This window comes from Pristiophorus japonicus, chromosome 7 (genome assembly GCF_044704955.1).
Source record: "Pristiophorus japonicus isolate sPriJap1 chromosome 7, sPriJap1.hap1, whole genome shotgun sequence".
NCBI classification, from domain to species: domain Eukaryota; kingdom Metazoa; phylum Chordata; class Chondrichthyes; family Pristiophoridae; genus Pristiophorus; species Pristiophorus japonicus.
The window spans coordinates 252,047,617-252,191,795 of NC_091983.1; the positions used below are offsets into that span (position 1 = coordinate 252,047,617).

The following is a 144,179-nucleotide window of genomic DNA, read 5'->3' on the forward strand; positions in this document are numbered from 1 at the left end:
AAAGCCTTTGTGGGTCTCTCGAGGTGCAGGCTGGGGGAGTACACTCTCATTGTCCTTGGTGTAAATTCTTGGTACAAAAGCTTCTAGCTCAGTAAGAGGATTTTTTTTTGATAAAGAGTGGCAGTAAAACAGTTGAATTGGGATCTTGAGATATTTCAGGTGATCTCTTGATCAACATTTTGGGTGTATTGGAAAAAATCTTGGGTTTGGAAGCCTTTTAATAAAATTAGAAAACAAGTACTTTACATTCTGTGATCTGTGAATCACTATAAGCATAAATGAGAAGTCCGTGTAACACACAGATTTGTCCAGTTCAGAAGCCCACACAAATGAAGGTTTGTCCATGACCTACGAGCTGTGAATGAATCTACTATATTCTCACAATGCTTAAAGGATGTGGAATGAAGTATCCCGGAATGCTTTCCAGAACCTTAAGCAGTCCCTCACTTCAGCACCAGCCTTGGGAATTACTAGATTACACTAAGCTATTCAACTTATTTGTGCATCACAAGTCGGGTTTTGCACAATCTGTTTTGACTCAGTTACATGGGGACAGGCAGCGACCGGTAGCATATTTCAGTACCCAACTAGACCCAGTGGCACGCGGACTACCAGGATGTCTTCCTTTGTTGGCAGCAGCTTATTATGCTATGCAACAGGCTCGGACAATAACTCTAAATCATCAGACCATTTTATATATCCCACACTCTGTCGAGATTTTACTTACTAAATGTGCCACCCAACACCTAACCTCCGCAAGAACCACCAAATACGAGGTCGAACTGTTATCAAATCCGAACCTTGTCATCAAAAGATGCACTACCTTAAATCCAGCCACTCTACTCCCCACGGAAGACGACGGCGAACCCCATTCATGTGAAATGGTAACCGAATTAGTGACTAAACCACGTATCAATCTAACAGATGTACCAATGTGTAACCCTGATCTAGTGTACTATGTTGACGGATCAGACTTACAAAATGATAGGGGCCAACTGAGAGCAGCTTATGCAATTGTAACTCAGTTTAATTTTTGTCGAAACAGCCTCTCTTCCAGACTCCGTTTCAGCCCAACAAGCCGAATTGTTTGCGTTAACTTGAGCCTGTATTCTAGCTGAAGGACACACAGTTAATATCTACACTGACTCCAGGTATGCTTTTGGGGTATCACATGACTATGGACAAATTTGGAAGATTCGCGGGTACCTGACTTCTTCAGGAACCCCTATCAAAAATGCAGAACAAGTGGAATGCTTAAAAATAAGCTGGCAAAACTATGCAATGACACTGGACTGAAATGGACAGAACTGCTGCCCTTAGCTTTGATGGTAATGCGATCTGCAACCAACAGAACAACAGGCCTGTCACCACATGAGATAGTTATGGGACGTCCCCAACGACTACCTTTTACAGCACCATTTACTGCAAAACAGATGGACATCCACAAAATGGAGGAAAATATGTTGAATTATTGTATTGCACTAACCAAATGTATTTCCAGCTTTCATTCACAGGTAAAGGAAGCCCAAGTCAAGCCAGCGGAAGGGAAGTGTCATAACCTGGAGCCAGGGGAATTCGTTTACATCAAGATTTTTAAAAGGAAAAGCAGTCTACAGCCAAGATTCGAAGGACCATACCAGGTCTTGCTGGCGACCAATACTGCAATCAAGGTAAAGGAAAGACCAACATGGATCCACGCATCCCATTGCAAACGGGCACCCGACCAGGAGGAAGGGACGAAGGAATCAGAGGAACAGAAAAAGGAAGACTGAATAAAGAACTGTATGGACTATGGGGACTGATGGTGCTGGGCTTGACAGGGTTTTACTTCACATTATTGATTACACCAGGGGTACAGACCCACCACCGAAGGGAATTGCACGTAAACGTATTTATGGCTCTGAGTCATAGGTATGCTCAAGAAAGAAACTTGTCGAGTTGCTGGATATGTTCCCATGTACCTGTCCACTCCAGGGGGGGTATTCCCCTGAGATCTGTCCCCTTTAACGAATCAGAAATGGTAGAATGGTTGACAGTGCAAAACAGGACAAAACTAACTAAGGGGCCAGAAACAAAGGAGCAAACAGAATGGAGGTCGGCAGGGTATAAACTTACAGCCTTCCAGGGATGGTACCAGCCCAATTATGATATTAACCATCAGCCTCCCTTCCTAAGCATTACTCCCAGAATAGGAAATCCTGAAGGTATAATATGCCGAGTGAGTAATGAAACTAAAAGAAATGGAAATGGAGAGACTGTACAAGATCAGAATGGATTGAGTTGTCCTTGTGAAGGACAAAATGGGGGAATGTGGAAATGTATTTTTATCTAAGCTGATACCATACGGTATTTGTGTGCCTTTTGATTAAAATGGAGTCCTGGCCCTTCCAGAACTTTCTGCATTTTTTGATAGCCAGCTTATTATGAACAGCTAAACCTGCTGTTAGATGGCTGATGGTTATCAGACAGCTAGGAGACAAGTCATGCTGAGACAAGTAACCCCCCATGGTGCTCTCCTATTGTCTACACTACAGGAGTTCCATGTCACCCCACCCTTATCTTCTAGCCATTATCTCTTTCCTTTACCTCATCCATTTGAAGCAAACAGGTAAACTGACCAGGAAATTGGATAATCCTGATACAATACAAGACAGGTGATAGCCCATTACCTATGACTCATGGAGTAATGGCCGTTTGGCTTTCTGATAACCCTGACAAAAGGAAATATCTGGATACCATTTCAGGACCAGGATATAGTAATTAACTCTTTATCTGTATTCACTGACTGTGAGACAGAGCAATACACAGGGAGAGGCCAGAACTTGGGTTTTACTGTATAAATATCTTGTGAAGCTGTACCATTGCGGAGGTGTTCATTTGGCCCTTGACTGAGTGAAACCTACCCCTTGCGAGCAAGTAAATTAAAAGGGAAACTTCCATCGGAGCTGTAAGTGTCGGAGTCATTCTTTTCTGAGGTCGAGATTTCGACAGAGGGAAGGAAGGCGAGAGGAGGGAGGGAGGGAAGATGAGAGAGAGGAGGGAGGGAGGGAGGGTAGGAAGACAGAGAGGAGGGAAGGAAGGCAGAGAGGAGGGAAGGAAGGCAGAGAGGAGGGAAGGAGGGCAGAGAGGAGGGAGGGAGGGAGAGAGGAGGGAGGGAAGGAGAGAGGAGGGAGGGAAGGAGAGAGGAGGGAGGGAAGGAGAGAGGAGGGAGGGAAGGAGAGAGGAGGGAGGGAAGGAGAGAGGAGGGAGGGAAGGAGAGAGGAGGGAGGGAAGGAGAGAGGAGGGAGGGAAGGAGAGAGGAGGGAGGGAAGGAGAGAGGAGGGAGGGAAGGAGAGAGGAGGGAGGGAAGGAGAGAGGAGGGAGGGAAGGAGAGAGGAGGGAGGGAAGGAGAGAGGAGGGAGGGAAGGAGAGAGGAGGGAGGGAAGGAGAGAGAGAGGAGGGAGGGAAGGAGAGAGAGAGGAGGGAGGGAAGGAGAGAGAGAGGAGGGAGGGAAGGAGAGAGAGAGGAGGGAGGGAAGGAGAGAGAGAGGAGGGAGGGAAGGAGAGAGAGAGGAGGGAGGGAAGGAGAGAGAGAGGAGGGAGGGAAGGAGAGAGAGAGGAGGGAGGGAAGTGGAGAGAGAGGAGGGAGGGAAGGGGAGAGAGAGGAGGGAGGAGAGAGGAGGGAGGGAAGGGGAGAGAGAGGAGGGAGGGAAGGAGAGAGAGAGGAGGGAGGGAAGGAGAGAGAGAGGAGGGAGGGAAGGAGAGAGGGAGGAGGGAGGGAAGGAGAGAGGGAGGGAGAGAAGGAGGGAGGGAGGGAAGGAGAGCGGGAGGGAGGGAAGGAGAGCGGGAGGGAGGGAAGGAGAGCGGGAGGGAGGGAAGGAGAGCGGGAGGGAGGGAAGGAGAGCGGGAGGGAGGGAAGGAGAGCGGGAGGGAGGGAAGGAGAGCGGGAGGGAGGGAAGGAGAGCGGGAGGGAGGGAAGGAGAGCGGGAGGGAGGGAAGGAGAGCGGGAGGGAGGGAAGGAGAGCGGGAGGGAGGGAAGGAGAGCGGGAGGGAGGGAAGGAGAGCGGGAGGGAGGGAAGGAGAGCGGGAGGGAGGGAAGGAGAGCGGGAGGGAGGGAAGGAGAGAGGGAGGGAGGGAAGGAGAGAGGGAGGGAGGGAAGGAGAGAGGGAGGGAGGGAAGGAGAGAGGGAGGGAGGGAAGGAGAGAGGGAGGGAAGGAGATTGGGATGGATGGAGAGAGGGAGGGAAGGAGATTGGGAGGGAAGGAGAGAGGGAGGGAAGGAAGGAGAGAGGAGGGAGGGAAGGTGAGAGAGGAGGGAGGGAAGGAGAGAGGGAGGGAAGGAGAGAGGGAGGGAAGGAGAGAGGGAGGGAAGGAAGGGAGAGAAGGAGGCTGAACGGCCGGGCCCAAGACTTCGGGCTGGATTTACAGATAGGTGGCGTCGGGTCTCGGGGTGGGGGGGCGGTCGTGGAGGTCCGGGGGGAAGTGGGGGGACAGTCGCGGAGGTCGGGGGGTGGGGGGGACAGTCGCGGAGGGAGAGTAGCGGGGTGGGTGAAAAAAGAGAGTCGCGGAGGTCCGGGGGGGGGCGGGGGGATAGTTGCGGAGGTCGGGGGGGGGGGGTTGGGGACAGTCACGGAGGTCGGCGGGGGGGGGCAGTCGCGGAGGGAGAGTCGCGGGGGGGGGTGAAAAAAGAGAGTCGCGGAGGTCCGGGGGAGATGTCTCCATCTTGAATCTCTCCGGCTCAGAGTCATTGAGCAGGAGTGTAAGTTGGAGACACTCTGACGCATAAGGGAGGGGGAGGAATTTCTGGACAGTTTTATCCAGAATACAGTCACATCCCAGAGGAAAACACAGATTCAAGAAAGGTGTGACTGTTCGGGAGCTGGGAGCAGGGATTTAGGAGAGGTTGAGAAGGAGCTCCCACAGACACTGGTCCTGTCCAACAGGTACGGTGTACTTGCTATCTGTGAGAACAAGGAGAAAGACTGCAAGGAGGACAGTCACAATGCAGACCAAGGAACCATGGCTCAGAAGGCTGTCCAAGGAGCGGTGGGGAACAGCAGAATAAAGAAAGACTTGCATTTATATTGCGCCTTTCACGACCAGATAAGAGAAGTAAAAGTAGGGGAACATCTAGGCAATAGTGAGCATAATACATTATACGTCTTAAGATGATAATTGAGAAGGACATAAGTACAACGAAAACCAGAGTAATAAATTGGAGGGGCTGAGAATAGAACTTGGGAAAATAAAATGGGCAACAATACTGGCAAAAAAACGATGACGAACAGCAATGGAAAACATTTTAAATGGTGTTCAACAGAGTGCAGGAACAATATATTCCGCGAAAAAGAAAGAAGAAATTAAACACTAATAAGAACATAAGAAATAGGAGCAGAAGAAGGCCATATGGCCCCTCGAGCCTGCTCCGCCATTTAATACGATCATGGCGCAGGTCCACTTCCCTGCCCGCTCCCCATAACCCCTTAACTCCCTTATCGGTTAAGAAACTGTCTATTTCTGTATTAAATTTATTCAATGTCCCAGCTTCCACAGCTCTCTGAGGCAGCGAATTCAACAGATTTACATCTCTCTGAGAGAAGAAATTCCTCCTCATCTCAGTTTTAAATGGGCGGCCCCTTATTCTAAGATTATGCCCCCTAGTTCTGATCTCCCCTATCTCCTCTCTGCATCCACCTTGTCAAGCCCCCTCATTATCTTATACGTTTCGATAAGATCATCTCTCATTCTTCTGAATTCCAATGAGTAGAGAGGACCAACCTACTCAACCTTTCCTCATAAGTCAACCCCCTCATCTCCGGAATCAACCTAGTGAACCTTCTCTGAACTGCCTCCAAAGCAAGTATATCCTTTTGTAAATATGGAAACCAAAACTGTATGCAGTATTCCAGGTGTGGCCTCACCAATACCTAATATAGCTGAAGCAAGACTTCCCTGCTTTTATACTCCATCCCCTTTGCAAAAAAGGCCAAGATTCCATTGGCCTTCCTGATCACTTGCTGCACCTGCATATTAACCTTTTGGGTTTCGTACCCCCGGGCCCCGCTGTACTGCATCTTTCTCCATTTAAATAATAACTTGCTCTTTGATTTTTTTTTCTGCCATAGTGCATAACCTCACACTTTCCAACATTATACTCCTTCTGCCAAATTTTTGCCCACTCACTTAGCCTGTCTATGTCCTTTAGCAGATTTTTTTGTGTCCTCCTCACACGTTGCTTTTCCTCCCATTTTTGTATCATCAGCAAACTTGGCTACGTTACACTCGGTCCCTTTTTCCAAGTCATTAATATAGATTGTAAATAGTTGGGGTCCCAGCACTGATCCCTGCAGCACCCCACTAGTTACTGATTGCCAACCCGAGAATGAACCATTTATCCCAACTCTCTGTTTTCTGCTAGTTAGCCAATCCTCTATCCATGCTAATATATGCCAACCCTGTGAACTTTTATCTTGTGCAGTAACCTTTTATGTGGCACCTTGTCAAATGCCTTCTGGAAGTCCAAATACACCACATCCACTGGTTCCCCTTTATCCACCCTGTTTGTTACATCCTCAAAGAATTTCAGCAAATTTTTCAAACATGACTTCCCCTTCATAAATCCATGCTGACTCTGTCTGACTGAATTATGCTTTTCCAAATGTCCTGCTACTGCTTCTTTAATAATGGACTCCAACATTTGAGGATTTAATAATGAGACTCTATGGATGAATAAAGCCATAAGGGAACAATTGAGGGCAAGGAAAGAGGCATACATTAAGTACACAGACAGCATGAAAAGATTAGGAGAGAAGTCAAAAAAATAGGAAGGCAAAGAGGAACTATGAAATTAAATTATCAAGGAACATAAAACAAAATGGTAAAATATTTTATAGGCACATCAATAAAAAAGGAATGTTGGGTTGGGAATAGGGCCATGAAGGGACAGACAGGATAACACCACAGGTAACAATAGAGTGGTGGCACAAATATTAAATAATTATTTTGCTTCAGTATTTACCAGCGAGATAGAACAGGTGGACATGACATTGGATGATAAGATTAGTAATGAGATGAGTATATTTAAAATAAAAAGAGGGGATATATTAAATAAACAGAGGAGGACAAAGGGTTTGATTAGGGCAGGGAAAATGGAGTACGAGAAGAAGCTTGCAGGGAACATTAAGGCGGATTGCAAAAGTTTCTATAGGCACGTAAAGAGAAAAAGGTTAGTAAAGACAAACGTAGGTCCCCTGCAGTCAGAATCAGGGGAAGTCATAACGGGGAACAAAGAAATGGCAGACCAATTGAACAAGTACTTTGGTTCAGTATTCACTAAGGAGGACACAAACAACCTTCCGGATATAAAAGTGGTCAGAGGGTCTATTAAGGAGGAGGAACTGAGGGAAATCTTTATTAGTCGGGAAATTGTGTTGGGGAAATTGATGGGATTGAAGGCTGATAAATCCCCAGGGCCTGATGGACTGCATCCCAGAGTACTTAAGGAGGTGGCCTTGGAAATAGCGGATGCATTGACAGTCATTTTCCAACATTCCATTGACTCTGGATCAGTTCCTATCGAGTGGAGGGTAGCCAATGTAACCCCACTTTTTAAAAAAGGAGGGAGAGAGAAAGCAGGGAATTATAGACCGGTCAGCCTGACCTCAGTAGTGGGTAAAATAATGGAATCAATTATTAAGGATGTCATAGCAGCGCATTTGGAAAATGGTGATATGATAGGTCCAAGTCAGCATGGATTTGTGGAAGGGAGATCATGCTTGACAAATCTTCTGGAATTTTTTGAGGATGTTTCCAATAAAGTGGACAAAGGAGAACCAGTTGATGTGGTATATTTGGACTTTCAGAAGGCTTTCGACAAGGTCCCACACAGGAGATTAATGTGCAAAGTTAAAGCACATGGGATTGGGGGTAGTGTGCTGACGTGGATTGAGAACTGGTTGTCAGACAGGAAGCAAAGAGTAGGAGTAAATGGGTACTTTTCGGAATGGTAGTCAGTGACTAGTGGGGTACCGCAGGATTCTGTGCTGGGGCCCCAGCTGTTTACATTGTAATTAATGATTTAGACGAGGGGATTAAATGTAGTATCTCCAAATTTGCGGATGACACTAAGTTGGGTGGCAGTGTGAGCTGCGAGGAGGATGCTATGAGGCTACAGAGTGACTTGGATAGGTTAGGTGAGTGGGCAAATGCGTGGCAGATGAAGTATAATGTGGATAAATGTGAGGTTATCCACTTTGGTGATAAAAACAGAGAGACAGACTATTATCTGAATGGTGACAGATTAGGAAAAGGGGAGGTGCAACGAGACCTGGGTGTCATGGTACATCAGTCATTGAAGGTTGGCATGCAGGTACAGCAGGCGGTTAAGAAAGCAAATGGCATGTTGGCCTTCATAGCGAGGGGATTTGAGTACAGAGGCAGGGAGGTGTTGCTACAGTTGTACAGGGCCTTGGTGAGGCCACACCTGGAGTATTGTGTACAGTTTTGGTCTCCTAACTTGAGGAAGGACATTCTTGCTATTGAGGGAGTGCAGTGAAGATTCACCAGACTGATTCCCGGGATGGTGGGACTGACCTATCAAGAAAGACTGGATCAACTGGGCTTGTATTCACTGGAGTTCAGAAGAGTGAGAGGGGACCTCATAGAAACGTTTAAAATTCTGACGGGTTTGGACAGGTTGGATGCAGGAAGAATGTTCCCAATGTTGGGGAAGTCCAGAACCAGGGGTCACAGTCTAAGGATAAGGGGTAAGCCATTTAGGACCGAGATAAGGAGAAACTTCTTCACCCAGAGAGTGGTGAACCTGTGGAATTCTCTACCACAGGAAGTAGTTGAGGCCAATTCACTAAATATATTCAAAAGGGAGTTAGATGAAGTCCTTACTATTCGGGGGATCAAGGGGTATGGCGTGAAAGCAGGAAGTGGGTACTGAAGTTGCATGTTCAGCCATGAACTCATTGAATGGCGGTGCAGGCTAGAAGGTCTGAATGGCCTGCTCCTGCACCTATTTTCTATGTTTCTAATCAAACTCAGAGGGGATAAAACCCCTGGTTCAGATGGATTGTATCCACGCATTTTAAAAGAATCAAGGGAAGAGATAGCAAAATTAATAATTCGTTAGAAAAAGGTGAATTGCCAGAGGACTGGTGGATAGTTAACGTAATACCTATATTTAAGAAGATGGATAAAACATGTCAAGGGAATTATAGACCAGTCAGCTTATCGGCGGTAGGAAAAATACTGGAATCTCTACTAAAGGACAAAACAGAACAACTAGAAAGCAAAAATACAATAATGCATAGTCAGCATGAATTTCAAAAGGGAAAGTCTTGCTTCATAGCAACATAGACAATAGGTGCAGGAGTAGGCCATTCAGCCCTTCGAGCCTGCAACACCATTCAATAAGATCATGGCTGATCATTCCCTCAGTACCCCTTTCCTGCTTTCTCTCCATACACCTTGATCCCTTTAGCCCTAAGAGCCATATCTAACTCCCTCTTGAAGATATCCAATGAACTGGCATTAACAACTCTCTGTGGTAGACAATTCCACAGGTTAACAACTCTCTAACTGAAGAAGTTTCTCCTCATTTCAGTCCTAAATGGCCTACCTCTCCCCCGGTTCTGGACTTCCCCAACATCGGGAACCTTCTTCTTGCATCTAACCTGTCCAGTTCCGTCAGAATTTTATATGTTTCTATGAGATCCACTCTCATCCTTCTAAACTCCAATATATAAAGGCCCAGTTGATCCAGTCTCTCCTCATATGTCAGTCCTGCCAAACCGGGAATCAATCTGGTGAACCTTCGCTGCACTCCCTCAATAGCAAGAACGTCCTTCCTCAGATTAGGAGACCAAAACTGAACACAATATTCCAGGTGAGGCCTCACAAAGGCCCTGTACAACTGCAGTAAGACCTCCCTGATCCTATACTCAAATCCCCTAGCTATGAAGGCCAACATACCATTTGCCTTCTTCAACGCCTGCTTTACCTGCATGCCAACTTTCAATGACTGATTAACCATGACACTCAGGTCTCGTTGCACCTCCCCTTTTCCTAATCTGCCGCCATTCAGATAATATTCTGCCTTCGTGTTTTTGCCCCCAAAGTGGATAATCTCACATTTATCCACATTATACTGCATCTGCCATGTATTTTCCCACTCACCTAACCTGTCCAAGTCACCCTGCAGCCTCTTAGCATCCTCCTCACAACTCACACCGCCGCCCAGTTTAGTATCATCTGCAAACTTGGAGATATTACACTCAATTCCTTCATCCAAATCATTAATGTATATTGCAAATAGCTGGGGTCCCAGCACTGAGCCCTGCGGCACCCCACTAGTCACTGCCTGCCATTCTGAAAAGGACCCGTTTATCCCGACTCTCTGCTTCCTGTCTGCCAACCAGTTCTCGATCCACATCAGTACATTACCTCCAATACCATGTGCTTTGATTTTGCACACCAATCTCTTGTGTGGGACCTTGTCAAAAGCCTTTTGAAAGTCCAAATACACCACATCCACTGGTTCTCCTTTGTTCACTCTACTAGATTTGTCAAGCATGATTTCCTTTTCATAAATCCATGCTGACTTGGACCGATCCTGTCACTGCTTTCCAAATGCGCTGCTATTTCATCTTTAATAATTCATTCCAGCATTTTCTCCACTACTGATGTCAGGCTAACTGGTCTATAATTACCCGTTTTCTCTCTCCCTCCTTTTTTAAAAAGTGGTGTTACATTAGCTACCCTCCAGTCCATAGAAACTGATCCAGAGTCGATAGACTGTTGGAAAATGATCGCCAATGCATCCACTATTTCTATGGCCACTTCCTTAAGTACTCTGGGATGCAGACTATCAGGCCCTGGGGATTTATCGGCCTTCAATCCCATCAATTTCCCTAACACAATTTCCCGCCCAATAAGGATATCCTTCAGTTCCTCCTTCTCACTAGACCCTCGGTCCCCTAGCACTTCCAGAAGGTTATTTGTGTCTTCCTTCATGAATAAAAACCAAAGTATTTGTTCAACTGGTCTGCCATTTCTTTGTTCCCCATTATAAATTCACCTGAATCTGACTGCAAGGGACCTACGTTTGTCTTCGCCAATCTTTTTCTCTTCACATGTCTATAGAAGCTTTTGCAGTCAGTTTTTTATATTCCTGGTAAGCTTCCTCTCATACTCTATTTTCCCCCCTCCTAATTAAACCCTTTGTCCTCCTCTGCTGAATTCTAAATTTCTCCCAGTTCTCAGGTTTGCTGCTTTTTCTGGCCTATTTATATGCCTCTTCCTTGGATTTAACATGATCCTTAATTTCCCTTGTTAGCCACGGTTGAGCCACCTTTCCCATTTTATTTTTACTCCAGTCAGGGATGTACAATTGTTGAAGTTCATCCATGTGATTTTAAATATTTGCCATTGCCGATCCATCGTCAACCCTTTAAGTATCATTTGCCAGTTTATTCTAGCCAATTCACGTCTCATACCATCGAAGTTACCTTTCCTTAAGTTCAGGACCCTAGTCTCTGAATTAACTGTGTCACTCTCCATCTTAATAAAGAATTCTACCATATTATGGTCACTCTTCCCCAAGGGGCCTCGCACAACAAGATTGCTAATTAGTCCTTTCTTATTACACATCACCCAGTCTAGGATGGCCAGCCATCTAGTTGGTTCCTCGAAATATTGGTCTAGTAAACCATCCCTAATGCACTCCAGGAACTCCTCCTCCACTGTATTGCTACCAGTTTGGTTAGCCCAATCTATGTGTAGATTAAAGTCGCCCATGATAACTGCTGTACCTTTATTGCACGTGTCCCTAATTTGTTGTTTGATGCTGTCCTCAATCTCATGACTGCTGTTTGGTGGTCTGTATACAACTCTCACTAGCGTTTTCTGCCCTTTGGTATTCTGCAGCTCCACCCATACCGATTCCACATCATCCAAGCTCATGTCCTTTCTTACTATTGCATTAATTTCCGCTTTAACCAGCAACGCCACCCCACCTCCTTTTCCTTTCTGTCTATCCTTCCTGAATGTTGAATACCTCTGGATGTTGACTTCCCAGCCTTGGTCACCCTGGAGCCATGTCTTCGTGACGCCAATTATATCATATTCATTAATTTCTGCCTGTACAGTTAATTCGTCCACCTTATTATGAATACTCCTCGCATTGAGGCACAGAGCCTTCAGGCTTGTCTTCTTAACATACTTTGCCCTTTTGGAATTTTGCTGTAATGTGATTTTTGCCTTGGGTTTCTCTGCCCTCCACTTTTACTTTTCTTCTTTCTATCTTTTGCTTCTGCCCCCATTCTACTTCCCTCTGTCTCCCTGCTTAGATTCCCATCCCCCTGCCATATTAGTTTAACCGCTCCCCAACAGCACTCGCAAACACTCCCCCGAAGACATTGGTTCCAGTCCTGCCCAGGTGTCGACCGTCCGGTTTGTACTGGTCCCACCTTCCCCAGAACCGGTTCCAATGTCCCACCCTTCCCTTCCTTCTGCACCACTCCTCAAGCCACGTATTCATCTGAGCTATCCTGCGATTCCTACTCTGACTAGCACGTGGCACTGGTAGCAATCCTGAGATTACTACCTTTGAGGTCCGACTTTTTAACCAACCTCATTGAATTTTAAAAGGTAACACAGTAGACTATGGTAATGTTACAGATGTAATTTATCTAGATTTTCAAAAGGCCTTCAAGAATCAAAAACACAATTTCTAAATTTGCAAATGACACCAAATTGCGGGTGATAGTCAATACTGCAACAAATTACCGGAGGACCTTAATAAACTTGCAGAATGGACATATAATTGGCAAATGAAGTTCAACACAGATAAATGTGAGGTATTACATTTTGGTAGGAAGTTTAGTAAGGTCACTTATTACTTTGAGGGTGTGAGTCTAGGTGGGGTAGGTGAACAAAGGGATCTCGGAGTACAAATACGCAAATCACTAAAAGTTATGACACAGATTAAGAAAGCAATAAAAAAGCAAACCAAGTACTAGGGATTATTTCCAGAGGTAGAGAATTGACAAGTAGTGAAGTTATGCTCAACCTGTATCAAACCTTGGTTAGACCACACCGAGAGTACTGCATGCAGCTCTGATCGCCATATTATAAAAAGGATATAGAGGCACTGGAGAGGGTGCAGAAAAGATTTACAGAAATGCGAGGGTATACATATCAGGAAAGGGTGAACAGGCTAGGTCTCTTTTCTCTGGAAAAAAGGCTGAATGGTGACCTAATTGAGGTCTTTAAAATTTTGAAAGGTTTTCATAAAGTGATACAGAGAGAATGTTTCCACTTGTAGGGTAGCGCATAATTAGAGGCCATCACTATAGTCACCAAGAAAACGCAGCAGCCAATTTGCACACAGCAAGCTCCCACAAACAACAATGTGATAGTTGTTATATATGTAAACTTGTAATTACCTTGTACAGCCACCAGAGGACTCATCCCCTGGAGTCCCAAGGGATCCCATAATCCCTTGAGAGCACAGGTACTTAAGGAGGTCTCACAGGTTGGAGAGGCACTCTGGAGACCTGCAATAAAAGACTACGGTCACACTTTACTTTGAGCTCACAGTGTTCAGTCTGACTCTTTCTTCATACACAACAATAATCACCAGATAATCGGTTTGTTATGTTGCTGGACGGATTAGTATTTGCCAGGACACTGGGGGTAACTCCGCTGCTCTTCTTCAAATAGTGGCATGGGATCTTTTACCTCCACCTGAAAGAGCAGACGGGGCCTCGGTTTAATGTCTCATCCAAAAGACGACACCTCCAACAGTGCAGCACTCCCTCAGCACTGCGCTGGAGTGTCAGCCTAGATTTTTATGCACAAGTCCCTGCTCTGACTGAGAGGCGAGTGTGCTACCCACTGAGCCGCAGCTGACACTTGTAAAAGATCACTCATTTACAGGATAATGGGATTTGATCTCCAAACTACCTGGAACATCGCAGAGCAGCATTTAATACAAATGGCACTTGACTCATTCGGTGGCTCAGATGTAATGGCTTAAACCATATAGTTGTGCCCGCTAACTCACCTCAAGCAATGCTATAGGAGATCTAGACATCCAGTGTTTATAACGGTGCTGTGAGGAGCTGCTCCATCTCAGGTGCCAGCCAGTCGGCCACTCACTCACTCACTCAGTCAGTCAGCCAGCCAGACAGACACTCAGCCAGCCACTCATTCACTCAGCCACCCAGAAATGTACTCACTCAGTCATTCAGCCAGCCAGCCAGCCACTCACTCACTCAGCCAGTCAGTCAGCCAGCCAGTCAGACACTCACTCAGTCACTCAGCCAGCCACTCAGCCAGCCAGCCAGCCACTCACTCGGCCAGCCAGTCAGCCACTCACTCAGTCACTCAGCCAGCCACTCACTCGGCCAGCCAGTCAGTCAGCCAGCCACTCAGCCAGCCAGCCACTCACTCGGCCAGCCAGTCAGCCAGCCAGACACTCACTCAGTCACTCAGCCAGCCACTCACTCAGTCAGTGACTCTGACTGAGCCACTCACTCAGTCACTCTGACAGCCACTCACTCAGACTGAGCCACTCAGTCAGTCACTCTGACACTCACTCAGTCACTCACTTTGACACTCACTCAGTCACTCTAACACAGCCACTCACTCAGTTAGTCACTCTGACAGAGTCACTCACTCAGTAATTCAGTCACTCTGTCAGTCACTCAGTCACTCTGACACTCACTCAGTCACTCTGACAGAGTCACTCACTCAGTAATTCAGTCACTCTGACACTCACTCAGTCACTCTGATACTCACTCAGTCACTCTGACAGAGTCACTCACTCAGTAATTCAGTCACTCTGACACTCACTCAGTCACTCTGACACTCACTCAGTCACTCTGACAGAGTCACTCACTCAGTAATTCAGTCACTCTGACACTCACTCAGTCACTCTGACACTCACTCAGTAATTCAATCACTCTGACACTCACTCAGTCACTCTGACACAGCCACTCAGTCAGCCGCTCGAACCACAGGAGCCGGGCACCACGCCCCCTCGGGGTTTGGTCCTGAAAGACACGCAGCTACCCACACATGCGCCGTCGCTGCAGCCATCCGTGCGCAGAGCTCGCTGCAGGAGCGGCTCCATTTTGGTAAAGCATCTTTGAGGCCGTTGTTCGCCCCGTTACTCTTTTATTTAAGTAAATCCCGTAGTTTCTTTTCGAATTTTATATATATTTACAGTTTGTGTAAAATAAAAAGCTAACGCCCTCCCCTCTGAGTCGAGCAGGTTGCAGGTTGGCTTCTGCTGCGTGTCGGGCTCGCGGGCAGCGAGCTTGCGGCCTGTCGGGCTCACCCTGCGCCGTCGCCGCGCACCCGCCGGGACCGTTTGTTCGCCTGGAGTTTAAATAAAACCCGTTGGTGCCGCGCGCCCCGATTGACCCCCGCCCCGCCCCGCTCCGCTCCGCTCGCGCCCTGGCTCGCGCGCTCCTGCCCCCGCGGCCTACTGGCGCTTCCTCAGCCTCCCGGCATCGTCGGCTCGACGCCATTCCAAGTCGCCCTCGGGTTTCGGCGTGCCGCCTGGACGACTGCGACTAGCCCGGCTTCTCGGTGTTTTCTACGCTCGGCCGGCCGGTACGCGAGGGCCGGGCTCTGGGCCTGGATGAATGCGCCTCACACGGAGATAGTTGAGTGGGGGGGGCGGGGAATTTGATCAGGTTGGGTTCCAGGGAAGCTGGTAAACAAAAGACTAATTTCAGGGAGTGGGCCCGGTCCTTTGGTCCCTGAGCCGTTGGAAATGCAAGCTTAAAAGGGGCGATTTCTGGTGATTGTTCACCGGCCGCAAACGGCTGAGGGCGTGGGGGGTGTAAAGTTTTGGTTCTTTTGATGTGGTGCCACACAGGTGATTCTATCTGTATTGGGATAGTTCCTATATTTGGCCAAAACTATCGAGCAACCCGTGCCAGCCAGACGTTTATATTGGCTGCTGCCATTAATAATGGAAATCTAGAAATTTATAGTAGGAAAAGTTGACAAAATGCATGCAGATGTAAGATTGTAAAATATATTGTAGCTATATGTATATAGTATATGGGCTGCATGTCCCGATGTAACTTCCTATGGAGATTCTTGTGTCACAGCAACTTGTATTTCTATAGCACTTTTAAACATAGTAAAATGCCTCGAGGTGTTTAAAATGATTAGTGTTGTCACTTTTCTTCTGGTCACTGACCTGCAATGCATCCTGTAGAATATTTTGAATTTTAAGTGTACAATTGTAGGCTTTCGCTGGGTGGTATTCATTCTGGTCAGCCTGCCATTTTGCTTTTACCAGGTTTCTCTCCAGATAAATTTTATATTAATATATTTCAGCCTCTTGCTGCTGTTCTATTTTTATGGTTTTTCCCAGCTTGGCTTTGTTGATTCTGGCTATCATGTCTTCCCCTGACACTGCCCCACTCTTATAGGCCCTGTGCCACTGGGTTTCAGCACCTTCCCCAGCCTTTTATACCTCTTCCTGCAATGGTTTTGCTCCACTAGTTCTACTGACTGCTTGTGTCTCACTCTCCTGACTTCTCAGCACTGTTTCTTTTGGCCACTGCCCTTCCCAGCCATCTCCTCTCCCATAAGTCCAAGTGACGCAGGCTTGGAACATATATGGCACACAACTGGTTTAGCAATTTATCGCCCTTGTAACTGGGCCACATAAAGCATTATTGGGCCTTGTTCTCCTTTGCCAAAACTGTTCACGCCAGGATCATCCTGGAATGTGAAGATAACCCTTGGCTTCTTTTCTCCAGTACCAACCATCTCCTTTTTAAACACCTCTCCCTTGACCCCCTTCACCCCCACCTCTATGGACGAAGAGCTCTGGGACGTCTTTATTCACAACTTAACTTTGTGTGTCACATTTTGAATCACGCTTTCTGTGTCAACATTGAAAGTGCCTCTGTTGCTATTTATAATGGAAATCCATATTTACATATTTATAGCGGCAATTCAAAATGTCAATTTTTGCTATTGTGCTTTTTTGATTATCTGGTTGAATCACTCAATTCTCTGAAAAGATTTTCATCTGCCATTTTGTTCTCAGTAACTGAAATCTCTGAACTTAAACAGAATTTTTTTTAACCAAAAAATTATATCTCAATAATTAAAATGACATTGATTTAAAAAAAAATCTTTTAGTACATTCATTAAAACTTTTACTTCAACGCCTCTGCCTATTTCAGAAGTCTGAACTTTGATTTGATGTTTTTTGCCTCGACACTTGGACAGAAATTTCAACCACATCTGCATTGTGAGCATGTGCAGTTTTTAGAATTTACCAGTGTACATTAGTAGATTTCTGAGAATTTGAGTATCTTTACTTTTTGCATAAGATTTTCAAAGAAACGAAAGATTGAATTCTCAGATTTATTTTTTTGACAGGTCTCATTTAAAATGTGACGACCTTGTCTCTGTTACTGTATCCCCGAGATAGCATTTGAATGAATGTGACACCAAGAAGTCCTAGTAAAACTGGTCAATGAGGATCAGGGGCTGCAGTTGGAGGCTAGTCATCTTGGCCCCAGGGCACTGCTGCAATAATTCCTTCGAGCAACGTACGAGAGCCAGTGATCTTCAGTTGTTTCATCAAAGCCTTTCCTCCATCATAAGATCAGAAATGGGACTGTTTGCTGATTGCTTGTTCCCAATTGAACAATTGACCTCCTTGTACAGTATTGCTTTATTTGCTTTCCTTTCTAATTAATAACAAAGTTTGTTCATTGAGAATGTACTTTTTTCTTCTGTTGAAAATTCAGTTAAAAGATCTTGCTCTTCTGAAACATTTCTGGATTTAGGGAGTTCTTTAAAAAATTGACTTGAGCATTTCAACTGAAACACATTTTCAATCAAGCAGAAGAATTAGTCCGAGTTCCTGCTTCTGATCTCTATGTTGGCTGGAAACTATGGTGTGTGAACCTTTAGTGAGATGATCAGGCTCATCTATGATGCCCCTCTTTCCCATCTCTTCTCCCAGGGATCTCTCAGCCTACCAACACTCATTTGGGAAAAGAACTTAGATACTGATCACTCTCCATAGAACTATACAGGGAGGAGTTTTCAGGAAATGAAGGGAGAAAATTGTTAAACATAAATGAATAAAAAGGAGAAAGTTGGACGAGTGAGGGAAATGTTTCTACTGACTGTGGCCCTATTAAATATATTCACTTTGGTTTTTCCTCCTTTCCAACAGAAGTGATCATCAGGTCACCCTTCAAAATCTGAGATTGATCAGAGTTTAAGGAACAATCACGACTACAACAACTCCCCAATTAGAAGGCTCCCATCTCCACTCAACCGACTGGATCAACAGTGAATGGATTGTATGACATTGCGAGGTGGGGTTTAAATCTCTTTCGGTGAATGTTTTGATAATGGACAACGGGATTTTACCTGTTTATTCAGTGCAGGGAATAAGTTAATCTATGTATGTTTATGGACATTGTTATTGAAGACGAGGAGGAATTATTGGGCCACAACTTTGGTTCATTGTTAAATAAGAGAGTAAAACAATTACAGGATCCTGAGAGGGGTGGTACTCTGCAATGGCCCAGTTGGTAAGTGCATGTTTTTCTAAATTATTCGTTCATGGGTTGTTGGCATTGCTGGCAAGGCCAGCATTTATTTCCCATCTCTAATTGCCTTTGAGAAGGTGGTGGTGATCCGCCTTCTTGAACCGCTGCAGTCCTTGTGGTCAATGTACTCCTACGGTGCTGTTAGGACAGGAGATCCAAGACTTTGACCCAGCGACAATGAGGGAACAGTGATATATTTCCAAGTCAGGATGATGTGTAACTTGGAGGGGAACTTGCAGGTGATGATGCTCCCATGTGTATGCTGCCCATGTCCTTCCTAAGTGGTAGAAGTCACTGGTTTGGGAGGTTCTGCAGAAGAAGCCGTGGTGAGTTGCTGCAGTGCATCTTATAGATGGTACACAACAGCCACGATGCAGTGGAGGGAGTGAATGTTGAAGTTGGTGGATGGGGTGCCAATTAAGTGGGCTGCTTTGTCCTCTGGTGTCGAGCTTCTTTGGTGTTGTTGGAGCTGCACTCATCCAGGCAAGTGAACAGTATTCCATCATGCTCCTAAGTTTACAGCACAGTAGGAGGCCATTCGGCCCATCGTGTCAGTGCCGGCCAACAAAGAGCATTCCAGCCTAATTCCACTTTCCAACTTTTGGTCTGTAGCCTTGTAAGTTACGGCACTTCACATGCATATCCAAATACAATGAGGGTTTCTGTCTCCACCACCCTTTCAGGCAGTGAGTTCTGGACCCCCACCACCATGGACTTGTGCCTTTATAGATGGTGGAAAGGCTTTGGGGAGTCAGGTCAGACTCTTGCTGCAGAATACCCAGCATCTGACACACTCTTGTTGCCACAGTATTAAGGTGGCTGGTCCAGTTAAATTTGTGATCAGTGGTGACCCCCAAGATGTTGATGGGGAATTCGGCGATGGTAATGCCGTTGAATATCATGGGGAGGTGGTTAGCTGCTCACTTGTTGGAGATGGTCATTACCTGGCACTTGTGTGGTGCGAATATTCCTTGCCACATCAGCCCAAGCCTGAATGTTGCCCAGATCTTGCTGAATGCAGGCATGGATTGCTTCTTATTCTGAGGAGTTGCGAATGAAACTGAACACTGTGCAGTCATCAGCGAACATCCCCACTTCTGACCTTATCATGGAGAGAAGGACATTGATGAAGCAGCTGAAGATGGTTTGGCCTAGGATCCTGCCCTGAGGAACTCTTGCAGCAATGTTCAGGGGCTGGGATGATTGATCTCCAACAACCACAACCATCTTCCTTTGTGCTAGGTATGACTCCATCCAGTGTAGAGTTTCCCCTGATTCCCACTGAGTTCAATTTTACTTGGGCTCCTTGATACCACACTCTGTCAAATGCAGCCTTGATGTCAAGGGCATCTCTCTTCTCACCTCTGGAATTCAGCTCGTATCCATGTTTGGACCAATGCTGTAATGAGGTCGGGAGCTGAGTGGACTTGACGGAACCCAAACTGCGCATCGGTGAGCAGGTGCCACTTGATAGCACTGTCGGTGACACCTTCCCTCACTTTGCTGATGATTGAGAGTAGACAAGTCGGCCGGTAATTGGCCAGATTAGATTTGTCCTTTTTGTTGTCGGGACATACCTGGGTAGTTTTCCACATTGTCGGGTAGATGCCAGTGTTGTAGCTATACTGGAACAGCTTGGCTAGAGGAGCAGCTAGTTCTGGAGCACAAGTCTTCACGACAGCTGGGATGTTGTTGGGGTCCATAGTCTTTGCTATATCCAGTGCTCTCAGCCGTTTCTTGACATCATGGAGTGAATCGAATTGGCTGAAGGCTGGCTTCTCTGACGGTGGGGACCTCGCCACTTCTGGCTGTAGATGGTTGCAAATGCTTCAGCCTTGTCTTTTGTACTCACTTGCTGGGCTCCGCCATCGTTGAGGATGGGAATATTCATAGGGCCTCCTCCTCCCGTTAGTTTCATAAACGCGTAAGAAATAGGAGCAGGAGTAACCATTTGGCCCCTCGAGCCTGCTCCGCCACTCAACAAAATCACAGCTGATCTGACCTTGGCCTCAACTCCACTTCCGTGCCCGCTCCCCATAACCCTTGACTCTCATCATTCAAAAATCTGTCAATCTCCACCTTCTAAATGACCCAGCCTCCACAGCTCTCTGATATAGAATCCCAAAGATTCATGACCCTCAGAAGAAATTCCTTCTCATAGAAACATAGAAAATAGGTGCAGAAGCAGACCATTCGGCCTTTTGAGCCTGCACCACCATTCAATAAGATCATGGCTGATCATTCCCGCAGTACCCCTTTCCTGCTTTCTCTCCATACCCCTTGATCCCTTTAGCAGTACGAGCCATATCGAACTCCCTCTTGAATATATCCAATGAACTGGCATCAACAACTCTCTGCGGCAGGGAATTCCACAGGTTAACAACTGAGTGAAGAAGTTTCTCCTCATCTCAGTCCTAAATGGCTTACCCCTTATCCTTAGACTGTCCCCTGGTTCTGGACTTCCCCAACATCGGGAACATTCTTCCTGCATTTAACCTGTCCGTCCTGTCAGAATTTTAAATGTTTCGATGAGATCCCCTCTCATCCTTCTAAACTCCAGTGAATAAAGGCCCAGTCGATCCAGTCTCTCCTCATATGTCAGTCCAGCCATCCTGGGAATCAATCTGGTGAATCTTCGCTGCACTCCCTCAATAGCAAGAACATCCTTCCTCAGATTAGGAGACCAAAACTGAACACACTATTCTAGGTGAGGCCTCACCAAGGCCCTGTACAACTGCAGTAAAACCTCCCTACTCCTATACTCAAATCCCCAAGCTATGAAGGCCAACATACCATTTGCCTCCTTCACCGCTTGCTGTATCTGCATGCCAACTTTCAATGACCCAGGTCTCGTTGTACATCCCTTTTCCTAATCTGCCGCCATTCAGATAATATCCTGCCTTCGTGTTTTTGCCCCCAAAGTGGATAACCTCACATTTATGCACATTATATTGCATCTGCCATACATTTTCCCATTCAGCTAACCTGTACAAGTCACTCTGCAGCCTCTTAGCGTCCTCCTCACCGCTCACACCGCCACCCAGTTTAGTGCCATCTGCAAACTTGGAGATATTACACTCCATTCCTTCATCCAAATCATTAATGTATATTGTAAATAGCTGGGGTCCCAGCACTGAGCCCTGCGGCACCCCACTAGTCACTGCGTCCCATTCTGAAAAGGACCCGTTTATCCCGACTCTCTGCTTCCTGTCTGCCAACCAGTTCTCTATCCACGTTAGTACATTACCTCCAATACCATGTGCTTTAATTTTGCACACCAATCTCTTGTGTGGAACCTTGTCAAAGGCCTTTTGAAAGTTCAAATACACCACATCCACTGGTTCTCCCTTGTCCACTCTACTAGTTATATCCTCAAACAATTACAGAAGATTTGTCGAGCATAATTTCCCTTTTATAAATCCATGCTGACTTGGACCGATCCTGTCACTGCTTTCCAAATGCGCTGCTATTTCATCTTTAATAATTGATTCCAACATTTTCCCCACTACTGATGTCAGGCTAACCGGTCTATAATTACCTGTTTTCTCTCTCCCTCCTTTTTTAAAAAGTGATGTTACATTAGCTACCCTCCAGTCCATAGGGACTGATCCAGAGTCGATAGACTGTTGGAAAATTATCACCAATGCATCCACTTTTTATATGGCCACTTCCTTAAGTATTCCCGGATGCAGACCATCAGGCCCCGGGGATTTATCGGCCTTCAATCCGATCAATTTCCCCAACACAATTTCCTGACTAATAAGGATATCCTTCAGTTCCTCCTTCTCACTAGACCCTCGGTCTCCTAATACTTCCGGAAGGTTAATTGTGTCTTCCTTCGTGAAGACAGAACCAAAGTATTTGTTCAACTGGTCTGCCATTTCTTTGTTCCCCATTATAAATTCACCTGAATCTGACTGCAAGGGTCCTACGTTCGTCTTCACTAATCTTTTTCTCTGCAAAAGCTTCAATAGATATGTGAAATCAGTTTTTGTGTTCCAGGCAAGCTTCCTCTCATACTCTCTTTCCCCCCCTCCTCATTAAACCCTTTGTCCTCCTCTGCTGAATTCTAAATTTCTCCCAGTCCTCAGGTTTGCTGCTATTTCTGGCCAATTTATATGCCTCTTCCTTGGATTTAACACTATCCTTAATTTTCCTTGTTAGCCACGGATGAGCCACCTTCCCCAATTTATTTTTACTCCTGACAGGGATGTACAGTTGTTGAAGTTCATCCATGTGATGTGACCTCCACAGGAAGAGCAGTGGAAGGAAGGTAGAGCAGAGGTCCCCTGCGGTCATCCCCCCCCCCCCCCCAAAAACAGATACACCGCTTTGGGTGGTGGGGGAGGGAGGAGGGGGGGTGCGGGAGGGGGAGAGAGAGTGGGTGCGGGAGAGGGGGGAAGTCTCATCAGGGCAGCAGCAGCCAAGTCCATGACACCATGGATGGCTCTGCTGCACAGGAGGGCAGGAAAAAGAGTGGGAGAGCTATAGTGATAGGGGATGCTCTTGTCAGGGAAATAGATAAGACGTTTCTGTGGCCACAATCGAGGCTCCAGGATGGTATGTTGCCTCCCTGGTGCAAGAGTCAAGGATGTCTCGGAGCAGTTGCAGGACATTTTGAAGGAGAGGGTGAACAGCCAGTTGTCCTACAAGCTGAATTTAGGGAGCTAGGAGTTAAATTTAAAAAGTAGGACCCTTAAAAGGTAGTAATCTCAGGATTGCTACCAGTGCCACGTGCTAGTCAGAGTAGGAGTCGCAGGATAGCTCAAATGAATACGTGGCTTGAGGAGTGGTGCAGAATGGAGCGATTCATTGGGACATTGGAACTGGTTCTGGGGGAGGTGGGATCAGTACCAGCTGGACGGTTTGTACCTGGGCAGGACCGGAACCAATGTCCTCGGGGGTGTGTTTTCTAGTGCTGTTGGGGAGGAGTTAAACTAATATGGCAAGGGGATGGGAACCTTTGCAGGGAAACAGAGGGAAGTAGAATGAGGGCAGAAGCAAAAGATAGAAAGAAGAAAAGTAAAAGTGGAGGGCAGAGAAACCCAAGGACAAATATCAAAAAGTGCCACATTGCAGCAAAATTCTAAAAGGGTGAAGTATGTTAAAAAGACACGCCTGAAGGCTCTGTGCCACAATGCGAGGAGTATTTGTAATAAGGTGGATGAATTAACTGTACAGGCAGCAATTAATGAATATGATATTATTGGCATCACAAAGACATGGCTCCAGGATGACCAAGGCTGGGAACTCAACATCCAGGGGTATTCAACAGTCAGGAAGGATAGACAAAAAGGAAAAGGAGGCGGGGTGGCATTGCTGGTTAAAGAGGAAATTAAAGCAATAGTAAGGAAGGACATTAGCTTGGATGATGTGGAATCTGTATGGGTAGAGCTGCGGAATACCAAAGGGCAGAAAACGCGAGTGAGAGTTGTGTACAAACCATCAAACAGTAGTCTAACCAGTGGATGTGGTGTATTTGGACTTTCAAAAGGCTTTTGACAAGGTCCCACACAGGAGATTTGTGTGCAAAATCAAAGCACATGGTATTGGGGGCAATGTACTGACGTGGATATAGAACTGGTTGGCAGACAGGAAGCAGAGAGTCGGGATAAACGACAGGCAGGCAGTGACTAGTGGGGTGCCGCAGGGCTCAGTGCTGGGACCCCAGCTCTTTACAATATACATTAATGATTTAGATGAAGGAATTGAGTGTAATATCTCCAAGTTTGCAGATGACACTAAACTGGGTGGCGGTGTGAGCGGTGAGGAGGACGCTAAGAGGCTGCAGGGTGACTTGGACAGGTTAGGTGAGTGGGCAAATGCATGGCAGATGCAGTATATTGTGGATAAATGTGAGGCAAAAACACAAAGGCAGAATATTATCTGAATGGCGGCAGATTGAAAAGATGAGGTATAACGAGACCTGGGTGTCATGGTTCATCAATCATTGAAAGTTGGCATACAGGTACAGCAGGCGGTGAAGAAGGCAAATGGTATGTTGGCCTTCATAGCTAGAGGATTTGAGTATAGGAGCAGGGAGCTCTTACTGCAGTTGTACAGGGCCTTGGTGAGGCCTCACCTGGAATATTGTGTTCAGTTTTGGTCTCTTAATCTGAGGAAGGACGTTCTTGCTATTGAGGGAGTGCAGCGAAGATTCACCAGACTGATTCCCGGGATGGCTGGACTGTCATATGAGGCGAGACTGGATCAACTGGTCCTTTATACACTGGAGTTTTGAAGGATGAGAGGGGGTCCCATAGAAACATACAGGATTCTGACGGGACTGGACAGGTTGGATGCGGGAAGAATGTTCCCGATGTTGGGGATGCCCAGAAGCAGGGTACACAGTCTTAGGATAAGTGGTAGGCCATTTAAGACTGAGATGAGGAGAAACTTCTTCACTCAGTTGTTAACCTGTGGAATTCCCTACTGCTGAGAGTTGTTGATGCCAGTTCATTGGATATATTCAAGAGGGAGTTAGATATGGCCCTTACAGCTAAAGGGATCAAGGCGTATGGAGAGAAAGCAGGAAAGGAGTACTGGGGGAATGATCAGCCGAGATCTTATTGAATGGTGGTGCAGGCTCGAAGGGCCGAATGGCCTACTCCTGCACCTATTTTCTATGTTTCTATGATCATCCATTCCCTATCTGTTTGTGTAACCTTTACCTGCGGTATGATCAACTCATTAAATCAACTCATCTCCGTTTTAACTGGGCGACCCCTTATTCTGAAACTATGCCTCCTTGTTCTAGATTACCCCACGAGGGGAAACATCCTTTCTGCATCTACCCTGTCGAGCCCCCTCAGAATCTTACACGTTTCAATAAGATTTTTCTAAACTCCAATGAGTATAGGCCCAACCTGCTTCCTAAAACCACCCCTTTATCTCGGGAATCAACCTCATGATTCTTCTCTGAACTGCCTCAAATACAAAAATATCCATCCTTAAATAAGGAGACCAAAACTGTATGCAGTACTCCAGGTGTGGTCTCACCAAAGCCCTGTATAGTTGTAGCAGGATTTCCCTATTTTGATACTCCATCTCCCTTGCAATAAAGACCAACATTCCATTTGCCTTCCTGTACATGCATGCTAACTATTTGTGTTTCATGTACAAGGAGTTGCAGATCCCTGTGTACCTCAGCATTTTGTAATCTCCCCATTTAAATAATAATTGGCTTTTTTATTTTTCGACCAAAGTAGATAATCACACATTTTCACACATTATACTCCATCTGCCAAATTTTTGCCCATTCACTTAGTCTATCTATGTGCCTTTGCAGATTCTTTGTGTCCTCCTCACAACCTTGCTTTCCCACCTATCTTTGTGTCACCAGCACATTTGTCTACATTACTCCCATACCTCGGGAGCCTCTTATCAACAAAGGTAGACATTGATGCAGAGATTCAACATCACCTCCAGTGCACCAGTGCAGCCTTTGGTCGCCTAAGGAAAAGAGTGTTCGAAGACCAAGCCCTCAAATCCACCATCAAGCTCATGGTCTACAGGGCTGTAGTAATACCCGCCCTCCTGTATGGATCAGAGGTATGGATGATGTACAAAAGACACCACAAGTCGCTGGAGGTATATCACCAACGATGTCTCCGCAAGATCCTGCAAATCCCTTGGGAGGACAGGTGGACCAGCTTCAGTGTCCTCGCCCAGGCTAACATTCCCAGCATTGATGCATTAACCACACTCGATCAACTTCGCTGGGCAGGCCACATAGTTCGCATGCCAAACACGAGACTCCCTAAGCAATTGCTCTATGCGGAGCTCCTTCACGGCAAACGAGCCAAAGGTGGGCAGCGAAAATGTTACAAGGACACCCTCAAAACCTCCTTGGTAAAGTATGACATCAACAATGACACCTGGAAGTCCCTGGCCGAAGACCGCCCTAGGTGAAGAAAGTGCATCCGGGAGGGCGTTGAGCTCTTCGAATCTCAACACCGCGAGTGTGAAGAGGTCAGGCGCAGCCAGCGGAAGGAACGTGCGACAAATCAGTGCACCCCCTTCCCCTGACGAATGTCTGTCCCACCTGTTCTCATATTGGATTGTTCAGCCACCAAAGGACTCACTTTAGGAGTGGAAACAAGTCTTCCTCGATTCTGCGGGACTGCCTATGATGATGACTACATTACACTCGGTCCCTTTATCCAAGTCATTAATATAGATTGTAAATAGTTGAGGCTCTAGCACTGATCCCTGTGGCACCCCACGAGTTACAGTTTGCCAACTTGAAAATGGCCCATTCATCCCGATTCTGTTAGTTACCCATTCCTCTCTCCATGCCCAACCCCATGAGCACTTATCTTGTGCAGTAACCTTTTATGAGGCACCTTATCGAGTGCCCTCTGGAAATTCAAATACAGGACATCATCTGGTTCCCCCTTATCCACTCTGCTTGTTACATTTTCAAAGAACTCCAGCAAATTTGTGTCATATGATTTCCCTTTCATAAAACCATGCTGACTCTGCTTGATTTTCTAAATGTCCTGCTACTACTTCCTTAATAATGGACTCTCAACATTTTCCAAACCACAGATGTTAGGCTAACTGGTCTATAGTTTCCTGCTTTCTGACTCTCTGCTTTCTTAAATAGGGGCGTTACATTTGCAGTTTTCCAATCCGCTGGGACCTCCAGAATCCAGGGAAATTTGGTCGATTACCAATGCATCCACTATCTCTGCAGCCAATTTTAAGACCCTAGGTTGCAGGGCATCTGGTCTGGGGGACTTGTCCACCTTTAGTCCCGTTAGTTTGCCTAGTACTTTTTCTCTAGTGATTGTTTTAATTTCCCCCCCCTCCAATAGCCCCTTGATTATCAATTATTGGGATGCTTCTCTTGTCTTCAACCGTGAAGACCGATACAAAATATTTGTTCAGAGTTTCTGCTATTTCCTATTGTTAATTCCCCAGTCTCATCCTTACTGTCTGGTTTTATATTTCTTGATAGTTTACTCTCATAAACTATCTTTTTTTTTAGTAGTCCTTTGCTGGTTTCTAAAACATTTCCCAATCCTCTCGCTTTCCACTATTCTTTGCAACATTATATGCCTTTGTTTTCAATTTGATACCTTCCTTTACTTCCTTAGTTAGCCACGGATGGTTCATCCTTCGCTGAGAGTTATGAAATATCTCCTTAAATGTTTGCCACTGCTCATCTGGCTTATCCTTTAATCTAGTTTCCCAGTCGACTTTAGCCATACCTTTTGTAATTGCCTTTAAGTTCAGGACACTAGTTTGAGATCTAGCTTTCTCACCCTCAAACTGAATTTGAAATTCTGCCATGCTATGATCACTCTTCCCAAGAGGATCCTTTACTATGAGATCATGAATTACTCCAGTTTCAATACACATTACCAGATCTAAAATAGTCTGCTTCCTAGCTGGTTCCACAACATATTGTTCTAAGAAACCACCCCGAATACACTCGATGAACTCTTCCTCAAGGCTACCTTTGCCAATTTAATTTGTCCAATCAATATGAATTTTAAAATCACCCATGATAAATGCTGTACCTTTCTTACAAGCCTCCATTATTTCTTGATTTATACTCTGTCCTACAGTGTAGCAACTGTTGGGCCTATAGACTACTCCCACCAGTGACTTATTTCCCTTATTATTTCTTATCTCCACCCAAACTGATCCTACATCTTGATCTTCTGAGCCAATATCATTTCTCACTACTGCACTGATCCCATCCTTTATTAACTGAGCTACCCCACCTCCTTTTCCTTTCTGCCTATCCTTCCGAAATGGCAAAACCCCTGAATATTCTGTTCCCAGCCTTGGTCACCTTGCAACCACATCTCTTTAATGGCTGTCGGATCATACCCGTTTATTTCTATTTGTGCCGTTAACTCGTCTGTCTTGTTACAAATGCTACGTGCATTCAGATAAAGAGCTTTTAATGTTGTCTTTTTACTATATTTCCCTGCTCTGTCCCTTCCTGTCATACTCTGGTTATCACTACTCTGCACTATTGCCTTTTCCTTTCTCTTCCCCCCCCCCCCCCCCCCCCACTATTTAGTTTAAAGCGCTCTCTACAGCCCTAGTTATTTGATTTGCCAGGGCACTGATCCCAACCTGGTTCAAGTGAAGCCCATCTTGACGGAACAGCTCCCTCTTTCCCCAGTACGGTGCCAGTGCCCCGTGAATCGAAACTCATTTCTCCTACACCAATCTTTAAGCCACGCGTTCATAGTAATCCAGAGATTATTACCTTTGTGGTTCTGCTTTTTAATTCATCCCCTAGCTGCTCATACTCTCTCAGCAAAACCTCTTTCTTGGTCTTCCTTTGTCATAGGTCTTTGGTACCTATGTGGACCACAACAACTGGATCTTTCTCTTCCCACTCCAAGTTCCTCTCCAACCCTGAGGAGATGTCCTGAACCCTGGCACTGGGCAGGTAACACAGCCTTCGGAACTCATGACCTTGGCTGCAGAGAACAGTATCTCCCGAACTACACTGTCTCCTTCCACTACAACATTTCTTTTCACTTCCCCCAACTTGAATGGTCCCCTGTACCACGGTGCTGTGGTCAGTTTGCTCATCCTCCCTGCAGTCCCTGCTCTCGTCCACACTGAGTAAGAACCTCTCGTACCTGTTGGACAAGAGCAAGGGTTGTGGCTTTTCCATCACTACATCCTGGGTCCCCATACCTGCCTCGCTCGTAGTCACACCCTCCTGTCCCACGGACCAAATTTGAATGATTTAACCTAAGGGGTGTCACTCTCTGCTTTAACACAGTATCCAGGTAACTCTCCCTCTCCCTGATGTCGCAGTGTCTGAAGCTCAGATTCCAGCTCATCAACTCTGAGCCGAAGTTCCTCGAGCAGCCAACAGTTGCTGCAGATGTGGTCATCGTGGATCACACTGGTGTCCACCAGCTCACATGCTGCAGCTGCAACACATCGGAGGGTGTGACTATGGATAGTAAGAAAGACGACAGGGAAAGGCCGATTGCTAAATATATTCAAAAGGGAGTTAGATGAAGTCCTTACTACTCGGGAGATCAAGGGTTATGGCGAGAAAGCAGGAAGGGGGTACTGAAGTTTCATGTTCAGCCATGAACTCATTGAATGGCGGTGCAGGCTAGAAGGGCTGAATGGCCTGCTCCTGCACCTATTTTCTATGTTTCTATGCTGTATTTACACAGATCCCTTTATGCAATAAAGCACTTGGGTGCCCAAGAAAGCCGATGCCTCAACGGTGCAGACATCAACCAAGCAAAACTTGCTGAAAGCTGCCACTGATCTGGAACAGGCACGCCAGTGGGTGGATGGCCCTTGGGGGCCAGTGACATCGTTCTGCCCCCTCCAGGCAACACCTGCCTCGAGCTGCCGCTCACCTTTTTGATGTTGGACTTGGAAGCCAGATGGAAATCCTTTTTATACAAGAAATTAGCAAATGATTTCCCCATATTCACAGGAACTGCTTCATAGCCGTCACGCCTGAAAATGGGGTCAGGATCAGGAGGAGCCGCGGGTTCCCATAGGGCCAGAATGAGGCACTGCCGAGCTGGCGGAAGCACTGCCGGGTTAGAGAGGAGTTGAGGCTCGACCGGGTGTCAGGTGAGGGGATCTTAGTTTGTCAGCAGCGTTGTCAGACCTCTATGATGGAATCAGCCACCTCCACTACCAAAACTAAGAAAACAAGCGCTGCCATACGGCGCCCGGAGAAGCCGCCGTATTCCTACATAGCCCTGATTGTGATTGCTATCCAGAGATCTCCCACCAAGCAGAGATCTACCAGTTCCTCCAGAGCAGCTTCCCCTTTTTCTGAGGCTCCTACCAAGGCTGGAAGAACTCCGTGTGTCACAACCTCTCCTTGAACGAATGCTTCATCAAATTGCCAAGGGCCTGGGAAGACCTGGCAAAGGCCATCACTGGACCATTGACCTGGCCAGCGAGTTCATGTTTGAGGAGGGCTCCGTCAGGTGCAGACAGAGAGGCTTTCGCAGGAAATGCCAAGCTCTTAAGCCCATGTACAGCATGATGAACGGATTGGGGTTCAACCACATGCCAGAGGCTTCCAAGGGTCAAGGGTCTCCTGTGCCCCCAATGGCCTTTCTATAGATAGTAGCATCAGCAAGATGAATGGACATTTGCCCAGCAACGTTGATGGGATGGGTTTACCAGGACATTCTGTCTCTCGGTCAACTATATGGGAAGCTGTACCGGATCTTCGGTTGGAGACTACTCCAACCATGCTGACAGCTCACTACCCACGCCTCCCTTGCTGACTGGCAGTGGGGTGATGGAGCCGTATGCCATGTCCACTATCTCGGCTTCAGCATGGGCTCCTTTGGCCTCCGCACTGAACAACGTGGCTCCTTCCATTAAACAGTGGCCCCTCTCGTCGTGCAACCTGTCGGCGAATCTCACTTACAACCTGCAAGCACAGTCCCTAGTTCAGCCCTATTTACATCAAAATAACCACAGCGCGGCCGATACACAAGGTACAGAGCCCATGGTATTACAGTTACAGATTAGAAAAAATAGCTTTTGTAGGAAGTGGTTCTAAAACTTTGCTGACAGTGGGATTTTTAAGTCTGGGGTTGGCGTGACCTCCCGTGGTCCGGCAAATTCTCTGGTTCGGCACAGGCCAAGTTCAGGGGGTGCCTGATTAGAGAGGTTCAACCTGTAATACAAAATACAAATAAAAAAATGTATATATTGTCAGTCAAGTTATGAGGCAAATAATATGGATGCATTTAAGGGGAGGCTAGATAAGCATATGAGGGAGGGAGAATGGAATAGAGGGTTATACTGATATTTAGATGAGGAAAGACAGAAGGAGTCTCGGGTGGAGCATAAACACCAGCATGGACTAGTTGGGCCGAATGACCTGTTTCTATGCTGTATATCCTAAGTAATCCTATGTAAGCCATACAATCCAGTAAGGTTGTGGTTTCATGCCGTGATATGAGGTACCAACAATTGTTCTCTACCTCTAGGCTGGGAAAGGGATGCAGAAAGTCAGCCTGCTTCCTGCTCCAGATTGCTATCCAATTACCCTTGCTGGAAAGTGTGCATGGGGGCATCAGATTTCCTTCCACCTGCCCAGCTTCATTCTGTAATACTAAATCCCAAACTGCCTGTCCTTCTTGGGCTTGCTACATATTGGCTAAAAAATTTCTCCAGAATGCAATTTAGGAATTCTGTGCCCTCTGCACCTTTGACACTGATAGTATCCCAGTTAATATTAGGGTTATTGAAATCCCCCACTATTACTGCCCTATTGTTTTTGCACTTGTCAGAAATTTGCTCTTCTATCTCCCTCTGACTCTTTGGGGTCTATAGCACACTCCCAGCAGTGAGATTGCCCCTTTTTTGTTCTTCAATTCGACCCATATGGCCTCATTTGATGATCCATCTAACATATCATCCCTTCTCATAGCTGTAATTGTTTCATTAATCAATATTGCGACCACTCCCCTCTCTGTCTCACCTGAAAACCCTGTAACCAGGAATGTTGAGCTGCCATTCTTGCCTTTTCAGCCATCTCTCAATAATGGCTATAATATTATAACCCCACGTGTCTATCTGTGCCTTTACCTTGACTACTTCTGGTATCGGTGGAACTGTTTCACCATACATACGAGAGTATAAGAGTAAAGAGGTCTTACTATAATTATACAGGGCATTGGTGAGGCCACACCTGGTGTATTGTGTATGGTTCTGGTCTCCTTACCCAAGGAAAGACATACTTGCCTTGGGAGTGCAACAAAGGTTCGCTGGACTGGTTCCTGGGATGAGGGGATTGCCCTATGAGGAGAGATTGAGTAGACAAGGCTATATTTCCTAGAGTTTAGAAGAATGAGAGGTGATCTAATTGAAATTCTTACGGTGAATGCTGAGAAAATGCTTCGCCTGGCTGGGGAATCTAGAACGCGGGGTCACAGTTGGCAATTTAGGACTGAGTAGAGAAATGTCTTCACTCAACGGGCTGTGAATCTTTAGATTCTGTGGATGCTCATGTCGTTAAGTATATTCAACATTTTTGGGAACTAAGTGAATTGAGGGATATGGAGATAATGCAGGAAGGTGGAGTTGAGATAAAAGAGCAGCCATGAACATGTTGGCCTATCCAACTCCTATTTCTTATGTTCTTATCATATGCAGAATTTGGTTCCGTAAATTGGTTTCGTGGGGTTATAGTTTGTTGCTCTAAACGTGGGCATCTGTGACATGGTAGCTAGAGCGAGCTTGTTTTATGCGGCTGCAGTGTGTGGTTCTGGAATTGATTGTGTTCTACAGTAGAACCCCAAATCGTTCAAACTGTGGAATGCAAACTGAACATTTAAAACCCCACTGGCTGTGGGCAGCATTTAATCATCCGTGTGGTGTGTAGGTGTGTAATTTACTGTGATGCTTGCTTCTGAACTATAGATTTAGATCATGTGCAAACAAAAGAGATGGTACTTGATAAAAAATAATACATTCATTATGTTAGATGGTGATTCTTGCATTATCAGTAAATTAGGCTTGTACAATTTGGTGATGAATATTAAAAGTAAATGTGAGGCAGTCTAGTGGTTACAGGGTTTACAAACCTAATGGTCTCAAGTTTGAGTCTCTTGAGTGTCAGCTAAATATTAGGAATGGGCTGTTCACAGCTAGGTTATTGGATGAACTATATACCATTTAAAGTGCTTCCTCGAATACATCTGTGGCCCAGTGTAGAACTCCATCACACAGATAGGTAAAGTGCCAGGTTTGATCCCTGAGCTAATTTAGTGGATCTTGGCCAAGGTAGATATAGAAACGCTACAGTTAGCATCAGCTTATCAGTGAAACTTCCTGACCTTTAATGCTTCCAGACATCCCTACTGCAAAATAGACAGAGGACCGATCAGGGTTAAATTGTCTTCCAGCACTCATTATTAATCATATAATGGTTACAGCACGGAAGAAGGCCATTCGGCCCATCTAGCCCATGCCGCCCCTCTGCAAGAGCACCTTAGCTAGTCCCACTCCCCAGCCCTTTCCCGTAGCCCTGTAACATTTTTTACTTTTGGGTACCAGCTTCCTTTTAAAAGCAATGATTGAGTGCCTCCACCACCTTTTCAGGCAGTGAATTCCAGATCCAAACCACTCGCTGCATAAAAAAGTTTTTTCTTCTGTTGCTTTTGGTTCTTTTGCTGATCACCTTAAATCTGTGTTCTCTAGTTCTCGACCCTGCTGCCAATGGGAATAGTTTATCTATCTACTCTCACCAGACCCCCTCATGATTTTGAACACCTCTATCATATCTCCTCTGGATTTAGGCTCATTAATGAATAAAGAATGACTGCTTCCACATAGTGCTGGAGTCCTTCTAGTGCTTGCGAACCAAAAATTTGTGTTGGCATCATCAGCAGAGGAAGCAAGAAAATTGCAAGCGTACAAAAAAGATGCATTCTATTGTTGCAGGAAATGGAAAAAGGTGAAGAAAGCAAAGAAAAAAGTGTATTTATATAGCACTTTTCATGACCTCATGATGACCCAAAGTGCTTCACGGGCAGTGAATTAATTTTTGGAGCGTTGTCACTGTTGTTGCTAAATGCTGCCAAATTAGTGTTTCACAGTGATGGGATGGATGATCAGTCAATCCAAGACAAAATAATTTTTCACTTGGAAAAACATTGGTTAATTTAGTAACCGCCAATGTGGTTTTGTTAAAGTCGAGTCTGACAAACTTTATTGAGAAATAATGGAAATGGTTCAAAGCCCATCATTTCAAAGTTGTCAGATGACACACAACATAGAAATGTAGTACAGGTTGAACCTCCCTTATCTGGAACCCTCGGGACCTGGCCTGTTCTGGATAAGGGATTTTTCCGATCGAGGGGTGGTCACGTTGAATTGGATGGTACAAGTACTGAACATGGGGATATTGGGGCTGGTAGTGCGGCAGAGATCATGGGGTGGGGGGGGGCGTTGGTGGGGAGGATCGCGGGGTGATGCCAGCGATTGCAGGAGTCGGCAGCGAGGAAGGACGTCAATTTGTTCTTGTTGGAGTTCTGCACATGCGCCACCCGGTGGCCGGGAATGGTTTCGGATAAGGGAATTCCAGATCAGGAAGGTTCAACCTATACCAAACTTCAGGAGGACATGGACAGATTGGTGAAATAGGCAGACAAATGGCAGATGAAATTAATGACTAGAAGTATGAAGTGATACATTTTGGAAGGAAGCACGAGAGACAATATAAACTAAATGGTACAATTTTAAAATGGGTGCCAGAACAGAGAGATGGCAGGACAATTGATGAGGCTATTCAAGCATCTGGGCTCCTTCACTTTATAAATAGAGTATAAGAGTACAAAAGTAAGGACTATAAATCACTAGTTAGTCCTCAGCTGGAGTATTGTCCAGTCTGGGCTCCACATATTGGGAAGGATGTCCAGACCTTGAAGAGGGTGTAGAGGAGATTAACTAGAATGGTCCCAGGGATGAGGAACTTCAGTTGTGTGACAAGACCAGAGAATCTGGGATTGTTCTCCCAGCAGAGGAGGTTATCATCATCATCATCATCATCATAGGCAGTCCCTCGGAATCTAGGAGGACTTGTTTCCACTCTTAAAATGAGTTCTTAGGTGGCAGAACAATATGAGAACCACAGTCTGTCACAGGTGGGACAGATAGTCGTTGAGGGAAGGGGTGGGTGGGACTGGTTTGCCACACGCTCTTTCTGCTGCCTGCGCTTGATTTCTGCATGCTCTCGGCGATGAGACTCGGTGTTCAGAGCCCTCCCGGATGCACTTCCTCCACTTAGGGCTGTCATTGGCCAGGGACTCCCAGGTGTCAGTGGGGATGTTGCACTTTATCAGGGAGGCTTTGAGGGTGTCCTTGTTACATTTCCTCTGCCCACCTTTGGCTCGTTTTCCATGAAGTAGTTCCAAATAGAGCACTTGCTTTGGGAGTCTCGTGTCTGGCATGCGGACAATGCGGCCTGCCCAGCGGAGCTGATCAAGTGTGGTCAGTGCTTCAATGCTGGGGATGTTGGCCTGGTCGAGGACGCTAATGTTGGTGTGTCTGCCCTCCCAGGGGATTTGTAGGATCTTGTGGAGACATCCTTGGTGGTATTTCTCCAGCGACTTGAGGTGTCTACTGTACATGGGGAGACCTAATAGCGGTGTTTAAAATTAAGAGTTTTTGGCAGAGTAAATAAGCAGTAACTCTTTCCACTGGTGGGTGAGTCGGTAACCAGAGGACACATATTGAAGATGAGAATTTTTTTGGGGACCTAGCAAGTTATCTAGAATGTACTGCCTGAAAAGGTGGTGGAAGCAGATTCAGTAGTAACTTTCAAAAGTGAATTGGATATATACTTGAAAAGATTAAAACTTGCAAGATGATTGGGAAAGAGCAGGGAGCTGGTACTAATTGGACGGCTCTTTCAAAGATCTAACACAGGCATGATGGGCTTAATGGCTTTCCTCTACTTGTACAATTCTAAACAGTGTTAATTGAGGGATGAATGTTCGCCAAGACATTGGTAGAGCTCCATCTTCAAAAATATTGCCGTAGGATCTGAACAGGCTTGGCAGGGCCTTGGTCTTCCTCATCCGAATGTCAATGTCTCATCCGAAAAATGGCACCTCTGTCAATGTTGCACTCCCTCAGTACTGCTCTAACGTATCAGCCTAGGTGATGTGCTCAATTCCTGGATCGAACCCCTTCTGATTCAGAGGTGACAGTGCCAATACTGAGCCAAGCTGACATTTTAATGTAACTTGAGATCCTTGCTCTAAATATGGGTCCTGTTAAGTAACCGCAGACAACTTCTGGCAGTGGTGAATGAGGCTTGGTCTGCCCACAATGTTGTTGAAACACGAGTAAAAGCAGGAAGTGTCAGTTAGGGTAGGTGGGTGCGTGTTTGTCTTATATTCTTCTCTGACTTGCTCTTTGTGACCAACAGGGATGAAATGGCTGATGATCTCATTTACAGAAGTTCTTTGCAACAATCCACTCATGTGCAGGGGAAATATCCCCATCATGATGACCAATCTCAAGGGTATCTAGGCATGGTACCCTCTGGTGACTCATTCAAACGCAGATCAGACTATGGATCGCAGTCTCTCAGAGAAGAAGGGCGAAGATCAAGTGAGCGTGATGGGGACAAGTTGAAGAAGATTTCTTGCTCCGCGCTGAGGTCTGACGATCGGGGAAGGGATCCGAAACGTTCGCGGCTCGAGCACCGTAGCCGCAGCAGAGATCGCCATAGCCGAGAACGCCGTAGCCGCAGTCCAGAAAAGCACCGCAATTACAGAGCCAGAAGTCCTGACCGGCGACAGAGTTTGACTCCAACTCGGAATCCAAGCAACAGTCATGCTCAGGAACACTTTACATACAGCAAAAGTAAAAATAATGAATTTCGTGAATTGGAAATTGCCCGCAGGAGGAAAGAGCAAGAAGAGAGGATCATAGCAGAAATGCTACCCCCTGCACAGCGGGACCTCGCAAACCCCACTTATGGTCTATCTGAGCATTTTGATAAAAGTATATTAGGCATTCAGCAGTCTCCCAGTAGTAGCTATGTTTTGCATAGACCAGACGAGGCCCCACAAATGCCAAAGAAATCTATTCTGAAGAAACGCACTGATCCAGGATTGGAGCCCTCGACGTTGATGCAGGTTTGATCTGTCTTCTATTTTTAAACAATTTACAGCTTGGTTCTTTTTCCAAAACACACAATCTACATGACTCTTCCTTTACTCACTTCACATATTTTGGGTGTTTTTTTAAGATGTTTTTATATGTATACACATTTAGATATTTTCAGATTTAATAACATCTTAAATGTAGATTGCTGTAGCATGATAAGTATTTGGGGCTGAGCTATAGGCAGAACCTTGCCCTCTTTCATACTCATCCCACACACAACAACCAGTCAAAACAAATCGATAACGGTGGCGGGGGGGGACAGGTGTTGGAATAGAATGGGAAGGAAGGGATGCTTCAGTTGTACTGAGCATTGGTCAGACACCTTCTGGGGTACTATATTTAGTTCTGGGCACCACAGCTCAGGCAGGATATATTAACATTGGAGGGGATACAGTGCAGGTTCACTAGAATGATGCAGGGGCTTAAAGGGTTAAATTATGAGGACACATTTCAGAAACTTGCCTTGTATTCCCTCGAGTTTACAAGATTGAGGGATGATCTAATTAAGATGTTAAAAATGATAAAGAATTTGATGGGGCAGACAGAAACCGTTTCCTCTGGTGGGGGATTGCAGAACAAGGGGGCAAAACTTCAAAATTAGAGCCAGGCCTTTTCAGGAATGAATTCGGGAAGCACTTCTTCACATATGGGGAAGAGCATAACCAATATAAGATAGTCACCAAGAAATTCAATAGGGAATTCAGAAGAAACTTCTTTACCCAAAGAAGTGGATCTCTCTACCACAGAGAATAGATGTATTTAACAGGAGGCTAGACAAGCATATGAGGGAGAAGGGAATAGAGGGTTACGCTGATAGATTTCGATGAGGAAAGACTGGAGGAGGCTCAAGTGGAGCATAAACGCCGGCATGGACTGGTTGGGCCGAATGCCCTGTTTCTGTGCCAAAGATCCTATGTAATCCTGTCTAGTAGAAATTTGTAACTCTCTTTCTTCCCGCCCCCAAAGGCTGTTGATGATGGGTCAATTGAAATTTTCAAGACTGCATAAGAACTAGGAGCAGGAGTAGCCCATTTACTCCCTGGAGCCTGCTCTGCCATTCAATAAGATCAAGGCTGATCTGATCATGGACTGAGCTCCACTGTTCACTCCCCATAATCCTTTACTCTCATCGCTCAAAAATCTGTGTCTCCGCCTAAAATATATTCAATGACCTCGCTCCACAGCTCTCTGGGGCAGAGAATTCCATAGATTTACAGCCCTCAGAGGAGAAATTCTTCCTCATCTCAGTTTTAAATGGGCAGCCCCTTATTCTAAGACATTGTCTCCTAGTTTTAGTTTCCCCTATGAGTGGCAATATCCTCTCTGCATCCACCTTGTCAAGCATCCTCATTATCTTATAAGTTTCAATAAGATCGCCTCTCATTCTTCTGAACTCCAGTGTGTATAGGCCCAACCTACTCAACCTATCCTCAAGTCAACCCCCTCATCTCTGGAATCAACCTAGTGAACATTCTCTGAACAGCCTCCAATGCAAATACGGAGACCAAAACTCTATGCAGTACTCCAGGTGTGGCCTCATGAATACCCTGTACAGTTGTAGCAGGACTTTTCTGCTTTTATACTCTATCCCCCTTGCAATAAAGGCCAACATTTCATTTGCCTTCCTGGTTACTTGCTGTACCAGCATACTCACTTTTTGTGATTCACACAAGGGCCCCCAGGTCTCTCTGTACTGCAGCACTTTGCAATTTTTCTCCATTTAAATTATAATTTGCTTTGCTATTATTTCTGCCAAAGTGGATAACCTCACATTTTCCAGCATTATACTCCATCTGCCAAATTTTTGCCCACTCACTTAGACTGTCTATATCCCTTTGCAGATGTTTTGTGTCCTCCTCACAATTTGCTTTCCCACCCATTTTTATATCATCAGCAAACTTGGCTACTTTATACTCTGTTCCTTCATCCAAGTCATTAATATAGATTATAAATAGTTGAGGACCCAGCACCGATCCCTGCGGCACCCCACTAGTTACTGTTTGCCAACCGGAAAATGACCCATTTATCCGACTCTGTTTTCTGTTAGTTAACCAATCCTCTATCCATGCTAATATTACCCCCAACCCCGTGAGCTTTTATCTTGTGCAGTAACCTCTTATGTGACAACTTATCGAATGTCTTCTGGAAATCCAAATACACCACATCCACTGGCTCCCCCTTATCCACCCTACTCGTTGCATCCTCAAAGACCTCCAGAAAATTTGTCAAACATGACTTCCCTCTCATAGAACTATGCTGACTCTGCTTGATTGAATTATGTTTTTCTAAATGTCCTGCTGCTGCTTCCTTAATAATGGACTCCAGCATTTTCCCAATGACAGATGTTAGGCTAACTGGTCTATAGTTTCCTGCTTTTTGTCTGCCTCCATTTTTAAATAGGGGCGTTACATTTGCGGTTTTCCAATCTGCTGGGACCGCCCTAGAATCTAACGAATTTTGGTAGAAATAGTGGATGCATTGATCATTTTCCAACAGTCTATCGACTCTGGATCAGTTCCTATGGACTGGAGGGTAGCTAATGTAACACCACTTTTTAAAAAAGGAGGGAGAGAGAAACTGGGTAATTATCGACCAGTTAGCCTGACACCAGTAGTGGGGAAAATGTTGGAATCAATCATTAAGGATGAAATAGTGCATTTGGAAAGCGGTGACGGGATCGGACCAAGTCAGCATGGATTTATGAAAGGGAAATCATGCTTGACGAATCTTCTGGAATTTTTTGAGCATGTAACTAGCAGAGTGGACAAGGGAGAACCAGTGGATGTGGTGTATTTGGACTTTCAAAAGGCTTTTGACAAGTTCCCGCACAAGAGATTGGTGTGCAAAATCAAAGCGCATGGTATTGGGGGTAATGTACTGACGTGGATAGAGAGCTGGTTGGCAGACAGGAAGCAGAGAGTCGGGATAAATGGGTCCTTTTCGGAATGGCAGGCAGTGACTAGTGGAGCGCCACAGGGCTCAGTGCTGGGACCCCAGCTATTTACAATATACATTAACGATTTAGATGAAGGAATTGAGTGTAATATCTCCATGTTTGCGTTGACACTAAACTGGGTGACGGTGTGAGCTGTGAGGAGGACGCTAAGAGACTGCAGGGTGACTTGGACAGGTTAAGTGAGTGGGCAAATGCATGGCAGATGCAGTATAATGTGGATAAATGTGAGGTTATCCATTTTGGGGGCAAAAACACGAAGGCAGAATATTATCTGAATGGTGGCAGATTAGGAAAAGGAGAGGTGCAACGAGACCTGGGTGTCATGGTTCATCAGTTACTGAAAGTGGGCATGCAGGTACAGCAGGCGGTGAAGAAGGCAAATGGTATGTTGCCCTTCATAGCTAGGGGATTTGAGTATAGGAGCAGGGAGGTCTTACTGCAGTTGTACAAGGCCTTAGTGAGGCCTCACCTGGAATATTGTGTTCAGTTTTGGTCTAATCTGAGGAAGGACGTTCTTGCTATTGAGGGAGTGCAGCGAAGGTTCACCAGACTGATTCCAGGGATGGCTGGACTGTCATATGAGGAGAGACTGGATCAACTGGGCCTTTGTTCACTGGAGTTTAGAAGGATGAGAAGGGATCTCATAGAAATGTAGAAGATTCTGACGGGACTGGACAGGTTACATGCGGGAAGAATGTTCCCGATGTTGGGGAAGTCCAGAACCAGGAAACATAATCTTAGGATAAGGGGTAGGCCATTTAGGACTGAGATGAGGAGAAACTTCTTCACACACAGAGTTGTTAACCTATGGAATTCCCTGTCGCAGAGTTGTTGATGCCAGTTCATTGGATATATTCAAGAGGGAGTTAGATATGGCCCTTACAGCTAAGGGGATCAAGTGGTATGAAGAGAAAGCAGGAAAGGGGTACTGAGGGAATGATCAGCCATGATCTTATTGAATGGCGGTGCAGGCTCGATGGGCCGAATGGCCTACTCCTGCACCTATTTTCTATGTTTCCATCTTCCCTCCCTTTATCATTTTTCTTTAGTCGTTCTCTGCTGGCTTTTTAAAAATTACCCAATCCTTTGGCCTCCCACTAGTCATTTTCTATGTCTTGGCCACATTGTATGTCTTTTTTTTCAGTTTGACACCCTCCCTTATTTCTTTAGTTAGCCATGGATGGTTATCCCTTTTCTTACAGTCTGTCGTTCTCATTGGGATATATTTTTGTTGTGAGTTATGAAATATCTCCTTAAATGTCTGCCACTGCTCATCAACCATCTCATACTTTAGTCTACTTCCTCAGTCCACTTTAGCCAACTCTGCCCTCGTATATTTGTAGTCTCTTTTATTTAAGCTTAGGACCCTGATTTGAGAACCAACTTTCTCACCCTTCAACTGAATTTGAAATTCAACCATATTATGGTCACTCATTCCTAGTGGATCCTTTACTTCAAGATCATTTATTAATCCTGTCTCATTACACAGTACCAGATCTAAGATAGCCTGCTCCCTGGTTGGTTCCGCAACGTACTGTTCAAGGAAACTATTCCAAATACACTCTTATGAACCCCTACTCGAGGCTACTCTGGCCAATTTGCTTTGTCCAATCAATATAAAGATTAAAATCACCCATGATTATTGCTGCTCCTTTATTACAAGCCTTTATTTCTTGATTTATAGTCCGTCCAACAGTGTAGCTACTGTTAGGGGGCCTATAGATTATGCCCATCAGTGACTTTTTCCCTTTATTATTCCATATCTCAACCCAAACTGATTCAACATCTTGATCCTCTGAGCCAATATCGTTTCTCACTAACTCACTGATCCCATCCTTTATTCACAGTGCTACCCCACCTCCATTTCCTTTTTGTCTGTCCTTCCGAATTGTCAAATATCCCTGAATATTTCGTTCCCTGTCCTTCAAACTCACTTTCTACATTTTTGCTTTCTAATTCCAGCTTTACTCCCCTCTCTACTGAATCTATTCTCAGGATCCCATCCCCCTGCCAAGCTAGTTTAAACCCTCCCCAACAGCACAAGCAAACCCCCCCCCCCGTGAGGATAATGGTACAATGGTCCTGGCTCTGTTGAGGTGCAACCCGTCCGGCTTGTACAGGTCACACCTCCCCCAGAAGCGGTCCCAATGCCTGAGGAATCTAATGCCCTCCCGCCTGCACCATTTCTCCTGCCACGTATTCATCTGCTCTATCCTCCTATTTCTCTACTCACGAGCTTGTGGCACCGGAAGTAATCCAGAGATTACTACCTTTTGAGATCCTGCTTTTTAATCTTTCTCCTAACTCTGTCTGCAAGACCTCATCCCTTTTTCTACCTATGTCATTGGTCCTGATATGGACCACAACCTCTGGCTGTTCACCCTCTTTCCCTTTCTCCCCCCTCCCCCCAGAATGTCCTGCAGCCACTCATTGAAATCCTTGACCCTGGTACCAGGGAGGCAACATACCATCCTGGAGTCACGTCTGCGGCCGCAGAAACACCTGTGTTCCCCTGACTATTGAATTCCCTATCACTATAGCTCTTCCATTCTCTGCATTCCCCAGAAGTACCGTCGTCCCCACCGGTACTCAGAAGAGGATACCATTTGGAGAGTGAGATGGACTCGGGGACTCCTGCACTACCTATCCAGTCCTGTTCTTCTGTCTGGTGGTCGGTCACCCACTCCCTCTCTGCCTGCACACTCTTGAGCTGCAGGGTGACTACCTCTAGAAACGTGCTATCCACATAGCTCTGTGTCTTGGATGCACCGCAGTGACTCCAGCTGCCGCTCAAGCTCGAGTTGGTGCAGCTGGAGACACCACCTGCACACATGGTTGTCCAGGACTTCCCACCGGATGTGCAATCCACGGGATTGAGCTGCCCTGCCATCCCTCTAGTTAGACTTGGAACTATCAAACAAAAATAAACTCTAAACCTCAGCAAAACACACCTAGCAGCTACTCAGCAATCAGCTGATTTAACTAACCTTTATTTAAAGACTAAGTATTAACATAACAGAGGAAAAAAAACACTCACCAATCAGCTACTTCCCTTGTGCTAACGTCACTTTTAAACTCTGACGTCCCTTTCGAATGTTGTCTGTTGAGCATTGCCTTTTAAGGCCTCCGCCTCTGCTCCTGCTGCTCCAATGCAGGTCCGCTGCCTCTGTGAAATATCACTTACCTATTTTTAATTTTTAATTGAATCTTCCCACTATTTCCAAATTCCTGAATCAACCACTCTGTTTAACTCCACTCCCTTTAAGACCTCTTTGTACAGATCACTCTGCTCTGGAAAAACTGTTGACATTTTATACCCAATTTACAAGTGTTGACTCCGCACACCTTTGTCTGATTAACACCTATTCAAGACTGAGATCAGTTGATTTTAGTTAGATAAGGATGTTTAGTGATAAATGGGTAAAGATGGGTAAATTGAGGTACAGATCAACCCTGATCTAATTGAATGGCGGAACAGTTTTGAAGGGTTGTGTGGCTTACTCCTGTTCCTATCTTCCATAACTGCGTTTGTGTGGAGACCACTGATCATGGCCAGGGACTGTCTCAGCCACCAACCTCCTAGCCTCCCTCTCTCTTTACCCCCAACCCCAGTCATAGAATCATACAATCATACAAATTTATGGCACAGAAGGAATCCACTCTTCAGACAGTGCCTCGTGCTTGGGAGTGATTTCACAGAAACGTGTAGCTCTATGATATTTGACACTGGTTCTTTGTGTGTCCACCATCATTGAATGTTGGTGGACTATTTTACTGTGTTGGACAGGTGAGCCTGATCCTGTATTAAGCTGACCTCCACATTGGGAGCTGGTTTATGATTCCTATAATCTGATCGAGTGGGCAAGCCTGCAGGGTGATGTCAGTTAACCAGCCAGCCTGGCATATGTATGGAATGTGGGAACTGAATTTCACATTCAGCAATAGATAACATTGGAAGGCAGTACTTTAAAAGGGAGTGGTCCTAGCTAAAGCAGCAGCAGGGAGCTCACCAGTGCTCTTTCCGAGTAATTAATCCTGCACATTCTTGGCACATCTTTAGCTTTGGCTGTTATCAACTTCTGTCTTATGTTCTTGAGTTTCAATGACTGATGTATGATGCTATGGGACAGGTAGTGTACACTCCATCTCAGCCAAACAGAAACTGCTTATATGGATTTCTTAGTAATTTGGTTTGTACACTTTTGAGTCCAGGGTTTAAGCAAAAGGCTGAGGGAGGGATGGGAGCTGTCTAGGCTCAAGACTCCTGAAGGAGAGCAGGATTAAAAATCTGTTGGAATAGAAACACAAGGCCAGCTGAAATAAATTAAATATTACCAGAGGAGAAATGCATTGGTGATGAGCAAAAGATGCCCCTTTCACAAGGGAAAGGGATATCCAAAGTTCAGAGAAAACTGGGGAGAAGAATATGGTCAATATTTAAACAAGTTGGAATCAGGATTGACTAACAGAGGGGAATCCAAAGGTCTTCTATAGGCATATTAACAGTAAAATGATTGTCAGAGTAGCTGATTAGGAACCAAAATGAAGCACTATTGATGGAGGAACAAGGTATGGCTGAGGTACTAAATGAGTACATTGCATCAGTGTTTACCAAGGAAGAGGACTTTGCCAAAGCTATGGTAAACTAGGAGGTTGCTGGGACACTGAGATAAAAATAGATTGAGGAGGTAGTAGACAGGCTGGCGATAATTAGAGTGGATAAGTCACCCAGACCGGATGGGATGCATCCTAGGTTGCTGAGGGAAGGAAGGCTACAGCTAAAGGACTGGAGGATTGAAAATGTTTCTCCATTTTTTTTAAAAAAGGGGGCGAAGACTAAACAGTTACAGGCCAGTCACTTTAACGTCAGTGGTGGGAAGCTTTTAGAAACAATGATCCCGGAGAAAATTAACAACCTCATGGGCTATAAAAGAGAGCCAGTACGGATTTGTTAAAGGCAGATTGTGTTTAACTAACTTGATTGTGTTTTTGATGAGGTAGCAGAGGGCTGTTGACGTTGTGTATATGGACTCAAGTACCACATACTCAGCTTGTTAGCAAAATTGGACCACATGGAATATAAGAGGCAGTAGCAGAATGGATAAAATATTGGCTGAGGGATAGAAACCCGAGTTGCTGTTTTTTGGACTGGAGGGGGGTATGCAGTGGCATTCCTCAAGGTTCAATACTCTGATCACTGCTGTTTTTGATGTGCATTAATGACTTGGATTGGGGCGACAATGCCCAATTTTGAAATTTGCAGATAGCACAAAACGTGGAAGTGTAGTAAACAGTGAAGAAGACTAATAGACTTCAAGAAGACGTAGACAGGCTGATGGAATGGGTGGACACATGACAGATGAAGTGTGCAGTTGATATATTTTGGTAGAAAGAATGAAGAGAAACCATGCATATCAAATAGGAGCAGGAGTCTGCCATTCAGCCCCTCTAGCCTGCTCCGCCATTCAATAAGATCATGACTGATCTTTTCCTCAACTCCACTTTCTTGCATTATTCCCATATCCCTTGATTCCCACAATATCTATTGAGAGCGAGAGAACTGTAGAAAAGGAATTGGTTCTGAAAAGAATTAGCAAACTCAAAAACTGATAAGTTGCTGGGCCCTGGCAGCAGACACCCAAAGTTATTTAAGTCAGATAGGAGAAAGGATCTAGCCATCATTTTTCAATCTTCCTTTTAAATATGCAAATTGTATCAGGACATCAGGCCAGTATAATACCTGTGTTCCAGGAGGGAGGGAGGAAGGTTAAAGCAGATAAAACTAACTATCAGTTAGTTTCACATCAGTGTGGGCAAACTCTTTGAATCCAAAATAATTCAAGATTAAATTAGTGAGTATTTAGAAATATGTGGGTTTATCGAATAGCCAGCTCAGATTTGATGAAGGTAAGGAGTGTTTAACAAAGCTAAGTATTTTTTAAAGAAGTGATTAATTGGTTAGACGATTGCTGGAATATGGAATGTTTTGCCACAGGAAGAGACCTCTTGTAAAGGAAAAGTAGACAAATATTTTGAAGCAGAGGAAGATGCAAGGTCGTGGGAAGGGAGCAGGGCAGTGGGTTGGGTATAGCGTGCTCTTGTAAAGAGCCAGCACATACCTGATGGGCCACATGGCCGCTTCCTGTGCTGTAAACGTCAATGATTCTATCGAATGTCTCTAACTGGTTCGCAGCTGGTATTGCAGAACTGAATTCTGAAGTGGCACCTCGGTATGAATTGCTCTTCCAGTTGCTCAATTAATGTTGTAATGTTGTTTAAATAGGGATAGATCGAGTAATTACAGGCCAGTCAGCTTAACCTCGGTAGTGGTAAGATTATTGGTGAAAATTCTGAGGGTCAGTATAAATCTTCGTATAAATCTTAATCAAGGAAAGTCGGCATAGATTTATTTAGGGAAGGTCGATTTAGACTTGAATGTAGGGGGTATGATTAAGAAGTTTGCAGATGATACAAAAATTCGCCATGTGGTTGATAATGAATAAGAAAGCTGTGGACTGCAGGATGCTATCAATGGAACTGGTTAGGTGGGCAGAACAGTGGCAAATGGAATTCAATCCTGAGAAGTGTGAGGTAATGCTTTTGGGGAGGGCTAACAATGTAAGGGAATACATAATAAATGGTAGGACACTGAGAAGTGCATTTGAACAAAGTGACCTTGGAGTGCATGTCCACAGATCCCTGAAGGTAACAGGTAGATAAGGTGGTTTAAAAGGCATAGGAATACTTGCCTTTATTAGTCAAGGCATAGAATACAAGAGCAGGGATATTATGCTTGAACTGCATAAAACACCAGTTGGGCCACAGCTGGAGTACTGTGTGCAGTTCTGGTCACCACATTACAGGAAAGATGTGATTGCACTAGAGAGGGTACAGAGGAGATTTAAGAGAATGTTGTCTGGATGGGAAAATTTTAGCTATGAGGAAAGATTGGATAGACTAGGGTTGTTTTCTTTGGAACAGGAGGCTGAGGGGAGACCTTATTGAGGTGTATAAAATTATGAGGGGCCTAGATTGGGTAGATAGGAAAGACCTATTTCCTTTAGCAGAGGGGTCAACAACCAGGGAACATAGATTTAAAGTGATTGGTTCAGGTTTAGAAGGGATTTGAGGGAAAACTTTTTCCCCCAGAGGGTGGTGGGAGTCTGGAACTCACTGCCTGAAAGGGTGGTAGAGGCAGAAACCCTCACCGCGTTTTAAAAAAAATATCTGGATATGCACGTGAAGTACAGTAACCTACAGGGCTACGGACCAAGAGCTGGAAAGTGGGATCAGGCTGGATAGCTCTTTGTAGGCTTGTACGGACATAATGGACCAAAATGGCCACCTTCTGTGCTGCAAATTTCTATTAAGTGCATTGCCCAGTGAAACGTAACTATACACGTGTAAGGTTTCAGTCCAAGGCAGTGGTCCTCAAACTTTTTTGGTTGAAGGACCCCTTTCCAAATGGATTAATAATCACAGACACCCCCTCCCCAATCTAAATTATAATCTAAATTCCTACATTTGTAAATATATATGTACAATATCTGCATTAATTATTTAGTTTAATGCAATTCAGTTACACGACAGTTGTAACAAGCCCTGTCTTGACCTGTGCTTTTCAACTCAAATGGCACATGCATACACTGACTCCAAAGACATATAAACACTTATTCAAATTTTTGGCTTTCGTGCAATATCTGTAACCATTCACCAGAGGCCTAGCCCATACCAGCACTGCTTTACTAAGAACATAAAAATAAAAATTTTACAAACAAGGACAAGATTTGTTAAGTACAGCTGCTTAATTGATGATTCACCACCAAGGGATTAGGAAACTAGTTTTTAAATGTACAGGTTGAACCTCTCCAATCCGGCACACTCTGGTCTGGCAACCTCCCTGGTCCGGCATCATTTCTGGCGAGGGATCGCGACCCGCGCTGTGTCATGTGAGCGGCCCTCGAGGCCAGTGACATCCTTACTGTCCCCTCCCAACAACACCTACCCCGAGCTGCCACTCACCTTTTTGATGTTGGACTTGGAGGCTGGATGGAAATCCTTTTTATACAAGAAATTGCCGAATGATTTCCCCATGTGCACGGGAACTGCTTCACAGCCGTCATGCCTGAAAATGGGGTCGGGATCAGGAGGAGCCGTGGGTTCCCATAGGGACAGGACGAGGCACTACAGAGCGGGCGGGAGTACTGCCAGGTCAAAGGAGGTGAGGCTCAACCGGGTGTCAGGTGAGGGGATCTTGGTGTTTATTTAAACTTGGTACTGCTGACAGCGACTCGGCAGCATTGTCAGACCTCTATGATGGAATCAGCCACCTCCACTATCAAAACTAAGCAAACAAACGCTGCCATACGGCGCCCGGAGAAGCCGCCATATTCCTGCATAGCCCTGATCCTACCAAGCGGCTGACTTTCAGCGAGATCTACCCGTTCCTCCAGAGCCATTTCCCCTTTTTCCGAGTCTCCTACCAAGGCTGGAAGATATTTGGCCAGTACCGTTGACTGGATGGGTTTACCGGGATATTCTGTCCCTCGCCTCTCGGCCAACAATGGTCACTATATGGGAAGCTGCACAGGATCTTCGGAGACTACCCCAACCACGCCAACAGCTCACTGCCTGCGTCTCCCTTGCTGACAGGCGGTGGGGTGATGGAGCCATACTCCATGTCCATACCTCGGCTTCAGCATGGGCTCCTTCAGCCTCCGCGCTGAACAACGTGGCTCCTTGCATCAAACAGCGGCCCCTTTCGCCATGCAAACTGTCGGCAAATCTCACTTCCAATCTGCAAGCGCACTCCCTAGTTCAGTCCTATTTACATCAAAACAACCACAGCGTGGCCGATTTACAAGGTACGCAGCCCATGGTACTACAGTTACAGATTAGCAAAAATAACTTTTGTAGTAACCAATTCTAAAACTTGGACAGTGGGATTTTTAAGTCCGGTGTCGGCGTGACCTCCCGTGGTCTGGCAAATTCTCTGGTCCGGCACAGGCCAAGTCCCGAGGGTGCCGGATTAGAGAGGTTTAACCTGTATAATATATAAAAGCAAATGACCAGGGTCCACTCTATTATTACAAAGCTGTTGGTGCAGAATGGGTTTTTATCCCACAAACGCGAAAAATGTCCTGACTTACCCAGTTTTCCGCGATTCCTTCCTCCCTCTTCTGGATCTGGTTCTCCAGGAACAACATCGCGATCACAAATCCCACAACTGCTAGAAGCTGCAATTTGCGTGGCGGAATAATTCTTAGAAGCCCCATGAAATTGTGAAAGAAATAATGTGAAGAATAATAAAGAAAATCGAAGAGCAGGGGAGAAGAAGAGAGAGAGAGAGAGAGAGAGAGAGAGAGAAAAATCACAAGCAAGGGGTGGAAATAAGGAGAAATCGGAAGGGTGAAGAAAACATGGACACACGGAAAATATTGTCAACTGATTTGGCGTGCATAATCGTTTATTGGGGGAAACGTGCTGCATCCAAACACCAATTCCCAATGTTGATGCGAGCATGGACCAGCTTGTGCTCACTTGCGCATTCGTGATCTTTGTCTCCCGTTTCCCCCCCCCTCTCCCTGCCTTTCACCCGCCGCCCCCCATCTCCCTGCCTCCCCCGCCCCGCCCGTCTCCCCCGACCCCCTGCCTCCCAGCCTGGCCTCGCCCCACCTCCCGGCCTCGCCTCACCCCAGCCTCGCCTCGCCCCCCCCCCCCCCCCCCCCCCACCTCGCTGTCCAGCCCGCCCCTCCCTCACCATATTTCAAACAAAACTTTGGCAACACAGAGACCACAGCTCTGATTCACTCTCATTGGACGCATCCCTTGATTGGCCAATCATCTCGGCTGATGCTTGTCCCAACCCCAGTTTAAGAACCACTAGTCTAAGTCGGTGAGCTACCTAGGGCAATAAAGGGCTGCAGGACCTCAGTTGGGGTTTTTGCTCCTGGTCACTATCTAGCGGATCGTGTTGGAAAGCACGTGTGATGACAAGATTGGGCTTCTTTTGATGTCCTCCCTAATCTCATTGCCCTTTCACACTGTAACGGCTGAATTATAAGCAATGGGCTATGGCTGCTTGGCTGAGGTATTAATGGGTACCTGTACAAATGCTTTCCAGCATGCCAGTCCATTCAAGAGGGGAGAAAATTAGGAGAGTGGGAGAAGTAAATGCAGGGGTAACACTGCTTTAGTTCAGTCCTTCAGTTGTTCAAAAGTTGCACTTTGATTGCTAAAGATGCTTGCAAGCCTGTGTTAAAAGATTATTGACTAGAAAATGTGACGTCTCCTAACTCTTGACTTTTTGTGTCTGTTTTTCCTTTTTCTTTTTCTTTAGTTTGACGAGTACCGTGGTGTCACAGTCAATGAAAACCCTGCACATCAGGAAAATTATCTTCCATCGAAAAGCTTCATGCGGTTACCACAGCACGAGTCAAGCTTCACTGAGACTGAACAATTCTCTTTCATGCGAGACTCCAGAGAAATGCATCGAATCACTGAGCAGGGTGGTCTCCCTGGTCTAACAAATACCAGTTTCCTTTTTGAGCAGGGCCTTGCAGCTAAATATGGCACTAAATCCGAATCTGAGATGCCTTCTGAATTTAAGGATCGAGTCACCGACTTCCTCCTCCCACATGAACGGGCCAGCCAAGATGGCATTGGTTTCTCTCGTATACTCGGGTTATTGGCAGAGGTTGAACACAGCAACTTGCAAGAAAGGAGGAAGCGCAGCTTTCCCGATGTAGAGGACGAGGAAAGGTTTCTGTATGGAGAGGATGAGGAAGCGAAGACAGAATCTGCCAAATTTAGACCACCTGCAAACCGAAATCTCCTTCCTGTAAGACAAACCAGTCTGCCTGAGGGGATGTCCAAAGCGGCAAGTGTGAAACCTGATAAGGAGTATGAAAAGATCCATGATTTACTGAAAACCATTGGGCTTGATATAGGAGTAACGGAGATCAGCAAACTGGCAGCCCGTACTCAGGAGCGACTCCATGGGAAAAAACCTTCAACGCGATCACCCGACCTCCCCTCGGAACACCACAAATCCAGTTCCTGGGATAAGCGGAAGACCCGAAATGAGACAAAATCACCAGAGCCCCATACACAGTCTCGAGTAAAATCGTACAAACAAGAAAACATCCCTGTGGTGAAAGAGATCAAGGAATCGTTTAGACAAGAGACAACTGTGAAGGCGAAAGAACCTGAGAGAGTGACTCCACACTGTCCTCCTGTAATCACTCCACCGAACCACAAGACTGGTTTATTGCCAACCCCCACGCCAGGTTATGTCATGCCACCCTATGGGCAATATCCAATACCTCCAGTAAATTATGTGCCCACTGCAGTGCCCACCACAGTGCCCACTGCAATGCCGACTGCAATAATTCCTAACTATAATCAGTATGACCCTTATCTCTCATACCCTGCTGTTGCCCCTGCCTGGCCATCATACCCACCCCCACAAGTTACTGAGCCATACATTCAAGAGCCGAGTTGTCCATTAGTGCTGGTGAAGCCAGCAGTCTTACGGCCAAATCTGAGGGTCATTGAAACTGTCCAAGCTCCCAAAGACATTGTGGACCACAAACGAGATGATTCCGTACTGGTGAAAGTGCAGACAACATCTTCCTTACCCAATATTCCAATACCATCCTCGAACCGAATGGTGCCGATGCCCAAGTCTACTGACGACGAGAAGAGGAAATCTGAACAGAAGCGAAAGGTTTGCAAATTTTATTTGTGTACCTTTATTACAAAGCGAGGGAGGGTTTAATTTATTTTTTTCTCACCGTGTATTTTCTTTCATGTGAGCAAGTTTAAGTTGAAAAATTCCTCTTGTGCTTTGATTTAGAGCAGCCAAGGTAGTGTGTGAGTGACTAACTCGTGACTCTTGAGATTACTGGTTAATGATAGAAATGTGTGGGGTTCTCAGTAGTAATATCTTCCATAGTCAAATAGCCTGCTGATATTTGATGTCAAGTCTCCAGCATGGCCACTTTTGGGAGAGGTATCTGTGGAATCATATCCAAGCTGGAGTAAGTGTTTTGAGGAGAGGGGGCTGTAAGATTGACAAACAGGGATGTGATGCGTTCATGTGCCAACTTGATGCACTGCAGAGCATAGACACGGGTTCATTGCTCTCATAGTAAGTTCTTAGCCCTAGCTATGCTGTTGTGGAGGCCATGTGGGTTCCCGGAAGAAGATTTGAGGGAGCCTTGGCTCTGGTGCACTCTTGCCAGCTCCTAGTGATCAGTTTTATAATGACACTTTGGAGTTCTTCACGGCTATTGCCCTTAAAGATGCAAAGGGAATGGGGAAACATTTTAAAGGCACAGTTATTAAATCCTGATTCTGCAATGAGTCTAAGAAAATGGGTTGGAAGGGTAAACTGCACAGATTAGGTATTGCCATGCATCATACAGGAGAGGCAGGGCCATTGATTAATGTCAAGACAGAAGCAATGTCACTTTATAACTGGTTACATAGGATCAAGTGATAAAGTGGAGTACAGGCCAATTTTGAAGATAACATTTTTCCTTTCCTGTTATATAAGTGTGTATGTAGGCTGCAGCCCCAGCATGGGGAATCTAATGAACACACACATTCCAGGATACACTGTGTTGGTGTGGTAGTATTGTCTAATATTATCTGTTTTAGTCTCTAGCTGTAAATTATATTTTAAACCAAAACAATGTTATCGCGAAAGGAAAATGTTAAAAGTTAAGTTGTACGTTGAGAGGAATATGCAACAGAGAGGGAAGAGAAGGTGCAGAGAAAGGAAGAAAAGGTGAAGTGGAGAGAGAGAGAGAGGAGAAAAAAAATGAAGAAACCGGAAGAAGAAACAACAAAGATGCAGGAACGGGGAAAAAAGTGAAAGTAAAATGTAAGAGGGCAGAAAGAAAAATGTGAAGTAGAGAGAAAATTAATCAAATTTAGGGAAAAAGTGAAGATAATCAGAGAGGGTAAAGTGAGGCAGGAAAAGGAATGGGGCGGATCGGGAGGAGAGGGATGGGGGTGGATCTGGGCGGAGTGGAGGACAAGAGGAATGTGAAGAAGCATGGAAAGGAAAGAGAAGCAAGGGCAAGGAGAAAAAACAAAGAGAAGCAAAGAAGCAGGCTGAGATGAAAGAGAAAAATGTAGTGGGGATGAAGAGAAGAGTGAGCAAATAGTAAGAGGAAGGAAAGAGAAGGGAACAACAGCAACTTGCATTTATATAGCGCTTTTATCTAGTAAAATGTCCGAAGTCCCTTGACAGGAGCGTTATCGAACAACATTGGAGACTGAGCTACATGAGATATTGGGAGATGACCAAAGAGGTAGGTTTTAAGGTGTGTCTTAAAGGAGGAAAGAGGCGGAGAGGTTTAGGGAGGGAACTCCGGAGCTTAGGGCCTAGGCAGCTGAAGGCACGCTGTCAATGGTGGAATGATTAAATCGGGAATGTGCAGAAAGCCAGAATTGGAGGACCACAGAAATCCCAGAGGGTTGTAAGGCTGGAAGAGGCTGCAGAGATGGGGAGGGGTGAGACCATGGAGGGATTGCTGGTCCAGAAGCCAATGTAGGTCAGCAAGTACTGGGGTAATGTGCGACAAATCCAAGAAAAATCTAGGGAGCAGCATCAACTTCTGTACATGTCTTTCTTTGACCTCACAAAGGCCTTTGATTCTGTCAATCGTGAGGGATTATGGAGAGTCCTTCTCAAAATCGTCCACCCTCAAAAATTTTCACCATCCCCCGCTTGCTTCACGATGACATGCAAGCTGTGAGTCTTAACACCGGATCAACCACAGACCCAATACAAGTGCAGACCGGGGTCAAGCAAGGTGTGTCATCGCACCAACGCTCTTCTCAATCTTCCTCGCTGCAATGCTTCATCTCACCTCAAACAAGCTCCCTGCTGGAGTGGAGTTAATCTACAAGACAAGCAGGAAATTGTTCAACCTTCGACACCTCCAGTCCAGATCCAAGGTTGTTCCAACCTCTGTCATTGGATTACAATATGCAGAGTCCGAACTCCAAACCATCGTTGACACCTTCACTGAAATGTACAAGAATCTGGTCCTTACAATAAACATCAGTAAGATACAGGTTCTCTACTAACCTGCCCCCACCACACAGTACTGCTCCCCGATTATCAAGATCCGTGACGAGACTTTGGACAATGTGGACCACTTCCCATATCTTGAGTCTCCTATCAGCAAGGACAGACATGGATGACGAAGTCCAAAACTGCCTTCAGTGTGCCAGTACAGCCTTCAACCACCTGAGGAAAAGTGTTCGAAGACCATGATCTCAAACCCGGCACCAAGCTCATGGTCTACAGAGCAGTAGTGATACCTCCTATATGCTTCAGAGACGACTATGTACAGTAGGCACCTCAAAGCACTGGAGAAGTACCACCAACGCTGCCTCATTGGCAGGATACGCACATCATGTCAGCATATTCTCTTACGCCAACATCCCCAGCGTCGAGGCATTGACCACACTCAATCAGCTCTAATGGACGGGCCACATTGTCCGCATGCCCGATACTAGACTCCCAAAACAAGCATTCTACTCCGAGCTTTGTCATGGCGTGCGAGTCCCAGGAGGCCAGAGAAAATGCTTCAAGGAAGCCCTCAAAGCCTCATTGAAAAAATTTAACATCTGCACTGACTCTTGGGAATTCCTGGCCCAAGACTGCTCAAAGTGGAGGAGAAGCATCCGAGAAGGCGCTGAACACTTCAAGTCTCTTTGCCGGGAGCACGCAGAAGCCAAGTACAAACAACAGTGGAAGGAGCGTACGTCAAATCAAGCACCCCGTCCCTTGAACCACCATCTTCCCAACCTGTGACAGAAACTGTAGATCCCACATTGGTCTCCTGTTAGTGTAGAAGTAAGTCATCTTCGACTCTGGGGGACTGCCTAAGAAGAAGAATGGGTGAACAGGACTTAGTGTGCGTGAAGATATGCTACGCAGAATTTTGTTTGTTTATGTAGGGTGGAAAATGGATACAAAATTGGCTCAGTCACAGGAAGCAAAGTGTGTTGGTGGGTGAATGTTTTTCAGATTGGGAGGTGGTTTGCAATGCTGTTTCCCCAAGGGTCAGTTTCGGGTCCATTACAGTTTAACATTTTTATAAATGACCTAGACTCGGGTGTAGGGAGCAGCATGAAACAGTTTGCAGATAATATGAAATTTGGCAACATGGTACATAGTGATGAGGTTAGTTACAGGCTTTAGGAAGACATAGACAGGATGGTGAAATAGGCAGCAGCATGGTAGACGGAGTTAAATGTGGAGAAGTATGAAGTGATGCACTTTGACTGGACTAATGGAAAGACAGTATACTATAAATAGCACGATTTTGAAAAGTGTAGATGATCAGAGACACCTTCGTGTCCATATACACATATCCTTCAAGGCGACAGTGCAAGTTGATAAGGTGGTTAAAAAAACATGGGTTACTCAGGTTTATAAATAGAGGAATATAATATAAAAGCAAAGGGATCATGCTCGAACTTTATAAATCACTGGTGAGGCCTCAGCTGGAGCAACATGGCCAATATTAGGCATCACACCAGGAATATGTAAAGGCCTTAAAGTGTACAGAGGAAGTTTACCAGGATATTATCAAGAATGAGGGACCATGGATGACTCAGCTGCACGAGGGGGGAGGAAGAAGAATGCAAGAGCAATAGTAGTAGGGGATTCAATAATCAGGAGCAGATAGGTGTATCTGCAGCCACAGACGTGACTCCAGGATGGTATGTTGCCTCCCTAGTGCCAGGGTCAAGGATATCACCGAGTGGCTACAAGACATTCTCGGTGGGGGGGTGGGGGAAACAAAGGGTGAACAGCCAGAATTCGTGGTCCATATCGGTACCAATGACATCGGTAGAAAGAGGGGTGAGGTCCTGCAGACGAGTTTAGGGAGCTAGGAGAGAGATTAAAAAGCAGGACCTCGAAGGTGGTAATCTCCGGATTACTGCCAGTGCCAGGTGCTAGTGAGTACAGAGAAGATGAAGGCGTGGCTGGAGAGATGGTGCAGGCGGGAGGGCTTTAGATTCCTGAAGCATTGGGACCGTTTCTGGGGGAGGTGGAACCTGTACAAGCCGGACGGGTTGCAACCAGGACCATTATCCTAGCGGGAGGTTTTAATGGTGCTGTTGGGGAGGGTTTAAACTAGCTTGGTGGGGGGGGGGGGGAAATGGGAACCAGAGAATAATTTCAGTGGGGAGAGAAGCAAAGCTGGAATTAGACAGCAGAAAAGTAGAAAGTGAATTTGGAAGACAGGAAATAAGGGCTTGAAAATAGACAACAGGGGAGTTTGGCAATACTAAATGGTATATCCTTCAATGCAAGAAGTATAGGAAATAAGGCAGATGAGCTGACAGCACAGATACTTGGGAGTATGATATTATAGCTATTACTGAGACATGGCTGAAAGAAGGGCAGGTATGGCAGCTCAACATTCCTGGCTACAAGATTTTCAGACGAGAGGGAGAGGGGGGGGCGTTGCAGTATTACAGCTGTGAGAAGGGATGATATGTTAGAGGGGGTCATCAAATGAAGCCATATGGGTTGAATGAGGAACAAAAAAGGGACGAGCACACTACTGGGGAATGTACTATAGATCCCCAAGCAGTCTGAGGGAGATAGAAGGGCATATATGTGGGCAAATTGCTGTGAAGTGCAAAAACTATAGAGCTGTAATAGTGAGGGATTTCAACTACCCTAATATTAACTGGGGAAAAAAGTAGTGTGAATGGTACAGAGGGTGTGGAATTCCAAAAATACATTCAGGAGAACTTCTCCAGCCAGTATGTAACAAGTCCAACAAGGGAGGGGGCGATTCTGGACTTTGTTTTGGGGAATGAAGAGGGGCAAGTGGAAGGGGTATCAGTGGGAGAGCATTTTGGTGCTCGTGATCATAATTCAGTAAGATTTAGGGTAGTTATGGAAAAGGACAAAGGTGGACCAGGAATAAAAAATCTCAATTGGAGTAAAGCCAATTTTGCTGAGCTGAGATGGGATTTGGCCAAAGTGGACTGGAAACGGCTACTTGATGGTAAATCAGTGTCAGAGCAGTGGGAGGCATTCAAGGAGGAGATCCTGAGTGTACAGAGCAAGTATGTTCCCTTTATAAAAAAAAAAGGGTGAGGCTAACTAATCTAGAGCCCCCTGGATGTCGAGGGACAGACAGGGTGAGAAAGAAAAAAGGGGAAGCTTATGACAGATTCCAAGAACTCAACACGGCAGAAACTCTAGAGGAGTATAAGAAGTGCAGGGGTGCAATTAAAAAAAGATATCCAGAAAGCAAAGAGAGTGCATGAAAGAATGTTGGCAAGTAAAATCGGGGAAAACCCAAAGATGTTTTAAAAGAACACAAGAAATAGCAGCAGGAGTAGGCCATTTGGCCCCTCGAGTCTGCTCCACCATTTAATATGGCTGATCTGATCATGGACCCAGCTCCACTTCCCCGTCCGCTCCCCATAACCTTTTACTCCCTTATCGCTCAAAAATCTGTCGATCTCTGTCTTCAGTATATTCAATGATCCAGCCTTCACAGCCCTCTGGGGCAGAGAATTCCATAGATTCACAACCCTCTGATAAGAAATTCCTCCTCATCTCAGTTTTAAATGGGCGGCCCATTATTCTGAGACGGTTTCCCCTATGAGTGGAAATATCCTCTCTGCTTCCACCGTGTCGAGCCCCTTCATTATCTTGTATGTTTCGATAAGATCACCTCTCATTCTTCTGAACTCTAATGAGTATAGGCCCAACCTACTCAACCTATCTTAAGTCAACCCCCTCATCTCCGGAATCAACCTAGTGAACATTCTCTGAACAGCCTCCAATACAAGCACATCCTTCCTTAAAACGGAGACCAAAACTGTACGCAGTACTCCAGGTGTGGCCTCACCTATACCCTGTACAGTTGTAGCAGGACTTCTCTGCTTTTATACTCTATCCCCCTTGCAATAAAGACCAACATTCCATTTGCCTTCCTGATTACTTGCTGTACCTTTTGTGTTTCATGCACAAGGACACCCAGGTCTCTCTGTACTGCAGCACTTTGCACTTTTTCTCCATTTAAATTATAATTTGCTTTTCCATTATTTCTGCCAAAGTGGATAACACATTTTCCCATATTATACTCCATCTGCCAAATTTTTGCCCACTCACTTAGCCTGTCTATATCCCTTTGCAGATTTTGTGTGTCCTCACAATTTGCTTTCCCACCCATCGTTGTATCATCAGCAAACTTGGCAACGTTACATTCGGACCCTTCATCCAAGTTATTAATATAGATTGTAAATAGTTAAGGCCCCAGCACCGATCCCTGCGGCACCCTACTAGTTACTGTTTGCCAACCGGAAAATGACCCATTTATCCCGACTCTTTTCTGTTAGCCAATCTTCTATCCATGCTAATATATTACCCCCAATCCTGTGAACTTTTATCTTGTGCAGAAACCTCTTATGTGGCACCTTATCGAATGACTTCTGGAAATCCAAATACACCACATCCACTGGTTTCCCCTTTTCCACCTTGCTCGTTACATTCTCAAAGAACTCCAGCAAACTTGTCAAACATGATTTCCCTTTCATAAAACCATTCTGACTCTGCTTGATTGAATCATGCTTTTCCAAATGTCCCGCTACTGCTTCAGCATTTTCCCAACCACAGATGTTAGGCTAACCGGTCGATAACTTCCTGCTTTTTGTCTGCCTCTTTTTTTAAATAGGGGCGTTACAATTGCAGTTTTCCAATACGCTGGGACAGCCCCAGAATCCAAGGAATTTTGGTAGATCGCAACCAATGCATCCACTATCCCTGCCGCTATCTCCGCAGCCGCTTCTTTTAAGACCTAGGATGTAAGTCGTCCAGTCCAGGGGACTTGTCTGCTTTTAGTCCCATTATTTTTCCGAGTACTACTACTTGAGTGATTGTATTTCCTCCCTCCTAATAGCCTCTTGACTATCCATTATTGAGTTGTTTTTAGTGTCTTCTACCGTGAAGACCAATACAAAATATTTGTTCAACTTCTCTGCTTTTGTTCTTCATTATTAATTCCCCAGTCTCATCCTCCAGGGGACCAATATTTACTTTAGCCACTCTTCCTTTTTATGTACTTGTTTGAGATCCAACTTTCTCACCCTCCGACTGAATTTGAAAATCAACCATGTTATGGTCACTCATTCCTAGAGGATCCTTTACTCTGAGATTATTTATTAATCCTGTCTCATTACACAGTACCGGATCTAAGATAGCCTGCTTTCAAAGAAAATATCCCGGATACAATCTGAACTCTTCCTCAAGGCTACCCTGGCCAATTTGCTTTGTCCAATCAATATGAAGGTTAAAATCGCCCATGATTATTGCCGTTCCTTTTTTACAAGCCTCCATTATTTCTTGATTTATACTCCGTTTAACAGTGTAGCTACTTAGGGGGCCTATAAGACAACACCATCAGTGACTTTTTCACATTATTCCTTATCTCCACCCAAACTGATTCAACATCTTGGTCTTCTGAGCCAATATCGTTTCTCACTAACGCACTGATCTTATCCTTGATCAACAGTGCTACCCCATCTCCTTTTCTTTTCTGTCTGTCCTTCCGAATTATTCCCAGTCCAGGTCACCTTGAAACCACAAATCTATAATGGCTATCAGATCATACCCATTTATATCGATATGTGCCATCGACCTATTTTGTTACGAATGCTACGTACATTCAGATAAAGAGCTTTTAAATTTGTTTTTTTTACCTTTTTTCCTGCTTTTGACCCCACTTTTTGATTCACCTTGATGTTTATACATTCTGTCCCTTCCTGTCACGCTCTGGTTTTAATTTCCCCCAATGCTACCCTGCTCTATTGCCTTCTCCTTATTCTTTGACTTTTAAAATTTTCGCTCACCTGAATCATCCTCCACACTAATTAGTTTAAAACCCCCTTTACAGCCCCAGTTATTTGATTTGCCAGGATCCTAGTCCCAGCACAGTCGAAGTGGAGCCCGTCCGACCGGAACAGCTCCCTCTTCATCATCATCATCATCGGCAGTCCCTTGGAATCGAGGAAAACTTGCTTCCACTCCTGAAGTGAGTTCTTTGGTGGCTGAACAGTCCAATACGAGAGCCACAGACTCTGTCACAGGTGGAACAGATGGTCGTTGAGGGAAGGGGTGGGGTGGGACTGGTTTTCCGCGCGCTCTTTCCGCTGCCTGCACTTGACTTCTGCACGCTCTCGGCGTTGAAACTTGAGGTGCTCAGCGCCCTCTCGGATGCACTTTCTCCACTGAGGGCGGTCTTTGGCCAGGGACTCCCAGATGTCAGTGGGGATGTCGCACTTTATCAGGGAGGCTTTGAGGGTGTCCTTGTAGCATTTCCGCTGCCCACCTTTGGCTCATTTGCCGTGAAGAAACTCCGCGTAGAGCACTAGCTTTGGGAGTCTCGTGTCTGGCATGTGAACTATGTGGTCTGTCCAGCGAAGCTGATCGAGTGTAGTCAGTGCTTCAATGCTGGGGATGTTAGCCTGGACAAGGACGCTGATGTTGGTGCGCCTGTCCTCCCAGGGGATTTGTAGGATCTTGCGGAGAGATTGTTGGTGATATTTCTCCAGCGACTTGAGGTGTCTACTGTACATGGTCCATGTCTCTGAGCCGTACAGGAGGGCAAGTATTACTACAGCCCTGTAGACCATGAGCTTGGTGGCAGTTTTGAGGGCTTGGTCTTCAAACAGACTTTTCCTCAGGCGGCCGAAGGTTGCACTGGCAGCGGTGTTGGATCTCGTCGTCGATGCCTGCTGTTGTTGATGGGAGGCTCCCGAGATATGGGAAGTGGTCCATGGAAGGGCCACGCCTTGGATCTTGATGACTGGGGGGCAGTGCTTTGCGGCGAGGACAGGCTGGTGGTGGATCTTTGTCTTACGGATGTTGAGTGTAAGGCCCATGCTTTCATACACCTCAGTAAATACGTTGATTATGTCCTGGAGTTCAGCCTCAGTATGTGCGCAGACGCAGGCGTCATCTGCGTATTGTAGCTCGATGACAGAGCCCCAGTACTGGTACCAGTGTTCCACGAACCAAAACCCATTTCTCCCACACCAGTCTTTGAGCCAAGTGTTTAACTCTCTGACCAATGTGTTTAACTGACTGCAAAAGCTTCTATAGATGTGTGAAGAGAAAAAGATTAGTTAAGACAAACTTAGGTCCCTTGCAGTCAGATTCAGATGAATTTATAATGGGGAACAAAAAAATGACAAACCAGTTGAACAAATGCTTTGGTTCTGTCTTCACGAAGGAAGATATAAATAACCTTCTGGAAATACTAGGGGACCGGGGGTCTAGTGAGAAGAAGGAACTGAAGGAAATCATTATTAGGCGGGAAACTGTGTTAGGGAAATTGATACGATTGAAGGCCGATAAATCCCTGGGGCCTGATAGTCTGCATCCCAGAGTACTTAAGGAAGTGGCCCAAGAAATAGTGGATGCATTGGTGATCATTTTCCAACAGTCTATCGACTCTGGATCAGTTCCTATGCACTGGAGGTTAGCTAATGCAACACCACTTTTTAAAAAAGAAGGGAGAGAGAAAACGGGTAATTATAGATCGGTTAGCCTGACATCAGTAGTGGGGAAAATGTTGGAATCAATCATTAAGGACAAAATAGCAGCACATTTGGAAAGCAAGAGCCTGAAGTACCAGCACTTGACTCGACTTAGCTGATGTTTTTCCAGCTTCTAAAGCCATAAAGCCACTCTTGTCCCTGGGCCATGAGGCTGCTCTGTCCTGTTGGTGTGGTGTTGTTGGCCTTCTCCAATGACTCCCAGTGATGCGGAAAGAGACTGCATTCAAATCAGGGACCAGTTAACTCAGCCTAGCAGGGTCGAATGGAGACTTTAAAGTGGAAAAAATCTCATTGGTTGCCATCTTGGGAAAAATTGAAAAGCAAAATACTGCACATGCTAGAAATCTGAAATACTGGAAACATTCAGCAGGTCAGGCAGCATCTGTGGAGAAGGGAAGGTGGTAGGGTTAACGTTTTAGGGCATGTGACCTTTTGTTTGAATCCATGGAATAAAGTGAACCAAGGAGAGGGACAGAAGATAATAGTGAAGTGGAGAAGAATGGAGTAGGGAAGAAAAGGGAAAGCATAATGTGGAGCGGAGAAGAGAGTAAAAAAAATGAAGCACAAAGAAGATGGAAGGGAACATAGGAATTATTCGACGTTAAAAGACCATGGGTCCATCAGGTTTGCCTTCTCCTATCCTGGTAGTCATGTGATGCAACAATAATGTGTGTGTTAACTTATAGCAGTCAATCTCTCAATTAATCTACAACAGATGCCAGTAAATTGGAAGCAGGCTAATCTCAAATAAGGTGACAAAGTAAGTATAGGCAACTGCACCCATTCGTCTTGCTTCAGTTGCATGTAAAATAATGGAATTGATCTATCTGGAGTAAACTTGAGGATTATCTGTGCAACAATAACCTAGTCAACGTAGCTTCAGAAGGGGATAATCCAGATTGTACCTTGATCTGTCCCCCTACTCCTCTGGCACGTTCTCCTCCTTTGAGCATCTCGCCTTGTTCCATCCTTCTCACCCCTCATTTAAAATCCTGGTTCCCTACTGCCCACCCGAGTACCATAAAAATGTTCTCACGAGATATCTTCATTGCTTTCCTCCCTCAGCCTCTGCACATGACTTCTTGTCCTCTGTGGTTTCAAACTCCATCTCAATTCATCATGCGCTCTCTCCTCTGAGTGAGTTCACTGCCCTCCTATCCTCCCTTAATCTCTCCCGTCATGTAAACTCCCCAACTCATTTTCACAGCTAGCCCCTTGACTTTGCCATCACACGTGGCCTCGATACTCCCAATGTGTCAATCACAATTAGGCCATCTTTGATCACTCCCTTGTATCGCTCCCCTATCCCCCTCCAAACCATGTTCCTTCTGTGTCCGCCCCTGAAAAAAATTCTTCCAATTCACTTACAACTGCACTTTCAAAATCCCAAAAGACTAGCCTTTGTCCCTCCATTTACCATGGTATTTCTGCAGCTACCTATCTGCTCAACAACACTCGCCGCCATCTTTTGATGCACTAGTCCCTGTTAAAACCTTTACTCTCTCTTCGCCTGGCCGTTCCCTCCTGGAATGACCCTCATCTCCGCTTCCTTAAGTCCAAGGAATGCAAACTTGAACAAATATATTCCAGTGAGGAGGGAAAGGTTGTAAGAGAAAAGATAGCCATCCGTGGCTAACTAAAGAAATAAAGGACGGTATCCAATTTAAAAACAAGGGCATACAATGTGGCCAAAACTAGTGGGAGGACAGAAGACTGGGAAGCTTTTAAAAGGCAGCAAAGAACGACTTAAACAAAGATTAAGAAAGGAAAGATAGACTATGAAAATAAACTAGCACAAAATAGAAAAACAGAAAGCAAGAGTTTCTATAGGTATATAAAAAGGAAAAGAGTGGCTAAAGTAAATGTTGGTCCCTTAGAGGACGAGACCAGGGAATTAGTAATGGGGAACATGGAGATGGCAGAAACTCTGAACAAATATTTTGTATCAATCTTTACGGTAGAGGATACTTACAATATTCCGACAGTGAATAGTCAAGGGGCTATAGGGGGGGAGGAACTTAACACAATCACAAATCACTAAGGAGGTGGTACTCAGTAAGATAATGGGACTAAAGGCAGATAAATCCCCTGGACCTGATGGCTTGCATCCTGGAGTCGTAAGAGAAGTAGCGGTAGGGATTATGGATGCATTGGTTGTAATTTACCAAAGTTCTCTGGATTCTGGGGCGGTCCCAGCAGATTGGAAAACTGCAAATGTAATGCCCCTATTTTTAAAAAAAGGAGGCAGCCAAAAAGCAGGAAACTATAGACCAGTTAGCCCAACATCTGTGATTGGGAAAATGTTGGAGTCCATTATTAAAGAAGTAGTAGCAGGACATTTGGAAAAGCAAAATTTGGTCAGGCAGAGTCAGCATGGATTTATGAAGGGGAGGTCATGTTTGACAAATTTGCTGGAGTTCTTGGAGGATGTAACGAACAGGGTGGATAAAGGGGAATCAGTATTTGAACTTCCAGAAGGCATTTGACAAGGTGCCACATAAAAGGTTACTGCACAAGATAAAAGTTCACGGGGTTGGGGGTAATATATTAGCATGGATAGAGGATTGGCTAACAGAACAGAGTGTCGGGATAAATGGTTCATCCTCTGGTTGGCAACCAGTAACTAGTGGGGTGCCGCAGGGATCAGTGCTGGGACCCTAACTATTTACAATCTATATTAACTACTTGAAAGAAGGGACTGAGTGTAACGTAGCCAAGTTTGCTGACGATACAAAGATGGGAGGAAATGCAATGTGTGAGGAGAACACAAAAAATCTGCAAAAGGACATAGGTAGGCTAAGTGAGTGGGCAAAAATTTGGCAGATGGAGTTTAATGTCGGAAAGTGCAAGTTCATGCATTTTGGCAGAAAAAAAATCAAAGAGTAAATTATTATTTAAATGGAGAAAGATTGCACAGTGCCTCAGTACAGCGAGACCTGGGGATACTTGTGCATGAAACACAAAAGGATAATATGCAGGTACAGCAAGTGATTAGGAAAGCCAATGGTATCTTGGCCTTTATTGCAAAAGGGATGGAGTATAAAAGCAGGCAAGTCTTGCTACAGCTATATAAGGTATTGGTGAGGCCACACCTGGAATGCTGATTGCAGTTTTGGTTTCCATATTTACGAAAGGATATACTTGCTTTGGATGCAGTTCAGAGAAGGTTCACTAGGTTGATTCTGGGGATGAGGGGGTTGACTTATGAGGAAAGGTTGAGTAGGTTGGGCCCCTCTACTCATTGGAATTCAGAAGAATGAGAGTTGATCTTATTGAATAAGATTATGAGGGGGCTTGACAAGGTGAATGCAGAGAGGATATTTCCACTGATGGGCGAGACTAGAACTAGAGGGCATGATCTTCGAGTAAGGGGCCGCCCATTTAAAACAGAGATGAGGAGAAGTATCGAATTCGCTGCCTCAGAGCTATGGAAGCCGGGACATTGAATAAACTTAAGACAGAAATAGACAATTTCTTGAACGATAAGGGGATGGGGAGCAGGTGGGGAAGTGGAGCTGAGTCCATGATCAGATCAGCCATGATTGTATTGAATGGCGGAGCAGGCTCGAGGGGCCGTATGGAACAGGAGTTCCAATTATGTTTTTAGGTAAATATGGCGAACAACTTCATTGCCAGATCTAGCTGGACTACATAAAACACTATCTGGTCCTGCTCTCGCCTGCCAAAACTGCTCACTGTTCCAGGATCATTCAGGAATTCAAAGATTGTTTTCTCTATTGCAATCCATCATCTTAAACCCCTCACCCCTGTCTCCTCGACACTTGCCTCCAACAAGTGTGAGGGGCTCATTGACTTCCTTGTCACTAAGATTGAAACCATCCAATCAGCTGCCTCTGCCGCATTCCTCCCTTCACCTGGTCCACCATGCCAAACTTCCTCTAAGGTTCCCACCCCCTGCCCTAGCCCCGAACTCTCAACTTTCTCCAGTTTCTTTCCGAGCTCCCCTCATACCCTCTCTGAACTCATCTTGTCCATGAGAGCCACTTCCTTCTCCCTCAACCCTATTCCCACTAAGCTGCTGGCCACCCAACTTCCTTTCCTGGCTCCCATGTTAGCTGATGTTGTTAACGGTTCTCTCTCCTCAGATACTGTCCCCATCTCCTTCAAATCTGCCGCCATCACCATGCTCAAAAAAAAACCCTTGACCCCCTCCGTCCTTGCAACCGCTCCATCTTCAACCTCTTTTTTTTCTCTCCAAACTCCTTGAATGTATTGTCGCCTCCCAAATCTGTGCCCATCTTTCCTGGAGCTCCATGTTTGAATATCTCCAGTTGGGTTTCTGTCCCTGCCACAGTACCGAAACGGCTCTTATCAAAGTCACAAATGGTATCCTTTGTGACGGTGACAAAGGTAAACTATCACTCCGTGTAGTTCTCAATTTGTTTACAGACTTTGACATGGTTGATCACCCCATCCTCCCATTGCCTCACCATAGTCGTCCGGCTAGGTGGGACAGCGCTCATCTGGTTTCATTCTTCTTTATCTAATAGTAGCCAGAGAATCACCGGTAATGGCTTCTCTCCTGCTCCGGTGGTTACCTCTGGTATCCCCCAAGGATTTACCCTTGTCGCCCTCCTATTTCTTATCTGACCCTCTGCGACATCATCCAAAAATAGCCTAAGTTTCCACATGCTGATGACACCCAGCCCTACCTCACCACCACCTCTTTCGATCCCTCCACTGTCTCTAAATTTTCAGACTTTGTTCGTTCGGTAACCAGTACTGGATGAGCAAATGTTCCCTCCAACTACATATTGGGAAGATCGAAGCCAGTCTTCAGTCCCCACCACGAACTCCGTTCCCTATCCATCGACTCCATCCCTCTCCCCAGCAACTGTCCGAGGCTGAACCAGACTGTTGCAACCTTGGTGTCATATTTGACCCTGAAGTGAGCTTCTGGCCATATATCCGCTTTATCAGTAAGACTGCCTATTTCCACCTCCCGGGACATCACCCTACTCCGCCTCTGTCTCAGCTCATTTGCTGCTGAAACCCTGATCCATGCCTTTGTTACCTCAAAACCTCACTATCCCAATACACTCTGGGCTGGCCTTGCATGTTCTCCCATGCTTAAACTTGAGGTCAACCAAAACATGTCCTATCTCGCACCAATTCCCATTCACCCATCACCCCTGTGCTCGCTGACCTACACTGGCTCCAAGCTCTGGAATTTCCTCCCTGAACCCCTCGACTTCTCTCCTCCTTTTAAGATGCTCTTTAAAACCTACCTCTTTGACAAATCTTTTGGTCATCTGACGTAATATTTCCTATGTGGCTCATAATTGTTTTAGTACGCTCCTGTGATGCACCTTGAGATGTTTTACTAAGTTAAAGGTGCTATATAAATACATAAGAACAATCGGAGGCCATACAGCCCTTGGAGACTGCTCCGTTATTCAATAAGATCGTGGCTGATCTTCAACCTCGACTCCACTTTCCCACCCAATCCCCGTATGTCTTGATTCCCCGAGAGTCCAAAATTCACACACTCTCAGCCTTGAATATACTCAATGAATCAGCGTCCACAACTCTTTGGGGTAGAGAATTCCAAAGACTCACAACCCTCTGAGTAATGAAATTCCTCCTCATCTCAGTCGTAAATGGCCAACTCCTTATCCTGAGACTGTGCCCTCTATTCTAGACTCTCCAGGCAGGGGAAGCAACCTCTCAGCATCTACCCTGTCAATTCCCCTCATCATGTATGTTTTAATGAGATCATCTCTCATCCTTCTAAACTCCAGAGAGAATAGGCTCAATCTCTCCTCATAGGGCAACCCTCTCATCCCAGGGATCAATCTAACGAACCCTCGCTGCACCGCCTCCAAGGCTTATATGTCCTTTCTCAGATAAGGAGATCAAAACTGTGCAGAGTACTGCAGGTGTGGTCTTGCCAAAGCCTGTACAGTTGTAGTAAGACTTTCTTATTCTTCTACTCCAACCACCTTGCAATAAAGGCCAACATGCCATTTGCCTTCCTAACTGCTTGCTTTACCTGCATGCTAACTTTGTTTCCTGTACGAGGACACCTAAATCTCTTAATGCCAACATTTCCTACCAAAGTGAATAGCTTCACATTTCCCCACATTATAATCCATCTGCCACCTTATTGCCCACTATATCCCTCCTCACTGCTTACTGTCACACCTTGCTTTTATCGTCAACAAACTTGGATACATTGCACTCGGTCCCTCATCTAAGTATTAATATAGATTGTGAATAGCTGAGGCCCAAGCACTGATTCTTGTGGCACCCCACTAGTTACAGCCTGCCAACTGGAAAATGACTTGTCTGTCCCTACTCTCTGTTTTGTGTATGTTAACCTCTATCCATGCTTAATATACCCCCAACACCATGAGCCCTTATCTTGCAAAGCAACATTTTATGTGGCATATTATCAAATGCCTTTTGGAAATCCAAATATACTACATCCACTAGTTCCCCTTTATCCACCCTGATAGTTACATCCTCAAAAACCTCTTAATACATAACATAAGAGCAAGAGTAGGCCATTCTGCCCCTCGAGCCTGCTCCGCCATTCAATAAGATCATGCTGATCATCTTCCTCAACTTCACTATCTCTATATCCCTTGAGTCTCTTAGTAACCAAAAATCTATAGATCTGGCTTGAATATACTCAACGACTGAGCCTGCACAGCCTTCGGAGGTCGAGAATTCCAAAGATTCACCAACCTCTGAGTGAAGAAATTTCTCCTCACCTCAGTCCTAAATGGCTGACCGCCCCCCCCCCCCCCCCCCCCTGTCCTTATTCTGAGACTGACCCCTGGTTCTAGACTCCCCAGCCAGGTGAAACATCCTCCCTGCATAGAAACATAGAAAATAGGTGCAGGAGCAGGCCATTCAGCCCTTCTAGCCTGCACCGCCATTCAATGAGTTCATGGCTGAACATGAAACTTCAGTACCCCCTTCCTGCTTTCTCGCCATAACCCTTGATCCCCCGAGTAGTAAGGACTTCATCTAACTCCCTTTTGAATATATTTAGTGAATTGGCCTCAACTACTTTCTGTGGTAGAGAATTCCACAGGTTCACCACTCTCTGGGTGAAGAAGTTTCTCCTCATCTCGGTCCTAAATGGCTTACCCCTTATCCTCAGACTGTGACCCCTGGTTCTGGACTTCCCCAACATTGGGAACATTCTTTCTGCATCTAACCTGTCTAAACCCGTCAGAATTTTAAACGTTTCTATGAGGTCCCCTCTCATTCTTCTGAACTCCAGTGAATACAAGCCCAATTGATCCAATCTTTCTTGATAGGTCAGTCCCGCCATCCCGGGAATCAGTCTGGTGAACCTTCGCTGCACTCCCTCAATAGCAAGAATGTCCTTCCTCAAGTTAGGAGACCAAAACTGTACACAATACTCCAGGTGTGGCCTCACCAAGGCCCTGTACAACTGTAGCAACACCTCCCTGCCCCTGTATTCAAATCCCCTCGCTATGAAGGCCAACATGCCATTTGCTTTCTTAACCGCCTGCTGTACCTGCATGCCAACCTTCAATGACTGATGTACCATGACACCCAGGTCTCGTTGCACCTTCCCTTTTCCTAATCTGTCACCATTCAGATAATAGTCTGTCTCTCTGTTTTTACCACCAAAGTGGATAACCTCACATTTATCCACATTATACTTCATCTGCCATGCATTTGCCCACTCACCTAACCTATCCAAGTCACTCTGCAGCCTAATAGCATCCTCCTCGCAGCTCACACTGCCACCCAACTTAGTATCATCCGCAAATTTGGAGATACTGCATTTAATCCCCTCGTCTAAATCATTAATGTACAATGTAAACAGCTGGGGCCCCAGCACAGAACCTTGCGGCACTCCACTAGTCACTGCCTGCCATTCTGAAAAGTACCCGTTTACTCCTACTCTTTGCTTCCTGTCTGACAACCAGTTCTCAATCCACGTCAGCACACTACCCCCAATCCCATCTACCCTGTCAAGCCCTGTAAGAAGTTTCTATGTTTTGATGAGATCACCTCTCATTCTTCTAAACTCTAGAGAATATTGGCCTCACAGGACAATCCAGGAATCTGTCTGGTGAACCTTCATTGCACTCACTCTACGGCAAGTATATCTTCCTTTAGGTAAGACCAAAACTCTACACAATACTCCAGGTGCGGTCTCACCAGGGCCCTATATAATTGAAGAAAGATGCCTTTACTCTTATATTCAAATCCTCTTTTAATAAAGGCCAACATACCAAATGCTCTCTTAATTGCTTGTTGTACCTGCATGTTAACATTCAGTGATTCGTGTCCAAAGACACCCAGGTCCCTCTGAACACCAACATTTCCCAATCTCTCACCATTTAAAAAATACTCTGCTTTTCTACAACGTCACACTTCTCCACATTATATTCCATTTGCCTTGTTCTTGCCCATTCACTTAGCCTGTCTATAATCCCCTTGAATCCTTCTCACAACTTGCATTCCTTCCTAGCTTTGTATTACAGGTGCAGTGTCCGGAATCTGGAATGTTCCAGAATCCGGACTCCGGACCGATCGGTGGCAGGGTTGTGTGGAATCTGTAAAATGTTCCGGAATCCGGACCTCACGACTCTGCTAATCTCGGGGCCCCACCGCTGCCCAACCTCTGGCCTCACCTCGCCCCACCGCCGCTGCCCTTGCCTCGAGGCCTCCTCACCGGCCCGCCCGAACACCTCGGAGGGGCCCTGCCCGATGCAAACATCTCCTCGACGGGCCCCATGCCGGCCTCCTCGGAGGGGCCGTGTGGCCCGAACAGCTCCTCGGCAGGTCCCCATCCCCCCCCCCCCCCCCCCCCCCAGGACATTCTGAAATCCGGATATACGTGAACCTGGGCTCGGGTGTTTCCGGATTCGTGACGTCAGAAAGACATTCCAAAGTCCGGGAAAAACGCGGAATCTGAAACGGCCTCGGTCCCAAGGGTTCCGGATTCAGGACACTGCACCTGTATCAGCAAACTTGGCCCCCTCTCTAAATCATTGATATAGAGGTGAATAGCTGAGGCCAAAGCACCGATCCTTGCAGTACCCCACTAGTTACAGTCTGTCATCCCGAAAATTACTCGTTTATTCCTACTCTCTGTTTTCTGTCGGTTTTCTGTCCCACTCCAAATTCTTCTCCAACCGTGAGGAGGTAACCTTAACCTGGCACCGGGCAGGCAACACAGCCTTCAGAGCTCCCAGTTGCGACTGCAGAGAATAGAATGGCCTCCTGTACCATTGGGGCGGGGGCACAAGGTTTTGAAGGTGGCAGGACAAGTTGAGAAGGCTGTTAAACAGACATACGAGATCTTTTGGTTATATTTAGGCTAGGAGTACAAAAGCAAGGAAGTTATGCTAAATCTTTATAAAACACACTGGTCAGGCCCCAGCCGCAGTACTTTAGGAAGGATGTGAAGGCCATTGAGAGAATGCAGAGAGATTTGTTAGATTGTTAGCAGGGTTGAAAGAGCTCCATTATGTGCAGAGACTTGAGAAATTGCGGTTGTTCTTTCTGGAGCAGAGAAGGTTAAAGGGAGATTTGATGGAGGTGTGTTCAAAATCATGAAGGATTTTGATGGAGTAAATAAAGAGAAACTGTTTCCAGTGGCAGATAGATCGGTAACCAGAGGACTGGGGTTCAAGGTCATTGGCAAAAGAACTCGTGGCGACATGAAACATTTTTTATCACACAGCGCGTTATGATGAACTGGAATGCACTTCCTGAAAGGGTGGTGGAAGCAGATTCAGTAATTACATAGGATTACACAGGGCACAGAAACAGACCATCTGGCCCAACCAATCCATGCTCGACTCGAGACCCCTTCCATCTTTCCTCATCTATTACTGTCGGCATAACCCTCTATTCCCTTCTCTCTCGTGCTTATCTAGTCGTCTCTTATTTGCCTCAATGACTCCCTGTGGTAGCAAGTTCCACATTCTCACCACCAACTTGCCATGGCTTCTTCAGCAGCACCTTCCAACCCCCTAGAAGGTCAAAGACAGCAGGTGCATGGGAGCACCATCACCTCCAAGTTGCACACCAATCCTGACTTGGAAATATATCGCCATTCCTTCATCGCCGCTGGGTCCAAATCCTGGAACCCCCCTCCCTAACAGCACTGTGGGTACCTCCACCACACGGACTGCAGCAGTTCAAGTAGGTGGCTCTCCTGCACCTTCTTGAGGGCAATTAGGGATGGGTAATAAATGCTGGCCTTGCCAGCGATGCCCACATTCCAGAATGAATAAATATAAAATTTCTCTGGGTAAAGCAGTTTCTACTGAATTCCCTATTTGCTTTCCTGGTGACAATCTTTTATTGATGTCCTCTAGTTCTGCTCATCCCCACAAGTGGAAACACTCTCTGTATCTTCGCTATCAAAATCTTTCATAATTTTAAAGACCTCAATTCGGTCACCCCTCAGCCTTTTTTCAAGCAAAAAGAGACCCAGCCTGTTCATTCTTTCCTAATGGTTATACTCCGAGATCCCTTTCCTTCTCGAGACCTCCCTATTCTTCCAAGCAAAATGCAAAACCTCACATTTAGTTGAGTTGAATTTCATTTGCCAATTATATGTCTATAATGTAAGTTAATTACTGTCTTGCTGTAATTTGTTGCAGTCCTCCTCCGTATTGACTATCCCACCACCCCCTAATTTGGTGTCATCTGCAAATTTAGAAATTGTGTTTCTGATTCCAAAGTCTAAATCGTTATTGTGAACAATAGTACATAAGAACATAAATAGGAGCAGAGTAGGCTATATGGCCCCTCGAGCCTGCTCCGCCATTTAATAAGATCATGGCTGATCTGATCATGGACTCGGCTCCAGTTTCCAATAGGGTTCCACAGGGCTCAGTACTAGGTCCCTTGCCTTTTGTGGTATATAATCAGTGATTTGACTTGAATATAGGGGGTATGATTAAGAAGTTTGCTGATACAAAAATTAGCCATGTGGTTGATAATGAAGAAAGCTGTAGACTGCATGAAAATATCAGTGGATTGGTCAGGTAGGCAGAAGAGTGCCAAATAGAATTCAATCCGGAGAAGTGTGAGGTAATGCATTTGGGGAGGGCTAACAAGGCAAAGGAATACACAATAAATGGTAGGACAATGAGAGGTGTAGAGGGGACCTTGGAGTTCATGTCCAGATTTTGAAAGTAGCAAGGCAGGTAGATATGGTGATTAAGTAGGCATACGGTATACTTGTCTTCATTAGCCGAGGCGTAGAATATAAGAGCAGGGAGGTTATGCTTGAACTGCATAAATACAGAGATTAGGCAAGTGTGTAACAAAGAATGGTATTAACGGGGGTTTTAACTTTCATACAGATTGGGATTAACACTAGAATGTCACAGCTAGAGTATTGCGTGCAGTTCTGGTCACCACCTTCTAGGAAAGATGTGATTGCACGAGAGACACAGAGGAGGTTTACGAGGATGTTGCCTGGACTGGTGAATTTTAGCTGAGGAAAGATTGGATAGGCTGGGGTTATTTTCTTGGAACGGAGGGAGCTGAGGGGAGACCTAATTGAGGGGCCTAGATAGAGTGGACAGGAAGGACCTATTCCCCTCAGCAGAGGAGTCAATAACCAGGAGGCATAGATTTAAAGTAAGTGGTAGGAGGTTGAGGGGATTTGAGGGGAATTCTTTTCACCCAGAGGATGGTGGGGATCTGAAACTCACTGCCTGAAAGGATGGTAGAGGCAGAAACCCTTCTAGCATTTAAAAAGTACTTGGATGTGCACTTGAAGTGCCGTAACCTACAGGGCTAAGGACCAAGTGCTGGAAAGTGGGATTAGGCTGGATAGCTCTTTGTCAGCCAGCACAGACACAATGGGCGAATGGCTGCCTCCTGTGCTGTAAATTATGATTTTATGAACTAAATATACCAAGTTATAAGGTCTACAGGAAAGAAATGGCATAGGGGAGGAGTATCCTTTAGTGATTAAAGATTAAATCACTTCAATGATCAGAGGATATAACGAGAGGTAATCGGTTAGTGGAGGCTTTATGGGCAGAATTAAGAAATAGGAAAGGATTTAAGACTGTAGTGGGAGTTGTGTATCAGCCCCCTGGTAGCAGCTGTGAAGTACTAGATTGTATAAATGCAGAGATTAGACAACCGTGTAGCAAAGGCAGAGTGGTATTAATAAGGTTTTTAACTTTCATATAGATTGTGATAAACAGACTAGCGCCTGTCAGAAAGGTAGTGAATTTCTTGTGTGTCAGGGCTAGTTTTCTACAACAATATGTCCGACAAGCAATAAAGGGGAGAGCCATATTAGATTTAGTAATGAGTAGTGAGTTAGATTTGGTTAGCAGCCTAACTGCGTGAACATTTATTCAATAGCGATCATAACATCCCTCAGCTGATGAATCGGTACTCCTTCATGTTAAACACCACTTGGCAGGGCACAGAATGTACTCTGGGTGGGGGACTTCAATCTCCACCACCAAGAGTGGCTCAGTCATACCACTGCTGACCGAGCTGGCTGAGTCCTGAAGGACATAACTGCCAGACTAGGACTACGACAGGTTGAGTGAACCAACATGAGGGAAAAACCTACTTGACCTCGTCCTCATCAATCTACCTATCGCAGATGTATCTGTCCATGGTAGCATTAAAAACATAGAAATATAGAAAATAGGTGAGGGAGCAGGCCATTCGGCCCTTCGAGCCTGCACCACCATTCTATAAGGTCATGGCTGATCATTCAACGTCAGTACCCCTTTCCTGCTTTCTCTCCATACCCCTTGATCCCTTTGGTTGTCAGGGCCATATCTAACTCCCTTTGAATATATCTAACAAACTGGCCTCAACGACTTTCTGCGGTAGAGAATTCCACAGGTTAACCACTCTCTCTGAGTGAAGAAGTTTCTCCTCATCTCGGTCCTAAATTGCTTACCCCTTATCTTAGACTGTGACCCTGGTTCTGGAACTCGCCAGCAACGGGAACATTCTTCCTGCCTCTAACCTGTCCAATCCTGTCAGAATTTTATGTTTCTATGAGATCCCCCCCTCATTCTTCTAAACTCCAGTAGATACAAGCCCAGTTGATCCAGTCTCTCCTCATATGTCAGTCCTGCCATCCCGGGAATCAATCTGGTGAGCAGTGACCACCGCACAGTCCTTGTGGAGACAAAATCTCATCTTCACTACCGCCATGCTAAATAGGAATAGATTCAGAACAGTTCTAGCAGCTCAAAGCTGGGCATCCATGAGGCGCTGTGGCCTATCAGCAGCAGCAGAATTGTCATCATCATAGGCAGTCCCTCGGAATCGAGGAAGATTTGCTTCCACTCCTAAAGTGAGTTCTTTGGTGGCTGAACAGTCCAATACGAGAGCCACAGACCCTGTCACAGGTGGGACAGACATTCGTCGGGGGAAGAGGGGGCTGGGTGAGACTGATTTACCACACGCTCCTTCGCTGTCTGTGCCTGACTTCTTCACGCTCGCGGCGTTGAGATTCGAAGAGCTCAACGCCATCCCGGATGCACATTCTCCACCGAAGGCAGTCTTTGGCCAGGGACTCCCAGGTGTCAGTGGTGATGTCGCACTTCATCAGGGAGGGTGTCCTTGTAATGTTTCCGCTGCCCACCGTTGGCTCATTTGCCATGAAGCAGCTCCGCATATAGCAGTTGCTTAGAGAGTCTCGTGTCTGGCATGCAAACTATGTGGCCTGCCCAGCGAAGGTGATCGAGTGTGGTCAGTGCTTCAATGCTGGGGATGTTAGCCTGGGCGAGGAACTGATGTTGGTGCGCCTGTCCTCCCAGGGGATTTGCAGGATCTTGCGGAGACATGGTTGGTGATATATCTCCAGCGACTTGATGTGTCTTCTGTACACCGTCCATGCCTCTGATCCATACAGAAGGGCGGGTATTATTACAGACATGTAGACCATGAGCTTGGTGGTAGATTTGAGGGCCTGGTCTTCAAACACTCTTTTCCTCAGGCGGCCGAAGGCTGCACTGGCGCACTGGAGGCGATATTGAATCTCCGCATCAATGTCTGCCTTTGTTGATAAGAGGCTCCTGAGGTATGGAAAGTGGTCCATGTTGTCCAGGGCCGTGCCGTGAATCTTGATGACTGGGGGAACAGTGCTGTGCGGCGAGGACAGGCTGGCGGAGGACCTTTGTCTTACGGATGTTAAGCGTAAGGCACATGCTTCCATATGCCTTGGTGAATACATTGACCATATCCTGGAGTTCAGCCTCAGAATGTGCGCAGATGCAGGCGTCAGCAGAATTGTATTCCACCACAATCTGTAACCTCATGGCCCAGTATATCCCTCACTCTGCCATTACCATCACGCCAGGGGACCAACCCTGGTTCAATGAGGAGTGTAGAAGAGCGTGCCAGGAGCAGCACCAGGCGTACCTAAAAATGAGATGCCAATCTGGGGAAGCTGCAACACTGGACTACATGCATGCTAAACAACAGAAGCAGCATGCTATAGACAGTGCTAAGTGATCCCACAATCAATGGATCAGATCAAAGCTCTGCAGTCCTGCCACATCCAGTAGTGAATGGTGGTGGACAATTAAACAATTAATGGGAGGAGGTGGCTCCATGAACATCCCCATCCTCAATGATGGTGGAGCCGAGCACGCGAATGCTAAAGACAAGGCTGAAGCATTTGCAACCATCTTCAACCAGAAGTGCCAAGTGGATGATCCACATCAGCCTCCTGAGGTCCCCACCATCACAGAAGCCAGTCTTCAGCCAATTTGATTCACTTCATGATATCAGAAAATGGCTGAGCACACTGGATGCAGCAAAGGCTATGGGCCCCTACAACATACCGCCTGTCGTGCTGAAGACTTGTGCTCCAGAACTAGTCGCACCTCTAGCCAAACTGCTCCAGTGCAGCTACAGCACTGACATCTATCCGACAATATGGAAAACTGCCCACATATGTCCTGTCCACAGAAAGCGGGACGAATCCATTCCAGCCAATTATCACGCAAGTTTACTCCCAATCATCAGCAAAGTGATGGAAGGTGTCGTCGACAGTGCTATCAAGTGGCACTTCCTCATCAATAACCTTCTCACTGATGCTCAGTTTGGGTCTGTCAGGGCCACTCTGCTCTCGACCTCATTACAGCCTTGGTCCAAACGTGGATAAAAGAGCTGAATTCCAGAGGTGAGATGAGAGTTACTGCCCATGACATCAAGGCAGCATTTGACGGAGTGTGGCATCAAGGAGCCCTGGTAAATTTGAAGTCACTGGGAATCTGGGGGGAAATACTCCACTGGCTGGAGTCATACCTAGCGCAAAGGAAGATGGTTGTAGTTGTTGGAGGTCAATCATCTCTGCCCCAGAACATCACTGCAGGAGTGCTTCAGGGCAGTGTCCTAAGCCCAACCATCTTCAGCTGCTTCATCAATGACCTTCCCTGCATCATAAGGTCAGAAGTGGGGATTCGCAACTCCTCAAATAGAAACATAGAAAATAGGTGCAGGAGTAGGCCATTCGGCCCTTCGAGCTTGCACCACCATTCAATAAGATCATGGCTGATCATGCACTTCAGTACCCCATTCCTGCTTTCTCTCCATACCCCTCGATCCCTTTAGTCGTAAGGGCCACATCTAACTCCTTTTTTGAATATATCTAACTAACTGGCCTCAACAACTTTCTGTGGTAGAGAATTCCACAGGTTCTTCTGAGTGAAGAAGTTTCTCCTCATCTCAGTCCTAAATGGCTTACCCCTTATCCTTAGACTGCGACCCCTGGTTCTGGACTTCCCCAACATCGGGAACATTCTTCCTGCATCAAACCTGTCCAATCCCGTCAGAATTTTATATGTTTCTATGAGATCCCCTCTCATTCTTCTAAATTCCATTGAATATAAGTCTAGTCGATCCAGTCTTTCTTTATCTGTCATAATGAAGCAATCCATGCCAGACTGCAGCGAGACCTGGATGACATTCAGGCTTGGGCTGATAAGTGGCAAGTAACATTTGCCCCCCACACAAGTGCCAGGCAATGACTATCTCCAACAAGTGAGAGTCTAACCACTGTCCCTTGACATTCAACGGCATTATCATCACTGGATCTCCCAGCATCAACATCCTGGGGGTCAACATTGACCAGAAACTTAAAGGGGTGATCTGATCTCATCGTTTTCAAGATATTAAGGGTATAGGGTATTTTGTGTGCCCCGTGTCTCTGACTCTCCCTTGAGTTGACCTGTGCTTTAAAACTCCCCAATTCGGGTTATTTCCATTTGGACAGTGGGAAATTTTGCCAATAGTTCCTGCCTAGCCTGTCAATTAGCGGGTAATCCCACAGAGAGAGAGAGAGACTAAGGCCAGATATGTCTTCTCCTATCCCTGATGCGCAGCGCCCCCAGCAGGATTACTGTGTAACCTGGCCGTGAGCAAATTATACTGCGAACCACAACCCCCAATTTCGGACACGAGTTACTATGGATAGATTTTAATTGACTCAGACAAAATAAAATGGTTCAGATTGGTCAAAGATCGATTCCTTTTATTACACTCTCAAAACGACAACCCCTAGTCCCCTCACATACTGCTTAAAGAGTCGGTGACTGTGGACACTAGCTTAAAACCTTAGGCTAAAGACCCACTCTGTCGGTTATGCCGAACCAACCCCCTTCTCCAGAATCTAAGCCTAGATAATGGAAACCCTTCTAACTGAACCCCTCTCCCGGTTTGGTCAGAACCCACACTTGAAAGCCTCCTCACACACACAAGCGTTAGCCTGCGTCTTGAACACTTGCAGTTCCTCAGCAGCGAAACACGCTGGCGGTCTTGGGGATTTCCAGAGGTGTATGCTGGATATAATTACCAGCCCTTGTCGTTGATTCACGCAGTCCTGGATCCGTTTAACTCTGAAGACAAAACTGTGCCTAACAGGCATGCGATGAGGCCCAGAGAGTTACGTTCAGGTGGTACGGCGAGGCACTCACTTCGGGCATTCCTGGAGAATTGACGGACGTGTAGCCACGCGGGGAACCCTGCTTCAGATGGTGGAGGAAAGTAAGCCCTGAATCCCCAAAGTTCAGCATCTTTATACCCCGTATAATACACACAAACCTGGCTGGGCGATTCCTGGTTACCATGGTTGCAGAGATGTTAGTTGGTCTTCCTGATGATGCCTCTGTCCTGGCTTGGTCAACTTGATGAAAACAATGGTAGGCCATTTCTGTAGATAAGCAGTTCTCGAAGTATTAACTGTTTGTTGAGTTGTTGACTGCTCCTTCATTGAAAGAGTCCAGAGATGTTACGTTTAGCCTGCTAACCTCATTGTACATCCAGACCTCACAGACAATAGATGTTTTTCCACAAATCTCTCGCAGTTCGAAATGAAAAGGCCTCTGCCTTTCATCACATCAGCTTTGAGACTGGTCCCATGGCAACCCAAAAGACAGACAGCTCCTGCTATCAGTCTTTTCTTAAGTCCAAATGTTCAAACTCGATTTTGAAATGCAGCTCGTGTGTTTCCATTTTGAAAGGGTACAGATCCATTTTAAAAGTCCAGAAATCATTCCGGCCCATACACACACTAATGCTGGCACTGGCCAAATTCTACAAGGGAAACAAATAGAGTAGAGAGAGAGAACCTATAAAAAAAGGAGGCAGACAAAAAGCAGGAAATTATAAACCAGTTAGCCTAACATCTGTTGTTTGGTAAATGCTAGAGTCCATTATTAAGGAAGCAGTAGCTGAACATTTGGATAATTCAATCAAGCAGAGTCAGCATAGTTGTATGAAAGTGAAATCATGCTTGACAAATTTGCTGGAGTTCTTTGAGGATGTAATGAGCTGGGTGGAAAAAGGATTTGATGTATTTGGATTTCCAATACACCAGTGGATGTGGTGTATTTGGATTTCCAGAAGGCATTTGATAAGGTGCCATATAAAAGCACAAGATAAAAGTTCACAGGTTTGGAGTAATATATTAGCATGGATAGAGGATTGGCTTACTAACTGAAAACGTCGGGATAAATGGGTCATTTTCAGGTTGACAAACAGTAACTAGTGGGGTACTGCAGGGATCGGTGCCTCAACAATTTACAATCTATATTAATGACTTGGATGAAGGGACCGAATGTAATGTAGCCAAGTTTGCTGATGATACAAAGATGGGTGGGAAAGCAAATTGTGAGGAGGACACACAAAATCTGCAAAGGGACATAGACAGGCTAAGTGAGTGGGCAAAAATTTGGCAGATGGAGTACAATGTGGGAAAATGTGAGGTTATCTACTTTGTCAGAAAAAATAGAAAAGTAAATTATAATTTAAATGGAAAAAAATTGCAAAGTGCTGCAGTACCGAGGGACCTGGGGGTCCTTGTGCGTGAAACACAAAAAGTTAATATGCAGGTACAGCAAGTAATCAGGAAGGCAAATGGAATGTTGGCCTTTATTGTAAGGGGGATAGAGTATAAATGCAGAGAAGTCCTGCTACAACTGTACAGGATCATGGTGAGGCCACAACTGGAGTACTGTGTACAGTTTTGGTCTCTGTATTTAAGGAAGGATATACTTGCATTGGAGACTGTTCAGAGAAGATTCACTAGGTTGATTCCGGAGATGAGGGGGTTGACTTTTGAAGGTAGGTTGGGCCTCCACGAATTAGAGTTCAGAAGAATGAGAGCTGATCTTATCGAAACAACATATGATAATTAGGGGGCTGGACAAGGTGGATGCAGAGAGGATATTTCCACTCCTAGGGGAAACTAAAATTAGGGGACATCGTCTTAGAATAAGTGGTCGCCCATTTAAAACTGAGATGAAGAGGAATTTCTTCTGAGGGTTGTAAATCTATGGCATTCTCTGCCCCAGAGAGCTGTGGAAGCTGGGTCATTGAATATATTTAAGGCGGAGATAGACAGATTTTTGACCAATAAGGGAATAAAGGGTTATGAGTGGGCAGGGAAGTGGAGCTGAGTCCATGATCAGATCAGCCAAAATGGCGGAGCAGATTCAAGAGGCCAGGTGACCTACTCCTGCTCCTATTTCTTATGCTCTTAACCTATTTCTGCTGATTAGGGATTCTAGGACTAGAGGGTATAATCTAAAAAAATAAGAGCCAGACCTTTCAGGAGTGAAATTAAGAAACCAGTTCTACACACAGTGTTAGAAGTTTAGAATTCTCTTCCACTAACAGAAATTGATGCTAGATCAATGGTTAATTTTAAATTTGGAGATTTTTGTTAACCAATAGTATTAAGGGATTATGGGCCCAAAGGTGGTATATGGAGTTGGGTAGCAGATCAGCCATGATCTCATTGCATGGCAGAACATGCTTGAGGGGCGGAATGGCATTCTCCTGTTCCTAACACTTTCAAAGAGCCAGCGCAGGCACGGTGGGGCAAATGCCCTTCTATGCTATATCATTCTATGGTTGTTCTATCAGCTAGGAGGGCTATGAAAGAATGAACTTCCACTTATATGGTGCCTTTAGGAACTGTAGGACATCCCAAAGCGGTTTAAATTAAAACCAGTCAAGTACTTTTGAAGTATAGCCTTTGCGATGTAGGGATTGCTGCAGCATCAGTGGAGAGAGAAACAGAGTTAACATTTCAGGTCAATGACCTTTTTGTCAGTGCTGGAAATGGTTTGAAATGTAATAGGTTTTAACCAATTACAGAGGCAGTGAAAGGGAGTAGGGGAGGCAAGAACGTAAGGGAATGTCGATGGGGTGAAAGGCAGGAGAGATGAAATGACGAACTGGATGATGGTGCAAGGCGTGAAAGGAGATGCTCATGGGACAAGTAAAGAAACAAACGATGAGTCTATAGAGGTGGCCGGGGCCATTGGAGAGAGCAGCGTGTGACGGCCCGGCCCGGAAATCGGTGCGGTCCCGGCCTGCAAGACCATCAGCAGGCCGGGGCCATTGGAGGGAGCAGCGTGTGACGGCCCGGCCCGGAAATCGGTGCGGTCCTGGCCTGCAAGACCATCAGCAGGCCGGGGCCATTGGAGGGAGCAGCGCGCAGCGGCCCGGCCCGGAAATTGGCACGGTCCTGGCCTGCAAGACCATCAGCAGGCCGGGGCCATTGGAAGGAGCAGCGTGCGGCAGCCCGGCGCGGTCCTGGCCTGCAAGTCCATCAGCAGGCCGGGGCCATTGGAGGGAGCAGCGTGTGACGGCCCGGCCCGGAAATCGGTGCAGTCCTGGCCTGCAAGGCCATCAGCAGGCCGGGGCCATTGGAGGGAGCAGCGTGTGACGGCCCGGCCCGGAAATCGGTGCAGTCCTGGCCTGCAAGGCCATCAGCAGGCCGGGGCCATTGGAGGGAGCAGCGTGTGATGGCCCGGCCCGGAAATCGGTGCAGTCCCAGCCTGCAAGGCCATCAGCAGGCCGGGGCCATTGGAGGGAGCAGCGTGCGACGGCTACGAAGTCAGGTCGCTGATTACAGTGTGGACAAGCGCAGTAGGAGAGGCGAAGGAGCGGCAAAAGTCTGTAGAGGGAAGTGACTGGAGCCCAGGAGAGGTGAGGGTCCATGGGCAGCACGGGCCAGCGCACACTGTAATATGTGTGCGCGCTTGGTCTGTGCAGCAGAGCTGGTCTCCAGTTAGTCGTGGGTAATCCTTGCCACTGGACCAAAACCTAGCTCTGTCAAGCCTGTGTGGTGGCTGGTGTGCAATGGCCACCACGCATTAAAAAAAGCCAAGCACAGGCATCTTTCACCCTTCACGATGTCGTTCGGGATCTGGAATATTAGGTCCTTCATTGAAACACCTGTGAACTCATTCCTTTTTGGCGTAGAAGCAAGTCATCCTTGCTTCGAGGGGCTGCCTATGATAAAGAAATAGGGAAAAAGAAAAGAACGACTTGCATTACTATGGCACCTTTCACGACCACTGGACAGCTAATGAAGTACTTTTTAACGTGTAGTCATTGCTGTAATGTCGGAAATGTGGCAGCCAATATGCACTCAGCAAACTCCCACAAACAGCAATGTGATGACCAGATGATCTGTTTTTGTTATGCCGAATATCACAATCATCATCAGCAACACTCTTTCCCCAAAAGGCCGTAGATGCTGGGTCAATTGGCGTTTTCAAGACTGAGATGAAATTCGTGACCAAGGTCAGAAAATGTGGAGTTGGGTCAAGTAGCAGAATGGATAGCAAGCTGGCTACAAAATTGAAAACACAATAGGGGTTAAGGTAGCTATACAGACTGGCAAAAGGTGGGAAGCGGTGTTCCACAGGGATCGGTCTGGTACCGCTGTTCATAATTATTTGAACTCTGGAATCAGAAGTATAATTTCGAAATTTGCGGACGATACTAACTTAGGTATATAGTTAATACTGAGGAAGTAAGCAACTAAATACAAGACATTAATAAACATTCATAACGGGCGTGTAATTGCCAAATTAAATTCAATACATGTAGGTATGTGCTGGTGCATTTCGTTAAGAATAAGGAGGCCACGTGCTGCTTGGAAAGTAAGAGCCCAAATGGGGTAGAGGAACAAAAGAATCTAGGAGTACAGATACACATCACTAAAAGTAGCGAAGCAGGTTAATAAGGCCTTCTCAAAAAAGCAGAGAGAGAACTCTAGTTTATTCCTCGAGGATTGAATTAAAATGCAGAGAAGTTACGTTAAACATAAAGAACCTTAGTTAGACCATACTTGGGGGTTATGTGTACAGTTCTGGTCTCCATATTATAAAGTTGTTGTCGGCATGAGGTTGAAAAGGGTAGCCGACAACTGAAGAACAACAAGGCCTCAGGAACAGAGTCGGAATCCTCACCGAAGCACTAAAGCATGGCGGAGAAGCACTATTGGCACGAATCCATGAACTCATTTCTCTTATTTGGAAGAAGGAGAGCATGCCAGGGGATTTCGGAGATGCTGTAATCTCGACCATTTTCAAGAAAGGTGACAAGTCCGACTGCGGTAATTACAGAGGAGTTTCCCTGCTGAGTCATCGCAAGAATCCTCCTCAATCGCCTTCTCCCAGTGGCTGAAGAGCTCCTCCCAGAGTCGCAATGTGGATTCCATCCACTATCATCACCATCATAGGCAGTTCCTCGGAATCGAGGAAGACTTTCTTCCACTCCTGGTGAGTTCTTTGGTGGCTGAACAGTCCAATACGAGAGCCACAGACTCTGCCACAGGTGGAAAAGATAGTTGCCGAGGGAAGGGGTGGGTTGGTCTGGTTTGCCGCACGCTCCTTCCACTGTCTGCGCTTGACCTCTTCACTCTCGGCGTTGAGACTTGAAGTGCTCAACTGGATGTACTTTTTCCACTTAGGGCGGTCTTTGGCCAGGGACTCCCAGGTGTCAGTGGTGGTGTCGCACTTTATCAGGGAAGCTTTGAGGGTGTCCTTATAACGTTTCCACTGCCCACCTTTGGCTCATTTACCATGAAGGAGCTCCGCATAGAGCACTTGCTTTGGGACTCTCGTGTCTCGCATGCGAGCTATGTGGCCTGCCCAGCGAAGCTGATCGAGTGTGGTCAGTGCTTCAATGCTGGGGATATTAGCCTGGACGAGGAGGCTGATGTTGATGCGCCTGTCCTCCCAGGGGATTTGCAGGATATTGCAGAAACATTGTTGGTGATATATCTTCAGCAACATGGTGCCTTCTGTACATCATCCATGCCTCTGAGCCATACAGGAGGGCGGGTATTACTACAGCCCTGTAGCTCATGAGCTTGATGGTAGATTTGAGGGCCTGGTCTTCGAACACCCTTTTCCTCCGGCGGCCGAAGGCTGCACTGGAGGCAATACTGTCTCTCCGCATCAATGTCTGCTTTTGTTGATAAGAAGCTCCCGAGGTATGGGAAATGGTCCACTTTGTCCAGGGCCACACTGTGGATCTTGATGATTGGGGGGCAGTGCTGTGCGGCGAGGACAGGCTGGTGGAGGACCTTTGTATTATGGATGTTTAGTGTAAGGCCCATACTTTCATTCCTCAATAAAGACATCGACTACATCCTGGTGTTCTGCCTCAATGAGCTCAGAAGCAGGTGTCGTCTGCATACTGTAGCTCAACGACAGAGGTTGGGGTGATCTTGGACCTGGCCTGAAGGCGGCGTAGGTTAAACAGCTTCCTACTAGTTCCATAGTTTAGTTCCACTCCAGCGGGGGAGCTTGATGACTGTGAGGTAGAGCATGGCAGTGAGGAAGATTGAGATGACGCAGCCCTGTTTCACCCCGGTCTGGATGTGGATTGGGTCTGTAATGGATCCGTTGGTAAGGATCACGGCCTGCATGTCGTCGTGGAGCAGGCGAAGGATGTTGCCAAACTTTTGGGGGCATCCGAAACGGAGGACGCTCCATAGACCCTCGTGGTTGACAGTGTCAAAGGCCTTTGTAAGATCGAAAAAGGCCATGTATAAGGGATGGCGCTGCTTCCTGCATTTTTCCTGCAGCTATCGCGCTGCAAAGATTATGTCCATTGTGCCCCGTAGGGGATGAAATTTGTACTGGAGGAGCTCCTCAGCCACCGGGAGAAGACGGTTGAGGAGAACTCTAGCAACAACTTTCCCATTGGCTGATAGCAGGGAGATTCCCTTATAGTTGCCGCAGTCGGACTTGTCCCCTTTTTAAAAAATGGTCACTATCATTGCATCTGTGAGATCTCCCGGCATGCTCTCCTCTCTCCAGATGAGAGAAATGAAGTCGTGTATCCACGCCAACAGCGCCTCTCCGCCACACTTTAGCGCCTGAGCGGGGATTCCATCCGCACCCGTAGCCTTGTTGTTCTTGAGCTGTTTTATGGCTTTTCCTACCTCGTGCAATGTTGGGGTTTCACTGAAGTGCTGGCAGGTCGCATGCTGCGGGATGGAGTCGAGAACACTCGAGTCAAAGGCAGAGTCTCGATTGAGGAGATCTTCGAAGTGCTCCTTCCAGTAGGCCGTGACAGCCTTGGTGTCCTTGATGAGTGTTTCCCCGTTATTGGCCAGCAGTGGGGTGGGGCCTTGGGAGTTTGGACCGTTGGTGGCCTTGACTGCGATGAAGAATCCTCGCATATCGTGGCTGTCGGCCGGTTGTTGTATCTCCTGTGCTTTCTCCATCCACCACCTGTTCTTTAGGTCCCGGGTTTTTTGTTGGACCTGAGCCTTGAGCCTTCTGTAATGTTGCTTTGCTGCTCGCGAGTAGGGTTGTTGCTTGAGGCTTAGAAATGCTCTGAGCTTGCGATCTATTAGTTCTTGGATCTCCGGATCATTTTCATCAAACCAGTCCTGGTGTTTTCTGGTTGAGTGACCAAGTGTCCAAGTTATCTAGTGAGAAGGAGGAACTGAAGGATATCCTTATTAGGCAGGAAATTGTGTTCGGGAAATTGATGGGATTGAAGGCCGATAAATTTCCAGGGCCTGATAATCTGCATCCCAGAGTACTTGAGGAAGTGGCCCTAGAAATAGTGGATGCATTGGTGATCATTTTCCAACAGTCTATCGACTCTGGATCAGTTCCTATGGACTGGAGGGTAACTAATGTAACACCACTTTTTAAAAAAGGAGGGAGAGAGGAAACAGGTAATTATAGATCGGTTAGCCTGACATCAGTAGTGGGGAAAATGTTGGAATCAATTATTAAAGATGAAATAACAGCGCATTTGGAAGCAGTGACAGGATCGGTCCAAGTCAGCAAAGATTTATGAAAGGGAAATCATGCTTGACAAATCTTCTGGAATTTTTTGAGGATGTAACTAGTAGAGTGGACAAGGGAGAACCAGTGGATGTGATGTATTTGGACTTTCAAAAGGCTTTTGACAAGGTCCCACACAAGAGATTGATGTGCAAAATTAAAGCACATGGTATTGGGGGTAATGTAATGACGTGGATAGAGAACTGGTTGGCAGACAGGAAGCAGAGAGTCGGGATAAACTGGTCCCTATCAGAATGGGACGCAGTGACTAGTGGGGTGTCACAGGGCTCAGTGGTGGCATCCCAGCTATTTACAATATACATGAAGGAATTGAGTGTAATATCTCCAAGTTTGCAGATGACACTAAACTGGGTGGCGGTGTGAGCTGTGAGGAGGATGCTAAGAGGCTGCAGGATGACTTGGTTAGGTGAGTGGGCAAATTCATGGCAGATGCAGTATAATGTGGATAAATGTGAGGTTATCCACTTTGGGAGCAAAAACACGAAGGCAGAAAATTATCTGAATGGCAGCAGATTAGAAAAAGGGGAGGTCCAACAAGACCTGGGTGTCATGGTACATCAGTCATTGAAAGAACAGCAAGCGGTGAAGAAGGCAAATGGTATGTTGGCCTTCATAGCTAGGTGTTTTGAGTATAGGAGCAGGGAGGTCTTACTGCAGTTGTACAGGGCCTTGGTGAGGTCACACCTTGAATATTGTGTACAGTTTTGGTCTCATAATCTGAGGAAGGACGTTCTTGCTATTGAGGGAGTGCAGCGAAGGTTCACCAGATTGATTCCCGGGATGGCTGGACTGACATATGAGGAGAGACTGGATCGACTGGGCCTTTATTCACTAGAAAGATAAGAGGGGATCTCATAGAAACATATAAAATTCTGATGGGACTGGACAGGTTAGATGCAGGAAGAATGTTCCCGATGTTGGGGAAGTCCAGAACCAGGGGACACAGTCTAAGGATAAGGAGTAAGCCATTTAGGACTGAGACGTGCAGAAACTTCTTCACTCAGAATTGTTAACCTATGGAATTCCCTACCGCAGAGAGTTATTGATGCCAGTTCATTGGATATATTCAAGAGGGAGTTAGATATGGCCCTTATGGCTAAAGGGATCAAGGGGTATGGAGAGAAAGCAGGAAAGAGGTACTGAGGTGAATGATCAGCCATGATCTTATTGAATGGCGGTGCAGGCTCGAAGGGCCGAATGGCCTACTCCTGCACCTATTTTCTATGTTTCTACGTTAATGTCGATGATGGATCGGATTAGGCGGTGATCCGTCCAACAGTCATCGGCTCCTGTCATGGCGCGGGTGATGTGCACATCCTTCCGATCCCTGGCTCGGACGATGACATAGTCGAGCAGGTGCCAGGCGGAACAGGGTGTTGGTGATGAGGAGTTCATGTTCTAGACATTTTGTCAGTAGTAGTGTACCGCTGGAGTTGGCTTTCCCTAGCCCCTCTCTGGCAATCACCTCTCCCCAGAGGGCCGTGTCTTTGCCGACCCTGGCGTTCAAGTCACCTCGGAGGATCAGTTTGTCGCCCATGGGGACGCAGGACAGGAATGTCTCGAGATTGGAATAAAAAGCCTCTTTAGCCTCATCCGTTGCATCGAGTGTTGGGGCGTACGCACTGATGATTGAGGTGCATTGGTTCCGGGATACAGCGAGACGAAGGGTCATGAGGCGTGCGTTAACCCTGCAGGGGAGAGTCTTTGTGGCGGTCGACCAACTCATTTTTGATGGCAAAGCCAACTCCGTGAAGGCGGCGTTCTTACTCTGGTTTTCCTTTCCAAAAAAAGGTGTAACCTTCACCTTGTTCCTTGAGCTGACCTTCCCCTGCCCGCCGGGTCTCGCTTAGGGCGGCGATGTCAAAGCATCTAAGTTCCCGGGCAACTATGGCGGTGTGGCGTTCCGGCCTGTCGCTGTTGGAGTTGTCCATGAGGGTTCTGATGTTCCAGATCCCGAACTTCATGTTAATGAAGTGGAAGATGCCTGTGCGTGAGTTCTTTTAAGGTGGGATGGCCACTGCACACCAGCAACCACACAGGCTTAGCTGAGCACAGTCTTGGTCCAGTGGTAAGGGGGTCCAAGACGACTGGAGACCAGGCACTGCTGTATGAGCCTAATTGCCTGTGGCGAAATGTTGGCCGCAAGCTCGGCGCCGAGTAGCGCCCTTGATGTATGTGGCCCCAGGCTTGGTTGGGGGGGACGGGCATTAGGAAGGTCAGCTGTCTGCTGGATGTTTTAAAAGTTTCTTCCAAAGTTTTCCAAAGTTATTTAAATGTTTATCCAGAGATTTCAAAGGAGAAATTCTCCAAGTTGTTTAAAAGTTTAAAAATAGATTAAAAGTTGATTTAAAAGTCTAAGATGTAAGTCAGTAGTAGGTTACTCCCCTGGCACTGCTCCATGGGCGCTGCCAGCCCTCTGTCCTGGGCCGACCCCCCGAGTCCTTTCAGCCAGTTAAACGCCGGCCCCGGAGTCCCTTCAGCTGGTTAAACACCGGCCCCGGCAGCGACCCCGGAGTCCTGGCGGCCCAATCTGCGGAGGCAAAAGCAGCTGGATGTAGTTTCCTGTGTTGTCCTGTGAGTCGGTAAGGCCCTGAGGTCGGTGAGTCGGTAAGGCCCAGTGGTCGGCGAATTGGGAGGGCTTACCGCTGCGTGCTGGAGTCGCTGCGTTCTCCCGCCCCAAGCCCTGGCCTCACAGCGTGGCTCCAATCACAAGGTAACGGCAGCTAAGGGGCACAATGGACCTGATCTTCACTGCGCATCAAATTCAAGAGAAATGCAGGGAGCAGCACCAACCGCTGTACATGGCCTTTTTTGACCTCTCAAAGGCCTTTGACACTGTCAAATAGTGAAGGATCATGGAATGCCGCCCTCTAATTTGGCTATCTGCAAAATTTCGTCCCCATCCTCCACCTGCTTCACAATGACACGCAAGCAGGATCCAGCACAGACTCAATACATGAGCGGACCAGGGTCAAGCAAGGCTGTGTCATTGCACCAACGCTCTTCTCGATTTTCCTTGCTGCAATGCTCCATCTCACCCTCCATAAGCTCCCCGCTGAAGTGGAGCAAATCTACAGAACACGGGAAATTGTTCAACCTCCGTCGCCTCCAGATCCAAGGTCGCCCTATCCTCTTGTCATTGAGTTCCATCATCATCATAGGCAGTCTCTCGAAATCGAGGAAGACTTGCTTCCACTCTAAAAGTGAGTTCTCAGGTAACTGTACAGTCTAATACGGGAATTACAGTCTCTCACAGGTGGGACAGACAGTGGTTGAAGGAAAGGGTGGGTGGGGAGCCTGGTTTGCCGCACACTCCTTCCGCTGTCTTGTGCTTGATTTCTGCATGCTCTCGGCGACGAGACTCGAGGTGCTCAGTGCCCTCCTGGATGCTCTTCCTCCACTTAGGGCGGTCTTAGGCCAGGGATTCCCAGGTACCGGTGGGGATGTTGCAGTTTATCAAGGAGGCTTTGAGGGTGTCCTTGAAACAGTCCTATTCCCACTTGGAGTTCGCTTGCCATGTAGGAGTTCCAAGTAGAGCACTTGCTTCGGGAATCTCGTGTCAGGCATGCGGACAATGCAGCCCACCCAACGGAGCTGGTCGAGTGTGATCAGTGCTTCAATGCTGGGCATATTGGCCTGAGCGATAGAGGGAGGGAGCTCAAACGGTGGTATAGACCAATTAGAATAAATGGGTGTTTCTGTGCTGTACACTCTATGGGCCCAAGTTTCCACATGATTTGCGCCTGATTTTTAGGAGCAACTGGTGGAGAACGGACTATCTTAGAAATCGCAATTCTCCCCATTTTTTTTTTCTGCAGTTTCAGTCAGGTAGAACAGTTCTACTTTGGAACAGAATTTTTTCTTCAAAAGGGGGCGTGTCCGGCCACTGACGCCTGATTTCAAAGTTTCCACAGTGAAAACTTACTCCAAACTAACTTAAAATGGAGCAAGTGAAGATTTTTGTAGAACTGAAAAAACCTGTTCTACACATTAAAAAATCAGGCGCAGGTTACAAATTAGGCGTCCAGAACGAGGTGGGGGGGGGGGGGGAGTGGGGGGAAGGGAAGTCAGTAAATTCTATAATAAATCCTTAGTTATACTTATACAAATATTATACAAATAAATCCAACCTGAATAAACATTTATAAACAAAGAAAAGATTAAATAAACCATGTTCCTACCTGTGTGAAAGTTCTTCAGGCAGGCCTTCAGGAAGCGGTTTGCCGTCGGGACCGAAGGCTGAACGGGCCAGGCCCGAGATTTCGGGCAGGGCCCATCCCCAGTACCAGAGGTAGGTGGCGTCGGGTCGGGTTGGGGAGAGAGGTTCGGTTCGGGTGGGAGGGAGAGAGGGAGGGGCAGGGGGAGGTCAGGTCGGATTCAGTCCGGGGGCGAGAGTAGAGTCTGGTCGGGTGGGAGCGGCAGACGGGTCGAGTCGGGTCCGGTCCGGTTGGGGACAGGGAGGGGGGGTGGTGGGCGGAAGCAGGAGCGGCAGCGACAGGCAGGTCAAGTCAAGTCGGGTCCAGTCCGGTCGGGGGGGGGGCGGGGGCGGAAGCAGGAGCGGCGGGGAAGCAGGAGCGGCAGCGACAGGCGGGTCGAGTCGGGTCCGGTCCGGTCGGGGGGCAGGGGGGGGAGCAGGAGCGGGAGTCGGCAGGAAGCAGGAGCTGGCCGTGGGAGGAGCCTTATTCACGCAGCCCCAGTGTGGCCATTCGGCCAGGGCTAGGGGCTGCGTGCTTCGAGCCCCTCCCACACAGTTTTGGGCGTCTGGAGCTACTGCACTTGCGTGCCCACAGTAATGCGCATGTGCAGAGCTCCCGGCACTGTTTTCGGCGCAGTGTCCTAGCTCCGCCCCCAACAGCTCCTGCTGCGCCGCGCCAAGGGCCAGAGGACCTGCAGGGAGGTGGAGAATACGGAGGGTTTTTTTAGGCGCACTTTGTGGCGCGAAAAACGGGCGCCCAGCTCGGAGGGGCGCTCGTTTTTTATCGTGTGGAAACTTGGGCCCTATGTAATGTATATAGATTGCAGAGAGTGTACAGCACAGATGATGGAGTTAAGGTACAGATCAGCCACAATCTAATTGAATGGCGGAGCAGGTTCCTATTGGGATTGCACTTGAGGATTACCTGTACAATAATAACCTGGCAAACATCAACCAACATGAGTGCAGAAGAAAAGAGACTGCATGACCAATCCCCTTAACTTCTTTTGAGGAAGTGACTTTCAAATAGATTGTTTAAAAACCTTAATGTGTTGTATCTAGACTTCCAAAACTCATTTGACAAAATTCTGCATAAAAGGTGGTTGTTTAAGTTTAAAGCTGTGGGACTTCAGGATAACTCTTGGGAATAGATGAGCTATTGGCTGGAGAGTAGCAAACAACTTGTATTTGTTATTGCCGTTCTGTTAGGGTGGTGCAAAATAGGATGCGCCAGGCATTGGTGTTGGAACTGTACTGTTTTTCAATTTTACATCAATAACTTGGATTCACAAACTATGTGCAAATTGATTTCATTTTTAGATAATACCGAGTGTTGTTTGGAAGTGTAATTGATGGACTAAGTACAAAGATTACAGAATGAATTGGGCAAAATATGTAAGTGGGTCGTAAAATGACTGATGAAATTTAATGGGGCTAAGTTTAATGCACTTCAACTCGGGAGGAAAAATAGGCAACACATTTACTCCATGAATAGTGCTTAAAAAAACCAAAGATGAAGAAGATCTGGGAGTCTCAGCAGACATGGTGCTCGACATGTCTGTCCAATGCGAATGAGCAATCAACAAAACCAATGGACTGTTGAGCCATTTAGCCAGAACAGCAGAATACAAAATACATCAACGGTATGCAGTTTTTACTGTGAATATACTCCATCTTCTTCATCCTATGCTCCAAAACCATGAAGGCACAATTTACGAACTCTGAACATAGGTTCACTATGTTAAACTAAGCTTCTGATGTTGAGCTGTTAGACTTTTTAAAATCGGCTGCTGCTTGTTGCTCTGAGAACATAGAATGCCCTCTGTGTCTGAGAGAGGCTTTTAAGAACTGCTTGCACCTTTTAACTGCAAGTTGCAGACTCCTGCCCCAGTGTCCGCCTTAACCAAGTCTCCCACTATGTAAATATGATGGCAGGACAGCTGGACCATCAGGTGTTCCAAGGAGTGAACATCTCTCACTATGCTGAGGTGTTTGAGATTCTATGTAATCATCCTCCCTTTGAACAGATAATTAACATTTCAAATCATCATGGGAACCAGCTTTCCAGCAGGGTGTGAATTTATTATTGAGAAAGAATTGCTGAATCTAGCGATGCAAAATCATTATGTTAAGGAACCCAGCGCGGACATCGCAGGCAAAATCCTTTGGAGTATATATTTCAGTATGTTGCATTCTGAGATGCTTTACTGTTGTGGCTTGGGTCCTCTGAACTTCGTGAACAACTCCCTTTATAACATACGTAGTACCCAACATATAATTTCATCGGGTTAAAGGGCAATGTTTTTTGAAGTTTCTTACCGTGTTTTTTAGATGTACACAATGTGTTGCATATAGTGCACATTGCCTGTTGTGATGTCGTGTCTGCCTATTTCCATCACGTCTATATGTTAACACTAGATGCGGTATTTGTCCTGTCAGGGGACATTAGGGACACAGATTTAGTGAATAGGTCAGTTTCATTTTCAGTGGAGCTGTGGAAGTTGGCAGGGTGGAGAATTCTTTGATCTGGCATCATTCTGGAAGACAAACAGTGGTTGGAATGTGAAAAAAGGCTCACTGGTGAATTGCGCTCTCTCTCTCTCTCTCTCTTCCCCTCCTCCCCCCCTTTCTCTTTTCTCCCCCCCCCCCTCCCCTTTCTCTTTTTTTTTTCCCCCCCTCCCCTTTCTCTTTCGCCCCTCCCCTTTCTCTTTCGCCCCTCCCCTTTCTCTTTCGCCCCCTCTCTCCCCCCCCTTTTCTCGCGCTCTCTTCCCCTTCTCCCCCCCCTTTTCTCGCGCTTTCTTCCCCCCCTCTTTTCTCGTGCTTTCTTCCCCCCCCCCTCTTTTCTCGCGCGCGCTCTCTCTCTCTCTCTCTCTCTCTCTCTCTCTCTCTCTCTCTCTCTCTCTCTCTCTCTCTCTCTCTCTCTCTCTCTCTCTCACACACACCCCCCCCCCCCCGGCCTCAAAGGTCGAGTGAGATTTTAATCCCACTAGGCTGGTCGTGCATTGAATGCTGGACCTAAAAGTGAAAGTCCTGACCCAGATTTTCATTTCTACATTTCATACTAAGCATTAACAATTATTTTTCTTAAACTGAGTTTTAGTGGTCGTGTGCTTAGTGCATTAGTTGGGATCCTCTGTGTGCTTGTAACTGTTTGATGCAAAGTAAGGCCCATGTTGGTTCCCCTCAGGTTCTGGAAGAGAAAGCGAAACTCTGCAAGGAGAAGGAAGCTCGGCAGAAACGCGTGGAATATCTTGGAAATGAGCTACAGAAGCTCCGAAAACAACAAGGTAGAAATTGGCAACGGACTTACCAGTGTTGTTGTCCGGTTATGTTGATGTGTTAAACTGTCTTGCTTGTCTTGATACAGAAGTGATTTATTTCTGCCATCTTTTTATTGCCCAGCTGCTTTAAAACAACCCATCCTGTCCTTTTAAACCCCTCCACCCTAAAATAACTGGTTGGCCGTTATTCCTTTCTGCCAAAATACCAACCATCTTCCTTCTTTACTGTGGGATTTGTTGACTTTGTAGTTTATTTAAATAAACAACTTTGCGTTTCCGTGGACTTCGGGTCCCAGTAGTAGCCACTGTGGCAGGCTGCTATCTTGAGTGCCTCGTGGAGGGGAAGCTAACCATTTGTCGCTCACTGTGCTGTGAACACATCATATTGACTAGGTAAGGATCACTACAAACAGCCGTTTACTTCTTGCAAGATATTTACATTGGAGGCACTGTGGTGGGGGTGGGGGTGGACCATAGCCCAGAGACATAGCCCATAGCTCCGAGGGTATTGACTAGGGAATTGGGCACTGTGGGAGCTGTATCACCCACCAGGAGAGGTAGATGGAACCTCATCAAATATTCAGGGCTGTACCTGTTCCAGTGCAATCATTCCTATTGTAGTGTTTATAAATGTGTTTCAGCCCCTCCCTCCAGGTGGAGCTTGAACCCACATACTTGATCCACAGAACACCAATTTGTCTCTGAACCTGTGCAGCAGTCAACAATTTGTTGACCTGCACTCCCCTTGGTCAATGGAGGATACAAGAAACTGAAAAACTGCAGTGAGCCTACTGCTGTAAACTGGGGGGAAAACTCGAGAGTTGCGCATTAAAAGAGGTGATAAGTTTTGAAACTAAATCTTCACCTCTCCCTTCCGCCTTAATGTGCAAAGGGGAATTGCTAAGAAAGAAACGTCGCGAGAAGGACGGACACAAGGACCCTCTTCTGATTGAAAATGGCAAGCTACAGGAAGACATTATGCGTCAGATGTCGTTAGTTCGCCAGCAGGTTGAGGAGACAGTCAAAAAGCTATCCGAGCTTGAGAAAGTGGCTCAAATCTTGGGGGTGGTGATTCAAGATAAAAGCGTAAAATCTTCTGACAAACACAAAGATGATATCTTGGAAAAGGTTCTACTGAAAGGAGAAAAGTTGCCATTCTCAAAGGTAGTGACTTTTGAAACACTTACTCAAAAATTTCTTGTCAAACTACACTGAAAAAGTTGGACCCATATAAAGGACGTCATAATATGATTTTGACCGAATTTTGTTTTAATTGAAAAAGTGCACTAGTGGCACCTTTTTACATTTTTATTTTCTTGCATTTGGCTTCATCTTCTCCTCCAGCAGACAGATCTCGATTCGGTGAATGAATAGGAAACCTACTCCCAGGTCTCTTGACAATGATGCTTAGTAAGGAGCTTCCTCGAGCACCTCTACGAAGTTTCCTGGCTGCGTCTTTTTCCCCCAATGCCACTCCTGATGCAGCCATCTGGAATTATGGATGCGATCCAGGACTGTTCCTATTTGTTTAAATATATACGACCCATCTGCAATTCCAACAGTTCTGGTGGAAAGCCAGAAAGCACATTATAATCCTATCATGGCGGCCTTTTTAGGGAGTTACCATGCGAATTTGGACTTGTTTGAGCCTTCAATTGTGCATTGTATATGACCATCTCTGTGGGTCTTAATACAGGAGATTTCAACCAAGAAAGGATTTCAGGAGAAGTTGGATGTCAAAACAGAGAACCCCGTTGAGTGCTTTCCTGAATCTGGGGATGTGTACGAATACTATGATGCAGGAAACCACTGGTGCAAAAACTGCAACACCATTTGTGGGACACTCTTCGATTTTTTCACTCACATGCATAACAAGCGGCACAGGCAGGTGCGTATACTTAGACACTTTTCTGATACTTCACCTTCGCAAAAGAATTTAATTTGAAAGTCACACTACATATACTGCAAAGTAGGCAACACAGTGGCATTTGTATCATGGACATCTATCATTTGTTTGGAAACTGAATTAAAGAAATTAAATAAAAGGACAAATAATGCAGTTTGTAATAGAGAAGTTTTGAGTTTCTCGTATTTGAGTCAAAACAGGAAAACTCTGGGAAGGTATAACAATCGGTCCCAAAAACACACACATCAATCATTTCCCACCAAAACTTTAAAAATCAACAATAAAAAATACATGCAATCCTGGAAGCTGTTTTTAAATCTCTCAATTTTCTTTTAAATTAATAAAATGCATAATGAACTTGCAATAATTAATCTTAAAAAGGTGAAAATTTATGTGTGTGATGATGTATAAAGTCAGTGTGAACAATAGGCTGGTAATCATGTTTAGATGGCACCAAGATATAACCGATAGAAAAGGGAACTCGGGATCTACTTGGTTAATTATTTCCGAAATGTGTGTGTAAATAGTACTTGGAATAATGAGAAGTTGTGGACCAAGGAAAGCCTCAAATTTTAAATAATGTATGAGGTGGAATACTTCATTGGTTGGTAATGAGGGATAAATATAAAATCAGGAATAAAAAATCAAATGATAAACTCCATGAGGAAAATTATTCTAGAATTGAATAAATCAAAAATCCTGAAAATATCATGTAAACTCTGGAAATTAATCAGCCTACATTCGCCCAAGTATGATAGCTGTTTAATTTGAATTTTTATCCCATATGTTTCTAAACCGGTGTCCAACTTAGTGTGCTTTATATTTCACAGTTGTGCTTCTCATATTAAAATGAAGGGGAGAAAGAGAAACACCAAATTTAAATGAAGTATTAAAGAGAAGGGAAAGAATTGGACTCAAAGTTTCATTTCAGAAAATCTAAGGCCTTGAAACTGCTATATGGAGATTACGGACACACATTGGGTTCCTATTCCATTTCTTTGTCCATTATTTGAAGTGGTATCATTTCCGACCTTTAGTATGCAAAGTTAGCTTGTGCAAAACGACGCACTTTGCTGTTTCTGCACTGGAACCTCCAGTCCTGTGTCTTGGAGCAGTGGACATCTCTTGGAATTTTTGAAGATTGCAAGCCAGCTTGCAGTTCATGTGCTAACTCTCAGTACAAGTCAGTGAGTAGCTGAAAATGCGTGTTGAATACCCACCCTTTTCATCAGCTAACTCTCAGCATGCGATAAATGAAAGGTGATGTGAAACCCAAAATTCTATGTAAAAAATGCCTTTGTTTAAAGCAGTTTTGGAAAAAATAATCGGTCATTTTCTTATTTGGTCTTTTCCATTCTTACCTTCTCCTCACAGCAAGTCATGTGCACTGAGAGAAAAAAAGCATTTTATACACAACTGTAATGTATTATTGTGCTGTATCAACTAATTGTATTTGCTGATATGTGCTTGTTGTAATGTACTCTGTGAATTAATGTACAAATCCACCATGTGCCTCTCACTATGCAACTAGACGCTGGATCCTTATGATAGACCATGGTCTACAAAGATGCCAAGTGAAGACAAAAATGATTCCATTAAGCGAACTGATAAAATACCAATGCCGGCAAAAGGTGGGTTTGTGTTTTATTTCATTTTGCAATCTGTTCTGAATGTTTTGCTGCAGGAACTGCTTTAAGGGGCAGTTGGAGAACTGAGCTCTATTTATAATTCTTCTTTGAATGTTTGTACATCCAATTCCTTTGTGTGCCCTTCACACAGTAAGGTATGAATGTTCGTTGTGTTTGGCCTATGGGGGATGTGATGCTGATCCATCTCTACAGTCGTTGCCCTTTTATCTCTTCCCATTCACGCTCAAAATTCTGGCTGTAGTATGGCTCTTTAGCTGGTGTCCATCCGTAACTGGGAAAACATCATTGCTAAGCCGGGCCAGTTTGAGTGGAAAAACCAGAGTTTATCTCGTGAAGAGTTGAGCTAGTTGGCTCCAGTACCCCATTGGTTAGGTGGGAAAAGCCTGATCTCTGCCTGACAACCCCTACTTAGAAAGGCTCACCTGTAGATATCGGTGAGGATGGGATTAAGCTCTGATGTGCTGCCCATGTGATTAATTAACCTGCTCATCACCGGCAGGGTTCCAGGCAACCATTCGTGTCTATGAAGTGTGTTCTAGTAACTATTAATTGTCTTTTGGAAAAAGGGAGTGGAAACCAAAACAGAAGGTGCTTTAATTGGGATGGTATCTTGAACAAGCAATTGCCAGAATTAGATATGTATAGCTAGAATAAAGTCAACCCCCAGCTGGATATATTTCAAGTCTGGACATAGGAGGCTCATTATATTGAATCTTTTCCGTATTTCATCTCATCTTCTGACTGTGTACATCTGTCCTTGTCTCAGGTTCAGAATTTCTGATGCCAGTCACTGGATTTTACTGTCAGCTTTGTGAGGAGTTCTACGGAGATCAGATCTGTGCTGAAGATCATGCCAAATCACATGGTCACAATGATAAGTATAAGGTTAGGAAGAAAGCAGATTATAAAGCATTTCCAGAATGGAGATAGCAACCTGAAGTTACTGGTGAACTGGTTGTGTCCCAACGACCTAAAGCACACAGCACATACACTATGGGGCAGATATGCACTGCTTGAACCAGTCATCTCTGTGGCACAAAATAATGTCTTCATAATCTCCGTGTTGTAATTTCTACATTACAACAGTGACCATGCTTCAAAGGTACTTCATTGGCTCTCAAACGCCTTGGGACGCCCTGAAGTTTTGAAAGGCGCTATATAAGTGCTGTTAATTGTTTGTTTCAGAAATGACTATCTGCAGATGAGATGCAATGGGGACAGGTACTTGCATTGAAGCATCTCTTTTTGTTTCAGTTAATGGAAACAATTTCTGAAGCATTTCAGGAGATGCTGATACCTGTGTTCAAAGTACAAAATGATCAGAGAGCAGCTGTAGCTCCATAAAAAGGCTGTGATTAAAGCTGTTCTATTATCTGATACAAAATAGTTTTAGTATCGGAGAAGTTTCAATAATTGGCTATATACAGTGGAATATTCCTCAGTAATTGGTATAAATCAATTTAATGTGTCTTTATGTGGAATGAACTTCCACAGAGACAAAACAATGGCTATTTTTTGAGCAGTCTTGACTTTATGGATCAACAAATGTACAGAACACTTAAGGTGCAGTCCAAATTCCTTTTTCACCATACATGTCTAAACACTGGGCTTTCTGTGTTCCTTCTTAGCTCTGCTAAGATTTGAGTACAAATAAAATAAATACTTTAGTGGTACTCCCATTTTAGTAGGTTTTGAAGGACCGTAAATGAATGGATGACCTGTGGTGATTAATTACAAAATAAAATGGTGTAGCATAACCCTATTCATGAGTAGTAGATATGTTTCTGTCTTTTCCTACTCAATGCTGCAAACCTGAAGTGACAAAATAACTGAAGCATGATCTTTGGGTAACGTCAGCAGTGACTTGGTTGTAACCCTCACTGATGAAAGCTACTACCCTCAATAATGGCAGAACCAACCATGTCAGATGGGGAACTCTGAATTCATTGATATTTTTCATAAGTATTTAAGAAAGATGTTTTGAGTCATGTCAAAAGTTTCCTTCCTACATGCGTCAGTAAAAGAGTAATTTTGAGTAGCTCAGGCACTATATGAAGGAATGCACCTATTGAAAATGATGAGACTTCTGGATGTGCAACATTTACCTCCAGACAATCTCGCTTGTACACTGCTGTTTATTGTAGCAGTGTGGTGCTTGTGTCATTCTTTCTTTTCCTTGACTAAATGTTTCATTTCAGCGTAACGTGTCTTTGAGGCTCAGTGTCTAATGTTCCATGCATTTGTGGTTTTTTTTAAAAAACCTGGTGTTTTGCCATGTGACCCAAAGCATCCACTTTGCGTGCACACATACACCTGTACCATGGTGCTGGCTTCATGAAAACATGCACATTAATGGTCAGATTGCATTCACTCCAGTCAGTTACAAAAGAAAAGGCCAGGCCTATGCTGCAACTCGAATAGCTCGGTGGTTAAAAGCACTTTACGGTGTTGTACTGAGACATACAGACCAAGAATTCCTGTATTCAATCCTTGGTGCTGTATTTCTTATATTTCAGAACTTGGTTGAAGTGCGGGTGCAGGTACTACAACCAGAGTGTGTTTGTGTATCTCACGTGAGGACCAGATTTGTTTTGGATGTGATTTTTTTTTTCTTCCTCCTTTTCTCTTTCACCCCCATCCACCTAATGGTCAAAGAGCCTACTGATAATCATGTCTAGACTCTGATGTGAAGCCTAGTATTCTGCTGGAGATTTTCTGGTGCCTGTGGTATCCCACCAGAACACAAGTCTGCCCCCCAAGAAAAGAAGGTGGCTCAAAATATCGTGCCCAAGTTTGAAAGAGAGGAGGGAAACAGAATGGAAGTGATAAGGGGCTTTCAAAGCCAGTTTACGAGGACCTGATTTAACCCTATCCTATTCTGTTCTCCTCTTCCCATACTTTGCCTGTATCCTCCTTCTCTTCCCATGCTTTGTCTGTATCCTTCCCTTTCTGTTCTATTCCATGTATCCTTCCTATCTCCACGCTGAGCCTGTTTCTTTGCAAACTGCCCCATGCTGAGCCTGTATCCTTTCTGTCCCCATGGTGAGCCTGTGTCTCCCAAACCCCTGACCTCTGCCATCGAAAAGGACATGGGTAGCAGGTGCATAGGAACAACAGCACCTCCAGGTTCCTCTCCCAAGTCGCGCACCATCCTGACTTGGAAATATATTACCGTTTCTTCATCGTCGCTGGGTCAAATTGATTCCTTTCATGAGTTAATTATTCATATCCTGTCTTCTTCACTGTCGGCTTACAATATTGAGCTGTGATCTTTCCTGATGCATTTGTTTTTTATGTTTGAAATGTGGAAGGACTGTTCTGAATTTAGTGAGCATTCTTGGAACCAGGGAAAATATATTGGAAGGTTGTTTGGAGGGTGGTGGGGAGAGTTCCCGAAAAATAAACTCCTTATTCCCTTTTAAGCAAGGAGAAGAATTATTGCACAGAGCAGCTGACGTTTTGTTGAGTTGTTAACTATGGGTTGTTGAGACGTAAGTAATCTTTTTTGTTTGGAAACTATAGATGCTGTACATTTTCTTAGAGTAACAGCTTATCTTTCCATATTTTTTGTTAGGTATACTTAAATGAAAATCCTGTGTATGAACAGCGAAGAAACCTAGACCGCCAGGCTGGCTTAGTGGTGATCATGGAGACGGAGCGCCGGCGTCAGGCAGGGCTGAAGAGGAAAATAGATGAAGAGAAAGAGGTTCAGAAACAGAAGAGGCTGGAAGAAAGTGATGAGAGGAAGGCAAAGCTGATCAAACTGGATATGGAGGAGCGAGAGAGTGTCACTGAGCTGGAAGAGGAAAGAAGTGACCGTTCATCCTCCCGCAAAATGGAGCCCAGTAGCAAGCCTGGTATAAAACTAATGCTGAAAAAGAACGAGGTTGAAAAGAAGAAAGACGAGGAACCAAGCTCATCCTTTGGGAAATTCAGCTGGAAGAAATCTGAGAAAGAGGAGGAGAAAAGCAACACAGTGGGAGCCAAAGAGGAAAATGGTGAGGGTAGCAAGGAAAAAGATGATGGCAAGGGTCAGGCAGGAAAGTCTGCCTCTAAGACTATTGAAATCAAACTCTCGGGAAAGACTCTTATTGCTCATACAAGCCCATGGGTACCATTCACTTCAGTGACCACCACCACACAGGCAAAAATCCGACCCAATCTTCCTGTAGCTAACATGCCACTAAGGAAGGCTGGGACATCTGTCAGTAAGCCAGCTCCTTTGGACACATTCCTCTCCATTCGATCTTCTGGGGCTTCCAATAAACCACTACCTGTCGTTAAGGCTGGAGTGTTGTTGGCTCCTGAAGTGATCTCCAGGGCCTTTGGTGGTGAGGAAGTGACCTTGAAGGGAAGTATTCTGGATGTACAGAAAGAGCCAGATCCTTTGGCCGAAGAACCAGCCCCTGGAGTCTCTCAGTGTGAGCAAACTATATTGGCTGTTCCAGTCCGCCCACCACCACCACCACTTGTGTCCCTCAGTGAGCTCGGCAAAAAAACAGAAAAACCCAAAAGCTGTCTGGCTGCTGCTAATGCTAAAGATTTGTATGGTATTTACTACAGTAGGTCAGGGAAGAGCCCAGCTGACAGACTTGGCAATAGTGCACAAAGTGCCAAATTGGTGCATGCTACTTTGAAGATAGCTGCAGGACAACTCAAAAATGGAAACTCTTCCAAAGAATTGGTACACTTTGAAAACACTGCTGTGGCTGTTACCAAACCAGCAGTCCCAGATAAAAGCAATCAAACTGAAACAGCTGAAAGCAGGGGCATACCTAATGCACAAGACATCCAACTTGGTGATTGTAATTTGGGCACCTCTGCAGCAGAACTGCAGAATATAGGTGACGAGGTGACTGTTGCTGAGCAAGGGAACCAAGCTGGAAAGTGGTTGATCAGCACTGCAGAACAGGGTGACAGCAACTTAAGAATCCCCAATCCAGCAGAAAAAGTTGAAGAACTGGATGCCCCTGTCTTGCAAACTACTGTCGAACAACCACAGCAGTGTGATAATGTAAGCATCTCCAATTCAAACAAAGATGCTAAAGGTGTAGAATTGCATGTTCCCATATTAGATAGCAGTGCTGAACAGTCTCAACAGTGTGATTTAAGCACTTCGAATGTACTTGGAGTTGAGGACGTAGACATGGTTGCTCCCGTATTGGGTAGCACTGCAGAACCGCCACAACAATGTGACCAGGGTGTAAGCATCCTCGCTGCAATAGAAGTTGGAGATGTTGATGATACTCCCATACTAGATGGTGCTGTGGATGATGATCTAAACACCTCCAATCTGGTAGGGCAGGTTAGAGATGAAGAAGGTGTCCATACGTTGGATAGCACTGCAGATCATCTAGAACAGTGTGATACAGGTTTAAGCTTCCCTACTCCAGCAAAACAGGTTAGGGATCTGGAAATGGATGCCCATGTATTAGACAGCACTGTAGATCAGCCAGAGCAGTGTGATATTGGCTTAAGCTTCTCCAAGCCAATAAACGAGTTTAAGGATGTGGAAATGGATGTCTCTGTTTTAGATGACACCGAGCAGTGTGATATTGACTTGAGCTTCTCCAAGCCAATAAACGAGTTTAAGGATGTGGAAGTCGATTCCCATGTGTTAGACAGCACTGCAGTTGAGTCAGAGCAGTGTGAGATTGGCATCAGCTTCTGTGAGCCAATAGATGAGGTTCAGGATATAAAAGTGGATGATTTCACATTGGCTAACGCTGCAGAACAGCAGTGTGATATTGGCTTCAACATCATGAATCCAATGAACGGGGTGGGAGATGTAGAAGTAAATGCCCCAATATTAGATAGCCCCATGGAACAGAAGCAGGAGTTTGTTGCAGTGGAGCAGGAGAGGGTTAAAGAAATGGATGGCTATAAAGTAGATCAAATTGGAAATAGTGAAATGAGCAGTTCACTACAGACTGATGTGTGTGATAACCTTGTGATGAGTAGTCCTATGGCAGATCAGCAAGAAATAGAAATGACTGGCTTATTGCAAATGAAGCCTTGTGATGATAGTGAGGTGGGTATCCATGTTACAGAGGAGCAGGATACAGATGTGAGTAGTTCACTACAGACTGAGCAGGTTGGAAATAGTGACCCAAGTGTTCCTAATCCTGCAGAGCAGTGCAAGGAAATGAGCAACTCACAACAGACTGAGCAGCATGGTAATAGTGAGATGAGTATCCCTGACACAAAGCAGGATCAAGATCGGGGTGGGAGCAGCACCCCTGACCCAGATGATCTGTCTGGGAGTGGTAGAATTAGTATTTCAGATCAAGCGAGGCGTAGTAGTGTTGGTCAAATTAGCACCCTCAACCTTGAAGTGCGGGTAGCAGACAGCAGAGCAAATGACCCAGAGCAGCCTTCACTGCTTCAAAATGTTAATGTGAGCACATCAGAAGTGGCACAGAAGGCAAGCAGCAAGCCAACTGACTCACCGTCAGAAGCTCCTGGCAGCGGCCAGGTGGGCACTCGAGAGGAATGCAAGAGCAGTGGCAGTTCGCGCACCTCTTCCAGACGAGCAGCACAGTCTGGAAAGGGTGCGGTGTGCTCACAGACCCCTGATAAATCAGATGAATCTGAAAACATTCAGGCTCCTGCCAAGCAACTGCGTCGCAGGAGCGCAAGAAACCTTCGGTCAACAAAGTAATGTTGGAAAATAACACTGACAGAAGAGCAAGATATCTGCAGAGCAGGATGGATAACGTGTTCATTAACAGACAACGAGGCGCACAAAACCCTCTGTGTTCTAATCTGCAGACTATGGCCTAAGCTGTGTATCCTACTCTTGTCTGCCTCCCTGACTATTTTTAAAAAGTTGTGATTTTTTTTTTCCGATTTTGTTTTTCTGCTGTCTTTTTAGGCATGCATGCTGTAAAAGTTCCAGCAAAGGTTTCCAATCACTTTGTAAGTGCTGTGTAGCAATGTAATGTTTTTTTTTGCATGGTACTGCATTATGTTTAACGGGCACCCAGGGCGCAGACATTCCACTTCAAAAAAAAATCGATGTTTAATAAAGTGAGGGGATATTTGCAAACCACGACTTCAGCTGTTTGAGAAGGCGCAAGGCTTTGTGTTGCAGCATTTGTAAACAGTGGGTTGAAGGAGTATATTTCCAATTTTTTCCGAACACACTGCTCTTCTGTAATTGGTTGCCATTATTGTACTGACGAGAAGGAATCATCATTCACTTATAGTAAAAATTCGATGTTTTTTAAGTAGTTTAGAGTTCATTCTGTTTTATTCCCAATATTGTACATTAAACAGTGTAGTCAAGTCTGTGTCTGTCATTCCTTCCTTTGTTTCATAATTCTGCAGTGTTGTCTCCACTGAATAGATAGACTTCACCGGTACATCTTGTCATCCTATGAGTGGGAAGTGAGTTGGTAAGGCAGGACAAGAGCATGGACCAAAATTGTGATTGTTAAAAAATTTCACTTTTTCGTAAATGCTATGCTTGGGAATTTTACTGTAATGCAGTAACTTTCTCTATTACAGCGTATAGAGCAATGCAGAGCTGATGAAACAGAAACCGAGGAAGGAAGATATTGAACTCATTTCTCCTTTGCCTGAACACAATATCAAAGTATCATTGTAATGGCAAATTCTGTACGATTCTGTTCTAAACTGTAATGTAAAAAAAAAACACCTTTTGTGAACTTGATGGATTGTAACTGAAAGTTGCTTGGAAGACACTTATTTGCATAATTGCTATGTTGAACGTTATAAATAAAATTACTCCATTCAACTGTAGAAAGGTGTCTCGTTTTTGATCAGCTTACAGCTGCGAAATGTTCTGGAGTGGCCAAATAGTCTGAAGTTTGACTTGCCTGTTTCAGTGCACCCATTGGCTTGAAATCGCACAACTGGAGTGGAAGCTTGAGAGAATTTTAACAACTTGGACAAAGGGATTTTGTTGCGTGCACCTATTCTACAGAATGTTACTAATATGATGACAATGAAGCAAGTTTAGAATCCAGACAACTGGATCTACATTGTGGTGGAATGAAAATGGACTGGGATTCTGTGTGTGTGTGTGTGTGTGTGTGTGTGTGTGTGTGTGAAGCCAATATTGAAAGCCCAGTCAACTGTAAAGTTTCATTGTTTTCAGTTTCTCGTTCCCTCTACACATTTTTATTTATTTCGGCTCTTCAGGGTCACCGAATGCTGTTTTGTCTGACTAATGGAGGTGGGTAGGTGCTGTTCTATGGGCTCTGCTGCTAGGATATCCATGAAAATCGCCCTAGGAATTTTGCCATTTTTTTTTTGTTTCCCCTTGGGTATATATTTCACTCTCAGTAGGGTCTAAGTGCCATATGGGGATTACAGATGTAAATCTTACTACTTTGATCCTGAGGTTGTGCTGTTTGTTTATTATATAGGTAAAATGCTTGCTTTGTCTAATTAATATGTGATTGTGTTTAAAGATCAGATTTTTCAGGGACAACTCTGAGCAGTGCTTTGATTTGAGACGGTGTAATGTGCAGGGATTTTTGGTATGGTGAGTAATGTATCCTGCTATAAACCAGTCCTAGAATTTTCTTGTAATTAACTACCAAGTTTTTTTTTCTTGAACTAGTTTTGTCACCGGTTTTCATACTCTCTTGGGTATGTCCTCCAGTGTATTTTCAAAGCTTTCGCTTAGCATACAGATACAAATGAGATCAAAATACTGCCTCCAAATCTGCAGCACCACACAGCACCTATTTTTTGAGAAACCGATATGAAGGTCAAAGGCACACAGTGCACCGTGATTGAAAAGAGACAGTAGGATAAATCAGGGAAAATCTTTAGAGAAGGTAAATGATGGATGTGATTACAAGACTTGTTTTTTGTCAGTATGCATAAATCATACAGGCATAAGAGTTCTTTGAAGTGGTCGTACTATCTGAGGAAGCTTTCTTTGACTGTCACATGGCCATATTTTGCTTTTGTCCATATTTTATATTTGGATGAAGCAGGGAAAGCCCTGTAGGGTAATAATTTTATGTACCTTGAATCTAAAAGAATTGGATGCCTTTGGGAAGTAATCGTCCACTGTTGATCTCAGACTCTAGGACAGTATGCTGCATAAGAGTTCCTGTTCCACGGCAATGCCTGTCTATGGATCTTGGGTCAACATGAGACACCCAAGCAAATTATTAGTACATTCATACAAAAAGGAACAGTTCTTTGGCGAGCAGCCAGAGTTGAATCATGGTTTGTTTTATATTAGTCCTCCGTTGTAATGAAAAGCACTTATCGCTCCAGTTGTAAATTGTACAGCATTACTTCACTACTACTGGTTATAAATGATTTTATTAGCTTGAAAGCTGAACATTGGAGAGCAGGCTGCAGAGACATCCATGAAATCATCTCATTAGGACCCCTCAAGAGTGTCTGCTATAAAGCTTTTAAATCAAAATTGGGGTTACATTTGTTACTGGTGTTTCCTGGTCCGTATGGTGCAATTATAGACTGAGTCACGAAGGGACAATCTGACTAAGGTAGGTTACAAGCCAACAGCCATGATTGACTATTGCAATGCAAGTTATACTCTTGTCAGTCATTTTTCCAGCTCTTGGTTTAACACTAGGATGTGCATGAAATTCACATCCTATCATGTTCCATTTTAAAATTTTATTTATTTTACTTGCCAATCTAAATGGCCTCATCCCATTATGAGAGTGGTCGAATCCATTAAACGCCACATCATTATTGCAATGACGTAAAGCAACTGTTGAGCCCACTGAAAGTAGTGATACCTTTTAAGACCACTCCTTCGCCAGCAAGTTATAAATTATTTTGCCAAGCTTTGTAATTTGACCAAGACTTCTACATAGAAAATAGGTGCAGGAGTAGTCTATTTGGCCCTTCGAGCCTGCACCACCATTCAGTAAGATCATGGCTGATCATTCCCTCAGTACCCCTTTCCCGCTTTCTCTACATACCCCTTGATCCCCTTAGCCGTAAGGGCCATATCTAACTCCCTCTTGAATATATCCAATGAACTGGCATCAACAACTCTCTGCGGCAGGGAATTCCACAGGTTTAACAACTTTCCGAGTGAAGAAGTTTCTCCTCATCTCAGTCCTAAATGGCCTACCCCTTATCCTAAGACTGTCCCCTGGTTCTGAACTTCCCCAACATTGGGAACATTCTACCCGCATCTAACCTGTCCCGTCCCGTCAGAATCTTATGTTTCTATGAGATCTCCTCTCATCCTTCTAAACTCCAATGTATAAAGGCCCAGTTGATCCAGTCTCTCCTCATATGTCAGTCCAGCTATCCCGGGAATCAATCTGGTGAACCTTGGCTGCACTCCCTCAATAGAAAGAACGTCCTTCCTCAGATTAGGAGACCAAAACTGAACACAATATTCCAAGTGAGGCCTCACCAAGGTCCTGTACAAATGCAGTAAGACCTCCCTGCTCCTATACTCAAATCCCCTAGCTATGAATGCCAACATACCATTTACCGCCTTCACCGCCTGCTGTACCTGCATACCAACTTTCAATGACTGATGAACCATGACACCCAGGTCTCATTGCACCTCCCCTTTTTCCTAATTGTTGCCATTCAGATAATATTCTGTCTTCGCTTTATTCTATCATGTGGATATTGGAGATTTCTCATAAGTGATCTTCAACTTGATGCAAAATGTTCATTTCTCCACCATGAGCTACTTCTGTTAACAAAATGTCAGCTGTTTCCTGTTGACCATAGTTTAATCACAATTTACTTTTTGATTTCCCATTCATTTTAAGGAGATGCGTTGGGTGTTGTGCATTTGCACTGGACCTTTTTAGAAGAAAAAAGGAAAATGCGTGTGGATGAGATGTAGCCAGCTGGAAAGAGTGCTGCTAAACAGAGACCCCTGTATAGGGTGAGCTGTAATTGGTGAGAGGAGTAGAAGGAACAGAGGCCTCCTGATCAGGTTAATATTTAAATGCCCATGGAGCAAATGGAAGTTGTTACGAGGCTATTTCCCCATGTAAGTGACATCTAAAATGGTTGTACAGCTACTCAAATTTCCATCATTGGAGCCTGGTTATGTTAAATATATTGAAGGTGATGGAAGACTCAGCAGTTTAAAATAGTAATTTACAGACCCAGCAATGCGTTGAGCAGACTGCACCCTATAGTTGGTTCACAAAGTGTACTCCTCTGCACCACAAAGGATTATTCTTATAAAGCACTTGAGGCAGCTAAATCTCACTGACCTTGGATAAAGGATTCTGAACCCAAACAGTGTGCTATTTCAAAAGCCTTCATAACATGGAACTACATTAGTGCATTCATGTACATGTCCATAAACACTGCCAAGCTCTAGAGTGACTCCATAAAATATATGGACACGCTTTAATTTGTAATTAGATTTATTTAAAAATGTTATTTATTCATTCATGGGATATGGACATCATGGGAAAAGCCAGCAATTATTGCCCTTGAACCGCTGCGGTCCCTGTGGTAAAGGTACTCCCACAGTGCTGTTGGGGAGGGAGTTTCAGGATTTTGATCCAGGGACAATGAAGGAATGGTGATATATTTCCATGTCAGGATGATGTGTATCTTGGAGGGGAACTTGGAGGTAATGGAGTACCCAAGCGACTGCTGCCCTTGTCCTTCTAGGTGGTAGAGGTTGTGGGTTTGGGAGGTGCTGCCGAAGAAGCCTTGGTGAGTTGCTGTCATGCATCTTGTAGATGATGCGCACTGCAGCCACATATGCCTGGCGTAGTTGATGCCTGGCACTTGTGTGGTGCAAGTGTTACTTGCCACTTATCAGCCCATGCCTGGATGTCCAGGTCTTGCTGCATGCAGGTATAGACTGCTCCATTATCTGAGGAGTTACAAATGGATCTGAGTACTCTGCAATCCTTAGCGAACGACCACACTTCTGACCTTAAGATGGAGGGAAGGTCATTGATGAAGCAGCTGAAGATGGTTGGGCCTAGGACACTGCCGTGAGGAACTTCAGCAGCAATGTCCTGGGGCTGTGATGATTGGCCTCCAACAACATGATTTTGACCCAGTGATTATGAAGAAAGGGTGATCTCTTTCCAATTCAGGATAGGGTGTGACTTGGAGGTGGTGGTGTTTCCATGCCCCTGCTGCTCTTGGCCTACTCGGTGGTAGAGGTCGCGAGTCTGGAAGATGCTGTCAAAGAAGCTTTGGCAAGCTGCTGCAATGCATCTTGTGGATGATGCATACTGCGAAGACATTGCTGGTGGTGGAAGGAGTGAATGTTTAAGGTGGTGGATGAGTTGGATGGTGTTGAGCTTTAAGTGTTGGAGCTGCACTCATCCAGGCAAGTGGAGAGTATTCCATCACACTCCTGACTTGTGCCTGGATGAGTGCCTAGATGGTGGAAAGGCTTTGCTGAGTCAGGAGCAACATTCCCATTAAGCTGCCCGGTCGCCGGCTATACAATAGGAAAAAACGCACAGGTGCGGAAATTTAAATGGACCGTGCAGTCCATTAAAGGGGACGTTAGTCAGGAGGTGAGTCACTCACCACACAATACCCAGTCTCTGGCCTGTAGCCGCGGTATGTGACTGGTTCAGTTAAGTTTCTTGTCAATGGTGACCTCCAGGATGTTGATGCCGGGGATTCGACGACGGTAATGCCATTGGTTGTCAAACGGTGATGGTCATTGCCTGGCACTTAATATGGCACGGAAGTTACTTGCCACTTATCAGCCCAAGCCTGGATGTTGTCCAGGTCTTGCTGCATGTGGGGATGGACTGCTTCATTACCTGAGGAGTTGCGAATGGAACTGAACACTGCAGCAATCGCTGAACATCCCCACCTCTGACCTTCTGATGGAGGGAAGGTGAACGATGACAGATGAAGATAGTAGGGCCCAGGACACTGCCCTGAGGAACGCCGGCAGCAATGATTGGCCTCCAATCCTTTGTGCTAGGTATGACTGCATACCTCAAATAAAGCAGTGTAAACTATTACAAGTATATGATTAAAAAAACTAATTTAGATTATACAATGTTTGTAATTTATTTAATAATTAGCTATTTTATATGTAACACTCAACTGCATTTGTTAGTTTTATGTACTGTCAGCAATGAATGTAATGCTCCTCTGCACGTGTCTGTCTTCCAGTCCTATAGAAATCTACACTGGAACTTGGACTGCTGTGTTGGTATCAGCATGTTCAGCAAACAGCAGTTTTACAATTTTCTTCGAGCAATTACAGTGGTAGTGCCTGGCCAGACACCTGAATACTGTAAAACCACTGACCGAAGTACATCCCTTGGTCAGATAGTGGTTGATAGGCTAACAGTTACAGTTTTACCAGTGGATAACAGCAGCAGATGATTAACATTGCATGAGGCGGCAGTTTTCGCCAAACAGCATCCATCAGACCCAAGTGAATTATTTGGCTTTAAGGAAAGAGAATGCATCAAGTGTTTCTGGCCCAACAGACTACATGTGTCATGACTACAGTGAAGAGTTGCAGTCTTGCCATAAGCAGTTTAAAATGTATCATAAGCTTTTAATTATCTTAGTCCACCATGTGTGTTTGTAAACTATCCATTGTCAACTCGATGCCTCCAAGGGAGTGGGACTAATTGGATAGCTCTTTCAAAGAACCGGCACTGGCACAGTGAGCCGGACGGCCTCCTTGTGTATTGTATCATTCATGAATCCAGTGAAAAAAGTGTTTCTCCCAAAACTATAAGCAACTGCAGAAAATAGCGCTGATGGATTGTCTTGGTTAAGGGTTGCAACACGTCCCATTCACCTATCGCCCTTAATTAAATTAGATCTTTTACCATAATTGGAAGGAATTATTTTATATTCCTTGTCACTGGTAGAGATTTATTGCCCTTCCCTAGCTGCCCTGAGAAGGTGAAACAACTGGGCCATTTCAGGAAGCTGTTAACCAGATTGGTGTGGAATGAAGTCACATAGGTCGGACTGGGTAAGGACCAGTGTTCCCTTAAAGCTGCACAGTGCTCTGCAGCACCCGCGCATCGGCTTTTAAATAGGTGAAAACCGCGCATGCTATTTTGAAGGGGCCGCACCAAAAAAAAATTAAAGGGAGTATTGGTAAGGACATTAGACCTGACTGCTTAAAGGACATGGGTGAACCATTTGGGCTTTTATGACAATCTGCCAGATTCGTGGTCACTTTTACCTGATGCCGGTTTTTTTCATTTCCAGAATTTTTTTTAAGCTGAATTCAAATTGGACGCGCATATTTGTACTGCAAAAATGGCTGCCATGCTCCACCCTTTGTCTATGATTGGTCCCCTTGGAAGATAAGCCACACTCTGAAGTTTCACTGAAATGTGTAACTGGAACACCCATCCCAACATCTCGCTGACTTTACAAATTGTAACTCGATCCACTTTGACTTCATGAAGCGACAGAGATCAGGGCTCCCCAGAAGACAGCAAGGGCCAGCCAAAGTGCCTTATCCCAGTCCAAGTGCATGCCTCCCCCAGCCAAATTGCCTTACCCCAGCGCAAATGCATCCCTCCCCTGCCCCCACCCCACCATAGATGGGACATTGTGTACGGATTGTTGGTCAATTGGGTATGAAGTGAACAGTGACATTGTCGTGTATTCTGGATATCGTCCACTCCAACGATGTCCCTTGTAGGGGGTTGGAAGAACGTGATCATCTTCCCTGAGGTCCCCCTCTCCCCTCCCGATTCTCCCACCACTCACCACCCGTGCCCCTCTCTCTCTCTCCCTCGCACTCTCTTCCACCCCAGTCTCCCCCTCTCTCTCTCTCTCTCTCTCTCTCTCTCTCTCTCTCTCTCTCTCTCTTCCCCCCCAGTCTTTCTTTCTCCCCCCCCCCAGTCTTTCTCTCCCTCTCTGTCTCCCCCCGGTCTTTCTCTCTGTCTCTCCCCCTCCCCCCAGTCTTTCTCTCCCTCTCTCTCTCTCTGTCGTCGTCTCGTTCCCCCCAGTCTTTCTCTCTCTGTCTCCTCCCTCACCCCCCCAGTCTTTCTCTTTTTCTCTCTCTCTCTCTCTCTCTCTCTCTTCCCCCCCGGTCTTTCTTTTTCTCTCTGTCTCCCCCCCCCCCCGGTCTTTCTTTTTCTCTGTCTTCCCCCCCCCCCCCCCCCAGTCTTTCTCTCTCAATCTTCCCCCCCCAGCCCCTCTCTCTTGCTATCAGGGCCAGGTCGGCTGCTATCTGGTTCCCGCTGGCCGCACTCACACTCTGCCCCCCCCGGCACCGGCTGCACTCTGACGACCCCCACCCCCCCCCCCCCCCTCACACCGGCGAGGAGGAGGAGAAAGAGAGGTGGAACCTCTGGTCCTACTGCTTGGCACCACGTGCATGGAATGCTTCAGCCGGAGGGGGGGGGGGAGCTTTACGGGGCGGGGCTTGTCGCCTGTCTGTCAAAGACAAGTGCAGTACAAATAGTTACACTGATTCAAGTTCTCCAGAATAGTTTCATAATTTTATGTTTGTAAACTATCCAGAGCCCACTCGATGCCTCCATTTCCAGGACCTTTAAGACGATTGAGGGACGTCTGGATTGGCTATTTGGTGATGGTGATTATGGCCGAGGGCCCAGCCCATCTCAACCCAACCCATCCCAATCAAACAGATTGCATGGTTATTGAGAGAATGCTTTTGAAAGCTGCAAATGCTGATCTTCCAGTACATTACAATGCACCCCTCTGAAGGTATGGTAAACCATTCTACCTAACTCTGTCTTTCACAATATTCTTACTCCGCATAGGGGACCTACCCAGGAAGAGGTTCCATGCCAAGGTCATTTATGCATGTCATTCTGCTGCTGATTAAGATACTACTGGTGTTGAGCTGTGTGGAATAATGCAACATTTCATGTAACTGTAAGTACTGTCTGTAATATGCTTAGAACTGTGCCCGTGTGGTAAGTGAAATAGTCTATTAATGCATCTTTTTTATTTGTGATGGGGTTACATGCTATCTTGTCAATCATAAGATATGAATAAGTATAGCTGTCATCTATATCTTGTCAGTGTAGTTTTTACTCCCCAGCCAGTACCTCATAACTTATCACTGACTTATCCAGTGATTGAAATGATCACCCCAAATCCAATATATTTCAACTGAAGGGACACAGGACAGTTTTGTGCAACAGTTAATAAAACTTAGTGGGAAGTATTGGCATATATACATTTTTCTCCAGCCATTCCATAAAATGTCTCTTCCTGACTCGGTGACACCGAGCCACATGAGACATTAGCTTGGTTAGAGATGGGATTTAAGGAGTGTCTTAAAGGATGAGTGAGAGATGGAGAGGTTTAGGGAGGGAATTCCAGAGCTGATGGCACCGGGATGCGCACGAGGCCAGAATTGGAGGAGTGCAGAGATCTCAGAAGGTTGTAAGGCTGGTGGATGTGGCAGAGTTAGGGTGGGACGAGGCCATGGAGGGATTTGAAAACCAGGATGAGAATTTTAAAATCGAGGTGTTGTTGGGCTGGGAGCTAATGTAGGTCAGCAAGCACAGGGTGAATGGGTGAACAGGACTTGGTGCGAGTTAGGATATAAGCAGCAGAGTTTTGGATGAGTTTAAGTTTATGTTGGGTGGGAGATGGGAGGTCGGCGTTGGAATAGTCAAGTCTAGAGGTAACAAAGGCATGGATGAGGGTTTCAGCAGCGGATGAGCTGAGGCAGGGTAGGAGTCAGGTGATATTACTGTGGTGAAAGTAGACAGTCTTGGTAATGGAGCAGATATGTGGTCAGAAGCTCATCGCGGGGTCAAATACGGCACCAAGGTTGCGAACAGTCTGGTTCAGCTTCAGACAGTTGCCAGGTTGGGGAATGGAGTCGGTGGCTCGGGAATGGAGTTTGTGGCAGGGCACGAAGACAATGGCTTTGGTCTTCCCAATATTTCATTGGAGGAAATTTCTGCTTTGGGCAATCAATGTGACAAATCATAGATAATGGAGAGGTCGAGAGATGGTATTAAGATACAGATCAGCCATGATCTAATTGAATGGCAGAACAGGTTCAAGGGGTTGCGTGGCTTACTCCTGTTCACATGTTCCTTAAATGATTTTGTACAAATGATTGTGTAACGATAACAACTATGCAGTGACAACAAACAAATCTGTATTTGGGAAACTGTATTCCACTTCCCTCAAAGTAAGTTGAGTTGGTCACAGAGTCTTTAGATTTATTGGAGCAGGTTTCTCAGCTTGGGTCGCCAGGTGGGGAAAGAAGTTGTCAACAGTCTATTGGTTACGGCATATTTGCGAATGGGTGAAGTCAACTAAATGTAGTTTTAAAGAGAGTTAGGCGAAAGCATATAAAAGCCGTACAATCCTATTTTTTGAATGTAGTGTATATGATGCCAATACTGCTGCCAACAAAGAGGTAAAGTACCCAGACACTTGGAATAGGTTGACTGTAATGTCTGTCTCTTCCAGGATCCAAGTTTAAATGAGTGATGGATTCTTGTTTTGCTAACAGTCTCGGACTCTGATCCTGAGGTAACAATTCTGGCCAAGCCTTGTGTTGGTTACTAAGAGTGGCAACGTAACCAACAGTGAGGGCCAGCTACTAACACTTTCACTTTCTTGCTTTACTCTAGGTATACAAGATCCTCCATGATTCTAGATGGAGATTATTAACGCACATTATGGAGATCATCCTTGACCAGACTTCACTGCATTACTATTAAGAAGAGCAACATTTCTCAGAGGTTAGGCTTACTGAAGTATGGTGAATGGGTAATCCCATTGAACAGAATTATTGTTGTCAACGTTTCTTCCCTCAGCCAACATGAACATTAACCAGTCATTCATCTCATTGGCTGCTGTTTACTTCCATAACACTGATCACACCACTCCAAAAGTCATTCATTTTGTGAAGTGGTCATAACTAGAGGCCATCAATATAAGGTAGTCACCAAGAAATCCAATAGGAAATTCAGAAGAAACTTCTTTACCCAAAGAGTGGAGAAAATGTGGAACTCATTACCACAGGGAGTGGTTGAAACAAATAATATAGATGCATATGAGGGAGAAGGGAATGAAGGGTTATGTTGATAGATTAGATGAGGATAGACAGGAAAAGGCTCGAGTGGAGCATAAACTGGTTGGGCCGAATGGCCTGTTTCACTGTCATATATCCCATGTAATCCTACACAAGTGCTTTCAGATGCTTTGGCAACATGATGAAGCACTACTGAAGTGCTAGTATTTTCACTCTCATCTCAGGATGATGTGTTGAGCACATATCCACCCAAATCACTGATTCAACCAGGTCGACCATTGTTTCTACCCACATTCTAGTTGTTTCTGTTCCTTTTGTGTTGTTATTTCAACACTTCCCTTGTACAGAGGGAGGGATTTCCCTCCTTAATCCAGCAAGGGATGAAGGAGTTTTTCAAAAACAACTCTTAACTAATGCGAAGATACCCAGCTTGATAATCTAATACAACATGAGCACACAGGCACTTGCTGGCAGAATGTAGGAAAGATATTTCTGAAGGGAGCCAGCTCCACGAGCAGTGAAGTATTGAGAATGGGCGCCCGACCAGGCCCAGTTACATGTGTTAGGCTGTCCTACTCTACGGTCATCCCATCTACCTGAACCAGTTTGGTGAGGATGGGGTTATTCTCAGCCTCTGACTGTATCTCATTCCCAAGGTTCAAGGCAGATCCTCCCACATTGGTGCATCAACTTTGAATTCAGTTCTTGTAGAACCTGCTGTAAAAAATCTGATCCTTATCTCCGTCTGGATTGTCGCCCTTTTTGGCCATTGTATGTACTGGTTTGAGACGATGGGATTGCTGGTACACAGTATTGGATGGGACTTCCATATCTGGTTATTATTTTCACTTGATCATGTTTGATAAAACCAAGAAGGGAGATTCTATTTTTCTTTTCTATTTCCCTTTTTGCAACTGTTGACTATAATTTGCTCTTTAGCCGTGCCAGCCGTTGCTCAGTTGCTAACATTCTCGCCTGAGTCAGAAGCCCGTGGGTTCAAGTCCCTCTCCAGAGACTTGAGCACAGAAATCTAGGCTGACACTTGAGGGCAGTGCTGAGGGAGTGCTGCACTGTTGGAGGTGCCCGTCTGCCCCCTCATGTGGATGTTAAAGATCCCATGACACTATTTCGAAAGAGAACGGGGGAGATCTCCTGGCCAATATTTATCCCTCAATCACCGGACAGATTTTCTGGTCATTATCACATTGCTGTTTGTGGGAGCTTGCTGTGCTTAAAGTGGTTGCCTTTTTTCCTACATTACAACAGTGACTACATTTCAAAAATACATCACTGGCTGTAAAGTGCATTGGTATGTCCTGATGTCACGAAAGGTGCTATATAAATGCAAGTCTTTTTTCCCTTTAATATTCTAAAATAATTGTCAACTTGTATTGGTAGTGTTTTCTTAAGATGTGTCTACTTGTTGTATCAGTGCTTTTGCATGACATCTTATAAAATGGATTGTACCCCACATCTGTTAACAAGCATAGTTTAACACAAACTTCAAAAGAAAACTCCATTCAAAAAATGCCTTTAATATAGAAAAACATCCCAAGGTGGCTCACAGAGACGCAAGGTAAAAATGGCCACAAGCCAAAGGAGAAATTAGAACATACTTGAGGGAAGATCTCAAAACACTTGATCGAATGGGCCTGTCCCGTATGTACTGAGCTGCTCCTGGCCCAAATTCATCTGAAAACCCAATAAAAGGAAATTATCCTTCCATCTGCATGTAACACATCCTGTCCTAGCGAGGAAGAAACAAAGAAACTGGAGCCTTTGATTTTAACCAGCAAGAAAGTTGATGCACTATTTCTCAGACACACAAGACTTGTGGAGAATCCCAAGGACCATGTGAAAGATTCCACAAACCACAATCGTTGTCCTCTTGACCTAAAACAATTGGATTCCCAGTGACTGCAGATGCTGGAAATTTGAAACAAAAACAGAAAATGCTAGAAATAATCAACATCTGTGGTGGGAGAAACAGAATTAACGTTTCAGGTTCTGACGAAGGGTTATTGACCTGAAACGTTAATTCTGTTCCTCTTCCCACAGATGCTGCCTGGCCTGCTGAGTGTTTCTAGCATTTCTATTTTTATTAATAACAAGCCAGCCTCTTATATCTCATAAGAGCACATGCACTTCTGATCATCATCTCAAATGTGATGTCGCCTCCTATGACTGTCGTCCTGGATCTATGTTTCTGCAAAAGGATTTGCTGTACATCTTGTCATCTTCAGATTGATTTCCACTATCTACGATAGACCATAACTAGTTTATTTATCATTTTAAATGGGGATCTTATTGAGGCTTCACTGTTTTGTTTTCCTCCCCCACTTATCTGCAACCCTTGGAGTCACAAACACAGCATTGGAACCTTCCATTCTATCCAGGCTGTTAGTGGGGAAAACAGTGTTCCTAATGAGAAACAAAAATCATGTGAACATGCATGTCCACATACACGCATGCACGCACACACACACTGTCGGTATCCTTTCATCGAACCATGCTGACTTGCTCAGGTTTCACACCTCCCATTTAAGTGATCCTAGATCTAAAGATCTCGAGAATCAACCAGGTGGAAATAAAACAACTTCTGCAACAGCACCTCCCAAACCCGCGACCTCTACCATCTAGAAGGACAAGAGCAGCAGGTGTATGGCAACACCATCGGCTCCGAGTTCCCCTGCAAGTCATACACCATCCTGACTTAGAAATAGATCGCCTTTCTTTCATCGTTGCTGTGTCATAATCCTGGCACTCCCTCCCTAACAGCACTGGCTGCAGCCGTTCAAGACAGCGGCTCACATGGGCAATAAATGCTGGCCTTGCCAGCGACGTCCACATCCCATGAATAATTTTTTTAAACGCCACTTCTAGGAACAAGGTACCTTAAACCTCAGTAACTCAAATGCTCAACTTTTCTCCACACATTGATAGAAATCCTGCTCATTAATCATTGAGTGAACTATCTGTATTTGATTATTCCATTGCACTGTAGCATTGTAACCCACTAGTGATGTCCGGGCTCGTGTCTGTCTTCCATGTTAATGGCAGGAATACTCACTCTTCAGCTTCACAAACTGCCTCTCCTGCCAATAGAACTCTCCCATGTGATTGGGCCAGAGGTGAAGTTCAGACTTATCACCGTGCTAAAGCCTCTGTCAGGCTTTGGGATATGTATAACTTGGTGTCTAGTTATAATTACTCAAAGACTTTCTGCACTGCCAGAAACCAATGTGGTCAAATTTGTGACATGTGACAAATTACTTGAGCTAACACCATGTCGTTATGCAAAAAAGCAAAACCAGCATATTTAAGCCCTCAATTGTTGTGCTAAGAAAGGATGAGAGCAAAGGCCAATTCCAATAACATTGTGAAGGAGACCTTGTTCATACCCACCTAGAACCCTTGGTGTCTAAAGGATGACTTTAACAGAACGGTTTTTCAGACTGAACAGGCAAGATTCCTTTCCCTTGGCACAATGCTGGAGTGGCATTTTCAAGCAACATGAGGGAAAGAAAGTTGCATTCAAAGGCCACTTGTGTACGTTGAGAAAGATTATCCCTGTCACCACGTTATGAGACACAACTCAGCCATGCATCATAATAGTCCAGTTCACAGCACATCCGGCTCATCAAGACTACGCAATGTAAAACGCTGGACAGGCTTCTGACATTTCAGAACCTTTTACCTTGGGAATGATGGCACTCCAAAAGATCATAGACACCTGACTCCTAGCACACATGGTTCAGTATAGTAGCCGCTATGTATATTGGCTTTCTTTTGTAAATCATTGCTGCGCCTTGTTTAACTTCTTACATTTTCCTGGTTGTAACAGTTTATATAGTTTTTTTAATTAAATTATGCAAAGATACTTAACCAGTCCTCGTCCTTCTTGACTAGTCTGCAGCCTTTGACACGGTTGACCACTCTATCCTTCTCCAGTGCCTCTCCACCGTTGTCCAGCTGAGTGGGACTGCACTCGCCTGGTTCCATTCTTATCTATTGAATCGTAGCCACAGAATCACCTGCAATGGCTTCTCTTCCCGCCCCGCATCGTTACCTCTGGCGTTCCCCAGGGATCTATCCTTGGCCCCCTCCTATTTCTCATCTACATGTTGCCCTTTGGCGACATCATCTGTAAACACAGCATCAGTTTCCACATGTATGCTGATGACCCCCAGCTCTACCTCACCACCACTTCTCTCGACCCCTCCACGGTCTCTAAATTATCAGACAGCTTGTCCCGACATCCAGTTCTGGATGAGCAGAAATTTTCTCCAATTGAATATTGGGAAGACCGAAGCCATTGTTTTTGGTCCCTGCCACAAACTCCGTTCCCGAGCCACTGGCTCCATCCCGCTTCCCAACTTCTGTCTGAGGCTGCACCAGACTTTTCGGTTGGTGTCATATTTGACCCTGAAATGAGCTTTTGACCACATCCACAGCATAACTAAGACCGTCTTTTTCCACCTCGGTAACATTGCCTGTCTCCATTGCCTCAGCTCATCTGCTGTTGAAGCCCTCATCCATGCCTTTGTTACCTCTAGACTTGACTATTCCAAAGCACTCCTGGCTGGCCTCCCACATTCCACCCTATGTAAACTGGAGGTGAGCCAAAACTTGGCTGCCCATGTCCTAACTCACACCAGGTCCCGCTCACCCATCACCCCTGTGCTCGCTGATCTACATTGGCTTCCGGTCAAGCAACACCTCGATTTCAAAATTCTCATCCTTATTTTCAAATCCCCCCATGGTCTCGCCTCTCCCTATCTCTGTAATCTCCTCCAGCCCCACAACCCCCTGAGATGTATGCACTTCTCTAATTCTGCCCTCATGAGCATCCCTGATTATAATCAAGTCAACCATTGGTGGCCGTGCCTTCTGTTGCCGAGGCCCCAAGCTCTGGAACTCCCTGCCTAAATCTCTCCGCCTTTCTACCTCTCCTCCTTCAAGAGGCTCCTTAAAACCTACCTCTTTGACCAAGCTTTTGCAGTGCTAATTTCTACTTATGCGACTTGGTGTCAAATTTTTATCTCCTAATACTCCTGTTTCACTATGTTAAAGACGCTATATAAATACATGTTGCAGTAGTTGTTTGTGCTATGAATGGCTCGACTCTTCTGTTAGAGATTAGGGCCAAAGACTGACCCTGGACTGATATTTTCACTCATTGCAGATATATGTCCACCTTCTGCCGGTACTTTTGTCCCCAGTAGCACTGCAGCAGACCTGATAATACTAGTAACCCGTCCCATCCCCCAACAATGCCAGCTGTTGCTTGTTGAGGTGCAAAACATGCACCTAACAATATCACACTCGGCACTGCCAACAGGACCAAAAATAAGCTGCTATTGGTGGGGAAATTCCTATTCTGCCTCTCCAGTTCCCTCTTCAAAGCACAGCCATCTTTAAAAGACTGCAGTGTTTGCTTTTACGGTATTGGGCACCCAACCATAACTATAGATGTAAAAACAGAAACTGCTGGAAGTACTCGAGTACTGATGTTGATCTATGAGCCCCCCGCCCCCGTTGCTGATTGGGTAAATGTCCTACCTCGGATTGAGCTCTGGAAGCCAGGAACATGCCAAATTTGCATCTGGTCAATAGTATTCATTGAATTCAGCTGGGGCTGTAATAAGGGGTCCTACAATTAGCATCAACAACAACAAAGATTTATAATAGCGCCTTTAACGTAGTTAAACGCCCCAAGGTGCATCACAGGAGTATTATGAAATAATTGCCTCTGTGCCAGGAAGGCAAAAAAGAACAGCCATTTTCTTGCTCCTCAGCACCGCCCAGTGACTTGCGTGGATGCAGCATGAAGACAGGATCAGGCTTTGCTTTGGTCCAATGTTGTCTTACACAGCCTTTCATAGTATTTACAGCACAGGAACAGGCCATTCAGCTCAACCAGTCCATGCTGATGTTTATGGGCCCAGTGTGTGGGGGTGGGGAGAGATTCTAGGGATCCAGGCCCTCTGTGTGTGTGTGTGTGTGTGTGTGTGTGTGTGTTGGGGGGGGGAGTGGGGGTGAGGGGAAGAAAAATAGAAAATAGGTGCAGGAGTAGGCCATTCGGCCCTTCGAGCCTGCACCACCATTCAATAAGATCATGGCTGATCATTCACCTCAGTACCCCTTTCTGGCTTTCTCTCCATACCCCTTGATCCCTTTAGCTGTAAGGGCCATATCTAACTCCCTCATGAATATATCTAATGAACTGGCATCAGGGAAATCCACAGGTTAACAACACTGAGTGAAGAAGTTTCTCCTCATCTCGGTCCTAAATGGTTTACCCCTTACCCTTAGATTATGTCCCCTGGTCCTGGACTTCCCCAACATCAGGAACATTCTTCCTGCATCTAACCTGTCCAGTCCCATCAGAATGTTATATGCTTCTATGAGATCCCCCCTCATCCTTCGAAACTCAAGTGAATACAGGCCCAGTCGATCCAGTCTTTCTTCTTATGTCAGTCCTGCCATCCCGGGAATCAGTCTGGTGAACCTTCGCTGCACTCCCTCAATAGCAAGAATGTCCTTCCTCAGATTAGGAGACCAAAACTGAACACAATATTCCAGGTGTGGCCTCACAAAGGCCCTGTACAACTACAGTATGACCTCCCTGCTCCTATACTCAAACCCCCGAGCTATGAAAGCCAGCATACCATTTGCCTTCTTCACCGCCTGCTGTACCTGCATGCCAACTTTCAATGACTGATGTACCATGATACCCAGGTCTCGTTGCACCTCCCCTTTTCCTAATCTGCCATTCAGATAATATTCTGCCTTCGTGTTTTTGCCACCAAAAGTGGACAACCTCACAATTATCCACATTATTCTGCATCTGCCATGCATTTGCCCACTCACCTAACCGGTCCAAGTCACCCTGCAGCCTTTTAGCATCCACCTCACAGCTCACACCGCCACCCAACTTAGTGTCATCTGCAAACTTGGGAGATATTACACTCAATTCCTTCATCCAAATCATTAATGTATATTGTAAATAGCTGGAGTCCCAGCACTGAGCCATGCGGCACCCCACTAGTCATTGCCTGCCATTCTGAAAAGGACCCGTTTATCCCGACTCTGCTTCTTGTCTGCCAACCAGTTCTCTATCCACGTCAGTACATTACCCCCAATACCATGTGCTTTAATTTTGCACACCAATCTCTTGCATGGGACCTTGTCAAAAACCTTTTGAAAGTCCAAATACACCACATCCACTGGTTCTCCTTTGTCCACTCTACCAGTTACATCCTCAAAAAATTCTAGAAGATTTGTCAAACAGGATTTCCCTTTCATAAATCCATACTGACTTGGACCGATCCCGTCACTGCTTTCCAAATGTGCTACTATTTCATCTTTAATAATTGATTCCAACGTTTTCCCCATGACTGATGTCAGGCTAACCAGTCTATAATTACCCGTTTTGTCTCTCCCTCCTTTCTTAAAAAGTGGTGTTGCATTAGCTACCCTCCAATCCATAGGAACCGATCCAGAGTCGATCGACTGTTGGAAAATGATCACCAATGCATCCACTATTTCTAGGGCTACTTCCTTAAGTACTCTGGGATGCAGACTATCAGGCCTCGGGGATTTATCGGCCTTCAATCCCATCAATTTCCTGCCTATTAAGGATTTCCTTCAGTTCCTCCTTCTCACTAGACCCTCGGTCCCCTAGTATTTACAGAAGGTTATTCGTGTCTTCCTTCGTGAAGACAGAACCAAAGTATTTGTTCAATTGGTCTGCCATTTCTTTGTTCCCCATTATAAATTCACCTGAATCTGACATTTGTCTTCACTAATCTTTTTCTCTTCACTTATCTATAGAAGCTTTTGCAGTCAGTTTTTATGTTGTCAGCAAGCTTCCTCTCATACTCTCTTTTCCCCCTCCTAATTAAACTCTTTGACCTCCTCTGCTGTATTACAAAATTCTCCCAGTCCTCAGGTTTGCTGCTTTTTCTGGCCAATTTTTCTGCCTCTTCCTTGGATTTAACATTATCCTTAATTTCCCTTGTTAGCCACGGTTGAGCCACCTTTCCAGTTTTATTTTTACTCCAGACAGGGATGTACAATTGTTGAAGTTCTTCCATGTGATCTATAAATGTTTCCCATTGCCTATCCGCCGCCAACCCTTTAAGTATCATTTGCCAGTCTATTCTAGCCAATTCACGTCTCATACCATCAAAGTTATCTTTCCTTAAGTTCAGGACCCTAGTCTCTGAATTAACTGTGTCACTCTCCATCTTAATAAAGAATTCTACCATATTATCGTCACTCTTCCCCAAGGGGCCTCGCAGAACAAGATTGGTAGTTAGTCCCTTCTCATTGCACATCACCCAGTCTCGGATGGCCAGCCCTCTAGTTGGTTCCTCGACATATTGGTCTAGAAAACCAGGAAATCCTCCTCCACCACATTGTTACCAGTTTGGTTAGCCCAATCAATATGTAGATTAAAGTCGCCCATGATAACTACTGTACCTTTATTGCACTCATCCCTAATTTCTTGTTTGTTGCTGTCCCCAACCTCACTACTACTGTTGGTGGTCTGTACACAACTCCCACTAGCGTTTTCTGCCCTTTGGTATTCTGTAGCTCCACCCATACTGATCCACATCATCCAAGCTAATGTCCTTCTTTACTATTGCATTAATTTCCTCTTTAACCAGCAATGCCACCCCACCTCCTTTTCCTTTCTGTCTGTCCTTCTGAATGTTGAATACCCCTGGATGTTGAGTTCCCAGCCTTAGTCACCCTGGAGCCATGTCTCTGTGATGCCAATTACATCATATCCGTTAACTGCTATCTGCGCAGTTAATTCGTCCACCTTATTCCGATACTCCTCGCATTGAGGCACAGAACCTTCAAGCTTGTCTTATTAACACCCTTTGCCCCTTTTAGAATTTTGCTGTAATGTGACCCTTTGTACCTTGGGTTTCTCTGTCCTCCATTGTTAGAGAGAAGGTCCGGGGATTCGGTCCCAGTGTGTGGGGAGGGGGAGTGGGAAGAGAGCGTCCGGGGCGATGCTGGTGCTCTCCGTGTCGGTGGGCAGTGTGTTGGGGCCCCAGGGTGTGACGCGGCGTGCTGTCTGTGGGCTGAGGCAGCTTGGCCCGGAAATCTGTGCGGTCCCAGCCTGCAAGACTATCAGCAGGCCAGGGCCATTGAAGGGAGCAGCATGCAGCGGTGTGCTGCTGTAGGAGGGCGATGGCTGACTGCAGTGCGGGCAGTTCGAGCAGGAGCCACGAGGTCCGGGTGAAGGAGTAGCGAGAGATTGTGGAGCAACGTGATCGGGGCCCAGGAGAGGCTTGGGCCCAGGGGCAGCGGGCCAGCCCACACTATGCGCACTCGGTCCGTGTAGCAGAGCTGGTCTCCAGTCGTCTTGGTTAATCCTTGCCACTGGACCAAGACCTATCCCTGTCAAGCCCGTGTGGTGGCTGGTGTGCAACGGCCACCGCACGTTAAAAAAATTCACACACAGGCATTTTCCACCCTTCAACATGTAGTTCACGACCTGGAATATCAGGTCCTCATCAAAACACCTTTTTGCCGTGGATGATTCTGGCTGATCATGCAACTTCACTATCCCATTCCTGCTTTCTCTACATACCCCTTGATCCCTTTAGCTGTAAGGGCCACATCTAACTCCCTTTTTGAATATATCTAATGAACTGGCCTCAACAACTTTCTGTGGTAGAGAATTGCACAGGTTCACAACTCTGAGTGAAGAAGTTTCTCCTCATCTCGGTCTTAAATGACTTCCCCTTTAGCCTTCGATTGTGACCCCTGATTGGAAAAGAAACAGAGGCGACATGAGGAAAAACTTTAGTAGTTCAGATTTGGAATGCAATGGCAGATTGGGTGGTGGATACAGATTCAATAGTAGCCTTCAAAGGCAATTGGAAAAATACTTGAACGACCAATATTTGCAGGTCTATGGGAAAAGAGCGAGTGAGTGGGACTAACTGGATTGCTCTTCGAAGGAGCCAGTGCAGACTCGATGGGCTGAATGGCCTCCTTTTGTGCTGCACTATTCTATGATCCCTCTACTCCATTTTGGCACTTAGTTTTCAAGGTACATGTGGCTTCCTTATTCTTACTACCAAAATGTACCACCTCACACAGGAATCGGAGAGTCGGGATAAACGGGTCCTTTTCAGAATGGCAGGCAGTGGAGTGCCGCAGGGCTCAGTGCTGGGACCCCGCTCTTTACAATGTACATCAATGATTTGGATGAAGGAATTGAGTGTAATATCCGCAAGTTTGCAGATGACACTAAACTGGGTGGCGGTGTGAGCTGTGAGGGGGACGCTAAGAGGCTGTAGGGTGACTTAGGTTAGGTGAGTGGGCAAATGCATGTCAGATGCAGTATAACATGAATGAATGTGAGGTTATCTACTTTGGGGGCAAAGACAGAATATTATCTGAATGGTGGCAGATTAGGAAAAGGGGAGGTGCAACGAGACCTGGGTGTCATGGTTCATCAGTCATTGAAAGTTGGTATGTAGGTACAGCAGGCGGTGAAGAAGGCAAATGGTATGTTGACCTTCATAGCTGGGGGATTTGAGTATAGGAGCAGGGAGGTCTTACTGCAGTTGTACAGGACCTTAGTGAGGCCTCACCTGGAATATTGTGTTCAATTTTGGTCTCCTAATCTGAGGGAGGACGGTCTTGCTATTGAGGGAGTGCAGCGAAGGTTCACCAGACTGATTCCCGGGATGGCTGGACTGACATATGAGGGGAGACTGGATCGACTGGGCCTTTATACATTGGAGTTTAGAAGGATGAGAGGGCATTTCATAGAAACATACAAGATTCTGATGGGACGGGATAGGTTAGATGCGGGTAGATAGTTCCCGATGTTGGGGAAGTCCAGAACCAGGGGACACAGTCTTAGGATAAGGGATAGGCAATTTAGAACATAAGAATTAGGAACAGGAGTAGGCCATCTAGCCCCTCGAACCTGCTCCGCCATTCAACAAGATCATGGCTGATCTGGCCGTGGTTCAGCTCCACTTACCCGCCCGCTCCCCGTAACCCTTAATTCCCTTATTGGTTAAAAATCTATCTATCTGTGATTTGAATACATTCAATGAGCTAGCCTCAACTGCTTCCTTGGGCAGAGAATTCCACAGATTCACAACGCTCTGGGAGAATAGATTCCTTCTCAACTCGGTTTTAAATTGGCTTCCCCGTATTTTGAGGCTGAGCCCCCTAGTTCTAGCCTCCCCGACCAGTGGAAACAACCTCTCTGCCTCTATCTTGTCTTATCCCTTTCATTATTTTAAATGTTTCTATAAGATCACCCCTCATCCTTCTGAACTCCAACGAGTAAAGTCCCAGTCTACTCGATCTATCATCATAAGGTAACCCCCTCATCTCCGGAATCAGCCGAGTGAATCGTCTCTGTAACCCCTCCAAAGCTAGTATATCCTTCCTTAAGTAAGGTGACCAAAACTGCATGCAGTACTCCAGGTGTGGCCTCACCAATACCCTGTACAGTTGCAGCAAGACCTCCCTGCTTTTGTACTCCATCCCTCTCGCAATGAAGGCCAACATTCCATTCGCCTTCCTGATTACCTGCTGCACCTGCAAACTAACTTTTTGGGATTCATGCACAAGGACCCCCAGGTCCCTCTGCACTGCAGCATGTTGTAATTTCTCCCCACTCAAATAATATTCCCTTTTACTTTTTTTTTCCCCAAGGTGGATGACCTCACATTTTTCGACATTGTATTCCATCTGCCAAACCTTAGCCCATTCGCTTAACCTATCTAAATCTCTTTGCAGCCTCTCCGTGTCCTCTACACAACCCGCTTTCCCACTAATCTTTGTGTCATCTGCAAATTTTGTTACACTACACTCTGTCCCCTCTTCCAGGTCATCTATGTATATTGTAAACAGTTGTGGTCCCAGCACCGATCCCTGTGGCACACCGCTAACCACCGATTGCCAACCTGAAAAGGACCCATTTATCCCGACTCTCTGCTTTCTGTTAGCCAGCCAATTCTCGATCCATGCTAATACATTTCCTCTGACTCCGCGTACCTTTATCTTCTGCAGTAACCTTTTGTGTGGCACCTTACCGAATGCCTTTTGGAAATCCAAATACACCACATCCATCGGTATACACCTCTATCCACCATACTCGTTATATCCACAAAGAATTCCAGTAAATTAGTTAAACATGATTTCCCCTTCATGAATTCATGTTGCGTCTGCTTGATTTCACTATTCCTATCCAGATGTTCCGCTATTTGTTCCTTAATGATAGCTTCAAGCATTTTCCCCACTACAGATCTTAAACTAACCGGCCTATAGTTACCTGCCTTTTGCCTGCCCCCTTTTTTAAACAGAGGCGTTACATTAGTTGCTCTCCAATCCGCTGGTACCTCCCCAGAGTCCAGAGAATTTTGGTAGATTATAACGAATGCATCTGCTATAACTTCCGCCATCTCTTTTAATACCTTGAGATACATTTCATCTGGACCATTTCATTAGAACTGAGATGAGAAGAAACTTCTTCACTCAGAGAGTTGTTAACTTCACGGTGGGGCGGGCAATAATCAAGGGAATAATGGAGGCATGTGAAAAAGGAACGACTGTAGTCACGGGGGATTTTAACCTACATATCGACTGGTCAAATCAAATCGCAGGGGGTAGCCTGGAGGAGGAATTCATAGAATGCATACGGGACTGTTTCTTAGAACAGTATGTAACAGAGCCTACAAGGGAGCAAGCCATCTTGGATCTGGTCCTGTGTAATGAGACAGAAAAAATAAACGATCTCCTCGTAAAAGATCCTCTCGGAATGAGTGATCACAATATGGTTGAATTTGTAATACAGATTGAGGATGAGGAAGTTGTATCAGAAGCGAGGGTACTATGCTTAAACAAAGGGGACTACAGTGGGATGAGGGCAGAGTTGGCTAAAGTAGACTGGAAACAAGGACTAAACGGTGGCACAATTGAGGAACAGTGGAGGACTTTTAAGGAGCTCTTTCATAGTGCGCAAAAAAAATATATTCCAGTGAAAAAGAAGGGTGGCAAGAGAAGTGATAACCAGCCGTGGATAACCAAGGAAATAAAGGAGAGTATCAAATTAAAAACCAATGCGTATAAGGTGGCCACGGTTAGTGGGGAACTAGAAGATTGGGAAAATTTTAAACGACAGCAAAGAATGACTAAGAAAGCAATAAAGAAAGGAAAGATAGATTACGAAAGTAAACTGGCGCAAAACATAAAAACAGATAGTAAAAGCTTTTACCGATATATAAAACGGAAGAGAGTGACTAAAGTAAATGTTGGTCCCTTCGAAGATGAGAAGGGAGATTTAATAATGGGAAATGTGGAAATGGCTGAGACCTTAAACAATTATTTTGCTTCCGTCTTCACAGTGGAAGACACAAAAACAATGCCAAAATTTGCAGGCCACAGGAATGTGAGAAGGGAGGACCTTGAGACAATCACTGTCACTAGGGGAGTAGTGCTGGACAGGCTAATGGGACTGAACGTAGACAAGTCCCCTGGTCCTGATGAAATACATCCCAGGGTATTAAAAGAGATGGCTGAAGTTATAGCAGATGCATTCGTTATAATCTACCAAAATTCTCTGGACTCTGGGGAGGTACCAGCGGATTGGAGAGCAACTAATGTAACGTCTCTGTTTAAAAAAGGGGGCAGGCAAAAGGCAGGTAACTATAGGCCGGTTAGTTTAAGATCTGTAGTGGGGAAAATGCTTGAAGCTATCATTAAGGAAGAAATAGCGGGACATCTGGATAGGAATAGTGCAATCAAGCAGACGCAGCATGGATTCATGAAAGGGAAATCATGTTTAACTAACTTACTGGAATTCTTTGAGGATATAACGAGCATGGTGGATAGAGGTGTACCGATGGATGTGGTGTATTTAGATTTCCAAAAGGCATTCGATAAGGTGCCACACAAAAGGTTACTACAGAAGATAAAGGTACGCGGAGTCAGAGGAAATGTATTAGCATGGATAGAGAATTGGCTGGCGAACAGAAAGCAGAGAGTCGGGATAAATGGGTCCTTTTCCGGTTGGAAATCAGTTATTAGTGGTGTGCCACAGGGATCAGTGCTAGGACCACAACTGTTTACAATATACATAGATGACCTAGAAGAGGGGACAGAGTGTAGTGCAACAAAATTTTCAGATGACACTAAGATTAGTGGGAAAGCGGGTTGTGTAGAGGACTCAGAGAGACTGCAAGGAGATTTGGATAGGTTAAGCGAATGGGCTAAGGTTTGGCAGATGGAATACAATGTCGGAAAGTGTGAGGTCATCCACCTTGGGGGAAAAAAAAGAGCAAAAGGGAATATTATTTGAATGGGGAGAAATTACAACATGCTGCGGTGCAGAGGGACCTGGGGGTCCTTGTGCATGAATCCCAAAAGGTTAGTTTGCAGGTGCAGCAGGTAATCAGGAAGGCAAATGGAATATTGGCCTTCATTGCGAAAGGGATGGAGTACAAAAGCAGGGAGGTCTTGCTGCAACTGTATAAGGTATTGGTAAGGCCGCACCTGGAGTACTGCATGCAGTTTTGGTCACCTTACTTAAGGAAGGATATACTAGCTTTGGAGGGGGTGCAGAGACGATTCACTAGGCTGATTCCAGAAATGAGGGGGTTACCTAATGATGATAGATTGAGTAGACTGGGTCTTTACTCCTTGGAGTTCAGAAGGATGAGGGGTGATCTTATAGAAACATTTAAAATCATGAAAGGGATAGACAAGATAGAGGCAGAGAGGTTGTTTCCATTGGTGGGGGAGACTAGAACTAGGGAATTTTTAACCAATAAGGGAATTAAGGGTTACGGGGAGAGAGCGGGTAAGTGGAGCTGAGTCCACAACCAGATCAGCCATGATCTTATTGAATGGCGGGGCAGGCTCGAGGGGCTAGATGGCCTACTCCTGTTCCTAATTCTTATGTTCTTATGTTCTTAACCTGTGGAATTCCCTGCCACAGACAGTTGTTGATGCCAGTTCATTGGATATATTCAAGAGGGAGTTAGATATGGCCTTTACGGCTAAAGGGATCAAGGGGTATGGAAAGAAAGGGATACTGAGGGAAAGATCAGCCATGATCTTATTGAATGGTGGTGCAGGCTTGAAGGGCCAAATGGCCTTTTCCTTCACCTATTGTCTGTTTCAATTTATCACATCACACTTACAGTGCTGACACTCATTGACCATTTGGACAAGGTACTGGAGGGTAGAACTGTACCCTGGCACAAGTTAGTGCCTTAAGAGAAGAGGCAATAGAATAGAGAGCGAATCAAAAACTTTGAAAATAATAGGTATACTGGTTAGCTTCTGTGGCAATATTCGTGGGGAGTTCGGGGATTATTCCTTTTATAAAGAAATGGATGTGTACAGCACTGGGTACAATAGATGAGATCGTGTGATTGTGTGAAGAGTTGAAATGGGTGTTTGAGTAAAGTGAGTTGGTATTTTCGGGGTTTAGTTGGGGTACAACATTAAAGGAGGAGAAAGGGATAGTGAGTAGTTGAGTAAAGGAAGTAATGGGGACCTGGTGACTATTTGGGTGCCTGCAGTGATGAGTAGTAGGATCTACTGAGTGGGTTGGAGTTTGGGTTGGTGCGTGAATAAGACAGTGGTGTTGTAAAGAAATTTTAAAAGGCATGAGTAATTCCCAAAACATATGCAGGTGACGCATAACTTCCAAAAAATGACAGAAAAATGCAGCTTCAATAAAAGGACAGTGGGGAACAGATGTTCCAATGAAAAGAATAGGGAAAAGGTGCTCAATGGAAAGAACAAGAATGATCAATGGGGACTTAAACACAAGACAGTGGGGGACAGGCATTTGGAGACTAAGGACCAGGAACAACAGGCATTCAGACACAAGGGAGTGAAGGACAGGCATCAGGCCTTTGGAGACAAAGAATGGTGAGGGAAAGGCCTTTGGGGACAGGACAGAGGGACAGGCGTTCGGGGACAGGACAGAGAGGGACAGGAGTTAGGGTGGAGTACAGAGAGGAACAGGCATTAGGGTACAGTACAGAGAGGGACAGGCGTTCAGGGACAGGACAGAGGGACAGGAGTTCACGGAGAGTACAGAGAGGGACAGGCGATCGGGGAGAGTACAGAGAGGGACAGGCGTTCGGGGAGAGTACAGAGAGGGACAGGCGATCGGGGACAGGACAGAGGGACAGGCATTCGGGGTCAGGACAGAGGGACAGGCATTCGGGGACAGGACAGAGAGGGACAGGCGTTCGGGGACAGGACAGAGAGGGACAGGAGTTAGGGTGGAATACAGAGAGGAACAGGCATTAGGGTACAGTACAGAGAGGGACAGGCGTTCAGGGACAGGACAGAGGGACAGGAGTTCACGGAGAGTACAGAGAGGGACAGGCGATTGGGGAGAGTACAGAGAGGGACAGGCGATCGGGGACAGGACAGAGGGACAGGCAATCGGGGACGGGACAGGCGTTCGGGGACAGGACAGAGAGGGACAAGCGATCGGGGACAGACAGCGAGGGACAGGCGTTCGGGGACAGGACAGAGAGGGACAGGCGTTCGAGGAATGGACAGAGGGACAGGCGTTCAGCGACAGGACAGAGAGGGACAGGCGTTCGGGGACAGTACAGGGGGACAGGACAGAGAGGAACAGGCGTTCGGGGACAGTACAGGGGGACAGGACAGAGAGGAACAGGCGTTGGGGGACAGGACAGAGAGGGACAGGCGTTTGGGGACAGAAAAGAGGGGGACAGGCGTTCGGGGACAGTACAGAGAGGGACAGGCGTTCGGGGACAGTACAGAGAGGGACAGGCGTTCGGGGACAGTACAGAGAGGGACAGGCGTTCGGGGACAGTACAGAGAGGGACAGGCGTTCGCGGACAGGACAGAGAGGGACAGGCGTTCGCGGACAGTACAGAGAGGGACAGGCGTTCGCGGACAGTACAGAGAGGGACAGGCGTTCGGGGACAGTACAGAGAGGGACAGGCGTTCGGGGACAGTACAGAGAGGGACAGGCGTTCGGGGACAGTACAGAGAGGGACAGGCGTTCGGGGACAGTACAGAGAGGGACAGGCGTTCGGGGACAGTACAGAGAGGGACAGGCGTTCGCGGACAGGACAGAGAGGGACAGGCGTTCGGGGACAGTACAGAGAGGGACAGGCGTTCGGGGACAGTACAGAGAGGGACAGGCGTTCGCGGACAGGACAGAGAGGGACAGGCGTTCGGGGACAGTACAGAGAGGGACAGGCGTTCGGGGACAGTACAGAGAGGGACAGGCGTTCGGGGACAGTACAGAGAGGGACAGGCGTTCGGGGACAGTACAGAGAGGGACAGGCGATCGGTGACAGACAGCAAGGGACAGGCGTTCGGCGACAGGACAGAGAAGGACAGGCGTTCGCGGACAGTACAGAGAGGGACAGGCAATCGGCGACAGGCATTCGGGGACTGGACACAGAGGGACAGGTGTTCGGGGACAGTACATAGAGGGACAGGCGATCGGCGACAGGACAGAGAGGGACAGGCGTTCGGCGACAGGACAGAGAGGGACAGGCGATCGGGGACAGACAGCAAGGGACAGGCGATCGGGGACAGACAGCAAGGGACAGGCATTCGGGGAGAGTACAGAGAGGGACAGGCGTTCGGGGACAGACAGCAAGGGACAGGCGTTCGGGGAGAGTACAGAGAGGGACTTCTTTTTAGGCAGTCCCTCGGAGTTGAGGATGACTTACTTCCACGCTAAAAATGAGTTCTCAGGTGACTCATGAGTCCAAAGCGAGACCTACAGTCTCTGTCACAGGCGCGGCAGATGGTCAGTGAAGGAACGGGTGGGTGGGGTACCTGGGTTGCTATGGATTCCTTCCCCTCCCTACGCTTGGCTTCAGCTTGCTTCCAGCGAAGAGACTCGGTGTTCGGCGCCTTCCCAGATTCTTTTCCTCCACTTTGACCAGTCTTGGGCCAGGGATTCCCAGATGGCAGTGGGGATATTGCATTTTTTCAAGGAGACTTTGATTGTGTCCTTGAAGCGCTTCCTCTGCCCACCTGGGGCTCGCTTGCCAATTTGAAGATCCGAGTAGAGCGCTTGTTTTGGGAGTCTCGTGTCGAGCATGCGGGCGATGTGGCCCATCCTACGGAGCTGGTCGAGCGTGGTCAGTGCTTCGATGCTGGGGATGTTGGCCTGAGCGAGAACACTGATGGTGTGCCTATCCTGCCAATGGATTTGCAGTATCTTGCGGAGACAGTGTTGGTACTTTGTTTTGAGGTTCCTGCTGTTATAATCCATGTCTCTGAAGCATACAGGAGGGTCGGTATACGAATGCTGTGCAGACCATGAGCTTGGTGCCGAATTTGAAGACCTGGTCTTCAAACACTCTTCCTCAGGCGACCAAAGGCTGCATTGGCACACAAAGTGGTGTTGGACCTCGTCGTCAATGTCTGCCCTTGTTCACAGTAGGCTCCCGAGGTATGGAAAATGGTCCATGTAGTCCAAGGCCTCGTCGTGGATTTTGATAATTGGGGGGGTAGTACTGTGTGGCGGGGGCAGGTTGGTGGAGGACCTTTGTCTTACGGATGTTTAGTGTCAGACCCATGCTCTCTCGTACACTTCGGTGGAGGTGTTGACGATGGATTGGAGTTCAGCCTCTGAGTGTGCGCAGACGCAAACGCGTCTGTGTACTGTAATTCAATGATCGAGGATTGGACCACCTTAGATGTGGCCTGAGGTGGCGGAGGTTGAACAGATTCCCGTTCTGTAAATTAGCTCCACTACGGCGAGGAGCTTAGAACATAGGAACATAAAAAATAGGAGCAGGAGTAGGCCATTTAGCCCCTCGAGCATGTTCCACCATTTAATAAGATCATGGCTGATCTGATCATGGAATCAGCTCCATTTCACTGCTCACTCCCCATAACCCTTTATCCCCTTATCACTAAAAAGTCTGTCTATCTCCGCCTTAAATATATTCAATGACCCAGCCTCCACAGCTCTCTGGGCAGAGAATTCCACAGATTTACAACCCTCTGAGAGAAGAAATTCCTCCTCATCTCAGTTTTAAATGGATGGCCCGTTGTTCGCAGACTATGTCCCCTAGTTTTAGTTTCCCCTATGAGTGGAAATATTCTCCCTGTATCCACCTTGTCGAGTCCCGTCATTATTGTAAGCATCAGCTCCCCAAGGATTGTTGGGCATTGCATTTTAATTTTTCTCACTGCAGAAAAGAGCTGGCAGTCCCTGTTGTGGGAGGGGACCATGTTGTATGCGAAAAATCCACATCTGATGGGCGGGGGTTGTCTGGGAAGTTACAATGGCCAGGATAAGACAACTCATCACAGGTAATGGGCATAGATGGAGGGTCCATTGTTAAGCAATGTAAACTGGTCAGTGATCAAGCCATTACCTGGATTAGATAACCCCGAGAGGCGGGAAACCAGAACAAAGCAAAGCCATTAAGCCCCAGACCAGTTGGAAGCGAAAACCCATCCCTAGCCATCACTGGAATACACATGGGCCACTCAGACAGGATCCTCAAAACAAGGAAAAACTTTATTGGGCCAGAAAAAACAAACAGACTTTGGATATAAAAGGTGGCCGTGTGGCCATCTCTCTTTTGCTCTCGCTTGCTTCACCTCTACAAGAACCGAACACTCCATCTGGAATGGAGAGAAGAAATCAAAGACAGTACGGAACCATAGGGACACGTTTTCACCAGAAGAAGCAGCGAGTAAGCCAACAAATCGGTGAGCATCATCCCTGCCCATGCATCTTTAAGGTCACAGCAACTGTGTAAGGAGGTGTCGTGTGTTCTCCCAACCAAGCCTTAGAAGGGTTTAGTGGGGAGGTTTTGCTGCGAGGACCATAGGGGTACACCCAGCCGGTCGGTACAGATTCGGGGGTACACTGTGGATCCGAGCAGAGGGTTTAGACATTGGGTACTTCGCGATAGGGGCGATTTAGACACACCAGGATATTGGATTGTACTGCATCGTCACTGTGTTTCCTTGTAGTTTTGCTGTGTTGAGGTAGCTTTAATAAAGCATTGATGGTTGAGATCGAGGTCTTTGTCTGTGATTCGGGAATCAGTCTGATGAACCTTCGCTGCACTCCCTCAATAGCAAGAATGTCCTTCCTCATATTAGGAGACCAAAACTGAACACAATATTCAAGGTGTGGCCTCACCAAGGCCCTGTACAACTGTAGTAAAACCTCCCTGCTCCTATACTCAAATCCTCTCGCTATGAAGGCCAACATACCATTTGCCTTCTTCACCGCCTGCTGTACCTGCATGCCAACTTTCAATGACTGATGTACCATGACACCCAGGTCTCGTTGTACCTCCCCTTTTCCTAATCTGTCACCATTCAGATAATATTCTGTCTTTGTGTTTTTGCCACCAAAGTGGATAACCTCACATTTATCCACATTATACTGCATCTGCCATGCGTTTGCCCACTCACCTAACCTGTCCAAGTCACCATGCAGCCTCTTAGCATTCTCCTCACAGCTCACACTGCCACCCAGTTTAGTGTCATCTGCAAACTTGGAGATATTATATTCAATTCCTTTGTGTAAATCATTAATGTATATTGTAAATAGCTGGGGTCTCAGCACTGAACCTTGCAGTACCCCACTAGTCACTGCCTGCCATTCTGAAAAGGACCCATTTATCCCGACTCTTTGCTTCCTGTCTGCCAACCAGTTCTCTATCCACTTAAATACATTACCCCTAAGACCATGTCCTTTACTTTTGCACACTAATCTCTTGTGTGGGATCTTGTCAAAACCTTTTTGAAAGTCTAAATACATCTCATCCACTGGTTCTCCCTCGTCCACTCTACTAGTTACATCCTCAAAAAATTCTAGAAAATTTGTCGAGCATGATTCCCCTTTCATAAATCCATGCTGACTTGGACCGATCCTGTCACTGCTTTCCAAATGCGCTGCTATTAACATCTTTAATAATTGATTCCAACATTTTCCCCACTACTGATGTCAGGCTAACCGTTCTATAATTCCCTGTTTTCTCTCTCCCTCCCTTTTAAAAAGGTGGGGTTACATTAGCTACCCTCCAATCCATAGGAACTGATCCAGAGTCTATCGAATGTTGGAAAATGACCACCCATGCATCCACTATTTCTCGGGCCACTTCCTTAAGTACTCTGGGATGCAGACTATCAGGCCCTGGGGATTTATCGGCCTTCAATCCCATCAATTTCCCGAACACAATTTCCTGACTAATAAGAATTTCCTTCAGTTCCTCCTTCTCGCTAGACCCTCGGTCCACTAGTATTTCTGGAAGGTTATTTGTGTCTTCCTTAGTAAAGACAGAACCAAGGTATTTGTTCAATTGCTCTGTCATTTCTTTGTTCCCCATTATAAATTTACCCGACTCATCATCATCATCATCATGGGCAGTCCCTCGGAATTGAGGAAGACTTGCTTCTACTCTTAGAATGAGTCCTTAGGTGGCTGAACAGTCCAATACGAGAGCCACAGTCCCTGCCACAGGTGAGACAGACAGTCATTGAGGGTAAGGGAGGGTGGGACAGGTTTGGCGCACGTTCTTTCCACTGCCTGCGCTTGTTTTCTGCATGTACTCGGTGATGAGACTCGAGGTGCTCAGCGCCCTCCCGGATGCATCAGTCTTTACGATAGAGGACACTAATAATATCCCAACAGTGGATAGTCAAGGGTCTATGGGGGGGGGGGGGGGGAGGAACTTAATACAATCACAATCACTAAGGAGGTGGTACTCAATAAGGTAACGGGACTAAAGGCAGATAAATCCCCTGGACCTGATGGTTTGCATCCTAGGGTCTTAAGAGAAGTAGCGCCAGGGATTGTGGATACATTGGTTATAATTTACCAAAATTCCCTGGATTCTGGGGAGGTCCCAGCAGATTGGAAAACTGCAAATGCAACACCCCTATTTAAAAAAGGAGACAGGCAAAAAGCAGGAAACTATGTATCAGTTAGCCTAACATCTGTGGTTGGGAAAATGTTGGAGTCGATTATTAAAGAAGCAGGACATTTGGAAAAATATAACTCAGTCAGGCAGAGTCATCGTGGATTTATGAAGGGGAAGTCATGTTTGACAAATTTGCTGGAATTCTTTGAGGATGTAATGAACAGGGTGCATAAAGGGGAACCAGTGGATGTGGTGTATTTGGACTTCCAGAAGGCATTTGAGAAGGTGCCACATAAAAGGTTATTGAACGGGGTTGGGGGTAATATATTAGCATGGATAGAGGATTGGCTAACAGAAAACAGAGTTGGGATAAATGGTCCATTCTCTGGTTGGCAACCAGTAACTAGTGGGGTGCTGCAGGGATCGGTGTTGGGACCCCAACTATTTACAATCTATATTAACGACTTGGAGGAAGGGACCGAGTGTAACGTAACCAAGTTTGCTGATGATACAAAGATGGGAGGAAAAACAAAGTGTGAGGAGGACACAAAAATCTGCAAAGGGACATAGGCTAAGTGAGTGGGCAAAAATTTGGCAGATGGAGTATAATGTTGGAAAGCGTGAGGTTATGCACTTTGGCAGAAAAAACTCAAAGAGCAAGCTATTATTTAAATGAAGAATGATTGCAAAGTGCTGCAGTACAGCGGGACCTGGGGGTCCTTGTGCATGAAACACAAAAAGATAGTATGCAGGTACAGCAAGTGATCAGGAATACAAATGGAATGTTGGCCTTTATTGCAAGGGGGACAGAGTATAAAAGCAGAGAAGTCCTGCTACAACTGTACAGGGTATTGGTGAGACTGCACCTAGAGTACTGCGTACCATTTTGGACTCCATATTTAAGGAACGATATACTTGCATTGGAGGCTGTTCAGAGAAGGTTCACTAGGTAGATTCCGGAGATGAGAGGGTTGACTTATGAAAATAGGTTGAGTAGGTTGTGCCTATACACATTGGAGTTCAGAAGAATGAGAGGTGATCTTACAGAAATATATAAAATAATGAGGGGGCCCGACAAGGTGGATGTAGAGAGGATATTTCCACTCATAGGGGAAACTAAAATTAGGGGACATAGGCTCAAAATAAGGGGCCGCCCATTCAAAACTGAGATGAGGAGGAAGTTCTTCTTTCTGAGGGTAGTAAACCTGTAGAATTCTCTGTCTCAGAGAGCTGTGGAGGCTGGCTCATTGAATATATTGAAGGCAGAGATAGACAGATTTTTGAATGATAAGGGAGTCAAGGGTGATGGGGAGCCAACAGAGAAGTGGAGCTGGGTCCAAAATCAGAGCAGCCATGATCTTATTAAATAATGCCTTGACAGGCCAGGTGACCTACTCCTGCTCCTATTTCTTACGCAGAGCAAGGCCCTGAGAGCGAAGGATGATCCTGAGAGGGGGAGACCGATCCTGAGAGGGAGGGACCCGATCCTGAGATGGGGAGATCGATCCTGAGAGGGAGGGACCGATCCTGAGAGGGGGAGATCGATCCTGAGAGGGGGGGAACGATCCTGAGAGGGGGAGATCGATCCTGAGAGGGAGGGACCAATCCTGAGAGGGGGAGACCGATCCTGAGAGGGAGGGACCGATCCTGAGACCGAGGGACCCAATCCTGAGAGGGGGGGACCGATCCTGAGAGGGAGGGACCGATCCTGAGAGGGAGGGACCGATCCTGAGAGGGGGAGATCGATCCTGAGAGGGGGAGACCGATCCTGAGAGGGGGAGACCGATCCTGAGAGGGGGAGATCGATTCTGAGAGGGGGAGACCGATCCTGAGAGGGAGGGACCGATCCTGAGACCGAGGACCCGATCCTGAGAGGGGGGGACCGATCCTGAGAGGGGGGGACCGATCCTGAGAGGGGGGGACCCGATCCTGAGAGGGGGGGATCGATCCTGAGAGGGGGAGATCGATCCTGAGAGGGGGAGACCGATCCTGAGACGGAGGGACCGATCCTGAGACCGAGGGACCCGATCCTGAGAGGGGGAGACCGATCCTGAGAGGGGGAGACCGATCCTGAGAGGGAGGGATCGATCCTGAGAGCGGGGGACCGATCCTTAGAGGGGGAGATCGATCCTGAGACGGAGGGACCGATCCTGAGACCGAGGGACCCGATCCTGAGAGGGGGAGACCGATCCTGAGAGGGGGAGACCGATCCTGAGAGGGAGGGACCCGATCCTGAGAGGGGGAGACCGATCCTGAGAGGGGGAGATCGATCCTGAGAGGGGGAGATCGATCCTGAGAGGGGGAGATCGATCCTGAGAGGGGGAGATCGATCCTGAGACGGAGGGACCGATCCTGAGACCGAGGGACCCGATCCTGAGAGGGGGAGACCGATCCTGAGAGGGAGGGACCGATCCTGAGAGGGGGAGACCGATCGTGAGAGGGGGAGACCGATCCTGAGAGGGGGAGATCGATCCTGAGAGGGAGGGATCGATCCTGAGAGCGGGGGACCGATCCTGAGAGGGGGAGACCGATCCTGAGAGGGGGAGATCGATCCTGAGAGGGGGAGATCGATCCTGAGACGGAGGGACCGATCCTGAGACCGAGGGACCCGATCCTGAGAGGGGGAGACCGATCCTGAGAGGGAGGGACCGATCCTGAGAGGGGGAGATCAATCCTGAGAGGGGGAGACCGATCGTGAGAGGGGGAGACCGATCCTGAGAGGGGGAGATCAATCGTGAGAGGGAGGGATCGATCCTGAGAGGGGGAGACCGATCCTGAGAGGGGGAGATCGATCCTGAGAGGGAGGGATCGATCCTGAGAGGGGGAGGCCGATCCTGAGAGGGGGAGACCGATCCTGAGAGGGGGAGATCGATCCTGAGAGGGAGGGATCGATCCTGAGAGGGGGAGACCGATCCTGAGAGGGGGAGATCGATCCTGAGAGGGAAGGACCCATCCTGAGAGGGGGAGATCGATCCTGAGAGGGGGAGATCGATCCTGAGAGGGAGGGACCGATCCTGAGAGGGGGAGATCGATCCTGAGAGGGGGAGATCGATCCTGAGAGGGAGGGACCGATCCTGAGAGGGGGAGATCGATCCTGAGAGGGGGAGACCGATCCTGAGAGGGGGAGATCGATCCTGAGAGGGGGAGACCGATCCTGAGAGGGGACCGATCCTGAGAGAGGGAGACCGATCGTGAGAGGGGGAGACCGATCCTGAGAGGGGGAGATCGATCCTGAGAGGGAGGGATCGATCCTGAGAGGAGGAGACCGATCCTGAGAGGGGGAGATCGATCCTGAGAGGGAGGGATCGATCCTGAGAGGGAGGGACCGATCCTGAGAGGGGGAGACCGATCCTGAGAGGGAGGGACCGATCCTGAGAGGGGGAGACCGATCCTGAGAGGGAGGGACGATCCTGAGACCGAGGGACCCGATCCTGAGAGGGGGCGATCGATCCTGAGAGGGGGAGACCGATCCTGAGAGTGGGAGACCGATCCTGAGAGGGAGGGACCGATCCTGAGAGGGAGGGACCGATCCTGAGACCGAGGGACCCAATCCTGAGAGGGGGGGACCGATCCTGAGAGGGGGAGATCGATCCTGAGAAGGGGAGACCGATCCTGAGAGTGGGAGACCGATCCTGAGAGGGGGAGACCGATCCTGAGAGGGGGAGACCGATCCTGAGAGAGGGAGACCGATCCTGAGAAGGGGAGACCGATCCTGAGAGAGGGAGACCGATCCTGAGAGAGGGAGACCGATCCTGAGAAGGGGAGACCGATCCTGAGAGAGGGAGACCGATCCTGAGAGGGGGAGACCGATCCTGAGAGAGGGAGATCGATCCTGAGAGAGGGAGACCTATCCTGAGAGAGGGAGACCGATCCTGAGAGGGGGAGACCGATCCTGAGAGGGGGAGACCGATCCTGAGACCGAGGGACCCGATCCTGAGAGGGGGAGATCGATCCTGAGAGGGGGAGACCGATCCTGAGAGGGGGAGACCAATCCTGAGAGGGGGAGACCGATCTTGAGAGGGGGAGACCGATCCTTAGAGGGGGAGACCGATCCTGAGAGGGAGGGACCGATCCTTAGAGGGGGAGATCGATCCTGAGAGGGGGGGACCCGATCCTTAGAGGGGGAGATCGATCCTGAGAGGGAGATATCGATACCTGAGAGGGAGATTGATCCTGAGAGGGGGAGATCGATCCTGAGAGGGGGAGATCGATCCTGAGAGGGAGATCGATCCAGAGAGGGGGAGATCGATCCTGAGAGGGAGATCGATCCAGAGAGGGGGAGATCGATCCTGAGAGGGGGAGATCGATCCTGAGAGGGAGGGACCGATCCTGAGAGGGGGAGATCGATCCTGAGAGGGAGGGGCCGATCCTGAGACCGAGGTACCCGATCCTGAGAGGGGGAGATCGATCCTGAGAAGGGGAGACCGATCCTGAGACCGAGGGACCCGATCCTGAGAGGGGGCGATCGATCCTGAGAGGGGGAGACCGATCCTGAGAGGGTGAGACCTATCCTGAGACCGAGGGACCCGATCCTGAGAGGGGGCGATCGATCCTGAGAGGGGGGGGACCGATCCTGAGAGGGGGAGACCGATCCTGAGAGGGGGGTCCGATCCTGAGACCGAGGGACCCGATCCTGAGAGGGGGCGATCGATCCTGAGAGGGGGAGACCGATCCTGAGAGCGTGAGACCGATCCTGAGAGGGGGAGACCGATCCTGAGAGGGGGAGATCGATCCTGAGAGGGGAAGACCGATCCTGAGACCGAGGGACCCGATCCTGAGAGGGGGCGACCGATCCTGAGAGGGGGAGATCGATCCTGAGACGGAGGGACCGATCCTGAGACCGAGGGACCCGATCCTGAGAGGGGGAGACCGATCCTGAGAGGGGGAGACCGATCCTGAGAGGGGGAGACCGATCCTGAGAGGGAGGGAACGATCCTGAGAGCGGGGGACCGATCCTTAGAGGGGGAGACCGATCCTGAGAGGGGGAGATCGATCCTGAGAGGGGGATATCGATCCTGAGACGGAGCGACCGATCCTGAGACCGAGGGACCCGATCCTGAGAGGGGGAGACCGATCCTGAGAGGGAGGGACCGATCCTGAGAGGGGGTGATCGATCCTGAGAGGGGGAGACCGATCCTGAGAGGGGGAGACCGATCCTGAGAGGGGGAGATCGATACCTGAGAGGGAGATCGATCCTGAGAGGGGGAGACCGATCCTGAGAGGGGGAGACCGATCCTGAGAGGGGGAGACCGATCCTGAGAGGGGGAGATCGATCCTGAGAGGGGGAGACCGATCCTGAGAGGGGGAGATCGATCCTGAGAGGGGGAGATCGATCCTGAGAGGGGGAGATCGATACCTGAGAGGGAGATTGATCAAGAGAGGGGAGATCGATCCTGAGAGGGGGAGATCGATCCTGAGAGGGAGATCGATCCAGAGAGGGGGAGATCGATCCTGAGAGGGAGGGACCGATCCTGAGAGGGGGAGATCGATCCTGAGAGGGGGAGATCGATCCTGAGAGGGAGGGACCGATCCTGAGAGGGAGGGACCGATCCTGAGACCGAGGGACCCGATCCTGAGAGGGGGAGATCGATCCTGAGAGGGGGAGACCGATCCTGAGAGGGGGCGACCGATCCTGAGAGGGAGGGACCGATCCTGAGACCGAGGGACCCGATCCTGAGAGGGGGAGATCGATCCTGAGAGGGGGAGACCGATCCTGAGAGGGGGGGACCGATCCTGAGCGGGGGAGACCGATCGTGAGAGGGGGAGACCGATCCTGAGAGGGGGAGATCGATCCTGAGAGGGGGAGATCGATCCTGAGAGGGGGAGATCGATCCTGAGAGGGAGGGATCGATCCTGAGAGGGGGAGACCGATCCTGAGAGGGGGGGATCGATCCTGAGAGGGAGGGATCGATCCTGAGAGGGGGAGACCGATCCTGAGAGGGGGAGACCGATCCTGAGAGGGGGAGACCGATCCTGAGAGGGAGGGACCGATTCTGAGACCGAGGGACCCGATCCTGAGAGGGGGCGATCGATCCTGAGAGGGGGAGACCGATCCTGAGAGGGTGAGACCGATCCTGAGAGGGAGGGACCGATCCTGAGACCGAGGGACCCGATCCTGAGAGGGGGAGACCGATCCTGAGAGGGGGCGATCGATCCTGAGAGGGGGAGACCGATCCTGAGAGGGAGGGACCGATCCTGAGACCGAGGGACCCAATCCTGAGAGGGGGGGACCGATCCTGAGAGGGGGAGATCGATCCTGAGAACCGAGGACCCGATCCTGAGAGGGGGGGACCGGTCCTGAGAGGGGCGGACCGATCGCGAGAGGGGGAGACCGATCCCGAGAGGGAGGGACAGATCCTGAGACCGAAGGACCCAATCCTGAGAGGGGGGAACCGATCCTGAGAGGGGAGATCGATCCTGAGAGGGGGAGACCGATCCTGAGAGGGGGAGACCGATCCTGAGAGGGGGAGATCGATCCTGAGAGGGGGAGAACGATCCTGAGAAGGGGAGACCGATCCTGAGAGGGGGAGATCGATCCGGAGAGGGGGGGGAACGATCCTGAGAGGGGGAGATCGATCCTGAGAGGGGGAGACCGATCCTGAGAGGGGGAGATCGATCCTGAGAGGGGGAGAACGATCCTGAGAAGGGGAGACCGATCTTGAGAGGGGGAGACCGATCCTGAGAGAGGGAGATCGATCTTGAGAGGGGGAGACCGATCCTGAGAGAGGGAGATCGATCCTGAGAAGGGGAGACCGATCCTGAGAAGGGGAGACCGATCCTGAGAGGGGGAGATCGATCCTGAGAGGGGGAGAACGATCCTGAGAAGGGGAGACCGATCTTGAGAGGGGGAGACCGAT

The 144,179-nt window shown here is 46.4% G+C and overlaps 1 protein-coding gene and 1 pseudogene across 4 annotated transcripts; both read left to right on the forward strand.

Annotated features, from left to right (window-relative positions):
- The first annotated feature begins 15,053 nt into the window (after nucleotides 1–15,053).
- On the forward strand, nucleotides 15,054–119,294 carry znf318 (zinc finger protein 318). Of its 4 annotated transcripts, none has more exons than XM_070885907.1 (11): nucleotides 15,054–15,126; nucleotides 18,213–18,357; nucleotides 36,512–37,226; nucleotides 50,553–51,941; nucleotides 93,816–93,915; nucleotides 94,802–95,073; nucleotides 95,606–95,797; nucleotides 97,347–97,446; nucleotides 98,231–98,349; nucleotides 101,039–108,391; nucleotides 112,906–119,294. In XM_070885907.1, exons 3-10 carry the CDS (start codon nucleotides 36,519–36,521, stop codon nucleotides 104,123–104,125), a joined length of 5,967 nt encoding a protein of 1,988 aa, XP_070742008.1. In that variant the 5' UTR covers nucleotides 15,054–15,126; nucleotides 18,213–18,357; nucleotides 36,512–36,518; the 3' UTR covers nucleotides 104,126–108,391; nucleotides 112,906–119,294. The 4 variants fall into 4 exon arrangements, with proteins under 4 accessions (XP_070742008.1, XP_070742009.1, XP_070742007.1 ...); XM_070885908.1 differs by having other exon boundaries at nucleotides 15,095–15,174; XM_070885906.1 differs by lacking the exons at nucleotides 15,054–15,126; nucleotides 18,213–18,357 and adding an exon at nucleotides 18,367–18,576 and having other exon boundaries at nucleotides 112,906–113,112; nucleotides 115,011–119,294.
- LOC139266992 (forkhead box protein F1-A-like) lies at nucleotides 30,219–31,129 on the forward strand (annotated as a pseudogene).
- Nucleotides 119,295–144,179: the final 24,885 nt, after the last annotated feature.

Bases quoted from the DNA above. Each gene is read 5' to 3' on its own strand.
- znf318 (XM_070885905.1), top strand. From the start codon at position 18,449: ATGTTTATGGACATTGTTATTGAAGACGAGGAGGAATTATTGGGCCAC. The intron at 37,227-50,552 runs GTTTGATCTGTC...CTTTTTCTTTAG, and splicing joins AGCCCTCGACGTTGATGCAG to TTTGACGAGTACCGTGGTGT. The intron at 97,447-98,230 runs GTGGGTTTGTGT...TCCTTGTCTCAG, and splicing joins AATACCAATGCCGGCAAAAG to GTTCAGAATTTCTGATGCCA.